The sequence below is a fragment of the Chaetodon auriga genome, chromosome 13 (assembly GCF_051107435.1).
Source record: "Chaetodon auriga isolate fChaAug3 chromosome 13, fChaAug3.hap1, whole genome shotgun sequence".
NCBI lineage: Eukaryota > Metazoa > Chordata > Actinopteri > Chaetodontiformes > Chaetodontidae > Chaetodon > Chaetodon auriga.
Genome location: NC_135086.1, coordinates 13455615 through 13568183, shown reverse-complemented (window position 1 = coordinate 13568183; position 112569 = coordinate 13455615). Strand labels below are relative to the sequence as shown.

General features: G+C 41.4%; 4 protein-coding genes across 9 annotated transcripts; 1 reads left to right on the top strand and 3 right to left on the bottom strand.

The window, feature by feature from the left end:
- Nucleotides 1-2788: 2788 nt before the first annotated feature.
- On the top strand, nucleotides 2789-11535 carry sp3a (sp3a transcription factor). 2 transcript variants are annotated; one of them, XM_076747389.1, is made up of 7 exons: nucleotides 2789-2950; nucleotides 3366-3463; nucleotides 3855-3950; nucleotides 5646-6891; nucleotides 7839-8025; nucleotides 8133-8329; nucleotides 9449-11535. In XM_076747389.1, the coding sequence occupies exons 1-7, from the start codon at nucleotides 2944-2946 to the stop codon at nucleotides 9739-9741; spliced, it is 2124 nt and encodes a 707-aa protein (XP_076603504.1). In that variant the 5' UTR covers nucleotides 2789-2943; the 3' UTR covers nucleotides 9742-11535. The 2 variants fall into 2 exon arrangements, with proteins under 2 accessions (XP_076603504.1, XP_076603505.1); XM_076747390.1 differs by lacking the exon at nucleotides 3855-3950.
- Nucleotides 11536-43242: 31707 nt separating this feature from the next.
- On the bottom strand, nucleotides 43243-47384 carry cdca7a (cell division cycle associated 7a). Its single transcript, XM_076747097.1, has 10 exons — nucleotides 47300-47384; nucleotides 46361-46501; nucleotides 46138-46260; nucleotides 45838-46047; nucleotides 45668-45745; nucleotides 45387-45578; nucleotides 45160-45288; nucleotides 44921-45070; nucleotides 44691-44827; nucleotides 43243-44590 (listed from the first exon to the last, which is right to left on the bottom strand). Exons 1-10 carry the CDS (start codon nucleotides 47318-47320, stop codon nucleotides 44560-44562), a joined length of 1212 nt encoding a protein of 403 aa, XP_076603212.1. The 5' UTR covers nucleotides 47321-47384; the 3' UTR covers nucleotides 43243-44559.
- Nucleotides 47385-48977: 1593 nt separating this feature from the next.
- On the bottom strand, nucleotides 48978-72789 carry map3k20a (mitogen-activated protein kinase kinase kinase 20a). 2 transcript variants are annotated; one of them, XM_076746136.1, is made up of 20 exons: nucleotides 72658-72789; nucleotides 70665-70854; nucleotides 69365-69452; nucleotides 65168-65269; nucleotides 64111-64176; nucleotides 63976-64004; nucleotides 63178-63315; nucleotides 61260-61346; nucleotides 60346-60420; nucleotides 60138-60244; nucleotides 57677-57812; nucleotides 53633-53677; nucleotides 53501-53531; nucleotides 53259-53398; nucleotides 53084-53146; nucleotides 52915-53004; nucleotides 50889-51005; nucleotides 50671-50745; nucleotides 50364-50514; nucleotides 48978-50202 (listed from the first exon to the last, which is right to left on the bottom strand). In XM_076746136.1, exons 2-20 carry the CDS (start codon nucleotides 70821-70823, stop codon nucleotides 49481-49483), a joined length of 2421 nt encoding a protein of 806 aa, XP_076602251.1. In that variant the 5' UTR covers nucleotides 70824-70854; nucleotides 72658-72789; the 3' UTR covers nucleotides 48978-49480. The 2 variants fall into 2 exon arrangements, with proteins under 2 accessions (XP_076602251.1, XP_076602252.1); XM_076746137.1 differs by lacking the exons at nucleotides 48978-50202; nucleotides 50364-50514; nucleotides 50671-50745; ... (4 more) ...; nucleotides 53501-53531; nucleotides 53633-53677 and adding an exon at nucleotides 56399-56795.
- Nucleotides 72790-74482: 1693 nt separating this feature from the next.
- rapgef4a (Rap guanine nucleotide exchange factor 4a) lies at nucleotides 74483-107482 on the bottom strand. Of its 4 annotated transcripts, XM_076746969.1 has the most exons (31): nucleotides 107145-107388; nucleotides 104804-104946; nucleotides 104260-104348; nucleotides 103494-103640; nucleotides 91898-91970; nucleotides 88883-88947; nucleotides 87767-87817; nucleotides 87548-87654; nucleotides 85942-86063; nucleotides 85658-85841; nucleotides 85479-85563; nucleotides 84959-85019; nucleotides 84745-84821; nucleotides 84501-84647; nucleotides 82581-82696; nucleotides 80707-80792; nucleotides 80246-80324; nucleotides 79991-80141; nucleotides 79168-79256; nucleotides 78950-78980; nucleotides 78769-78847; nucleotides 77827-77973; nucleotides 77169-77266; nucleotides 76754-76879; nucleotides 76425-76603; nucleotides 76239-76329; nucleotides 76113-76163; nucleotides 75862-75949; nucleotides 75508-75572; nucleotides 75343-75397; nucleotides 74483-75242 (listed from the first exon to the last, which is right to left on the bottom strand). In XM_076746969.1, exons 1-31 carry the CDS (start codon nucleotides 107312-107314, stop codon nucleotides 75115-75117), a joined length of 3180 nt encoding a protein of 1059 aa, XP_076603084.1. In that variant the 5' UTR covers nucleotides 107315-107388; the 3' UTR covers nucleotides 74483-75114. The 4 variants fall into 4 exon arrangements, with proteins under 4 accessions (XP_076603084.1, XP_076603085.1, XP_076603087.1 ...); XM_076746970.1 differs by lacking the exon at nucleotides 87767-87817 and having other exon boundaries at nucleotides 107145-107482; XM_076746972.1 differs by lacking the exons at nucleotides 103494-103640; nucleotides 104260-104348; nucleotides 104804-104946; nucleotides 107145-107388 and adding an exon at nucleotides 102307-102450.
- Nucleotides 107483-112569: the final 5087 nt, after the last annotated feature.

Below are 112569 nucleotides of genomic sequence, written 5' to 3'. Positions count from 1 at the left end.
TTTGTATTCATGACGGGGGCATCATAAACATCGGGTCGACTGTGGCTCCAGGAGGTAGAATGGGTTGTCCACTAATCAGAAGGTCGGCACCTCCGGTCTGCATGCTGAAGTGTCTTTAGGGGAGACACTGAACCCTAAGTTGCTCCTGATGACCATATAGTGTGTGAATGTGTGTGTGAATGGATGGCATGTGTTGCAAAATATATACAAGCTGACTTCATGGCAGAACAGTTGTACTGAATTGTATAGGTGTGCCTAATAATGTGGCCACTAAGCCTCAGACACACATCATCCACATATGTGCATAGAGAAGCTCATTATATGCCATATTTATTATGTATTCTTGTAATGCACACCACCAATCAAACCTCAACCCCTGTTTACACATTACTGAGAAACAATTACTCAGTATACAAATACTGTATGTTTGCTGTCTAATTGTTGTTTATGGACATATATATTTGTCTGCTCAGCTTTGCTAAACCTTGTTGTCTTTGTTTAGTTTTGTATATCATGAGAGCTACTGAAAACCAGAGCCAGATTCGATTTATGTGCCAATAAAGTTGACTCTGATACTAAAAGCATCTGGGAAATGCATCCATACACCGTATGGTTAAATAAAATGTTGAGCTTCCACAGTAAAAATATATATATGTATTATAAAAACCTTTTAAGAAACTGCCTTTGACAGTTCATTCTCAGTTCCTCAGACAAAGAACAGCATGACTGTTCCTGTCTTCAGAGTTGTCTATGACACATATTTGATATTCCATCCACATGTCTCCATGCTGCACCAGTTTCAATTCTCTCTCAGGTCCCATTTACAGTGTCCCACGAGGTGCCTCCAGCAGGGCAGTTTCTCTCCGTGGGGTCACTCTCTCTCGGACTGGCCTTTCATGAAAACAACTGTCAATATGTTAATATGAAACACTCAGAGCCATTGTGGACTCGCTCTGTTACTCCCCTTATCCTTCACAATTCTGCACTGCACCACAACAACAATGTCCACTCCCAGAAGATGATGAGGAGAGGCTCTGGCAAGATTTGTTAAAAAATGAATGCAGTCTAATTTGTATCATATTTCCCCACAACAACATAAGAAAGCTAGAAGCTCTGTGTACATGCAGTGAGAAGGTCGTGGTGCCTGTATTAACATTGATATATACATTACACTGAACCCTTATGGATGCGCTCAGGCTCCACCTGGATAATTGCTCCACAGACTTCACAGGTTTCTCCTATGAGGTGAATACAAGGTCCGTCAATTCAATCTCATTCCCTTTGTTTGCAGCTCGAGCTGGAGACAACACTCACATGTCTAAAGACAGACACCGAGGCAGTTATATGTCACATGTAGACCACTGCGTCCACCAGGGTGTTGCATTTGTGCTGCTTTTAAGATATTTGACTTTTCCCTTTAACTTGGAGGTCTTTGTAGAAATTGTTGATACGTTTCCAAGGACTCCTAAAGTAAGACAGACATAGCTGCAAGGTTTTTCTAAAGCTGTTTCCATTGGCCTGTGTTTACCTGACACTTGGATTGACAGCAGAGTGATTGGAAATATCCACCATTCACTGCCGTGAGCTCCTGAGTGCACGGAAAGTGCTTTTGTAGTCTGGCTGTAATGGGCCAAGTTTGAATTGAAGGTTGAGAGAAATAGCCTCACTGCGGTCGTGCACTGTGAGGAACTGACACACCACAAATAATACTCAGAAGTGGGCTCCTGATAGCATCACGGGCACAGAGCAGGTACAATAGCATGCAGGCTCTCATTTCAATGCACTTTCACAATGTTGTACCGTGCACAATCAGATGGAGGGGAAGAAATCCAGTCAAATACAACCTCAGATTGTGTCTCGATTGTGCCCCCACCCCCCCACCCCAAGTAATCAACACAAAAGACGTCCTAAAACTCAACTGCTGATCATCTTCTTATTCATGAGTAAAAAAGTGCCACTATTAGTTTATGAGAGCAAACCTGTTCTCATAAATAGAATCATGGCAGAATCCAGATTCATGGATCAGCACTATAAATAGGGTAAATCTGATCTGTAGATTTAAGAACAGGGATACACTCACCTAATCTGATCGGCCATGATTTGATCAATCATTATTAAATACTGTTTCCATGTCACTATCATTACAAAATTCGATCTTTCTTCTTTCAGTTATATCCATTCACTCACAGCAGGACATGGATTCAGTTTTTAATCCCAATGCCTTATGTTACCTAAAAATGATTCCAATAAGCCCTATGCAGTGAGGTATACATTTTACATTTGGGAAAAATAGAGGATAGGTATTGAAAAAGTATACACATATCTGCAAAATGAGTGATACTAAATACTTTTAACAACAGTTTCAAAAATCTATTTTAAAGACAAACAATGCTCTTGGAGTTTAGTTCGGAGAAGTTAAGCGCATAAGATGATTTTCATGTATTTGGCACATAATATGAATGCAGATCTGTGTCTGTATCTTATATGTGTATGGTCCCTACTTGCGATTTTGCACAGTGTAACAGGCTAGATTATACAAGCAGCCGTTTCACTGTTAACAACAACGTGATTGAACGTGAACAATGTAACTACAACCCCGACTACCTTCAACACCAATACCGTAAAACTGAAAATGCATAATAAACAGGAAAAGAATCCAACAAAGGATGAATGACGTACCCACTGACAAATAATAATACGGCGTGCAAAACGAATAACCAATCACCTTTATGAAGAACGGCGGGATTTCCTGTGTGTGACGCAAATACTCCCAGTCAACACTGGAGGCCCCACCCTTTGTGTTACCTACCGCCCGTCAATCAAAATATAAAAAAATTCTGACAGTTATCATCTATTTCTACGCGTGTACAATCAATTTAATGTGCTGATCATGTCCGGTGGCTTGTGACCATCAGGACTCTCCGTTTCACGACAAGTCACGCAATGACTGGTATGTAATATCTATCTTTTTCACCCACGTAAGCTAACAAGCTACCACAGGCATCCTCTGGCTAAATTAGCTCGCTAGCAGGCTATCAGGGATGCTTGATGGTGATATTGCTAATCATCGCAGGCTAAGTTAGCAGTAGTAGCTATCGCTGCGCTCGTTAGCATAGCTAACTAGGTTAGCCTGTTTAGGAGCCACAACCAGTCAGCTCTCCTCGAAATAATTATTGCTACATCGCTATTTTCTTTGTGGACTTTAGTGCAGTTGGTAGCGGTTGTTGTGATTTTATTATTAGTCAGTCAACTGACGTTATAGTAACGTTACAAATGTTAGTCCTTAGTGTGAATATCAGGTTTGTTTAGCTAACGTTAGCTTCGGCTGTGCCCACTCTTTGCTATATGTGCTTTTTACCACACAGCCCCAGAACAGCCGATGAAACCAGACGATATGGCTGCCTTGGACGTCGACAGCAGTCAAAGCGGCTTCCTGCACCAGGAGGAAGGCAAGAGCAATCAGGTAAGAGTTCCCTCTCGGGATTATGACTGTCATTATACTTCGCTGCTGCGTTTCCAGTACCTGAGTGGTGCTTACTGAAGTTCACAAATATCAAACTTGGAGGGGGGTATTGCACCCTGATTTGAACCTCTCAGGCAACACTTCCTCTCAGGCTGCTTACAAATCCCACCTCCCCTAAGTAGGATTGAAGTGACAGATACAAATTCCAGCCAGACTTAAACGTTACCTGGGTGTTATCCTAGGTGCTGCCTGGGGGGATCAACACAGGACAAGAAAGTCCTTTAACCTCCAAACGTCAGACTTTGCTCTTTGGCAATGAGTCACGCTTTCTGTGTGGCCCAAACTAATGGCCACCCACTTTCTTCCCTTTAAACTCGCCCGTTGTCGGTAGGACACTCAGCCGTCACCCCTCGACCTGCTAGCAACCACCTGCACTAAGGTTGGGTCACCGTCCTCAGAGGTGGACAGAGGTGCTGCCGCTGATGTGGTAAGTCGGCACCTCTGCTAGATCTGACACAGCTACAGCAGAAGTGAAGCCTTCAGTCACAGCTGAGAAAAAGTGGTGGTGGGAGCGTAGCTAAGGTTGTACTTGCTTTCATGAAATATAGTGCATTTTGGCATCGAAACAGAAGGATATCTCATTCCTACAACTGGAATGCTTTTACGAGTTCAACTACTGAAACAGATTCAGTTAGGGTACCCACATCCGCATGGTCATGTGCCCGGTCCTTGAATAGAATACATTTACTGTGGATAAACCCAGTGGCCCTATGACATATTATATGAAAATGGAGTTATCACTGGAAGTACAGAGTAACTAGACCTTCCACATTTGATGAAGTTTACGCAGCTGGCAACTCATTCTAATGCTTCATGCTTAATCTGTTATGTGCTCTGATAAAACAGCCACATTGACCATAAACCACAAGTGCATCAGGGCAAATAAAGCACTCAAGATAAGTTAATGTGGGTCAAGAAGGCTTTGCATTTGTGCTGATGACATTGTTTATCAGCAACTTAGTGGATTTATGTTTTAGTTGGTGCTCTAAGCGCAAACTGAATCTGGAATTTAAGATTTTATCCCAAGTTGCCCAAAGTTTCTGTTGACAAGATGTGCGTTAGACCATTACTAGGATGTGTATTAGTGTATATGTGTACTTCATGACTTAATATATTCTGGCCGGTGTGCTGTAGTCATTCATTTTTTTATATTTCAGTGTTGATAAGTTGTAATTATATTGAAAAATTTAAAACAGCATGCATTGAATTTGATGTTGCTTAATTGTATTTTATTCTGGATGAGTAAGATCGCAGTCTGTATCGTTTTCAAACTGTGGTGTGAGGAAAAAAAAAAGTTGTTCCTTATATTCTACTAGCAAAATTTTTGTCATTTTTTTCATGAGAGAAACTCTGAGGTGTTTTGGTTTCAGTTCCAGTTGGTCCCATTTAATTCATGTATTTAAACTGAGTGCGTAGTTTTGCTATAAATTGCTCATTTTTTTTTCCATGAAAATCAAATGGGATCAAAACACTGCTGAGAATTTACAAATCTGACAAAAGACACATAAAAAGGAACACCACTTAAAGACACTCAGTGAAAAGCAGGACAGGTATGTTTGAAATAAATGATTAGAGCGTGCAGGAAAACTGTGAGGTTTCTGTCTGTTCACACAGCACCTAGTTCAGGGGCCAATGATATTGTGTAATGGATGACTTACCTGTCAGACTTCAGGGTTACAACTGCTGATATGTTGTGATTTGTAATGAATCAGTGTGAGCCTTAGAGACGAGAACCAACGTACAGGCAATACAGTGATCTTTATTTTGTTTGTGCTGGATCAAGGGAGCCATACTACAGCCACAAATTAGTAACTAAGAGCAAGAACATTCATGTAAAGCAAAATCCTAAATTTCTTGCTCTCTTGGCCTCTACCAACCCCAAGCATTTAGCTTTTTTTGCTCTCTGTCTCCACCAAGTTTCTGGCACTGATTGTGTGAACTGCTAGCAACATTTTTTTTCTTCTAAATGTTCAGCTATATTCAAAGTCGAGGAGATAATTTTCCTTTAGTTTTTAAGCAGGTTCTAACTAGAATTCTGACTGAATGCTTTGCCTTGCTTATGCGAATTCATTAACAATAGGTTTCTAATCAGTTTTTTAATGTCAATCATTTCCTTTCTCAGACATCAGATCCATCAACACAACTTACTGGGACTGATAAGTGGGAGTTGTTAACCCCCACATCAGCAAAGGATGAATCTGGAATGATACAGATCCAAAGTCAAGGAATATTAACATCAAATGGACAGTATGTTCTTCCTCTGCAGAACTTACAGAGTCAGCCAATCTTTGTGACGTCGGGAACGGACGCCTCCTCTGCCAATTCAGTGCCTAACATTCAGTACCAAGTAATTCCTCAAATTCAGACAGCAGATGGACAGCTGAGCTTCTCCACGTCCGGTGTGGAGGGAGCAACTCTGACTCAGGATGCCACGGGGCAGATTCAGATCTTGCCTGATGGTAGCCAGAGTCTCAGTGTGACATCTGCAAACATCCTTAATAACAACCAGAACCTCATATCACAGACTGGTAACGTCCAGCAGATCCAGGGGGTTTCTATTGGCAGCTCCACCTTCAACAACCAGGGTCAGGTTGTTACTAATGTGCCTGTGGGTTTGCCTGGGAACATTACTTTTGTTCCTATTAACAGTGTGGACTTGGACTCCCTTGGCCTGTCTGGTGCTCAGACTATAGCAACGGGGGTCACTGCTGATGGCCAGCTAATTATGGCGAGTCAGCACGTGGATGGCTCTGAGAGTCTGGCAAAGACAGATAATCACCTCTCACAGACACTACCAGTAAATGAGTCAAATGCAAATCCTGAGATATATGTGCCAACGTCTTCCTCTCAGCTACACATTCCAGCAAACGAATCAGGTCTGCTGACACAAGACACTTCATTGTCATCAGTGGCTGCAGAGCAAGCTGATTCAAGTTCTGGTCTCCAGGAGGGCTTCATCCAACAGAATCAGGAGCAGAGCGTCCAGGTGTCCGCAGCTCAGCCCATCATCCAGCTGCAGCAGGTACCCATTCAGACCACCAACGGTCAGGTCGTCCAGTCAGTGGCAGCCAGCGGGCAGGGCCTGCAAAACGTGCAGCTGATTAACCCGGGAACCTTCATCATCCAAGCCCAGACGGTCACGCCGTCGGGTCAGATACAGTGGCAGACATTTCAGGTGCAGGGGGTGCAGAACCTTCAGAACCTTCAGCTGCCCACAACACCACCCCAGCAGATAACCCTGGCTCCAGTCCAGACCCTGTCACTGGGCTCCAATCCAGTCAGCATCACCACAGGACAGATCCCCAACTTGCAGACAGTGACGGTCAACTCTGTGGCCCAAAATGAAGGAGACACAGACAACCCTGGAGGTACAGTAGCTCCTTTATTATCACAATATATGTACTGTCGGTAAATCCACACAGGCGATTTCACTTTGCAGCCCATATAGACCTTTTCTCGGGATACTGTGGGTGTGTACAGATGTTGTTGGCCTTTACTGTATTTATTACAGTAATACAGCAAAGATGAATGGAAGTTTGTTTGTGGTACTCAAAGCAGACAGTTATGTCTGTGTGAAATCGTCGGCAGTGATGTAGAGATGTTCATTCCCATTTTCAGAATGAAAATGATTGACTCGTCACAATAGGAAAAGCACAGGTTGAAATGATGGAATTAGTGATGGCTGAATTCCATTTAGCAGCGTCAGCTTCAGGGTCCTGGTATTGTGAATGTCACACTGTCACGACTTACTGGGACTCTTGAGAAGAATGGTGACACCTGTGCTTTTCCTACTGTGACAAGTCAAAATGTCTGCTGTTGAAATGGTCCAGCAGTCAAAAAACACAGAATTTCTGAATTTACGTTTTTATCGACTAGATAAAAGCCCTCATATTTTAGAAATTGTATGCAACAAAGATTTGGCATTTTTTAATTGATTTTCTTTACATTCAGTGTGTCAACAGAATACTTTGTGTGTTTCTTTATAGCCACTTGTGTTGACGTTTTATGTAATTATAGCTATCAAAACATTGTGATGAAGTTGTTGACTGTAGCAAAGTCCTTCCATCCATTTTCTGCCACTCATGTGGGCCAAAAAGTCCCACAGGGTTCGTTAAATTAATTACCAAAATTGTCATTGATACATTTTCTGCCCATCAACAAATTATTTTATCACTGTGCTCAATACGGAGTTTTACTTGTGACGTGTGCTGCCACGCTGTCACTCACATGCAATAATAAAGCAGCTCTCACTGTGCAGGCTTTTTGGGAAGTCTAGCAGAGCTTGTGGTGATATTAATATACATATTGATTCCAGACATTCGGATAAAGGAAGAGCCAGACTCTGGAGACTGGCAGCTGAGCACCGACTCCACCCTGAACACAAGCGATCTGTCCCACCTTCGCGTCAGGCTGGTGGATGAGGAGGATCAGTTGGGTCAGGAGGGCAAGAGGCTGCGCAGAGTGGCGTGTACTTGCCCCAACTGTAAAGAGTCAGGCGGGAGGTGAGTAAGCCTGACTGGTGCTTCTCTCTCTGATTCATCACACTCTGTACGCCTCCGCATAAGAAATAAACATCAGACCCCTAACTCACCATACCTGTGTTTCTCAGAGGATCCAGCACAGGGAAGAAGAAGCAGCACATCTGCCACATTGCTGGCTGTGGGAAAGTATACGGAAAGACATCGCACCTGCGAGCACACCTGCGCTGGCATTCAGGGGAGCGACCTTTTGTTTGCAGCTGGATGTTCTGTGGGAAGAGGTTCACACGCAGCGACGAGCTGCAGAGACACAGGAGAACACACACAGGTGCCCTTTTTCTGCTCCCTCAGTGTTTGCACATCAGGAAAACATCAGTAAAATCAGTAAAATGTGTTAATTTGTGCCCTGCAAAGTGTGAGTCATGCAAGAAATGACAGCGTTTGTAACCCCTTCGGATTTACATGTAAAATGTCAGGTGAGGAATTGAAGACCGTTGTGATAAACATACCCAGATTTCACAAACTTGAAGGTATTTTTCCAGTCCAGACTGGGGTTTGAACAGATCGCCCTGTAGTCTAATTTGCAGGATGTGTTAACATCAGATTATATAACAAAACGTGACAAGAGATCCTAGCGGTTTTATTTTTATCCCGTGATTCTCGTTTGAATCTGAACACCTAATCTGTTTTTCATCTAGTAGAATATGCCATATGTTGTCATGGGATGAAATACACAGCTCAACAGAATATGCAATTAAGCAGGAATGTATGAAGTAGTGGCCTATGAAAAATCCAGTCAAACGTACCAGCACAACATAATGATTTACAGCGTCTGATGACATTTACTGCCAGGATAGACCTTTGAAAGAGATATGACCACTTGGTCGTACTGTTGTTGAATTTATAAACCCTCTCATTGGCTGAGTGAGGCCTGTGACTGTAGGGGCTAAAGTAGCATGTCATTAGGCTGTCAGCTTCAAGCTCAGATATTAACGGGTAGTGTTCACAGTTAACTTTATGAGTGGAGTTGATGATGAATGAGAATGCAGTAATTCTATGTTTGTAATTGCAGAGAATTTTAACCAGTCATGTAGTATCAGTGTTTCATTAATTTATTTGTTGTTTCTGTCAGTGACAGGTTGGCATTCAGCAGCTAATTCAGTGATTTAATGTTGGCCCTGAGTCACACAGCCTTCAGCACAAAATACAAATTCCATTTCAGAAGAGTTTTGATTGCAGTCAAAGTTCTGCCATTTATTGTTTTTTGTTGCATCTTAATTTTCTTTGTGATTTTACTCCCGAAACAAACTGAACTGGCCGGCCTCTTTCCTAAACTCATCTCCTCACCTCTGAAACACATCCTCCAGATAGATGGCATGTTTGACCCTCCCCAGATGTATTCAGCATCAAACTCTTTATCTTCCAAACTGTATTTTGTCTGTGGCAGGAGAGAAGAAGTTTGTCTGCCCGGAATGTTCCAAGCGCTTCATGCGGAGTGACCACCTGGCGAAGCACATTAAAACTCATCAGAACAAAAAAGGCGTGAACTCTGGCAGCGCTGTGGTGGCCTCGATGGAATCTGCGGGGTCCTCAGACAGTATCATCACCACGGCAGGCGGGACCACCCTCATCCTCACCAACATCCAGCAGGGTTCCAGCAACGCCCAGGACATCCTGGCCAACGCAGAGATCCCTCTCCAGCTTGTCACCACAGTAGCGGCCAGCGAAGTCATGGAGTGATTTACACTCCACTTAGGAACTTCTACAGCCTCTCTCATACTGTATACCCCTACCTGCATTTTTATTCAAGTTTTGAAGAAAAGCTAAAATTCTAAATATATATATATAAATATATATATATATATTTTAACACAGAAATAGTCGGTCCATGTCTGTACTCAGTTTTCACTGAGGAGAAACTAGCGGTGGAGACTAAAAGAAGATAAAGATGGAAAAAGACATTGCAGTAAACACACAAGGAAATGCCTTATTTTGTACGATATTGTGTTGTTGGAAAGGTAGGATGCCATTTTGCTTTGAATCTACTTATTTTTTGTTATGTGTTTTTCCACAAAAAAAAAATTACTGTTAAGTTGAGCAATCTTCTCATTGCTTTTTTTTTTAATGGCATATTCTTATGATGTCAGTGGTAAACAAGGGTTGTTCCATATTCCTTTGAGCAAAGACTAAATCTCACAGCAGAGCTAATTTCATCCAGTTTAAGTAATGCTACTGCTTACGTCCATGCAAATTTATTCATGTCACGTTTTTGTTGTTTAAATATTATGCATTCTGTTTTTGTTTTTTTTTGTTTTTTTCAGTGTCCTCCTTGCAGTCAATCTGCTTGCAAATAAGGGAGCCCTCCTTCCTCCAGTTTTTAAAAACTTTGCTCACACCAACTACATTTTGCAGGTGAAAATCAAAACAATCAAAATTTTGTATTGTAAATCCTCTTGAACATATACTGTTGATATGATACACATTATTTGCTTAGTAAATATTTTGACTGAACAGCTATTTATATTGGGCTTTACATAGAAAATGCATTTGTGATATGAGAAGTCCAAACTGTTTCAAATGGCTTCATTATATGTAATTCAAATGTGTTTTGTAAAACCTTTTTTGAAGGACTTCAAAATAACAACAACAACAAAAAAAACATACATTGTGATATGAAGAGAAAAACTTTTTTTTTTTTTTTTTTTTGGGAGGTAATTGCCAAATTTGACTACAAACTCAGGGTGACTTGTGACTGTGTGATATAAGTAGAGTAAATCACCCCTGTAGCTTCTCGGGCCATGGTGGGTGTTGTGAAGATGTTATTTGATGGACCAAAAGCTGAGGTGAATTAAGCTGTCACCATGTTACCTATGCTGGTTGAGTCCTACCATGTCTCTCTCTCTCTCTCTCTCTCTCTCTCTCTCTCTCTCTCTCTCTCTTTCGCTCTCTCTCTCTCTTTTTTTTTTTAATGATAAGTACGACCCCCGGTCATGTTATGAAACAGCTTTGCAGAATCCTCCACCTCCGTCAGTCCTATCATGCAGTTGAGAAATCATTGTGTTTTACTGAAAGCGGTACTCTTTTTAACAGCACTGTCCTCATCACTTTCATCTTGTTGTTAATCCTTTTGTATAAAAAAAAAATGTTTTGTATACTTCCCAAGAAACTGTCCTTTATATTCATTGTCAGTAAATGTACAATGTTTCTGTCTGTTGATACTTTTTCTTTAGCTGTATGTTGCATTTCGCTGTTCCATGTTATTATGTGTTTTTTATTTTATCTCTCAACACCAACTGTTGAATTGTTAAATTGAACACACACACACACACACACACACACACACACTGAACAGTGAATTATAATGGCATATTTGATTTGATGATACTTTACCCTTTGACTCAGATAGCAAGATGCTGGTGAAATATTCACAGAGTGTCTTTATATTATGTACTAAACACTGAAGGTTTATTCTCACTCAAAAATCCTCTGTATAAATATGTCAATATTAACATCAATATAAACCTTTCAGTTAAACTTGAATTCCCTTTCTTTTTTTGCTTTCTTTTATTTCATTGTGTTAATGTTTAAGGTCTGCTTCCCGAGGGCAGCGTGATGTTTCGTACTAAAATGACTAAATGTCACACAAGTTTGAATTTTTCCTCAGACTTGAGACCTTCTGTTTTGTGTCTTCTCGAAGACTCGACACCCAGCCGGGAGGTTCATCCTCCCCCTGCGGCCCACACTCTGGGTTAGTAGTCCAGTAGATGTCACTACAGCCAAGGGAGCAGGACAAGAGGTATGTTTGACCCCTTGACCTTCCCCATGTAGCGCTGCTAAGATGAAGGCAGAAGTCACTGAGGCCAACAGGAGGTGTGGGCCCTCAATTAACCACAAGTTAATGTCACGCCGAAATGTCAGGAACATACTCTGCTGTCGGAGAACAAAGTACTGTCTCATGACTTTGAACAAACCCTGCAGAGACGTGAGAGGTAACAGCTTCTGGCTTTTTGACCTGGATTCATGTATATTTTAGTGAATTATAGGGAAAGCATTTTTTAATAAGCTGCCCTGTCTTGTTTCTGACTAATGTTGACACACAGTTTCCTGTCAGGATCATTTCCCAGAAATAATGATAATTTATTAATATTTTGACATTAACCTGATATTAGCAGCCCACACATGCTGCATCACCCTGGATCTCTTACACTAAATGGGACATTTTACTAATTAGGTGCTGCTGCTATTTTTTCTTTAATGCTAGGCTCAGGACAGCAGCATAAGGGAGTTAAAATTGTATTATAGCCTACCTGGTTTTAGTGCCTGTGAACATAATTAAAATGGTAGTCTATGAAAAGCTTTATCTGGTAAATCAGAGTGAGAAGCACATGCTTTTTGAGTCTTAGTCAATTTGCTGAAAACGAGTTGGAAAATGTGGTGTGTAATGTTAAAAAGGACTCGTCCGTTCCTTTCATTTGCATAATTTAATGAATCCAATTCATTGTAATGCAATGCCAAGTGCACCAGGAACATAGAATGACAGTTTGAGTTAATGAAATGTGTTAACGGTATCATCATTTACTTGTATGTTAATTAGTCCAATTAATTTCCCCTGCTCGGTAATCTGAATATTGTAATAATCTTTGCTCCCCTGCAGGAATGAAATCTATGATACACAGACCTCTGGGACAGTCTGAGCAGAGAATTGTGGTTTTTCCAGTTGGAACATGTAGATCTGATTTTTTTTTTTTTTTTTTTTTCTGTTAGGTCTGAGATTCAGGGATGTTTCTGCCATTTTGGGGGGGGACTGTCCTCGGTTGTGTATGGTCTGCATTCAGCTTTTATGATGCAAATCACAGCCGTAGTTGGAAATGTATTGAGAGTCGGAGGGCGATTGTCTGCTGCCAGATGCAGGATAACTTTGCCTTGCTTGACAAAGTGCCATTGCCTTGTAACAGGAAGAGGCACGGTTTTTCTGGCCGCTGCAGATAAAAGCGGCCATCGGTGGGGGCCATCCTTTCCGGCAGGTTAGAGGAAGGAAGAGAGATCGCGTGGCGGCTGAGCGTGACACCGTCCACACGCTTGTCATTTCAGATGACCACCTGGATTGGAGGCGAACTGTCAGCAGGCTGCTCCAGTATGTCAGCACTCGCCTCAACAGCTTTTAGGCCTGTTAAGGAATCTGGAGAGGTCGCTTCATTAAGAAAATTAAAACATGCAAGACAAGTAAAGCCTCTTGTGGCTTTGACTTGTTGATGCAAACATCTGCACACACTCAGTTCCTCAATGTTACCGCTGTAGTCTGAACATGATGTGTAGTGAATTTTGCAAGAGAACACAATCTCAGTCGAGTCTTATTTTGGAGAGTAAAAGGAAAAGCTTTTTCAACAATCAGTATAGTGTTTTTGTGACAGGCAGGTATCGTTTCAACCAGTGCTTACACCACAAGTTGTTAGTGTGTTTTTACCATAGCAATACCTTTTGGTTCTTCTCTCTGGGTTTGAATAGCTGGGTAATTGTACGTGGTGCTCAACTTCTCTTCCAATTCATGTGCAAAATGCATAAATACAATAACTATGCAGACGGAGAGAAACACTGTTATCATGCAATAACATTTCCAACTGTATGTGTGATAGAATTCAAAATACTATTGGGATTATGGTTCTTAACCGTTGGGAGGTAATGTGAACTGTTGGCAGAAATTACTTATTTCATTATACCGTCCCAAATATAGGAAATGCTTCAGCGAGATGGCTGCTTCTTTCCTATCCCTGCCCAATTTGAACTGTTTTCCCAGAGTTGTTGAAGGATAGGCCTGCAATTTTGCAAACTGACTATTATTTGCCTTTCTCAAGGAATCAAAAACTTGAAAGTACAGTGCAATGAATTGTTGGGGGCTCTGCAGCTGCATGTATTTACAATATGTCTCCTCTGTGAAACGTCTCAGAATTTAGAGCATAAAGCTTTTATTTAATTTCCTCTTGGATATGAACTCTTCGTAAGTGAAAAGCACTCTCCATCCTGCTTAATATTTTGTTTACAGCGGGGTAGTAATGGTGTTTTTTCTCTCTCATAATCCATTAGGACATTTGAAACGACATAGGAAAGTGTCCCGTGTTTCTACATTCCTGACACATTCTTGCCCTTGATCAACTGCAGAAGGCAGACAATAGTGCAGATCGTTTTCCCCGGGCAGGGAAACACAGCATGGATCAACTCAATAACCTGATATTCCCTGTCTACTGAATGTGGCCAATTTAGCAGAAGGTCAGCGCCTTTTTTTTTTTATTCCAGACACAATTTGGTGACCTCCCTCTGGAGCCCCAGCAGGACCAGCGGAGACAAACAGAATGGTCGAGCGAGAGAGTGCTTGTGTTGACATTGCGTTTAGGTGTAGACTTCTCAAGGTGAACAGATACCTGGTGTGGGACAGCGGGGCTATTATGCAAACCTGATAGCCACGGGCAGAAGTGGCATTGCGTGTGGATTTAGTTTTTTTATGTTTTTTTTTTTTTTTTGGCAATTATTTATGGTGTCAGGGTGGGCGTTTGAATTTAAAGATGTGCACTGGGCAGAAAAGTATGGTGTATGTGTGTTGCTGTGGCTGCAAATCATCTTCCATCATCCTTTTATATGCGGAGGTGCCATTCACCGCTGCAAATTAAACACTCTTGTTTCAGGGAAATTATGGTCTGATTCAGGAGGGTGGAATTCAGATTTGATCAGTCTTTACTATCTTTATTGTAAAATTTCTCTCTCCTGCTGCTTTGCATTTGCTGTATGTATGTTTTTTGGTTTTTTTTTCCCAGATCCGACTGTGAAAATTGAATCGACAACAATGAGACACCTCCATCAAATTTTCCACATTATGTTGCTCTTTTGTGCTCGTACACAGTGTGTGTCTGTTTTTAGCTAAGAGACAATTGCATAAGATGGTCTATGAGAAGATTAGGAGGGATAGTTTTTAGCCGTTCCTCACAGCAGTCGTATAGTTTTCCCACTGTACGAAATAACTCTGTTTTTATTGTGCACCTCAAGGTCAAAAGTGACAACGGCTTCAACTTCCCCAGACTCCACGAAAAAAAACTGCAAGTGTGCGCTCAGTATTGTCTGTTGGTGACAAGAGCTGGCCTTCGCTGTTATTCAGCCCATTGCAGAACGATTTCAGATAAGAAAGGAGACGTTTTGTATCTGAAAATGTACATTAAATGGTGTCAACAACATCCCGGAGGTCAGAGTGGAGTCCCCATGGAGACTGAATCTGGCTGCTGCGCTCGGAGACTCGACACCCCCCTGAGTGGCGGCTCTGTGATGGCTCTCAGTTTCTCTCGTCATGTCCCTGGCAGCTTTGACACAGGTAATATGCATGCAGGCTGACAGTGCCTGGGATGTGCGGCAGAGACAATGATGTACATATCATTTTCCTCCCTGACTGATTGAAGACTGTAATCTGTGCTGGACTTTCTCTCTGATTACACACGTCTCAGGGAGCAAAACAAGGACTCTGAGCTGCCACTGGGCACTGGACTCATCCAGGGCTTTCAGCCTTCAAGAGGACTGAAGTCCGCCTCTAAGGTGAGCTCAATTTTCGTCCCATTTACACTATTGTTACAAGTGTCGGATAGAATGCATCTGGTAGATAGTGGTCAAACAGTGGCTGTCTGAAGATGACACAGGAACAGAGCTGTATCTGGCACCCAAGGTCATCCTATTCCCATCTCCAGCACTGTCACAAAGAGCTCCCGTAAAGGCACTCACAAAGAGAGAAACAATATCATGAATTTTACATTCACAGGCATTGTCTCCGTGCTTCCACGATGCAAAGTGTGTCCTACAGCTCAACAGGCCAATACTAAACTTATCCAACAAGACCAACCATGAAATCAAGACAGAGAATATGTTGCTCTGCTACAACACCCAATTGTTCCCTACTCAAAGAAAGTAAGTATTTCAAGGGTTTTTTCTTGCATTACATGTCATGTTTGCAAACAGCTCCGATATTCAGCACACCCTTAACCTGCCTGTGTCACCTTGTGAGGCACACTCGTGTCTTTATGTAAAAACCTGAAAGATTTCTCTGTTGACAATAGGTCAATCCGTTGCAGAAGTTACCTAGCACATTACAAGGTTGGTCTCAGGGGAGAAGTAATGGGTTCTGGGCAATTGACCAACCTGCCATGCTTTACTGCACCTGCACTGAGTTAGAGCTGTCATCATTACCACTTCCTCTAACGTTCCCCCACAGCAACCCAGACACTCCCACTTGCAGCGATATTTCACTTTGGTGGAACATTTTCACTTTTTATCATGCATCCCTCCGTAGACGAGTGGAGGCAGTCTAGCTTTAAGGTTTGAAGCAGTCAGGTAACCTCTAACGGGCCTTTGGGGTCCGCACTAAAACATAATGTCTCCAAAATAGCTCCCAATCACCAGCTATGATTCAGACTTTTCAGATTGAGAATGATGCTTGTCAGAGAGAAGAATCTTGAAGATAAAAGGTTGTAGAAGGTGTCTATACCCATATTCTCCCCGTGTCAAAATATGAAGAATATGAGGTTAGTCATTCAGCATTTATCCTCTATTTTAGTTGAGTTATTCATAATGATAGCAGAGTCGTACGGTCTGAAAATAATCATCAGGCGGATCTGTGAAGAAAAAAGCCTTTTGAATGGTTCATTAAAATGAATCAGAAAAAGAACAAGTTTCTACAATTTAGTTAGTTAATCAAGACTAGCGGTTAGGAAGCACCTTCAACTTAATCTTCAGTTTTTCATTTTTCTTTTCATGAGTGCAGCGTACAGGTCAGGAGGTCAGACACAAGCAGCTTTCTGATAACAAAGCTGCCTGAAATCTGCTCTGATGAACATTTTTGTGCTTTAACAGTTCAATGTTAAGGCCGAAACAAACAGGTGAAGAGACCGCGTCCGCTTTCTTTAAACGGTTCAGTTTTATTGACAATTTCACGACAGGGTCTGTTTAGTAGCTGCTCCAGAGTCAAATCCCATCAGCTAATGTCACAGAGACGACGGGAAGTTAAATGTGTATGCTGAGTCTAATAGTAATTCGCACATATTATATCCTGTATTTCACCCAAAAAGTGCTCCCTCTCTCTACATGCAACAGTCAGTCTCAAATAGAAACCAAGAAACGACATTATCGTAACAAAAATGTTGTGCATTCAGGCTTTTTAGACGAAAAATACCAGAAATGATCAAGGCCTCTGCATAGCGAGTGTAACTTCGCTCTGACTTGCAGATGTTTTTGCCTCAGTTTTCACTTCCTCCTCCCACACATGTCTTATATCAGTATTTGCCGGATCCAAAACGACCATCTTTGAAAATGAAGGAGAGGAACTTTACATTGTGCCAGAAAAAGGAATGGAAATTACGGGCAGTGTCAGATAATTGAGCTTGTCGTAGGAGACATGTTAATAACAGACGGAGATGCAGAAGACTTGTCACTCCGTACCCTGGGTGACAGACTCTCTCTGCTGTTGATGAGCTGTTTTAGAGGGGAAATTGTTCCACGCAAACACCATCGTTATTACAAGCTGGCAAGCTGCTCGCTTGTGTACCCAATTCTGCTTGAACTGACAGAATCCAATTGACCGGCACATATTCATGCACTTTATTTTCTTTATTCTCACCAACAATGCAGATAATTACTGCACCAAGTAAAACTGAAAATAGAATTTCACTGTGTCCCAGAAAACAATGCCAGAGCTGTCTCAGCAACACGTCTGCTGAAATTGCTGTGACTGGGAGACCTACTGTAAGACAAGCAGCAATCCAATATTACTTGTCAACTTAAAACCTGCTGAAGCCATATTGGCACTCTCGTCTTTTATAAAATAAATACCTTTGATGTCGCCGTTGTCTTCTCTGCAGCAAAGCAAGGCCGCAGGCAGACCTTTATTCAGCAAAGCGCTGCGTTTTCTCAGCGTACTTTCTGTTGTGTTATGACCTCTGTGTGTCCTGTCGTGGGTAAAAGCATCCGTTTACTGTCGCTCGGTTTTAGGAGTTATCTGTTTTCTGTGCTCTTAGACGGCCTCAATGCAACTCTCCCAGAGGCTGAAGTTACAGCATCACCTTTTGAACTGAAGGATTATTTATTATGAATCGCCACAAACTTTAAAGTGTATGTTCGGAACGTGGTAATATTCACGGGGTGATCTATACATGAATTATTCACTGTCCTCTGTTCATTTGTCTTGGAAGTTAATGTAAGCAAGGTTTATTCTCAGAGGAATATGGGCATATTTTAATAAAAACAGGCCATATTTAGGTGCCTGAAATCACATTTTAATACCAGAACTTTTTTTCCCTGTAAAATCATCTCTTGATTAAGCTCACAGGCCTGTTTTACTTTAAATCGCATCAATTTGCATCACTAAAATCAGGCTACGTGGCGTCTTTACCGCTGATGAAATTGTAATTTACTACTTTATGTTTTAACCCAGAATTGTTTGTTGGTTAATTTACTCTTCATTATTGGCCTTTCTGTGAAGTATTTTTCAAAAGCTTTGGCTCAACTGCCGAAAGAGTCGCCCCAGAAAATAATTACCTTGTTTTTGTCATTTGTTTCTGTGAAATTCACAGCTAATGGATGTTTATTGCGGTGCATGTTACAGCTGAATAAAGAGCAGGTCTCAGAGGGCTGTAAAATGTACATGGACACTACCCTGATAAGTTTAACTACTGAATGAGCTCATTCGTCTAAAGATGATGGATATAGATTTTGGTGTGGTTAAAAGGCACATTTACCTTAAATTTCATGTCTGTGTTCTTACCATTAATCCCCATGGGAGTCAATGGGATCAGCAGAGTAGCAAATGGGACGTTGTCTCTGATGCCTTCAGAAAATAGCGGCCATGGCGGGACGGTAGTGTCTCCCAGGGACCAGACCACATCTGTTGATTTCATGTCCCTCTAACGCAACTCATTAATAAGGATCTGTTACCAAGGCCATGTCGGGGTGTCATGTATTTTTTTTTTTTTTTTAACTTTAACTTTCTTGTGAGTCCCACTGTGTGGAGGGTGTGTGGCTGTCATACTAATGTACAGGGACACTCTAGTGCCGCTGTCCAACAAGTCGTCCGTTATCTGAGGGAAATGTGTCCGTCCAGAGGTGAGGGCGGCTTTGTGCTCTCAACCAGGCCACCTCTCAGCCTTTGTGCCAGTAACAAGCTCAGCTCAGGCTCCAACGAAGCGAGAAATTGTAAACTCTCCGGAGAGGCCCAGTGGAGAGATAAGGGCTTAGTGTTTGCTGGCAATGTGCATGGGGATGAATCTGATACGGCCGAGTCCCACGCCAGAATGGGAGTGATGATACCTCCCCTTCTATGGAGAGTTATGTTTAATCCCCTTTGCCAGTGTATTCACTTGCAAATATTCCTGTCACCATTAATATGTATTAACATCCTTCACACACTGTTCAATACAGATTTATCAGACTCTATTTTTCCTCTTGTGCTTACCACCATCTCCCTGCTGCTCTTGAACCACAGCCTTTATTTGGAGAATAGACCTGAATGTGCTGCTGATGTTCAAGCAGCAAACCTTTGCCTGCAGATCCTGCAGGGTTCAATATGGACTCCACACTTTGTGTTCATATATAATTCATTTGTGGGCATTTTCTCAATATTTTTCCCACTAACTTCCGCGCTGTAACGTTTCGTGGTGTGGCCATACGTTGCGAGTAGTGTGACATGGTTCGCAGAAAATGTGCCATGTGAATTAGAGTGTAATTAATGTCTCCTTTATATTAAGATGAATGCATAATGGTGCACGTTCCTACAAATCTCCACATGTCCTGACCTCAGAATTACAAATAGCAGACGTTAAAATCCTTTATTTGTCTGATATTTGAACTAATTTCAGCATAAACCTTTGAGCAGAATTTATGTATTTTTCATTTCATTATTTTCACATTAAAATCTGAAATGTTTAGATATTTTAAAGCCCATTAAGCTAATGTTAGCCTTTGTATGTTTACATTAACATACAGATCTTTTATTCTTAACTGCTATCCATTTCTGTGTCTGTCTTATATAAAATCATATGAAACACTCCTGCATGATTTGCCTGAAAATCAGTGTTGAATTTCTTTGGATTTTGTAATTTGTAGTAGGTTTTAAAATGGTTAAATCTTCCTGTCTGCTATCTACAGACACCTTGTGTGAGGCTTGCCTCAACGCCTCCTGCCATCACAGTTTATTTAGATCGAAATGTGAAAATTTGTCACTGCTGGTATTTGACTTCCACTGTTTTTTTAATTTGTAATTTGAATTACAGTACATGATATAATCTAACAAGATAAAGGACGTTGGATGGGATTTGTGTGAGATTTTGTCTGTGTTTGGTGGTCTAATCCAGACAAAGCCCTGAGAAGCTCATTACAGCCTGGTGAGGCCTTAAGCCTGTGCTGCCTGCATTAAAACAGCCAAGAACTGTCTGTCAGCTTCCTGGCAGAGCCCAAATCAAGCTGTCAATTACTGGACGTGTTTATGGAAATTACATGTTTGTTAACATGCTGGAAAAATGTGCTCTCGGCTCAAGCAGCATGTGTTCGGAGAAACAATTTTGCTCGGAAATCACCTTTCAAATGGATGAAGGTGATCCTCATCAGATCACAGACACGAGAGGCATTTTAACTCTCCCTGTCCTGATACTTGTGAGGAAAAGCCCAGACAGAAAGAGCCACGTCTAACAATCAAAGGTGGAGTCTGTGTATGATGCTATGTTATTGTTTATTAAGTCGTTTCACTCAGTCTTGGCTGGTGTTCAGCCCCCTTTGTTGCTCATGAAGATGCGAAAGCACAGGTTCGGTAACGAATGCAGCAGTGAAAAGAGAAGCTTGTTTGAGCTGAAACTGTAACTCTTGCGTCTGACCTCCAGCTGTAAACATACGTTAAACAAATTTTATCAAATATCTAAAAGGCGAATTAACCACTGGAGGGAGCGGCATCCTCTGATTTCTAATCAAGAACGTGAAATTAATCATTTATGTACCGCGCTTCCATTTTCACCTACCGTATGCTGCATTTACGTCTCGCATTGTCAAACACTTTAACAGTTTCCACCTGAAGAACGGTTCTCTTAAAGTACACCCTCACTTTGAATAGATTCATAACAATGCAGTGTAAAAATGAAGCTCCCTCTACCATTCAGTGTAATGTCCCCGATGAGATGTTTATGTCAATTTCCCCGTTGATTTTCTCTCACATAAAGGCCTTGATTTCAGCCTCCCAATGATCATGAAATTGAGCCAATCGACATGCATGTCTCAGATGTCTGTTCGAGCTCATCTTAGACAAGGTAATTTTGTCTGAGCAATTACCATTGTAATGTATTCCAAAGTCAGGGCATTTTCTGCTGCTTAGGTGAGCCGCTGACAGCATGTTTTGATTTTTAAGCAATTGTGCTTTTCACTCCGAGATCACGGCAAGGTCTGCATTTCTCCCTATGTAACAACCCGCCATGATTCCATTATTTCACATTAACATCTAATTACCTCACTCAGACCCGCAGCTATATTGAAAAGGCACAGCGAGTTCTGGGGTTTGACAAAGCTGTAACTAAAGATGGGTTGGGGGGTTGGGGGGGGGGTTGGGGAGGGGGTTGGTGCATGTTTATGAAGAAGAAACTCCAACTGTAAGACATACCCAATTCCCAGTGGACCCGTATTACCTGTCAGGGATGATGACAATGCCCTGGAGAATGTCACTGTGCAGTGAAACTGTCATCACACAATTACTCTCACCATTACTGGCCTTACATCTCCATGTAATGGCTGTGACACACTTTACAATTCAGATTGTATTCTCAGTCATTGGCACTTAAATGCTGCACTCCGTTTTATGAAAAGATAAAGATCTCTGTAATCTGCCAGAGCTCAACCATCCCTTGAAAGCTTGTCAGGCGGCATTTTGTCGTTCACAAGAAGTTGTCATACCCCGTAGCATCTCCCTTTGTTGGGCTGGTGAAAGTGTCTTTTTGAGTGCACTATTGTGTGCTTGTTGATATGTGGTTGCCTATAGAGTCAGACTGTGTTTTGGTCCAGTTATCTATTTGAGTCATCACAAGAGAAGCGTGCAGCGTGGTATATTGTGGAGGCTTCAGCTGCGACTGCAGCCCGGCACAGAGCATCAGAAGATCCCTTAGTCATGGATCATCAAATTAAGAACCAAACACGATGCTTGTATTGTTGTGTTTTTGCTGCCATGTTCGAGTGTGCTCCTGCTTAGATTTAAACTTTCAGCCTGAATGTTTAAACAGTAAGGCTGGAGATATTCTGTATTTTTGTTATTTTCAACAAATAACTATGCAGAGACCAACACCATCATTGCGTTGGTCCACAGAGCGATACTTCTCCAGACGGTCAGTGGCCCTTAGCCCAGTTCAATTTGTTACTACTGAACATGTAAATATTCAAATATGGGTCATAAATGTATTATAGAATTTTTTTTAAAAAAGTTCAATAAATTCACCTGATAAGTTTCAGCAAATGTTAGCCAAACAGGTGCAATAAGTGTATTTTGTGGGGACTATTTTAATATACACTTGATGAATATTTACACCTGCAGGAAGGTGTCTCTAAAATCAACTCAGAATAAACTCCAGGGTCCATGTCCGTGGTAATGAAGTAGTATAGTTTTTAGTTTTTAGACTAGATCAACAGACATCTGTGATACACTGGAATAATCAGATATCAGACTTTATATCTTCTTCAGCTCAACTCAATCCAGACCTTTATTGTCCTACAGGGGGAAATTTCTTTTTGCAGTTGAGCAGCATAAAAACATAATTACATTATAAGAACACGATAAGACAATTGCAGCGTAGAATAGAGTAAAAGCTTAATTCGATAAAAGCAAAGAAAAACAGCACCGGCACTGTATTTAACTTTAGAGCACCTACTGCATATGAGATATATGAAGACTTGAATGAGTTGCACCTCATTTTTGGAAGTTTTTATGTCTGATCAGATGTCAAATTCCTCACAAAGAGGAGGGTTCAGATGTTGTTGGGTTGTGTTTAGCTGTACCTGTGATTTGCGGGCTGAAAATGTGTGACAGAAATGCTGCGTAACATCTCCATGGACAGTAAAAACATTAAACCTTCATTGAAAATGCAGTCTTTGTCGCCCTTTCTTGAGGAGTAGGATCAACTCATTGTTTGTTTTGCCCTCTTCATGGGGTTTGTTGATAATGACAATAACATAGGTTATCAGCAGACTTCTCCTTTAAGTTTCAGCTGTTAGCAGGTCTGGAAACAGTCTAACTGCACCACCAACTGCAAAAAACCAAACTGCCAGCCTGTGTGTGATAGCAGATTGAGTTTAACAAGCCAGATGGGTTGTAATCGTCTGATCAATCCAATGTTTGTGGGCTTTTATGCCTTTTATTATGGTTTGTTTTCCCTACATGCTGTTTCCTCTGCTGATTTGCCTTCCCTTGGGGAGGGTCTGTGTCAAAAACACTTTAGCTGCCTGACCAGCGTTGCTTCTCTCAGGATGTGTAGTGCGCTGTCTGAGTTGGGCAGCGCCTCCCGTGAAAATGACTGGAGCAGCATTATCTTCCCCGCCTGTCGGCCATGCCGCTGCAGTTTTACTGTTCACCTTTTCAGAGCAGTTGTCTGGCAAAGCGCTATATGATTAAGGCTGCCCTGCTTTCCTCCGTGCAGAGGTTAGTGAGGGCTTTCTTCTCCACAGTTCTAGAGAGTGAAAAATTAATTTAGACATTTGGAAATGTCATTTTGCGCCTGCTAAACCATTTGAATTCTATTAGCTTTTTAAAACCGGCAGGGATCGACCTTTGCTGTTTTTCCTCACTTTACATTAAGACAGTCATGTACCTGAATCATCAAACTGCTTTTTTCCAGATTTTTAAAATAACACACAGACATAAGACGTGCGGATGCGTTTGACTTCTGAGACAGGGTCTTATATCGCTGGCATAGTTATTTTCATGCCACATGTAACAGCACGCCCTCTTTCCAATCATAACTTAATGGTTGGACCCTGTACAGATGTTAAGGGGTTAACCCTTCACTTTTGGAAGCCGTTTCTTGCCTCTCCTTTACTTTATCACAGTAATCGAAACTCTTTCGCGGCACTTCTGTTTCCTTTCCTAGATGTATAATGTACTGGATAGATGCTCAACATGCTCAATCACAGAGAACTAATTTGACTGTATTGTTTGACAAGTGTTCCTTACAGCTTGGTGTGAGTGAGATGCAATTTGAGAACAATTATGCCATTTTCTGAGAACAGTATGGGGCATGTAAGAATCATTTTAGATTTTCACAGGTTGGATGTAATGACCACTCTAAGTGCTGAATTTTCAGAGTTTATGGGGAGTTTTTATATTCAGCCCTGACTGCTTTTGCTCAGGATGAGAGAAGAACGTGGACATATTGGCATCATATACATGCATACGTATATATAGTTGCATTGCGTGAATTGCTGATGTTCGTGTCCTCACTACTTGTTGTGGTTTGGCCTTACTTCTTCTTTAAAAGCCGCAGAATCCGTGACTGTCTGCACATGAGAAGAGGATTCAGTCATTTTCATATATGGTGAGGACTTAATTCTAATTCTGCAGCACATCAGGTACCTAATCTTAAAAAATGGTAAGTAAAAGACCCTGAAGGTGCACTGGCATTTGAGAGGTAGTGAAGTAAAAGAGCTCAAGGTTGCAAAGGACTGAAACCCATCTGAGTCACGTCTTTGAAGCCCCTGTTGGACTTTTAAATTTTTATCACTCCTGATATTTGTTCTCGATGGCAAATTAACAGCCTTCCTTGTGCCATTCAGTTTCCTTTCTGAAGACAAGCCTTAAATTTTGCCTAACTGCCTGAATTTACTACTCTTCTATTTTTCACACGATGGAATCAATACCAGGACAGAAGAAGAGAGGATAAAAATTTATGGTATCTTGCAATTTAATGGTTGAAAAGATGCAATTTGAAAGATCATAAATTGTGAAGGAGCTTATGCTTCATTGCACTTGATTCAGTGCTTGCTGTTAGAACTTGATTTGCGAGTGTCTGCAAAGTGTGATTAACGAGGCGATCAATGTGCAGTGCAGCACAGTATGGCACTCCTAATGCTCTTCATTAGAATAAATAAAATAAATTGACTGCAGCTCTATGAAAACTCTGTAATGGTTAAAAATCAAAGAATGTCATCCCCCAGCCACGATTTAGCTTCTCTCAGCCTGCATCCACCTTGATCACATTACCCTGACAGCCTTGTCTCTGAACCTGCAGGGGCCCTGAGACGAGCTCGCGGTGAGGGAAGGAAAAGGAAGTGGTGTGTCGGCGGGGGCCACAGGCTATTGCTTAGTTGACTGGTAATCATAAATCGGAGGGCTTTTGTACTGAAAATGTTGGGGGGAATGCAGTTTGTGGAGTATTAATGCATGAAATAGCGTTTCAAGCTGATAAACGGTTCACAGAATGGTCAGTCTGCGCAGATTGCTCTTCCCTCTTTCCTTTTCATGAAGGCATATTGTTTGTAATAACATTTACCAGGAGAATTTATTCCACTTCATCTCATGTTTTCTTGCCAGACAGCTTGGTATTGCTGTTGTGGAGGGAGGTGGGGTGTCAAGCTTGGCCGTAATATTCGCTCCTCCTGCCTGTCCTCCCTGGATTATTGTCTTTTCAGATTAGTATATGTGGAATTGGCCACAATATGAGCTGTCACGCAGTCACTTAACTTGGCCCTTCAATTGATTTCTTGCTACGTCTCCCATGTGGTTGTTAAAATCAATTAACTATAAGTAACTGGGCAACAAAACCCATTTGTAAATGAGCTGGTATTGATATTTTCATCTTTCTCCATTAAAAGCAAAGTATCGACTCAAAGGTTTATGTTATGTGTCATGTTGTCTCTTTGTCTACACTGTTGCTGAGAAAATATGAACGGCGCAGCTACAGATCCATGAGTGTACAGCTGATGAACATCCAGCATGATGCGCAACACCAACAGTAATACTGTATGTGGCAGCTAAAGCAAATATCACATTCATAACATCAGAACAGCTGGAACGAAAAGGAAGTTGGAGTCATTTGAATGCATGAAAAGCTAATATATTTGCATGTTTATATCTCTGTTTTATTTGCATGTGGATATGAGCTGTTTATTCTGCATAATGCTCTCAACCTGCTGATGTGATTTCTGCACAGTGAGAAGAGATTCATCTTCCAGCTTGTGCGCACTTGCAGGCTTACAGCTGCTGATGAGACGATAGGGTGCCAGCTGGAGTCTGCACGGCAACCAGAGGGCCTCCCTGCTCTTGTCTTTGCGACACCTTTGGGCCGCTCCTGTAGGGTGAGTCACCTCTCCTCTGGCTCAGCCCTGCCTTTATTAGCTCTCTGCCCATTAAACATGACCTGAGTGCTCATTTTGCATGGAGACATTTAATTGCGTGCTGCTGAGGCACTACTCCTAATAGCCTAAGTGCTGGCTCCTACGGTGACTACATGCACCCTATATGAACTGCAAAAACTTTCCTTCTTCCCTTCCTTTCCATCAGACATTATTTCATCATATTAGAAACCACACCTCCTGATCCGAAACATGCTAGACTGGTGTATATTTACAGATAAATTCACAAATAGATTCATTAAGGAGTTGTTAAATGGCTCACAAAGAATCAGTAATATTTAATTTCAGTTAAATCAACAATTAAAGAATCTTCCCGCAGAGTCTAATCACTGGGGAAATTATTGGGAGTCATGTTCCATCATTTGTGAAACAAGCTATATTTCTAGTAAAAGTGCTGGAAGTTCAAGCTGAAATGCACACAGGTGTACTTGAAGACGATTGCCCTATAAGAAGGAAATATTCTGCTGTATATTACAGTCCTGGTGAACTCAGTGTGGGGCTACCACTGCCAAAATGTGTGCTTCAGTTCCTGCAGCGTGCATTCATGGTAAGATGTACAGGACTCGTGGTTATGTACTGTGCTTTGGATTGAAGTGTCCACCAAATGTCCCTGCAGGTCAGACAGTCCAGCAGACTCCGCAGGGAGACTCACGAAGACCGTTTAAAGTTGTGCCAACGTGCAATATGTCATCCCATCCCATTGAACCCTTTGATTCAAAGAGTTAAGAATGAGTGGCGTTCAGACTAAAGTAGATCCATCATGACAAAAAAAAATACTGGAGATTATAGCCAGCTAGAGAATATTGATCTGATTTTACACTCTCTAACCCTGAGACAACATCATGATCGGATTAGTTTTTCATTTTTCACACATGATCAAATATCGTTTGCACTTTTGCTAATTAAGAATATCCATCCAATCTGGTGGATTTCCAGGTTCTTAGCATAGATATATCTCAAAGGAAGAGCTGCTGGTGTTGGTGAATCACCTTAAACACCTTTTTAATTGTTTTTAATTATTGTATTCATCAAAAAAGACTACAGAGCATTGCTCATATAGCAGAGAAAAAAATCAAATGAAAGTCTGAAGGACATCTGACAAAGTGCACTATAATTAGCTTGATAAACATTAAATCTCTGCCAAATCTAGCATAAATGTGACTTTTATGAAAAAGGTTAAAATCCTAATTTGTGGATTAATTATCCCGAGACATTCTGCACCCTGTTGATGTAGATTCTTCCTCGGCTACTGTAACAGTCAGACGAAGCACATTGACTTTCCTTTAACAGACTAACGGTGGACGGTGAATCTTGTGGTCATTGTCCAGGTGGTCAGTTTGTGCAGGTTTGTTTATCCAGGGACAGTTTTAGCCATCCATAATGGGAGGCTCATTTCTTGGCCCTTGTTTGCTTGTGATTTCAGCAGCAACTGTGGGTCAAACCCCAGACATGGTGGCCACTGATATATTCCATGAGAGAGTACCGGATACCCTAAAGTAATTATTGCAGCATCCTGAATTTTTTTGTTTTTTTGTTCTCTTGATGATTTCCCTGGGTATCTCTTTTCAAATGGAGGACAATGTGTGCAATCATTTCTATATTTTTGTTTTCCACCATCAGGCAGAATACTGCTAATAATCCATGAAGGCCTTTTTTTTCTGAAAGGTAAACTACAACCGAGCACAGCCAAATGGGAAGGGTCAGCACCAAAACAAAGCAGATCAAGTTTTTCTGTTTTGAAACTGTGTTTATAGTCGGCTTCATGTCGTGCAGCGTGCGTCCATGAATAATCGACAGCACAATTTATTTCCAAAGATTGCTTCAAGACCATGCTGAAGTGCTCAGATGAGATAAACAGATGTTGACTGCATGTGGAAAACCTTGTTTTTGTTTTCTTACTACCACATGTTGTAATGAAGTTTATGTTACAACGTTTTCATTTCACTCGCAACAAGATGCACACAGCTCAGTGTGAGGTACAGCAGAATGGAAAACAATTGCATCCGCTGGCTGTTGGGATGTGGAATTTATTAACTCACTGAAGTGGGCTGCAGGCCAGAGTGAAAGATATATGACATGAATTGTAAAAAAGCACAAAAGATGAGTTTATTCTGTGAGTTAGAGAACAATGTAACTCAGGTTTCAGGTTTATTCTCACATTAATTCACTTTGTTATGAACTCATCTACTCATGACTTACCTTGGATATATACAGAAGCGGTGGTGGAAGAAAGATTCAGATCCTTCACCTAAAAGAAGTTATGGTGTAGAAATACTTCATTACACATTTCAGTTAAAGTACAGACGTTTTACCAGCAGAGTGTACTTGAGATGCAGTATTTTATCATTGGATTATTATTACAGATGCATTAACATGCCAGCAGCATTTTAAGGGTGTAGCCAGTCGAGGTGGAGATCATTTCAACGACAGGTATCTTACATACTGTTGGGTGGTTTAATCCTCAGTATGACAAATAGTCATATTTTAGAGGCAGGTCACATGTTTGACTCAGCTGACACAACGATCCAATAACATTCCCAGAACGTTCCTCAGGTTTCTATTTGGTAACTTTCCCACAACTTTCTAAAAATGTTGTGCAAATGAGCAAATTGCTAAAATGTTCTAATAACCACATGAAGTGATGTTTGAAGGTCATTTTAACATTGCCCCCTTCGGGTTCCCTGCTGGTGGCCTTTTCAGTAACCATCCCACAATGTGCTAAGAGTGTTTTCCAAATGTTTTTGTTCAATGTAAAATTCAGAAAACGTTCTCACAACCAAAAAAATGATGTTCCCAGAACATTTTGGGAACCAAGTTTTGCTCGCCGGCTACATGTTAAAACATTTGCAACAGCTGACAAATAAATGATCTTGTTTCCCTCTGAAATGTAATGAAGTAGAAGGATAACGTCTCATCAGAATAAGAAATACTCAAGCAAAGTGCAAGTGGACATTATGGACGAGCCGCAGGGCCAGACCAGTCCAGATCCACTGTGTCGCCTCAGTTGAATTCACAGAACTGAAATCTGAAATACTTTGAGAGTTATTAGTCTAATTAATTCAGAATATACAAGCAGTGGACACTAAACACAGTATAATGCAAAACAAAGCACAAAATAGTAGTTATTTGCTTTTAAGAACTATTTCTTCCTTTAAATAATGATCCAGCCAATTAAAAGCAACTACTACAACAAGTACAGTCAGTACTTGAGTAAATGTACTTTCCACCATTACTCTTGAGGGATTCACAGCGTCTGTGACTGGTGAAAACGGAGGAAGTGTTTTTTTAACATATGAGATTTCCTCTAGTTCAGTAGATGCTGTTTGACACATCTGCTGTTTCTGCTGTGTCTTTTCGTTCCCACTGTCCTCCTCCAGGCTGAGGACAGAACCGGTCCTTTACTTCCTGCTGCATAACAGAGGGATGAATATCATTGTGAGAAATCATTGCTTTGAAACTTTAACAACACACTCCTCATCACATTGGAGCGTAAGGAGCTGGGAGGGGGCCACAGGGCAGCCGAGCTGTGAATAGGCCTCATCAGTGAGGGTGAGGGTTCAGATCCTTATATTAGTTATACAGGAGTCACCCTCGCCGACCTAAGGCAAATAAGCCACTTAACGCAATTATTTGCAATCACTAAATGTGGTATTCATTATAAAAGATTTTTTTTCTTGCCGCGGCATAATTTCCTATTGTTCGTGTGAAAATGGCAACCAAAAGAGCATTTTAAGTGTTACTGTGGAGAGAAGGGCATCTTTTTTAAAAAGGCTGCTTTGAAGTCTGAATAAACTTTCAAATGGGGAGATGAAACTGAGCCTTATTGTGTGTAGAACCCCTCTGAGGGAGAAAATGGCAGGCTTCTGGAGCACATTGTATTGGACTGATTTGTAAATATAAGCTTCTGAGATGCAGCACAATGCTCCATCATGAATATTTCAGCTGCTGCACATTTCATGCTATTGTAATACTTGCGCTCTTTTTATTAACCTTACCAGCAGGTATTGTTGTCAGAGATGCGTCATCTCAGCCATACGCACTTTAATCTGATACCTGGCACCTATAGATGTGAAATCACAGAGAGCGAAGTGTCTGTCTAAGCTGCTCTCTCCCAGAAGAAGAAACACCACAGAGCACAGATGAACAATTATTCCAAACTTTCCCTCTAGTGTTTATCTGTGCATCTGTCTTTGTTTGATTACAGTTTCAAGAACAGAAGCCTCACTCTCTTTAGCCTGCTATCAGCGCGGGGCATAATATGCTATTTGGTAATGCAAACCAAATATCGGACTAATTAGCAGTTCCCTCACGTTGCTATATGTTTTTTCGCTCTGCATATTTCTGCCTTCCAGATAGTAATGCAATTAAGCACAACATTTTTTTTTCCCTCTCAACAAAATTGCTTAAGTAGATGTAATTAGGGAGTGAATGTTTTGATGAGGAGAACAGAACTTATGGAATATATCCATAAACCTTCGCTCTGGAACATCATGCAGCAGCTATAGGAAGTGTGCATTTGTAACTTTGTGTAGTGTCTCTCACTCGAAGGATTAGGTTTGCATTTTTAAAGTCTATTTGAGCAAACGCTCACATGGAGATTAGTAGATTAGAAGCATTACTGGTTGCTGCAATTGTTCCTCCTCTGAATAAGTTATTGAGTTCTCGTTCTGTGTAAAAAATGCATCCTAAAGATCAGCTAATGCCATCAATCAAATCAAATCTTGAAAAGTTTTTTTGTGCAAAATTCCCTCTTTCTGTTTCCTTGCTGAGCTGCAGGAAGGCACATTAACAAAAACGGTCAATCTCTTTCTACAACTTTGGAAAATAGACGAATGATTTGTCTACTTGTAACTGCTGAAGCCTCGTATTAATGTTGGTTAAACTGTGCGTTTTTGCACAGAAAGAATAGAGTGGATTCTGTCCCTCATGCGCAGGCAGTCTGAACAGGAGCAAGTCTTGCATTAAGATTGTATGAAGATTGTTTCCGTGATGAAGGATACCTCTCTGAAAATACTAATGTATATGTTGGAACTCCTCGCTATATACACGGCTTCCTTTTGTTTGTGTCATTTCAAGCACTACAGTACCAAAACCTTCATTCAGTGAGGAAGCAGTTGAACCAGTCCTTACTCCCATTAAACCTCATCCACTGAGCTAAGACTTTGAGAACTTGTGGTGGCATGCGCATCTGTGTGAAAACTGGTGGCAGCATGATGCGTCACAATCGCCTCTGATCAGTTACAATGGAAATAAATAATTCATGCTGGAGGAAATGAGTCTAATTAGCAGGCAGTTTGGGTCCTTTGATAAAGCTGAGGACTAATTCTATGAAGGGCAGGAAGCTCTGTCATCAGTCAGCCCTGAGCAGATTAGCATCTATTATGAATGAGGGACGAGCACCCTGGTGAAACCAAGTGTGTCCGAGAGACAAACTTAATAACTCCTGCGATGGGACAAACTTCCCTGCACCCTTCAACCCCTCCTCCTCCTCCGCAGCAACACACATATATCCTCCCTCCTTTCTCCTTCTCTCTCATCAGTCTATGCTCCCATCCTGCAGGTCTATTGTGTGCAGGTAGAAGCACGCCGCTGCAGTGGAGAGACTCGCCCCTCTGTCCATCACCCTGACAGCTGTGGAAATACATTCGCCATGCTGCATTAAGGAGCGTCCACAGTGTTTAACACCACACTTAAACACAAAAGGAATCTCGGGCGCCTTCTCCATGCCCATTTTCCACGTCCTTGCACCATATTCCTGGCTGTTTCAGAAAATATCACTTTATTTCAGCACAATATTTCCTCACAGCGTTTGCTTTTGCAACCTCTGAAGAATGAGGAGCAGTGAAGAGATGCTCTGTGGGATGTGGACGTGAAACTTGTGGTGCAAAATGATGCTGAACGTCTCCCCTCTCTTGCGAGAACAACACAATAAAGGCCAATTAGAACTGAGTGCAGAGCCGTTGTGACAAGCAAAGGTCCCGGTATCAGGGGGGACAGGCGTGGGCGGGGTGGACCTGTCAGCGCTACATTGAGGGAGATAACAATAAATAGCTAATAATGACACTTAATGAGCTTGATTAAGTTGATTTGTTATGGAAAAAGTGCAGCAAATGGTGGATGTAGGCGATGTGACGAGAGATTGATTTTAATAGATAGGAAACTCTGTTGGGGCTTTGCTGCACAATGGGGCTGCAGAGGGAGAAAAAAAGGTACAAAGGGACGCTGAATGGATTCTCACGAGACATATTTGAGATAATTAGATAAATTTCACACTAACATACATCATTCACTCAAGGACATTATGAACATGTTACATTTCTCGGCATACAGAGGATTTCGTATATTTTCAAGAAACGGCTGGTCTGATTATTTTCAACTTACATGTTTCCAGCAAGCGCAGTATGTTCATACACTATATGAATGTCGTTAAATGCTATTATGGGAGCAGTAATGACTGCCAGATAATTATCCCTCCCACTCAGACTTGACGGCTGCTGAATTTCTCTCATTTCACCACATAATTGTCTATGATTGAATTGGAGAATTTATATACTTCTCTGTTCTTTCAGGCTGAGTTGACTTTCCACAGTGATGGTGGAGGTTATCACGGCCCTACAAGTCCCCCGAATTGCCCTGTAAACAACATGCAATAGTGAAAAAAGTTTCCCTGGCTTTCAGTATGCCTCTCCCAATTTTCCCTCGAAAGCGACAGAAAGTCAGATGAAGGGAAGTTTAATTAAGTAAGAACCTGTTGAGGAAGATTTCCAATCATGGTCTTCAGAATGAGTGCATTCAGCGTATTCATCTCCGGGCGATATGCTCTCTCTTTATCCAAGTGTGCGCTGGAGCTCTCTAGAGGGACCCCAGTTAATTGAATACATTAAAGTAGAGCGCCGGAGGCTTTATTTATTTTTCTACTTTAGTCAGACTTGTTTAAAGGAGACCAACTGCTGATGTTTGGCCCCTTCTAGAGTTTAAACGGTCTCTACACTGGGAGTGGTGTGCAGGAGTAGTGGTTTGAGAAGAGATTTGATGTAATCCACAGCCTTATTTATTCACCATGAACCCCTGAGTGAGCCTAGTTTATGTATTTGGCAGTCATTCAAATGTGCATCTTGGCCCTCAGGCCTGTGTCCCATTATGTACCTTAAGGACTCAATACAGAGGAACCCCTGAAGGTTTCATGTTGTTCCCTTTAATGTTTTAATGTTTGTCTCCCTTGTAACTTTTACGACAAGCTGCGCCGCTCTCCTCAAACTGACCCTGCTCCTATGATCTCTTTTAATTTCGGCCTCTTATGCGTAAATCAGCTTCAGACATGTGGAGTGAATCTCACAACTGTGGCTCAGACATTTTACACCACACATTCTGTGTTTCATGTAGACACAAACATGAATTCATATATGTAGAATATATATATTTTGGACACATTTTGTGTGTCTGTATGTGTTTATGTATTGTCATTGTGGGACACTTTTTTACAGATGTAAGGAATCCTGTTTTAAAAAAAAAGTGTTTTTCTTCTTCCATTCACTTCCATTCATTTGATAACACGTATTTTAGTGAAAACAGAATTTCTTCAGCAAGGGAACAACCTGGAAATTGCAAATCTGTGGTTTTAATATTAAAACAATCCAAAAAGTATGAACTGTGTATATTTACACATGTGGGTTTGCACATTGGAGTTTCAGGAAAGGGTTTTTTTGTGAAAAGTCCCTTCAGTTTGCCTGTTTGTTTGGACAAATACATATTTTTAAATATTATTGCAGATGCTAAAACTTTGCAGCCTTTAAGTTGAAATATTAGTTGCCTCATTAGTTGCTAACAGTTTGCAGCCTCACCTTTGTGAGAAGGACTTTGATTCTGACTTCATATTACCCACTAATGCTGTTTCAAAGCAAATGAGAAGAAGAAGCGTAACAACTTTCCCTTCCATACAGTATGAACTGAACCTGGATCCGGTTGGGTCAGAGGGAATGTAGGAATGACAGAGGAGATTCTTTAACAAGCAGCTTGACTGCTGGACCTCGGGGTATTAACATCATGTGATGTGTGAAATGTAGATGGTGGCTTTCTCCCCGGTGGGCACCGAGATCAGATCCCTGGACAACACTCATTAGTCAACATGCTGCTCACCTCCATCGTCACATTTATCACAACGACACCGAAAACTTACTTGCACAAGCACATTATATGCTCATTAATAACCTGGTACAACATTCATCTTGCCAGAGAGAAAATTAATTTCCTTGCTGTGGTGCACTTGTCCATTTAAACCAATTGTCAAAACCCTTTTTTTTCTTTGTTTTGCTGGGCAGACATTGCTGTATCCCTTCAATCATAGTTAAAAAGGTAATGGGACAAAAATATTATTTTGCATTATATTAAAATGGTTGGCTATCAAGCAAGAAAGCAGACTTTGAGGGGTCTTAGCCTGCTTGTTTTTCCATAATGTGAATTTACAGGATAAGAAAGAACAAAAAGCAAAGGTGCGTTTTCGAGGTGTATTTGCTGTTGGAAAGGTCTTTGAATTGTCCATCTGAATATGTAAAACACTGTCATTTGAATAGTGGGATGCTTTTTAATAAAAAGGACTAAAGTGAGATTTAAGATGAACAAGGTGATTAACAGCGACTGTGCCGGACATTTATGTAGCAGGACTGCACATAATGAATAAAGATTCATGCTTTAGTTCCAAATTTAAATTTTTGCACAAAATGTGCCCAATGTAGTCAGCTTTTAATCACCTCCCTGACAGGACTAACTGCTTTCATTTAACCTTGACTGAAGATCATGAATTCTAAAGCGTTTAATTGGATACGTCATTTAACAGAATGAACAGAGCAAATTTTCACCAATTCAAAGGCTCAGATTGACAGACAGTGGCAGTAAGACCCACCACAATTAAAGCTGATCTGTATTCACTGGCCCTGTCACCCATCGCCATTAGTGATGTGACTGTTTGATCATCTCTGCAGAGAAACTTTGCTGAACTTCACCTTGTTTTGAAAGGACTCGACGTTGAATGAAAGACGAAGGTTGAGGAGAGGAAGGGGCTCTGGAGGATAGCGACACACACACACACACACACACACACACACACACACACACACACACACACACACGCACGCACATACACCTGCCTACCTCTGGGACCAAAGCTCCCTCTGATGCACCTCTGGTTTAACAGCAATAACCATCCTGAAAATGGACGTGACAGCACAAAAGAAAACAGTGCAAGTCTCACACTATTATGTTTATTATCTCCATCAGTGGCTTAATTGAAATGTTTCAGAATCAGAAAATAACAATGCCATCTTTTTGAGACATTGGAAGTAATGGCTTTGTCTCGCCGCTCTCTGCAGACAATTGCCCCAGTGATGTGAAAAACTGTGTCAAGTGGTACACAGTGAAATGTGCGGCAGACACTTAATTGTTTTCCTGCCTTTGACTTCAGAGAGAACAAATTCAATCTGTGTGCCAGACATTTCCTCTGTGACTAAGCCTAACCAGCCAAAGCATGTTTGGTTAAGCAACCAGCCCCAGGGTTAAATTTCATATTTAGCAATTACAGTTTTTTTTTTTTTAATCCACAAAATACATTGTGTTATTTAAATGAACATAGCTTTGGGATGTTTCTGTTAACCAGATCCAATATCGCGGTTCTCAAAGTGAGGTGTGAGGACCCTTGTGGGCCCTTTGGAGTGCCCTGGGGCTTCTCCAGAAAAATGAATTGTAGATTAATTTCACTCTATTTTAACTCATAATTTCATACAGGGAGAATAGATCGTCTGTTTTTGGGTCATCAACAAGACATCTCCATATTTATTATGCAGATATTTCACCATATTCTTGTGAGTCTATAACATTTCATGTCACAGATAATGACTAATAATGTTTCTAATATGAGCTAAAACATTTATACATACTAGAGTCGTGATTCTAATGAAACGCTTCCTCATTTCAAAAGGACTTAGGCACAAAAACACACACACACACACAAAAACAACTAGACATTGAATGTGCAGAATATCTCAGGCGACAACACTAGGAACACGCCTCAGAGCAAACGCTTTATTCTATCCACTTGGGGAAAATCTTCTAAAAGATTTTGCAACTGGGATGACACACACTGGCTGATTCCAGCTGGATTTGATCAACGCTGACATTTTGGAACAGAAGAAAGGCATGTTAAAGGAAATGCAGATTAGGGAGACCAAATCAAATCCACTCAAGTGTTGTTCATTCTGCCCCGCCACAATACAAACCATGTGTGCTGCTTTTAAGTGGTGAAAATAATCTTAAGATTATAGAGTGGTCTCTGGTGCTAATTGTCTCAGAGCTGTTTTTCTTTTGCTCCCATTAATTCTTCCTTTAAGAGCTCTCCCTGAATGTTTTAACAGGATTTTGTCAACTGTTAGCTTTTGAGGTATTGTTTGACGGCAAATGTAATGAGGGAATCATCATTTTAGCATGTGCTGTGAAACAGATCTCACAAATGTTCTCCGGGACAGCTGTCGCAACAGATTTGAAATGTTAAGAAGTTTATGCTGCCTCGGAGGAAAAGCACTTAGCGCCTGCTCACTGATGTGTGTTGTTCTCATGCTCAGTGAGGGAAGAGTCTGACAACAGGTTTGAAGCATGAACAACTTCACAGCTTCCAGGCGAGAGTCCGCACAGATGCACTCAGCTAACATACAAATGCTGGATTTGAAAATACTCACATTCAGCATTTATGGATGTCTTATCCTCAAAATGTGATTATCTTATAAGAAAGCTGTCTCCTATGAATGTTAAAGGCCCGCTCTGCCCCGAAATGTGTGTTGTTTATTGTTTGTTCACTTGTGCAGAATGATGCATGTGCAGAGTTTGACATTGTTCACGTTCATCTGCTGGAGGAGGAACGTGTCTCTGTGCTTTCCTTAAATCTGAGTTTAACATGTTCATACCAGATGATTTTGTGACATCACAACTAGCTCGGCAGCCAATCGCGGTCCAGAATCCAACAGCACATGTACACGGAGAAAGGACCTGTCAGTGAACTAGGAGACATCCTGTGTCCTATTTATATATCAAACATTTCAAACATATTTCCTTCATGATTCTGAGGAAGAGTAAGAAGAGCATTTTTCTACTTAAAGCGTGTCGAGGTGATCTTTAAATTCTGCACATTTAATATCAGACGGTCCAGCTGTAGCTGTAGATGCTTTCTCACCTGCAGCTCTCTCCAACTTTTCTCAAGAGTTCTGCATCCACCGTTGATTTGTCACAGTATTACACACACACACACACACACACATTGTTGCTGAATAGGTCAATCTCTGAAAATAAAGCCAAACCATCCATTTATTCCTCTTTACCTCCCTTCTCTCGCCCTGCAAACCGCTGAGGGCCGTTGCGTAATGGAGACGCAGGGCAGAGCAGCATGCATAGGTGCTTTCATGACTGATTGATATTGTTGGGTTTAAGGCTATAATATTAAACAAATGGTCCAATCTAAAGGGCCCACAGGGAATGTTGGAGTTCCTCACTGTGAGACAAAAAGCGACGGCTGCAGCACCTTTAGGTTCGGTAGTGGTGGCAGCAGACCTACGTAGACACACTGCAGGAATACAGTAGCTATCTAAGGATGAGGGTCTGTAATCTGTAATCATCGTGCTAGATTTTAATCACTGATGGATTTTGAAAACCACAATAGTGACACTCGTAATTGTTCCAAATTGGCCTGTTGTCAATAGCAGAATTTTATATTGTTGAAGCAGAATTAACAGTGTATGTGTAAGATCTCCAGTGAGCTCGTTCTGCTCAGCTTCCAGAAAAGAGTTTTTGTTCCCATGCTTTTTGTTTCTGCGAGTGTAATGACTTTTTGACAGCTAAATTGATACAGCACTTCATCCTACCGTGACTGGACTGAACACCTTTATCCTTTATGAACATGGTTTTTGGAAATGTAAAGCCACGAGTTCGAGAGAAGTGACCTCGCGCGTGAGCACGATTTGATCTGAGGTTATGTATATTTCATGTGTTACTGATTTGTTTTGACAGCGTTACTCAGTGTATCCACTCCGCTGAAAGTCGTCCCGGGCTTGTCCATTTGCCTGTAGCCTGGATTCATGGCCGGCAATGAATTGCGCGTTGAAGGGTCTGAAGGAGAGAGTTAATGAAGTAAAAATTAATGAAGCACGTGAGCACCACCATCTCAAGGCTGTAAGCTCCTCCATGCCCCATTTATAATGTATGATCTCAATAAAATCAATCCAATGTACCAGTTCTCACTTAGGGTAAGAATAGATTTACAGATTACAGCCCTGTGTTCCCCTGGTCATAATTACCCCCTCACCTTCCCCTCCCCCCCTCCTACAAAGTGTGCTGCTGGACTCCTTTAGAGAATTTAATGTGAAGTTTCACAACACTGTGCACAGACAATGTCATCGTCCTCCTGTCCAGGAATATTCAGCCCTGATGCAGCAGGTACGAAACAAAATGTGCTTAAATTTGAGCGCTTCCTTGTTTGCAGAGCAGCATGTCTGTGCTGGCTGTAGCTTTTGTATGTGATGTGTGAGGTAAAGCTCTGAGAGCCCTTTCACTTTGTCCTCCACTCCTGAAGACTTGTTGAAAGTTGTGGGAAGATTATGTGCAGCAAGTTGCCTGTATTAGAGCTCCCCCCTCAGGTGTCATGGAGAAGCATGTATCAGGACACTGATCTGTCCTCGTGACGAGAGGCAGCAGCATTACATTACAGTATGCCCACATTATTTATCGTCAGCATTCATAGATCAGGAGCAACAATTCTGGAGGCTTACTTTCTTTTCTTTTTTAAATTTGGTGGCAAATGCAAAGAAGAGAGTTTGTGTCCAATAAAATATGCAATTAAAATAATGCAAAATCCCCATATAAATGATTCTTACTATTACTACTGTTGTATATTTTGAGAAATGTGCAGATAAGCTCCTGAAAATTCATCTTTATTATTTACAGCTCACTGTTTACTGACTATACACTGCACCATCACTGTATATTATTAAGTGCGCATTAGATTATTTGCATTTTTCATAAGCTCTGTCTGCACCATCAGCTGTCTCACTCCTCCACAAAATGATGTTGTAAACTATACGAAGCTGCAGTTCCAAGTAGTTCCAAGCTCCAAGTAGTATAAACATCCCACAATTACAGGTTAAGTATGTAATGTATGAATCCCAAGTGGATAAGGAGCTGATTTTGTTTTAGATAAACCCATAGAGGCTTTAGACGTGCGCATGAAAAACAGAATTGTCAAGTTAAGCTGCCTGATGCACCTACCCCTCCGCCTCCATGAACAATTCTGTATTTATAATGTCATCTTATCACGCTCCCCTTGAAGGCAGCAGCAAGTGCACTTATGCCTTTCTTTGTTAGGGTGAGTTGGCAATTTCCTGTGAGATGGAGCAACTGCAGGCAGCCCTTTTCTTCGATAATGTCCCTGACACCTGGACCAAACTGCTGTTTCCATCACTTTGCAGGCTGGAACCGGAGGAAAGGAACATGTCATAAGCCTCCTGCCACCCAGAGTCACTCACTGTGCATTTAACAGCACTCTCCTCACTACACTTTCCGGGATAGCGGGGTCAGAACCGTAGGGAGATTCTTGTGTGGAAAGTTGTCTTGCTGAACTGCATCAGAAACAGTCAATAAGACTCCTGTTTTTAATCTTAAGGTTTCAGCACATTTTATAATCAGACAAGTATCGTGCATGTATTCACTGGACTAAACTTGGCTGTGCAGGGTGAATCACGGTGTACCATTTTACATTTGTACCATGTAAAGCTGGTTATTAAGCAGCAAGCCTGAAAGGATGTTTATTACAGAGGCCTGACAGATTGATTCTAAATTATAATTAATCAGTTGATTTTGACCCACAGATTGTGATTGTGCCCTGTGAGTTTCATTTATTCAGCTTTTCTTCTGGCTCTACTACAATCACCGTAGACCTGCAGGACTCCCAAGCAAATTAACAGTCTTCACGCTACCCTGCAGCCATAATGAAAATATCAGTCAATCAAAACCCATATTATGCTGTGAAATCCTACCACATATCTCCAGACCTGCATACAAATAGAAACTGCAGAATCGCTCAACCTGTTTCAGCTTTATGGCTGGCAGTATATCAGCGAAACAATATTTAAAAGCCTTGCTGCTCTGGGCACGTCCACCTGAAGCACCGCTGCACTTCTACTTTGTTGTCTATTGACATGCAATAAAACAGATAATCTGGATATTAAGATGCTTTGGGGAAATCCAGCCTTAATTCCTGGAGGTAGAGGCGCAGGGCACGCAGCGATGTGGGGCCCATCTGCGACCTGTCTGCAGGTCCGGTGATGTATAGCTGTGGGCTTGACGGCCACAGTCAGGGCTGTGTGTTGCTGCTCAGTGTGCCATGGCATTCAGGGCACTTCAACCCCCAGTCCCTCCTTACAGGTACCCTGCAGCCCGCCACCGTGCGCTACTCATTTACTGCTACACTGGTTTTCATAATTAGCGCCGCAAGGCCTCATTAAATCTGCTCTAATGAATAAATATTGTATTTCATAGCCTGATTACCAGATCAGCTGAATGCTTGAGCGTTGTAAACAATTACTTCCCTAAATATTCATCACCCCAAAGTGGATGATCATTGGTATTTAATACAGGACTAGTATTTTCAAGTGCATCTTTATTATACTAATAATAGTTTTTGAAATGTTCCTTTTGGGGGGAAAAAAGAGTTGTTCCTTGTTAGAAGTTGTATTCTTACTGTAGCCTTAAAAATATTCGTATATATGATGGTGATTTTATATACAGTATATAATATTCTATTAATGCAGTACGATTAAGAAAATAAATCCTCTGCAGTCCTGAAGTTGATCATTGTGAAATGTTTGTGCATGGGAGAGATGCATCTGCCATAATTAGTGATCTTCTGATTTGTATTATAAAAACAAATATCCCAAATATACCATAATGTTCTATTCATGTATGTCTAAAAAGCACTGGACAACATGGAGCACAGTTTTACTCATACAAATGTCTTCAGTCTAATAAACTCACTCATTTCAATGCTGTTGATTGTTGTGTCATTATCTGTGTGATATTGCAGTGTCAATGATGTTTCATTGCTTTGATTCATTATTGTGTCAACAGCTGTGTAATTAATAAACACCAGATCTACAGAATATATTAGGAATATAGAGACTACTGACTTTTTGGATTTGTAACTCAACACTATTATTTGATTACAAGATCTTATGAGCTCTGATCAGTTTGTCACCATTACTTCAGACTCATGAATTACCTTGAAATGTCTCAATCGCTTGCTCAAAGTTAAGTGGCAGAGTAAGATGAGTGAACTGATCCCATTCATGTTGTGTGGTATCATCTTATCTGAGCATGAAGACTGGAAACAGGGAAACAGCAAGCCTGGCTCTATCCAAAAGCAATAAAACGAACCTATAGCTTCCTTTAAAACTCACTATTTAACATATTGTGTATATATTTTTAAGCCCCACAAAACTTAAGTGTGAAAATGACAGTTCATTGTTTTACAGGGACTTACTGTGTGTGCCAGAATATTTCTTGGCCAGGTACATGTTGGCAGCAAGTGCAGGAGTCCAGGAAGTTACTGCATGAGGTGCATTTTGTCACCATTGGACAGACCCAGACTAGCTTTTCCCCCTTAATTAATCCACGGTCTCTTTTTTTTTCCAATCTAATCACTAAGCTAAGCTAACTGGCAGCTGGCTCCAGCTACATATTTGCCATGCAGAGTGTGATATCGATCCTGGATGGATTTAGGAATACCTCTCCAAATCCTGCACCAGGGCGTGGGGTCCATCCCTTCTCACATTGGTCCATGGGACGGCAGCTGCACTGAAGGATCATCACATCCTATTTGACAATGCTCCGCCGTGGTTAGGCATCTTTAGATCCACTCTCGCAGTGAAAGTGTGTGCTGCAATGGAGGTTTGCTCCATATTTTGTGGACCAATGCACGACCCCTGAATCAGAAACAGGAACTTCAGTCTTCTTCTTCGCCTTTATCTGCTGCTCGTGTTCATCACAGCAGATCATCTGAGTGGGCATAAAGTCAACCCACTCATTTGACATTTTCAATTGATTGTAAAGGACCCTCATATCCTGATGTCCTGACGTCTATTAGATACTGTACCACACTGATAGTTAATGTCCATCCCTGATTTTAGAGCTGAAACAATCAGCAGTTTTGATCAATTCATTTTTTTTACTCTTTCATCATGTAAAGATACCACACACTCACAGGTTCCAGCTTCTCAAATGAGAGTTGAAGACCTTCAGAGTTTGGACAGTTGATCAGACATCACCTTGGCCTCTTTACAGGAATACTTCATCAGCTATGTTGTTAATGTGCAGATAAATTCATACTGAAAAACGATCGTCATTTGCAGTCCTACATGATTTTCTTGTAATTTTGAATGTACTTCAATAGTGCATACCAGAGTCTTTCCTTACACTGGAAATAATCAAAATTTGTGTTTTATTTGCACTGTACTTGTCATGCAGGTTAGTGCTGTTGTAAATTGTGATTATTTGACCCATTCAAACTTGAGCCGACAGTTCAGTGAAATCAACTTTTAGCCAAGTAACATTAACGGGTTTTACTCTGAAGGAATGTAAACAAAGCATAAACCCTGACTGAAGCAGCCAAGGGATGGAAACGCTAATAAACTTCCAGCCTTCACACATCTTCAATCACCAGCAGCATTCAGGATTTCTGCTCCACGTTTCAATAACAGTAATTACAGCTGCCACTGTTCTGGGCAGAGTGATGGTCAAGTCAAAGAAATCTGATAACGTGATTCTGCAGTGATTAACGCTTTAATGAAAATGTACAGTTAACCCAATGAGCACAAAGCAACCATCAACAGTTCAGCATTACTCCTCCTGCTCGGAGTGCAGTGCCTGATAAACACAAGCAGCAGCAAGATAACCTCCACCTGCCATTACCTTGAAGAAGAAATCTCAACCGTTGATTATTTTAAAACAGTATCATATAATCAGAGTGTGTCCTGGTGCAGGTCGAATGAAGTACATTTCAAAGATGAACGACACAAAGGTTAATTCCATGTCATTTCGTGTAGAGTATTACACTTCTGGACAGAAAATGCAGGCCATAACTCTATTGCCACTTCAGTGGCACCTTCAACCATTCCTACTTAACAGTGTAAGGCAGAAAATGAGCCAAAGAGACTGGAGCAGAGCGAGAACGTGCTTTAACAGGAGAAAATGATTTACAGGTATGAGATTCCCATTAGAGTGTGCTAATTGTTTCCACACCATTAGTGCCAGTTATCTAATGAAGGATATTTAACCAGGCGCCGTAGTACATCACACAGTTCCTCTCGGTTTAGAAGTGAGAGGCAGTGGACCCCAGTCTATGCCCTTTCCACCCGCACCGCCTCAGCAGCATGCGCATCATTCGGCCATTTCTGCAGGAGGACACGCCAACTAAAGAAAATATTTTGTTTAGTCATTTTTTCCCTGACATTTACACTTTCAGCAGATGCACAAAAAGGCGACGCAACTTGTAAAAAACACAAGCATAAATTTGCGACTACAAAAAAAAAGGCACAAGCGTGAATCCCTTGGAGGCCGACTAATGTCCAAAGGGGCTGTGTAAAATCTGTACATTTAAAACAATGTAGAAGACAGCAGATCATCTAAACAAGCCTGAATCGTTTGGAGCATGTTGATGATTCCGCGATTAAAAAAAAGGATTTTTTTTTTTTTACATGCTGTGGAAATATTTACATCAATTGTCTTAAAGTATTTAAGATCACGGAAGGCCGTCGACAATTTAAGGTTGAAATCTTTTCCTAAAATGTGCTTGTTTTACTCCAACTTCTACAATCAACCAGTCTTAACGTGAGGGCTCAGCTCTCGAGAACATGCAGGAAAATATGTGGGAGAACAAAAACACGACGCAAGCTTTAGGCTGGAGAGAATTGGCTGTGTGCGCCTCCCCCAGATGTCAGTCAATACTCAAGAAACACGTGAAATTTCACAAACAGGAACAATAAGCATTGTGCTATAATGCTTGAAACACTAGAAGCAATATTTGGACTGTGTGTGCGTGTCTCAAGCATGTCAGTCAGGTCCAGGATCAGCTCCCTGTGTGCTTCACTTGCCCTCTTCCAGCTCCTTTTTCAGGCTGCAGTGAAGATAAGAGAACCTCAGTGTCAAAATCAGACATTTAAGTTATAAAAAGAAAAGAAAAAATACGCATCAAATCTTACAAACGCTCAACTCACCCTTTCAGGTAGGCGTGCACATTATCGAAGCCATGATATTTAGCCAGGTAAACCAGCACTCCTGTAGCACAGCGACCATCTCGGGCCCGACAGAAGCTGCAGTTGCAGATCCCTCTGCATGGCGGACACTGCCACTCCTAACCAGGGACAAAGAAACACGAGGTCCGTCAGACTTGCCCAACACACACACAATCAAATGTCAGTACCGCCTTGTGTGTTTAGGAACTGACTGGATTCAGCAGAGCGTCTCGGACGTCCTCTCCGTAGCGGTTACGGAGACAGGGGCCACAGAACTGACCCCTCACCCCCACACACTCTGGATTACGGCAGTTGGTTTTGGTGTCGATTGTCTTCTGGCGGCATTGGTGGCAAGTGGATCCCTGAAAATAAAAAGAAATTGCACCTTCACCCAAAAACGCTAAACAAGTGCAGCAAATCTTCTCAGCGCTTCAGTGAAGGTGGGACCTACGGTGGAGCTGTTGTAGACTTTTTCCCGCACGTTGAGGCAGATGTTCTGCAGCTCTGACTCCGTGATGTCGTCCACAGGCCGCACCACATGAGGGATGGCCTTGGAACCGTTGAAGCAACGGCGGCGAGGCTGCGCGTGAGATAAATGGGTCAGTTAGTTAATGTTTATACTGTACACCAGGAGAACTTAATATAAAAGGAGTGAAACCTGTTTGTGATGTGACTTACTGCCTCATCATACTCTTCATAGTAGCGGCTTTTTCGAACCAGGCTGTACTTGTCCTCAGGCTCTTCCTCTGGGGGTGGGCTGGGGGGTCCGTCCACCAGTGTCCGGGACCGCGTGTGGGGTCGGGACGAACGCTCGGGGTTTCTCCTACGAGCTCCTGGAGTTCCCAAAGACCGTCGAGGTGCCCGCTGAGGCTGAAGAGGTTCAAACAGTAGCGGTTAATACAGAGCAGAGGTGAGACGTGAAACCACAGGTTGGAATATTTATCGACAGGTTAACTTACCGTAGTGGATGCCGACATCGCCATCCGTCTCGGGAAGAGTCCGGGTACTTTGTGCAGCTCTGCCATGAGCTTTGCAAGCTAAAAAAGAAGAAATTATGAATGAATGAATGAAAATGGAAGCTGCTGAGTTCACAGAATCAATCAATGTGAAACAAATACAGCAGCCATACCATTTCTTTGTTCTCCTTGATATTCAGGGCTCTCTTGTTCATGAAGTTCTCCTCCTCCTCCTCAGAGTCAGAGTTGGAGTCCCGTGCTTTACTTTGAGGGAGTGGTTCGGACGCAGGCCTCTTCTTGCCCGTCTTCTTGGTGGGGAATGTCATAGCCACCTTCAGCACGTTGGACCTGCGGCCACGTCTTGGAGATTCAGAGTCCACTTTCTGAAAGAAAATAAATTTTACGGTTAGAAGAAACTTTCGTCTAATGAAGTTCTGAACTCCGCTGCAACTGTAGTTCTCCTAAAAACTTACCAAGGCCTTCATCTGACTGTTGATCGCGTTCTCCTCAAAGCCGCTGCGAGTATCCTCCTCTGATGTCGCCTCAAACGCCGTCGGTTTCTCTGCCGTCCTCCTCGTCTGTCTTAAGCTTCTCCTCTAAACACAGACACAGTCTTGAGTTGCAGATGGCGCTGCGAAGACCCCACACGCTCACCACCATCGATAGGAAAAGCAAAACTCGGTATTTTATTGTTACCGTATTTGCAAAGCCTCCGTCAGAGCCGAAGCTATCGCAGCTGTCATCGGAGGAGGAGGAGGAGGTCTCCATGGGAACCAGCGGGGAGTTGCGGAAGCTCCTCAGACTCATCCTGGTGGATGGAGGCTGGGCCGCCAGTTTCTGTGAGCGATAACACTGAAGTTTAGACAGCTGAGACCCCCAGAGTACAAAATCAGGTTGTGTTTCAAACACAGACACTAACTTCTCAATTAACATTTACACAAACTGATTTCTGTAAGTTAGCCTTCCTGCTGGGCTCACAGTTTATAAAATGACCACAAGAAACTATTACTGTCATTAACAATTAAGTTCTCGATTAATCGATTGGTCAGTCAAATCCAGCAAACATCAAAGTTTTGTCCAAAACCCAAAATGAGTCAGTTTAAAGCTTCTATGACAGAGGCTTCAAACATATTCATGTTTTTCAGTTCTTGCTTAATTTTTTGCCAATGGATTAATCGATTAATGTGTCAGATCTTTAGCCTGAGCCTGGGGGACACACCCCAGTTGGCAAAGGCAGCCAAACGCAGGTAAGTGGGTCGTGCATATTTCGATATAATTACTCTAATATTTAAATATAACTGACACGGATTTCAGTCATTGTGAATGAACAAGCTCATGCTGCCTCCTTGTTAACTCTTGTTAACATTACGGAAGGAGGGTGGTCTAACAGTAAACCTGATTAAATCGCTTCAGCCTGAGTTAATATTGTAGCTCGTGCTGCAGTTTTGCGCTACAGTAAGCTCTGCAATGCTTAAATAACGATAGGTAACCGCAAGCGGAAATGCAGCATTTAAATGGTAACTAACTTCAACAATGTGGTCAAAACTTGTTTTATTATCAAGAAAATTATAAAAATAAATAAACTATTACTGCTAATGCATTATATTTTAAAACATGCTAGGCTCTTGTTCTTACCATGGAGCGGGTGGAAGGCATTTTTCTTGTGTTAATCGTTGCAGGTAAACAGAGAAACACAAACACACCGAGCTGCAGCTCTGCAGTGAACAATGCAGGACCTGCAGCTGCACGCGGCCACACTCCGTTCATTTCCCGCGCCACCGGAAGGTCCTGGAAGCCGCATAAAATAAGGACAGACAGCTTAACAACAAAAATGAACTTTTGTAAAACACGGGATGCCAAATATACAACCAAAACTCACTGCTAACATTTAAAAATGTTAGCAGTGAGTTGTTGTTGTTGTTGTTGTTGTTTATATTTATCTGAATAATTCATCTTCGCAAAGTAATGAATTCAGTGAGGGTTTTGGGATCACGAGCGGTGGTTCTTCCATGAACTGCATCGTGGCGCGAATTTTTTTTATTTGTCAATTTGCATGCAAGGCGGGTAAAATGTTGATCCCTTTCCAACTTCGGAAACGGGTCAAATTTTACAAGGTAGTCTTCGGTTCACCTTCACCTCAAATCAGACAGGACTTAGTCATTATTTGTTCAGACTTCATAAAATGAGTATTTCAGTTGCACAGTTACAGCTGATAAAGGAATCAAAGGGGGATTTATTGGTAAAGGAAACAGAAGATAAGAGAGTTTCATTTAATAAAGCTGAATAAAGGGGAATAATAAGAAAGATAAGAGTGGCAACAACATTGAGATAAGACACAAATAGGGTGACATGTTTGTGTAAACAGCAGGAAGTTGATATGATCCAAGCATCAAAGAGCAGAGTATAATAAGGCTGGGCTTGGGCACAGCAGACCAAATAAAACTCTGCACTTCTGGGTTTTTACAACCACTGTAAAACAACAGAATCAGTAGATCATGTTATATTCATGCTTCGAACATATGTTACAGAGAGAAACACAGGAAAGAGGCAGCGCAGAAAGTACAGATTTGACTACTGTACTAATCTTGGATCAGGACATTTTTATTCATTTGTTTATCACTATTGCTTATTCACATCGCTCCATATCAAGTTCACCTTTTCAAAACTCTTCACAAAGTTCAGCTTTGCTCAGCACAACAGTTAATTTCACATCAAAACTGCAGTCATTCAAACAAAACACACATATCTCAGGTCACTGACATTTATTTTCTGTTAGGGTTGGGGTTAGATAAATAAGGTGAAGTCTTTATTGCATGGATTGTGCTACCTTGCAGTACGTGTCACAGACATTGATCAGAAATGTGTTTCAACAGGTTTCATCTTTTTTGCCATTTTAATACACAAAGTATAGATCTAGAATTACAGCAGGGCTTGCAAACCTGTCTTAGTCTGAACTTTGGCCACAAGTTCTCAACACCTCCCGTCCTCTCTTGTGATACACCTGGAAAAGAACCTTTTTGCATGCCTGATCCATCCCTGGCAATCTTCTACACACATGTCCAGACATCCTGAGTCCATTTCATCCAAGAGGGACATCTGATCATATGGCTGCTGGTCATAAACTTTCCTCTTCCATGAGACATCTAAGTAGAAGGAAAAGTGACACCATCCTGGGTTCTGGATTCAGCCTCACCTGCCCCCTCTCCTCACCTGGCACAAGTCTTTCGTAGGTCATCAAGAAATTAAAGTAGACACTCAGTGTTGCTTGTCCCGCCTCAGAGTTTATGCATTTTTTTTTTTTAATTTCTTTTTCGATGTAGCAAAATAGAGCAAATCCAACATACAGGAATTTTCTTTAAATGTAACTGTTCCTACAACAACAATGGAAGGCAACTTTGGTAGTGGAGTGAGGTGGAGTTAGAAAACAGTTCATGACGTTTGAAAGATGTGATAACTGAAGGCATTTTGTCTCAATGTAATTAAAAGTGATCCACACTTTTAGTTTTAGTTACTTCACAATGGTAAAAAACTGTGATGGAAGAAATAAAGTGAATAACGAGGATATTTATACATATATATAGAGAGAGAGAGCAGTGACATTATAATAAATACACACTAAGCAAAGGCTCATATTTATTTGGAGCCTGTTTTAAAAAATAAAAGCTTATGGTCAGACTTACAGTATGTTCATCATAGGCATCAGTGTTATTCTCTTACAACAAGCAGTTCATTTCGGAGCATGTAAGCAGACAGAATTCGTATGTAAAACCTTTTCATGACATGCTCAGCAAGCCGTCAGTTCATGTGTGGCCCACGTTAAGTTCTCCCACCAGCGCCGCGCCCTCCCCGGCCCCCTCTCCTCTGTCGACCTCTGACTTGTTTATTGTCCTGACGTGGTAATCTCTTCTGTCGCTCCACTTTGATCCACCCTCCATCGCTGGCTTTGGCCCCCTCTTTTTCCTCACTGGGGTTTTCTGTCACAGACAATATACCTGGTATCATGGAGGGGCGGCTCTGTGCTGTGACACTGTAACTGTTGGACCGTGGCCTCCCTGGCTGTCGTGAGGTTCTGCTGGTTTTATTGTTAATATAGTTACCTCTAGTATTGTTCCCTGCATGCCCCCTACCCTGCCCCCATCCCACAGTTAATGTGTTGCCAAAGTAGTTGTTTCTGCGGTGGTCATGCACTGCTCCAGCACTGAGTGGCCGCTCCCGTTCCCTCTCGGAAGCGCTCTCCGACGTGGTGCTGGACGGGCTGCTGCCCTTCGACCCGAGATGGAGCGGGGCGAGTTTGGCCGACAGGCTGGTAGTTGGCGAGGAGCTGCGGGAGTCAATCCAAGGCAATACATGGGCGCGGTTTGGAGAGCGACGCACAGCTGACGCATAAGAAAACTCCTGGCTTTCATGTGCAGACAGGAACTGAGGCAGCGTGCGGGCATCAGAGCTAGTGAAGGCAGTCAGAGCAGCAGTGGTCTGCTGGGATTTCTGGGTCATCATCTGCCTCATCTTTACACTGTACATCCACGTGGGATCAATATCTAAAAAAGATGATGTGCATTAATAAAATTAGGAGCTCAATCTGTTTAATACTGTTAAATATAATTTGGATATCTTAAATTCACAGGACAATCTTTATTTGTCCAGCAGTGAACACTGTTGCTTTGGCACTCCATAAAAACCTGTAAATAAAAGCAGTTACCCAAGTTACACTTGTTTCTGGGGTTCCAGTCGATGTTAGCTGGAGTCGTTTCGATGACCAGCTCCACAGTCTTGATCTCGTCTTGTTCACCACCGAGACTCCATGTCACTGGACAGCTGTGTCTGGTACATTTGGGTGACTTGACATCATTCTGATGGGTGAAGTCAGACAAGACAGACGGACATGTAGTGTCCAAAATTTTTAGAATTGTTACACAGAGTTCTGTGATTACCTTTGATGCATTTCAATATTTCAAATGGCCGATGTGTAGATTTGCATTTTTTTGTGAGCTGCTGAAATGACTCACCTCATAATTGACCACGTAGTCCACTCTCTGGTGCTGCTGCAGTCCAACGATCCATTTGTCCATCACAAAAGGAGGCTGCATGGAAATGACATTAGTTCATAAACAATCCACCTATGGCAACCTCGATACAACAGGTATAACATACAATAATATAGGTCAGAAACATAGCATAGACAACATTTAGCAATGATAAAAAAAATAAGTGTTTCTGACAACACCTTGGTCATACGCAGTACTTCCACATCCTGACGGTTGGCATTAAAGACGACATCTCTGATGTAGGTTACTGCTACATCGTCTCCATCAAGCTCAATGTACATTTTCCATTTGCAGTCCTTGAAAGAAAAGAGCTAATGGTGAGATAATGTAGGTATGGTACACTCAGACATTGCACCTGATTGTATGGAAAAGTTTCTAATTGCAGTATTCTGTGTGGAGAACTTGGTTGACTCTTGTATATAAACCAACAGCACAACCTAGAGGTAATTTCATGGTAGTGGCCACAAAGCCTCATACAGAGCAGGAGGATAGACATTCTAACACAAAAATATTCCAACTAGATTGTAAGGGGACAAAAGAAATTATGTTAAATGCAATTTAAAGCAGGGAAGAAGCACCGTGAGACACCTCATTTAGAGAACAGATCTTAATGGAAATCAGTTTTCCACCTTGCTGATCTAAAGCCTCAACACTGCAGTGAGAATGATCACATTTCATAAAATTACTACAACAGAGAAACAGAGAAAGACACAAATGACAGCAATAGCAAATAGTTTTATATAGACTGTAAATTTCTTGTCAAACATTTGATTTCATTTTCCTCAGTGGGACCCAGGATTAATATCTTGAAGCAGGAATCTGGTCGATTTTAGGTGATAAGGGTGAAGGTTTTTCCTTATGAGTTGCTACAAATCTGAACAATTCCCCAGCCGCCTTCTCCCGCATACTGAATGCTGACGAAGCAGTAATGATTCTGCCAATCCCCGAAAGCCGTCCATGAAACCACAGGTCACTGTTTAACCACACAGGGTTCATGGCACAGGCCAATCCATTGTGTAGTGATCACAGAGAAAGACATCAGAGGAGTGGCACTAACACACTCGTCTGAGGAGCCTTCGCCCTCTCCTGCATCGTCCCCGGGGGCTGGAAACGGCTCAAAGGGGGAAGCTTCAGCAAGCCTCTGGCTCAGAAACACACCAGTGGCCCCGCGCTGGCCTGGTGTCGGCACTGGACGGTCGCACCGGGGCTCCCAGGTCCATGCTAGTCTAATCACTCCAGCAGAAACAATGTCTGGTAATGATGCCTAGGACCCGAGTGCGTCTAATGACAACTCATACATAATTCAGCACCTTTCACTTGGCTGCACGGTGATATCCTCATTAGTAGGGGACCCGTAGTGGCTGTCAGATGGTGGCCGCACAATCGCAGGCCCTCATTTTGTCTTTGAGAAGTGCAGCTGCTTCCATGACATCGCCAGCAAAGAGGGGCGAAGAAAAAAATGCAGTGCGGGTTTGTTTTATTTAGTGCAAAAAAACCTTCCAGTTTGTAAAAACAAGGCTGACACGGAACCTGACACCAGGCAGGGGAAAATAATTAGCTCTCATTTTCTCAGCCTCCTGTTTCCTTCTCCCTGCTGTGTTTTCTACCCACTAAACCACCACATGTCAGAAGAAATGGGAGGCAATTAGCAGGCTCGTTTCAGCCCTGCCGAACACACTGAAAGAGGACTATTTATGATGGGACAATGAACAGCTGAAAGATTAAATAACGTTTGCCTTTTAAAAAGAAAATGACTTCTGGCTAAATGGGCTATTTTTGATTAAATTCAAACAGCAAGTTAAGAGCCACCCTTTCTCCACAGTTTGAGACCCTAACAAAGGGCTGTGAGCAAGTCGAGGTGGATGTGGTACATGGCTGAGAATGAAATGTTTATTTGTCTGGTTTTATATATGTGTAGTGATGCCTTCAGTGGACAGTATAACAGCCATCATCATGATTCCTCAACAAACAGCTTCAGCACAAGGAGGCTGATTCAATCACTGGAAAAACATGATTTTGTTTATCTATTTACAATTATTACCGAGCATATTAAACATGTTAACAATTAATGAAAACCCTGATTAAAGTGGATGTAACATTCATTTGTGATTGTCCTCACAGATCCAATGATGGACTCCATCAGCTGCTCACAGCTGCAGAATATGTTGATGCAGTCAGTGTGTGTGTGTTTCACGACAAACTCACAGATTTCCCATTTCCTGGTTTCCAGTGGTACCCAAACACCAGCTCCAGATTTACAGTTTTACTCCTCTCCACCTCCTTTTCCAGCTCATTCTGGGAGGAAAAGAAGTTTAGGCCCAGATATGCACAAAAAAAACAACTGTTCCTTGAAGATAAAGAAGAAACTTTGTACCTTCAGCAGAGGTGGGAAGTGGACTAACCCGAGGTAATCATGAGTTAGCTTTTCAATTTCACCCTGCCAAAGAGAAAATATGAATGTAATTCCACATATCAGCCAGCATAGATCAAACCCTGTAAATCCCACGTGGGTTTAAGACAGTCGTGGTTAATGGTTGACTGCGCCTTGCCTTCAGGTGCATGACGTGACCTTTGGACTTGACCCCCATGTCCCGCATGTCTTCCTCTGTGAGCAACAGTAACCTCTTTCCGGTGATGTGATTTTCTTTAAACAGGTCAGCATACAGCTGCATGCCACATGGACCCTCCCCTGAGACAGAAAAGGACATACCCAGATTTTAAAGAACACATAAACAACAAATAAAGAGTCTCAAGCTGCCAAAGTCCGATTACAGATGATAAAATAACAGACCTGCGCCAAATATTTGCTGCATCCAGAAATACTGAGGGCATAAAATGGTAACATATTAGTTTTAATAGTAATCATGTGGCGTGAAAATCTAAATAAATGCATTAGTTATGAGGCAAATAGAAAGACACTGACCACATGCTCCTCTGTCCATGTATAGATGTCAAGTGTGGGCAGCAACTGTGTAAAAACAAAAGACAAACAGAAGTAACAGCAATAGAATATGGATGGATGGACACAGAATGAAACATGCGTATTTATGACAGACAGATCTCAAAGTGAAAATCACCAGACTTAAGTAAATGTTATTAAAATGGAAAATAGCCATGTTTTCCATGTCTTCCGAAGCCATTACTTTTCCGGTTATTGTGCTGTGCGATTAAGACGGCTTGCCTCTAATGGTCTATATCAAACCGAAACGTCCATCTGACTGATCTAACGTGATCTATTTGAATGATAAATCATTTATTGCTCATTAAATGTAATCAGGCAGAAACTTGCCAGCCAAAATAAAGATTTCATCATTGTGCTCATGAGACTGGTGTGTAATGACAGAAATAATGCAATGGAAAATTGGAGGAAAGATGACTAAATGAATGAGTAATCCCCATTCACTGTCTTCTTCCCACGACATCTGATAACAGCTCAGATTATGAACTGAATGCCGCTCTCAATAGACAGTCGCTGCCATACATTTCAGTGCAGCCGCCGCCTCATAAAGCCACTCAGCCCTGCAGCGTTTTCCGCCTCCTCCAGTGCTGCCGCTCGGAAGTAAACAGATTCAGGAACACTCTGCCACTGCCAAAGTCTCACTGGAGTAACTCAGCATCACTTTTCAAGCAGCATATTTTATCTCACAAATGTGTTGCCATGCTTCCTTTGCTAAGATCCATGGCGTGCTGTTGACAGAGGTACCTGGATCCCAAACTCAAAACGGTTCATGTGTTTATGATGTGTGTGTGGAATCTGCACAAAAGAGACTTTGAGTCGTGTTTAGTTCACACAATTCTGCCCCCATGTGGACTAGAGGGATGATGAGCAGACCATGAGCTAGAGAGTGGCATGAAGTTAATATCACGAGAAGCAGCTCAAGAAAAACCGCCGAGTGAAGCGATGTATTTTACAGTCTTATTAAAATGGCAGCAGTCACGCTCTGTTATGTGTTCAATCATAAAACATTTGGTAATAATAGTAGTAATACAACATAATTCTAATGAAACATTTGTCCTGTGTCACTGTTGGTACAATCCCAATTCCAAAATAGTTGGGACTCTGTGTAAAACGTGAATAAAACAGAATGCAATCTGCAAACAAACTGTGTTTACTGACGACAGTCTTTCAAAGTGTTCCTGAGCCCATCTATTAATCTACTTTATACAATCACGTGTTCACAAAGTGGTGAACCTCCCTCCATCCTTGCTTGTGAGCGACTGAGCCTTTCCAGGATGCCCCTTTCATACCCAATCATGATCCTATCACCTGTTACCAATGAACCTGTTTACCTGTGGAACGTTCCAAACAGGTGTTTTTGGAACATTCCACATCTTTCCCAGTCTTTAGCTGCTCCTGTCGCAACTGCTGGCAACACATTCAGAATAAGCAAATATTTACAAAAATCAATGAAGTCGATCAGGTCAAACAATAAATATATTGTCTTTGTACTGTTTTCAATTGATTATATGTCATACAATGATTTGCAAATGGTCACATTCTGTTTTGTTTTACACAGCGTCACAGCTTTTCTGGAATTGGGGTTGTACGTGCATGGAAAGTAATAAAAACAATCTAAAACAGACCGAGTGGCAGAGAGCTCAAACAAACTGATTTATTGACAAAACCATGAAGGATTTCGGTGGAAGCTCGAGGAGATGACTAACAAGTGTGGAAGCAGAATGTTTCAACATGTCTGTCTGGATTTCACACAGGGAAATGTAAATATTGAGTCTGTGCTATAATTGTTATGTCTGGTCTAGTATGTACTTGGCTTGATGGCACAGGAGTACAGGCAACATTTGAATAGGAATATTAGCTCGTGGCAGGAAGCTAACAAGCAACAACACAGGAATACAGAGGATTACATCCTCATGAGACTGACTGATGATAACAAGCGAAGGGGACAATTTAATGGGCTATGCTCCAGGAAGCATGTCCTTCCCCCAGATGAAGCATAATACCTAACTGAACACTAATGCTAATACGATTTTCTCCACTGTAAAGTGCAGGTCTTGAGGCTAATATTCAGTTAGACCATGTAAAAAGTGACAACGGAAGGAAATTATTCTATTAAAATCAATACAGTGACGTCTGATTGAGGCAGTGCAGAAACATTTGTCGCTGTTATTAATGATTTCTTTATGTTGTCTCATATTTTTGGGCTAAAGAAAGAAGCCTTTCATGAAAAGTAAAATGTAAAATGAGAGAATGAAGCTGGCAGTCACACACCAAAGTCCCTCTCCTGCTGTTTTGAACCTGGGTCAGTCAGAGGAAAAAACATGTACTTTCTCATCCTGGTAAGAGACTGTGTCTCAACAACTGCACTCCACCACATCCAGAATAAATTGGCCAATCTTAATGTCAGCAAAATGTCACTTCATCATAAAAGCCTGGCCTTCTCTGAGCAAGTGGCTCACGTGGCTCTTTTCTTCACAGCATGGCACTATACATCCAGTGCATTAGGCATACAGTAAATGACATCCATAATATCCCATAGGTGGAGGGTTACAAATATATTCTATAAGATGTTTCTAGGCTGGATTGAGCTATTTCTTAAAGCACATCGTGAATATAACTTGGACAAAGCAGAGGAAATAGTATGTCAAGATGTGTTTTCAGTGGGCCAAGTAAAGTTATTGAAGCAACAGAAAAATTAACACGACTTAACAAGCAATTGATTAAGAAATCATACTTCCAAAAAGCCAATAATGCATTAAGTGAGATCACAGTGTTCAACAGATGCAGCTGCAGCAACGCAGAACGTCGGAGAGCTTTATTCACTGTCGTCAGACCAAGTGAAGTGTCCCATCCCCAGAGGCATGTTGATTTTGTGTCCTTCTCTGACACAGCTCGACATGGAGGAGTCCTGCCTGGCCTGCACGTTGACCTGCATGCCCGAGTGCAGGACAGGTCGGCCAAAGTCCAAAGAAAACATGTCCTCAAAGCCTTTCATCATGGACCGCAGACTCACGCCCTCGTTACTGGAGGTTGTGATCTGACATGACATCTGTGAACTGTTTGATTCCTCCGTCTTACACTGATAGAACGACTTAGCATTTATCTTTTTTGCCACAGGTAAGAGGAGCTGAGAGGCAGAGGACAGGTGGAGAGCGGGGACACGGGGTAGAAGAAAAGAGGAGAGGATAGAAAAGAGAAGGAAGCAAGTAATCAGTTTCAAACCCCAAAACAAGCGTAAATGAGAAAAGTGAGCAAATTTTATGCCAAGATGTGATTTAGAAAACTGGATTGTGAACGTAAGTTAACAGAACAGAACAATAGAGTAAGACAGGAAAAGAAAGCAAATGACTTTTGTTTACTTGATTCAAAGGTTTTGCTGACTATTTCAAACTCAGCCTATAGAAACTGTCTTTTGTTGAGTGACAGCCTACAAAATATCTAGACTGTAACTACAGTAGAATTCAGTCACACGGTTTTGAGAAAACAACAACACTTTGGTCACAGAAACACAAGTGAAAACAAGGAAATACCAGAATACAATCTGTTGGGTCTTTTGCATGCAAGAAATACAATGCAGGCAAACAAAGGGAAGCAGTAAAGCCATGAACAGCAGGTCAGAGGCTGCACGCTCACAATTCAATACGAATTCTAGTGAGGAATGCAGCACTCGCTCTGTGCATCATGATGCAAATGTGGTTGTTGGGCAGCCATGCACTACACTGCACATAAATTCAGCACTGCCAGTTATATACACTGCCCCCATAATGTTCCCATAATGTGCTTTTTCCTTCACTTCTCATTCCACACTTTTTATTTTCATTTCACTGCTTTCCCATTTCCACTTCACCCCCACACGAAGATCAGAGGATTTTCAGCCCTCTCCTAATGGGTCTGAGGAAACAGCAGTGTGAATGTGTGATGCTAACGCTGCGACCACTTAACAGTTGGTCGCGGCTGTCCCGAGGGTGAAGGTGGACCAAGGTGGAGAGGGGATAATGAGGAACTCACCGGGCTGTTGGACTGTTCGATGAGTTTGCACTCCCACATCTTTAGACGCTGCTCTCGCTCCTTCAGCTCCTGCTCTTTGGTGCTCAGGTCTCTCTCCAGCTTCTTAAGTCTCTCCAGTGTGGCTTCAATCTCACACCTGTAGCATAGAGCAACAGAGCAATGTCATATATTGTGTATCGACAGTGAAATCTTTAAACCCACGACTCCATGTGTTTTATGGCTGTATCATCGCGTGAAATGTGAATATTTGGCATCTTTCGAAACTTTCATATGAAGTTTTGGGGGTTTCAACAATGTTTGGCTGTTCAGCAATTGCTTGAAATGACTTAACCCACCAACATTTTGGTCTTTTTATGGGATTTGTTGGCAGTAAGACAATATTAAATATAACCAGGCTTATTTTTTAACAGCACAGCGTAAAGAGAAGTCAAATTAATCACAGTTAGAGTGCAAGGACAATAAGTGACACATACTAAAACAAAATAAAAAAAACTCCTCTGTAAACAACCCAGTGATGCCCTGCAGTCAGAAGGTGATTAGTCTCTGTCTGAAGCTTTGAATACCAAGGACAGGACAATGTCTCATGTTCACTTCACGCTGGGGAAGTTTGTTTTGCCCAGTGGGTGGGGCTGCACAGTGTGTTGTGGAAATCCATGCTGAGCTTCAGCCCAACAAAAATTCAGTTCTCACACATAAACACATGTAGGCCAGGCAGGAAAGCCTGTCCTTACTCCTCCCGGCCCTCCGCTTCCTCCACCTTGACGCTTCCCACGTCAAAACGGCTTCTACTCTTGCTCAACTTCCCAAATAATGTATTCTCTTCTCTTTTGAGCATTTCATATCAGCCCTACAAGCCTTGAATCTCTTTTATAAAGAATATTTTTCCAAAAAGTTTCTCCACAAGCAATGAAATTACAAGTCTCTTTTTATTCTTCAAGCTAATGTTCAAACTGGTCTGACACACTGTGTAACAGGAGATGTCTGCTTAGTTTTACATGTTTGATATTTAACTAATGACTCACTTTATATTGACTTCTTAGCCAGATAATTAGTTCACATAGTAGACAACATAATTTACTGGTTGTAAGACACAGCAACCACCACAGCTCGTGCTTGATATTTGCTCTTTGTACAAACAAAGTACAGCCCAGTCTGTAAGCACTCGGACACTGGAGTTCACATGAAACGGTGACTGTGAGCATACAATTGTGTGACACGCAGACAGCTGGTTGAACCTCCGTTAAACTCTCCATCATCACCTGCACTGCGTTTCAATGTACACACTCACGGTTCAGCACTTTTAATCATTTCCTGCTACTGTTGTCAGACAACTGAACAAGCCACGATTTGATAGTAAAACTAACAGCACTCCCATCAGCCTCAGCTGTACTTAAGCATGCTAACATGCTAAACTTGGATGTTAAACATTGTAAACATTATATCCGCTAACCATCAACATGTTATCACTGTCACTGTTAACATATAGCTCCTTGCACCGCTGTGCCCAAGTACAGCCTCACAGTGCTGTGAACATGGCTGTAGACTTTCAGTCTTGTTATATTTTACATCCCCCCCCAAGGGTGAAAAGGTTTATGTTCCTACACAGTGCACCCAGTACAGATGTGAAATTCACCACCTTAACCTGACAGAAACTGTGAATGAGCAGTATAACACACAGCCACTGCACTAAAACATATCACTCTGCACTGTATGCTGTATCTATTTCCTAGTAATTCCTGGGTAATGCACATTAGCTGAGAGAAACAGTTTTAATCCCGACAGATCTCGCTGCTCTGAGGTCAACATAACATCTCTCTGCCTTCTCTGGTGAAGCTACCTGCCGCTCTGAGCATCCACCAACCTCTAAGTCCGTTTTCAGCCAGCTAAGCTTCTAATATCAAACCTCTTGAGCTACAACAAATGCGCCTTTCTGTGCCACACATTCTCAGTTTCTGTTTTCCAGCAGCGAGATTCACTCCAACCTGCTCCACCTGCAGATGGCTGCCTGGACATGCTGCCACCAGCACAACTTCTGAGGAAAAACCTCTGAGCACAGACAAGCCCCGCAGAGAGGCAGACAGAGAATAAAGTAACAGCTGAGACTCAGGCTGTGCTGAACATCACCAAACCTCCAGCTGCTCATACAACCCAATTAAACACTTCTACTTGAAAAAGATGGTGATTATTTTTAGGGCCTTATGGGTAAAGAGAGGAAGTATATCCAGATGGATGATTCTTTGGAGGTTTTCATGCCTTTATGTAGCTATCAGTGTAATTATTAAAGATCTATATGCACAATCTCAAGTCTTTTTTTTGTGTGTATTTCATGGCCCATCAACTACATTTCCACATCATTCTTTGAAAACAGTTGCGCATTTCCTTAGGCTGAGGCAGTATATTGGTGGAAAAAAGGGAGTTATAAATACATTTACTGGGCTTGGAGAATGGCTGAGCTCATTACCTCCATTCAGCCTTGTTGTGAAGGAAAGAGTTGCACTGTTGAGGAAGCTGGCTGTCATTAGACATGGACTCCAAAGTAGAGAGGATCTGCTTGAACATCGGCCTTTCCTAAATCAACATACAAACATTGGCTCTGTATGAGATTAAAGTGAAAACATATACTATATGTTTTTTATTTGCATGCTAACGTAGCTGAGTGGATCACTCACCTTTGGGTCTGTTACCCAACAGTTTTTCAAGAGCTCCGCAAAGCTGGCAGGACAGCCGCTGGGGATGGTTAACCTCTGAAACACAGTCAGTTGTAGAATGAGCTGCTGCCTACTGAACTGAACTAAAGTGGTGCTGATTTAAAGGAAGAGGCATTATGGAATATATGCTTATTCACTTCCTTGCCAAGAGCTAAAAGGAGATCAATATCACTCTTATATCTATTAAGTAAATATGAAGCTACAGCCAGCAGTCAATTAGCTGATCTGAACATAGAGACTGGAAAAAGGGGAAACTGCTAGTCGGAATCTGTCCTGGAGTCCCCACTGGTTACCTCCGGTCCTGTCAGCCTCATGGTGATGACAAGACAACAGGAACTCACTGCCAAACAGCAAAAGAAAATAGTACCACACATAAATCCTGTAAAACCACAGCTTGACATCTGTACACGAGTTCTGTACTGGTTAAACAAATGAGATATAACAACTGGTGTTAGGATAGAAAGTGACACATCACATGTCTGCGCGCTTGTGTGTCTGCGTGGCAGCTAAACTTCTGACTCACCAGATATACAATTGCACCACCACTGTTTCCAGTTTTTATGCTAAGCTAAGCTAACCAGTTGCTGGTTGTGGCTTCATATCTACCATACAGGCATGAGAGAGGTCTCATCTAACTCTCTGCAAGAAAACAAACGAGCATCAAACTAAAAAAAACTAAAAATGTCAAACTATTTCCTTCACAAGACATCTCACTGCTATGACCTCCAGCAGAGCCATGAGTCATTTCTCAAAACACAGATGAACCTAAACACTGATTCAGCAAAGGAAGGAATGTTTATTTATCTGGATAATAATGTTTCCTCAGTTCCAAGGATCAACACTGTACATACACATGCAATCACACACTACAGTACCTCATTTTTCTCCACCACGAGCCAGGCCACTTGTAAACCTTCCAGGCCTTTAAAGGGGATCTCACGGGTGAGCATTTCCCAAAGCACCTGTCACAGAAGTCAAGAGGCAGGGTCAGTAAAGCTACACATACACGTATGCCTATGCTCCGTCAACAAACAGTACATCTATGATCTTAATACTGCTGAGCAGACACAGTAAGTAGCTATATTTCATCTGTAAAGCATGTGTATTCATATACAAATAAACATTAAAAACACTTTTCTGTCTTTCTTGGGAGAGCATACAAAACAGACATAAAGATTCATTTGACATTTCCAGCAACGACTGGGACTGCCACGAGTTCTGAAGTACATTAACAGTACTGCCTGGATAATTTAGGTTCCTTTCAGTTAGCATTCAGCAGCATCAGAAATGACAACCTGCGTCGACATCTTTAAAAATTAGATCATGAAAAGGTGGAGGAGAGCCATTTCTTGAACATCTAAAGGGCTCTACTGTATATCTGTACCATATTTCTGCATTTCTGCTCTTGCCAGCTGCCTCTCAATACATGTATGTGTTTCACCATAGAAATAAGCTCCTCAGAAAAGCGCCGGAGGGAGAAAACCACGTACTGAAATTTGCCATCATTTTGCAATACCTTAAATAAAATTGTAATCATAAACATTGTCTGTTCAGCTTGTAAAACCCTACATCTATATCTGGGGAAACGTACTTAGGATTGGGATTTTACATCGGTAATTTACCCTTGCATAATAGGAATTGGGATGGAATAGGAATGGTTTCCATTTTGAAACTACTTCCAAAAGTCTTTAGACTGCAGCTTGAAACAAAAGAGTTTCAAGAAAAAAAAAAAAAAAAAAAAAAAAAAGACACATTACGTTTGTAAGCTTCTGTACTTCTGCAAAGGTCAAACTCACTGCAGACCAAAATGCAGAGGAAATATCAGCAGGACTGGATCGACAGTTACGCCATGAGCAACGTAAGTGCAATTTCTTTACATGTATTAAGCATATTCATGATTTTCCTTTGGGATCTTTCATGTGCACTTTCACAATGAACACATTTCCACTGGATTTGATTGCACTATTTGTCAAATAATGGAATACAAAGTGGTCTTTAGAACAGTCCAAAACTTTGACTTCTTAGTAAAAAGCAGATCTTATGAACTTTGCATAAAGCAGCTAAAAGTAACTTTTTGCAGTCTAAAGGGGTCAGTACACTGTCCAGAGCTGCTTGTCGGATGGTTGAACAGCTTCAGAAAACCCCTCCCCCAACACCTTTCCAGTGTCAGATTAGGGGGGTCTGTGTCCGACCATTTCTGCAACTTTTCCAAACCGGTGATCTGACATTCACACCCACTTCACGCAGTGATTGTCCTGCTGTGTAGAGCTGAGAAAGGAGACAGGGATTGAACTTCTCTCTCCAGCGCTCTTTTGGCAAAATTATTTCTGTCACTTTTCAAGTGAGCAGCTTGAAGTGCAACAAGATAAATGTCTTCCAGGAGAGATTATCTGAAAAGGTACACCACTATCCCCATATTTAAAGCACTAACCATCTGTGGAGGTCCTACAATGCAATATCTATCTATCTATGTCTGTCTATGTCTGACATAATAGTGACTGCAGTTTTTGTCATTTAAATAAGTATATGGTTAATGTGTACACTGGGGGAGTGTTTCATTGTATTCATGCTGAATCATGTTAGATTTTTTTTCTTTGTTGGAAACTGTGTGTCCTCTGTGCATGACTCCTCACAGGCTTACGAGACCTCTGGAGCACTTGTTCTTAATCATAACAATAAGGGAAACTGTCCTAGGGAGTATAATCCCCTCGTGAAGAATGCAGTATCTACAGAAACAATATTTAGAATCTGAAATGTACAGGTTAGTTAGAGTTATGAGAATGTGTCACTCACCACACCATAGGAGAAGGTGTCACACGTCTCAGACACAGGGAGGCTCTGGATCACCTCCGGGGCCATCCAGGGAAACGTGCCCACCAAGGACATGTGTGTTGTGTGTGTCAGGAACTTAGATGCCCCGAAATCACAGATCTGACATGAAGAAAACAGAATTGAGATTACTGCTCAACAAAACACCAAAATGTTCATTTTACTCAGAATTCAAAAATGTTTTTCTCTACTGAAAAAGAACAGTTGCTGTGATAATCTGCAGGTGTGCATGTGGTGGTAATGCTGGTGTTGTTAAATGCTACAAATGTGTGTATCTGCTGTAGTGTACTGTAGATTTTCACCAATGCAGTGTCACAGGCAAATGCAATGTGGCCCACGATGCTTTTGTTCGATTTCATAAAATGCTGCTCTGTGATGCATCAGATTCATACAGTGGAGGCTTCAAAATATGATTGGAGTTACTGAGCAGTTTTCCATAAAATTCACTTACTCTCTTGCAAATAATAAGGTGCAATAAATTGGCAAGAGTTTCTGTAAAATCTCCTTTCGACTAGTCTCATCCACCTACAGTGAAGCACGCCGGTAATGCAGTCGGTGGTTTCTTGTACATGCTAAGTTAGTCACTGCCCTCTTGTGTCCACACACTGTAGGTAAATTCATACCAGTATGTCAGGCTCACACTCTTTTCAAATTGGGAAATAAATGTTGAAACATTTAGCTAATCAGACAGCATCACCTCGTGAGAGCTGGCTGATTGTGATAGCGATAAAACAGAGAGTATGAGTTAGAAGGAAAACCCACCTTGAGAACCTTCTCTGCTGTCAAAACAACTGAAAGAGAAAACATGTTTTTAAAGAATATGTCATATGTGTGTGTATATACAAATCTGTATGTTTTGGACACACACAAAAAAATGCTAGAAATCAAATCTGTTACCATTCCTGGACTTTAAGTCTCTGTGGATCACCCTGACGGGGGCCTCTGAATGTAAATAGTGCATCCCTAAAACAGAAATACAGAGAAGTCTTTATCGAGGGAGATCACTGGAAACTCTGATTAGTCACATGAGAAAACATAATGCATGTCTCAACTGATAATACTCCAAGAGGACCCCATCCTCTTTGAAATACTGAATGTGCAGCATTGAGCCAAGGGAGGCCTCGAGCTGCTTGGAGTAGAAATGTTTACTATTGGAAATTTACTAATGAGCAAAATAAAGACACCTTGACTCTCGCCTATTCATATTTCCATATAAAAGTCCACCTACGGCTGCCTGCAGACTGTGACACACAAAAACTGGATACCAGAGTCCACATCAATAATGGCTGCAATAAATGAGGACTTAAAGCAGCAGCTCAACAGAGTCAAACATTATTTCTTGCCTTGTAAACCTGTTTGATGCTTTCACAGCCGAGGCTATTTCTTACCAAAATCCCTGCTGACAATCTTGTTTCAGACCAGCATCACTACAGCCTGGCTTTGAATTTGATAAATCAGGATAATTCTGTTGTATAATAATCTGTCCTAAACCTTTGATATCAAACATTATAATTTTGTGAGACTCTTACAGACAAACTGGCTTTAATAGGAGGACTTGTGGCTGGTTAAAACATGAAACCTGAAAAACACATTTCAGGTGTGAACTCTGAAATTCTTAACAACAATACAGGTGTTCCTCAGAGTTCAATCTTAGGTCCTCTCCTTTTTAGTCTACATTAATAACCTAGGGCTGTATCAGTTAATGTTTACTCTATTTGTATGCAAATGGAACTACATGATGGACAAATGTACAAAAACATAGCTTGCTTTCAAGGACTTACCCCTGCAAAAGTAAAGGGTTTGAATTAAATATGTCTAATTTTAGAACGGAATGTTCACAAACATTCCAGAGCAGGATGTTCGCCAACGTTCTGGAATCAATAATACAGAAGACACAGCACAACTGTGAAGCTGTTATTCACTAACTAGGGAGACAAATAAGTGTCACATTCACCTCTGGCAATCTCCGCAGCCCACGTCATGATCTGTCCCATGTCTATTTCCTCACTCTCATCACTGGACAGGTAATCGTACAACGACCCGCCACTTGCATACTCTGCGGAGAAAAGTGAGTTTGAATTAGAGTTTGTATCATTGCGAGTGACTGACAGTTTGTGATGGGAAACTGTCGCACAGTGACAACACCGCTCTCCTGAGGCGTTACATTGTACACACTAGTGCAGTATGTGAGAGCATTACATGAAAACAATTGAAAATTGAGATTCTGCCTGATGACTCCTGGAAGCCAACGGATGGTGTCTTGTTTACAGCTTGCTTCTGTCACTGTCACTGCGGGTGAGCTCAATTTATTACAGTGTAACTGAACATTATGAGCCTCCCTGTTCCCTCAGGAGCACAGATGCTATCAGAGCTATGAAAAGCACAAAGCAACAAGTCTTCGCTTTGCTTTTTAAAGTTTCATACATTTCTTATAGGTCGTGACAACCATGTAGTCTTGTGCAAAATCGCCCTCAAAAGTGTATCCACGACATAGAGATAAAGCTTTGATAAAGCATCTGTAGATAGAGGTAAAGGGCTTGAATAAAGATAAACAAGCATTATCATACCAGCTGAAATAGCAGGAAACCTCTGTTTGTGCATAATAACCCCATTATGTTCCAACACAGCAATGTAAACATGCACCGGCACCAAGACAGGAGTCTAATTAACTATCATAAAATACACCAATGGCTTTTATTATTATGAGCATGAATTTAGCTTCCTTTTTTTTAACTTGTAGCTAAAGCTGGCTGACAACTGACATACAAACATGTATTTTAAATGATGCGCAGCTACAAAATAAGGTCATTGTAGGTAGCCTGTGTGTGCAGGTGAAGACCTGTGTGCTTCTCTTACATGACTAAGCTCAAACACATTCCATAGATAATAAGGCTGCCTGTGGTTCTGTACTTTCATTTTCGTATCATCCACCTCCTCAAAGGGAATTAGTCTCATGTTGTAGGCCAGTTTTAATCAGCAAACAGCCGTGTAGTGTGTCTCACAGGTACCTTTACCCCAAAACAACAACAAAGCTTAATTCATTAGGTTTATGATGCCGCTGAGTGACAGCAGATATTGTTAAACTTGCGCAGGTTAACAGTGACTAACAGGTGTCTGTAGATAGTGACTGTTGGACAGAGGGAACTCTGTCCGGTCTGATGCTGTCCAGTATGTCAAAGGAAATTTATAACAGAGCTGATGAATGTGGACATGGCATGGTCAGGTTGGCCATAAAGCTTTTTCCTGTATCTGGTGTTAATTAGATTCTGCTTTGACAAATAGAGACACTGACCTGCTCCTTGACAACAAAAACCTTTCTCTTTCACAGCTGTAAAATACTACAGTAGAGGACACACGTGTCAGGTTTTCCTTCATGCTTCTCTCTAATATTTAACACAAGCGAGAGAGATTCTGCTCTCCTTTTTCTTCCTAATGAGGAAAAGCCTGTTTCAGTTGTGTTGGCTCATTCACAGCACGCCAATATGCTGAGATCCAAAACCTTTGACTCCATAATCTGTATGCAGTCGACACCAGTAAAGTGACACCAGGTAAATTACCTGCTAAAAAATTAAAGCAGAGAAAGAGGATATGCAGCAGCAGGAAATGTGAATAGGCAGCAGCCGCCCAACTTTTTTAAGTGTCATATTGTGCAAGATGAGGTTTCATAATCGTGTTGGATGTAATAGGATGTAATTATTTCAGCTCAGTGATGGAAATGTAACAAACACAATTCTCAGGAGTACAGAGCTGACCTGAGATGACTGTAGTCTTGCCAACCGTGGATGTGTGTGTGATGTGGAGAAAAATCTACATCCTGATGTAAACCACAGGAATGTTATGCAGCAGAAAACAGACTAATCTAAAAGGCGTATTACGAATGTTTTGGTGCTGTTTTTTATTTTTTCTTTTTGTCTTGAGGAAGGAGTATTCTGTTTTCTTTTCGGGTTTTGTTAATTGCATGACGGGTTTCTGACAGACATTTGCTGTTTTGCAAACTGAAAGAGCCTTTTGTTTCTGACAATTCATCCAAACAATAGAGAAACGCTGTAGTAGAGCGATAATGACATTTAAACAGTCATACACACACATGCACTGACATTGCTTATACAAATAATAAAGAGTCCAACAGGGCCAAATTCAATTCTGCCATTTTCACATCACAATTTAAACTCACATCTGATTTGATCTGTTTTCTCTGCTGCTTATTGCTATTTAAAGCATATCTACTGTTTTATTGTTTTTATTATTTATTATTATCTTAAATTATTGCCCAATCTGACTTGTCTTATTTCTTAGGTTGCTCATTTTAATTCAATTAGTTCATTTTTTATTTCTTCATTTATCATTGTGATTTTTATGTGATTATTTCCATAATCCGAGCACTTCCATATAAAGAAGCACTCCCCAGTCTGAACAACAGTGAACCCCATGAACCATTAGCATCTACAAACCTGCTGTTACAGTGATATAAATTAAGTTTATGTTACGTTCTCTCTACAAAACTTAAGGTTTAACAGTGAGTAGTTAAACTTACACACTAGATATTCTTGCATACTTCACAGTACGTAGATTACAATAGGTGGTTGTTGCAAATGCAAAATAGATCAACTTCAGAACAAAAAACCTGTCCTGCATCACTAAATGTTTGCTGTTTAGGATGCTCTTGTCCAGTTTTTGTTCTCTAAGAGTTTGAATGCTTAGTGTAAAACACTTTAGACTAAAGATTCTGTGCAGAGGTGTCATGTAATGTAACAACACTGCTGGTCGTGGGAAAGAGACAAATCAGAGTTTACTGTTTTAGATAGCACATTATAAACACATTAGATTTAGTGAGGACAGATGTGACCTACGGTCTTGTATTAATCAGCTTCACTGGCCAACAGAAGAAAGAAGCTTTTGTTTAAGTCGCCCTGTGGGATGCTGTGTATTGTCCTCAGGACCTGAGTGAGTTTCTGATACGACTTTTCATTGACAAAAAGATGCCTTTGTAGCAGTAAGGACAAGACATTAAAAATATAAGACCTGTGGGGAATCACTGGATTTCCCAAACACACAGTAATCCCTGAATGTCACAAAGCTTTTATTAACAGCACTGTCAAACAGATTAGATTTCTTAGCTCACCCCAAGAGGCTCAGAAGTTCAGCCTCTGATGAGGAGCGAGTAAACATGTCAAGAGCCCGGAGCACAACTGTTTTCATGAAAAGAGCTGATTGTATTTTGCTTTTCATAAAGAGGTAATGGTTTTCATTTGTGCAACTGCAAATGAAGACTCAATTACATGTAGTGCTGAAATAACTAAACAATTAAACTGCAACAATTTTGAATCATTTAAATCCCTTTATAGCAAAATAGTCAAATGTCTGCTGTATCCAGCTATCAAATGAGAAGATTTCCTTATTGATATTATTGTAAATTGAACATCTTATTGTCAGTTGGACAAAAGAAGGAATTTTACGGATATAGACTAAACAATTAATCAATTATGAAAAGGTAACTGACAGATTAATTGTAATCTTAAAAGCAATCATTAGCTGCAGCCCTAATTACATACTTCTATATGCTGCTGGTGTAGTTAATTATCATTAACCTGTGATTCAGGTTATCATCAGTACAGTGAACAGCGTGAGGGTGAAAAGTGTACAGAAACAGGAAAAAAGGCAAATTAAGAAACTCTGCCCCAAATAGTCGCGCAGGGCGACAAAAGAATCGAATTAAAGGAGAGAAAGCAGAGAGGGAAAATCAATGCTGTTACAGTAAGAAAGACAAAATCCAGCAGCAGAAGAGTTTAAAATACAGTAAAACTTGAAATCAGCACAGGACCACCTCAACACTCGCGCATGATGAAAGTTTGTGCTGAGGCATCGAGGGCCCCTTGCTACATGTGCTTTATTCCACTCAGCCTCTAACCTAGACACAAAAACAAACAGGGGCACACAACTACTGTATCAATGTGTGCACTTCCTGAACCCTCTGGCATTCACTAATGCTTCCATAGAAACCTCTGCACCATTCAGCGTTGAGCAAACTGCAACTGGTGCAAACAGATTCAGCTGCTGCGTTTTCCATCGCTCTGCTGTACACTGACGACCACTGCGATGTACTGTACATATGACACGGTGTTAGGAAGGCTTGAGAATTAAAAAGTCTTACCGGTGACAATTCCATAGTTGGGAGCCTCGACAATCGCGCCATAAAACTGGATGATGTTGCGGTGGCTGAGGACACTGAGGATTTCAGCCTAATGAACACACAAGGAGAAGACAGAACTTCTTCGTCATAATGTTTTCCAAATGTTTGAAGAAGAGTCCACAGTCATGCTACCAAACCAGTGGTGCTTTGAGCTAAATGCTAATGTCAGCATGCTAACATACTCACAACAACAATGCTAACATACTGATGCTAAGGAAGTATGTCAGTCTTTCCTAATGAGCCCAAAAACAAAGCCGAGCTGGGGCTGATGGGAATGTCCTTAGAAGCGTTGGACACATTGGACCTGGTGATGGTCCTGGAGTAGATGAAAAGTTAACGGACTGCCATCATGAGCTGGACATGATGGCACCTGAGGAAAACTCAACACATCACCAGAGTGGGGATCAATCTTCCGGGGCCCATGAATATCTGTGTAATATTTTGTGCCAACACATCCACCAGATGTTGAGCTATTTCAGGATAAGTGAAAACTTTGAGCTGCTGGTGGCACTACAGGAAAGGTCAGATTCAGAGTCAGAATTTTGTATCCTCTTGGGACCATGAATGTCTGTGCAAAATCTCACGGCAATCCATGAAATAGTTGCTGAGATATTTCAGGTTGGACCAAAGAGGTAGACGCCCGACAGACAGATAAATAAAAAATTAAGGAGTACGAGCATATATATACACATATATATATATATATACATACTGTATATTAATATAACATACAGGCCCAGAAAGATCACTGCGAAACCATTGCGGCAATGAACAGAAACCCGACAAAACCAATTCATTTAATTGTACCCAAACACTATAATTAAATGAACAATTGCCTGAAAGTGAAAGGATTACATTATTATTTTCACTGAACAATCATCTCTCCAACACTTGAGTGAAGTTGAATGGATATCTGTGATCTTTTACAATTTCATAAAAGAAACGATGAATAATTCTCTGAACATCTTATCACGGGCCAACAAATGTAATACAATTTCCCTGAAACGATTTCAAAGACAATTCGTTTTTGTCTTTAAGACAATGAGCCCGAGCTTTCAAAGACATTTCAAGAGCCAAATACATTCTTTCATTTGGCAATAATGTTTCTTTTGCAGCACACTTTTAAGAGTGGGGGAGTATAATGACCATGAGTGATGGGTACAGAAGTCACCACATCCCCCTAAATGAGGTAGCAATTAAAATGATTACTATACTGACAATTAAAAAGTATATGAAAAGCCCAGGCAATTATGACTCCTACCTCGTTCTCAATCTTGAGCAGTTTTTTCACTGCCACCTCTTTGTCCTGGGAGATCCACCTGGCTCGGTACACGCTTCCAAAGCTGCCGCCGCCACAGTTCTCATAGAAGTGGATATCATCGAACTTGATTTGCACGAAGGAGGCGCTTGGAGACAACATCTCATAATGACACTCAGCACCGACTCAGCTCCTGAGGAGGGGGATCACAGGGGAGGGAAGGAAGCCCGGTTCACTCAACAAAGTCCTCTACGGTAAAACAAACTTACTCCCGCTGTGCAAAACACTTCAAAGAACAGCTTCGCTCTGAAACACACCATTTGAGAGTGTGACGGCAGGTTCGATGAGACTCACACATGACCCGAAGAGGGCTGCTGCGCCATTGGCTGATTCTGCATGAGGTGTCTGTGTGATATCCCTGGTTTCACCTCTCACTGACCATCCCCTGCCTCTCTCTCTGCTCCACACACTCCTCCTCATCAGTACTGGTAAGCAATGAGCTCAAGGTCTGCTTGTATAAGGAGGATGGCATGCCGGGTGTGACCATGCGGCCAAAGTCACAGACTATTCCGGTAAGGTCTGCTGTGTTCAGTAAAATAAGGCCACAAGCAGAGAAAGCAAAAAAATAAAAAAATAAAATAAAACCCTCATAATCTCTTCATCTTTTCAACTATAAAAACAAGCTCTTCCTGCCTGTGCAAAGGTCACACGTGCAGCATTTGTGCCAGCCAGGGTTAGAAATGTAACGTGTCCAAACTGGAGAGCGCACAGATTGATTATCATATCCTTTTGTTTGTCTGTAAAAGCATAAAAGCATCTTGTAAAGAAATAATCCCATCATTACAGGAAATTGTAGCTCTGTTATTGTTCATAGGTTTCCCATTTACAGAACAGCAATTACGGCTTTTAAAAGGCTGTTACCTGGGTCTTCAGTGGGATTGCTACCCATCCCAGCGGGAAATGCCTCCATTGTCACAAAGCGGAGCCACTGCTTTCTGCTGATTTACTTGTATTCATGCTATGCTTAGCCTCTCGGCAATCTACTCAGTGGATCAGCCCGTGGTATTGTCCACTCAAGAGGCCAGGGTTACTTGGATATGGCAGCACTCCTGCTCTCCCTCCCGCCAGGTCTCTCTAAATAGCAAGTAAGCACTGTGACAATAACAGCCTGACAGCCATACATCAAAGCACAGGTAGTTACTGTAATCAAAACTACATGAAAAATAAATCCCACTGTTGATCAGCTTCTATGTCACATCCTAACAGGCAGCAGCATGCTGATGTTTAGTCACAGAGACACCCAGATGTTGATCAGTCTTATTTACTAATCAACAGTGGCATTGCTAAGGTCTCTCGGGACTCTAAGCAAGAAATCCCTGGGGCCCCAACCCCACCCGTGCACGCCCCAAAAATTTGGTTTTGGCACACATAAATGCACAATTTCCGGGACATTTGAAATGAATAGTGAAAAAATAAATTAGTGGTTCTCAAAGTGAGGTCCAGGGACCAACAGAGGTCCCTGAAAGCCCAGGCCTATTAATAACCATTGTTGTAAATAAGTGGGCGGCCCCCCCAGTAGCCGGGGGCTCCAAGCAACTGGACTGGCGTGCCTGGGAATCAATGATCTTAGAATGCGTGGCTAGATACTGATCTGGATCTATGTGGTTTCGATTAGGGACTCACAGGACTGCATTGAAAACATTCAACAAAGCTGAAAAAACAACAAGGATCAATAATTAAGCCCGTGGAATTTATTACTTTCACCGTCTGCATTATTCTGGCTGTGTCTGCTATCATTACACCAGTCTCACATGAGATTCAAGCGGCTTTTTGGATCCCACTCAGCCGCCCAAACAACAGCAGTAAACCGCTGCAGTGTGCTGTATATTCCACACATGCATCCTCGCATTCTTCGGCCTACAACTGTTGCTCATATTCAGATGCCATAGAGCTGCCATGTGACTCTCTGAGTCTGTGCTAAACGTACAGTACATACCGGCAGTGAGTGTCTTTAGGCTCCAGAGTGGGTGGTGGTCGATGCTGCTTTCACCGGGCAGAAGGTAAACTTTCAAGGAGAAAATGAGAGTAGTCAGAGTTCCCGGAAATCTCATGTGACGTTTGTGTGTTTCTCCACAGGCTCCGCGGTGGTTTGACTTGTTGCACAACTCGTTCCCGCTGCAGCAGCGCTCAGTGGGCTGCGCTCTGTGCTGCCGCCGTGCCGGGAGCAACAGCTCCTCCTGCTGGGCTCAAGTGGGACACACGCCGGGCTCCTCCAATGGCCTTCTTTCCCCTGCACGTCCTGGGACAGTGGTGTTCCGTATGTGCTCCGCGGACCAGTCGAGGTCCCCATGAAAGGATTGATAGGTCCCTTAATCCCTGAAATGTCCTGTAATTTGCAACATTAGAAAATATGTATACAAAAAAAAAAATGTTGTTTTTATTTTCCTCTCGTTTTTCAAATGTGTTTAATTGATTTTTATGCATTATAAAAAACAATTTGACTTGCCGTTTTTGGTGCTGTACAAAAACCTGAATATAGCTCATTCATCTAAAACCCCTTCAATAGTGCAGAGTAACTAATTACTGTTACTCAAGTACAGTACTTAGGGGCAATGTTGAGGTAGTTGTCCTTCACATGAGTTGGCCTATTTCCATAGTATGTTACTTTATATTTATATTTCAGAGCTAAATGTTGCACATTTTATTCCACTGCATTTATTTGACATAGCTAATGTTTATTTTGCAGATTAAGATTTTAACAAAGAAAATACACCCCTTGGCCACTTTTTTTTAGATACACCCTTAAAGTTCATTTCAATAATCAAATACAACAAATCTGCCACAAATTGTGCATCTAATGTCATAATGTTGAGTTTTTGCTGACACTGTCAGGTATTAATTCAACTCTGTTAGTTGTGATGTTGCACCAGACTGCATTATACCGTAATGTGCTCAAATATTCTAATATATTAGAATTATTATAGTTAAATGAATACATCCCTGAAAGTTCATCAAAAGTGAACATTATGAGCTGAGCTGTTGTAATTAACTGTATTAGATTTTACTGGTGCGTCTAAAAAAGTTGTAGCTGAACATAGAAATAGATAAAGTTATACAATTATTTATCATCAGATTATTATTATTATTACTTATGCATTAAAGTAAAAAGATGACTTTGCTGTTGTACGTGGTTGAGGTTGGCCTCATTTTGAACTATTTTATGTATGACTGCAACTAATCATTATTTTCATTATGGATGAATGGGCTGATTATTGTCTCCATTGAATCAACTGATTGTTTGGATTGTAAAAAAATCTGAAAATAGTGAGAAATGCAGAGTCAACTGCAGAGAGCCCAAAGTGACACCTTCACAAAGCTCGTTTTGAACAAACAAAAGTCCAAACCTCAAAATTATTAAAATATATATATATTACAATAATTAACATAAGTAAAAGTAAAAACAGCAAATCCTCACATTTGAGAAGCTGGAGCAATTAAATGTTTTTACATGAAAATAAAAAATAAAATAGTTACCAATTGATTTCCTGTCAATCAACTAATTGATTAATTTGTTTTGTGTGCAAAAATCTCAATTTGTAAAGTAACTAGTAACTAAAGCTGTCATATAAATGTAGTGAAGCAGAAGTAGAAAGTGGCCTGAAAAGAAAACACTCAAAGTACAAGTACTTCATATTTGTACTTAATTACATGAGTAAATGTACTTAGTTACATTCCCCCAGTGCCTCTTTTTTAACATGCAATGATCAGAAACAATGTATTGATGAAATGGCAAAACAAAACAAAACAATAAAGACAATGTGTTGCACAAATACATCTAAAATATTTAATACTTAAAGCACACAAAAGTTTTTCAGACAGTTACTGTATCTCAGACTTCCAAAGAGAAATGTGCTCACATGAATAAAAAGTCAAACAATCATAAGAATTGTTTGCATGCAGAGGTCAAAATAAATATTTGTATATAGTTTACAACACATAAGATTCTCACAACCTTAAATATGTATAAATATTGTTTGATACAAAAGATACGAAACAACTGAATATCAGGAATATCGAGACTTTGCATTTTTAAAGCGTCAGCGTCACATAGTGTTTACATCTGAAACGTTAATCTGATGAATGAGATCCCCGGAAGACTGTTAATTTCTTCAACTGTCGCTCTTGTTTGACTTGGAGATGATGGCGATATCTGCGGCACAGTGATACGAGAGGTACTTCACCCACCAACAATTACTGTTGTTAAAATACCACAAATTACTGTAATAAAAGGCTTAACAAGTCAGGCAACGGCGTCTGAAACAATATCTCATTATCTGATACATCATTAGGTCCTCCATGTGATTGCCTGTGTTGGAGTAAATTCATCCCAACGCAAGCACGTGTCATGTAGAGAAGCAGCATCGGAGCGTAACATTTCTGTCCCTGAGTGGTTTCAAGACCTGCGGGGCTCAAGTCCATGAGAGAGCTGAGTTAGCGTCCTTTGGTTGTCGATCACGTTGAGCTGACGAACGTAAGTCCGAACTTCTGGGTGGCTCTTGCTGGCCAGAGGTGAATCCGGGCCTGATTAAATAGGAAAGATAAGTAAATATTAAGACCCCAGCAGAGAATCCTCTAAGTTAAATGTATTATTTGTTATCAGACTTTTGGGGCGCGTGCTTACTGAATGGTTGGCTCCTACAGTATCTCACTATCTTCACTGTGTTAGCTATCATCCGCTGGAAGACAAAGAGCAACACAATTAACTGACTGGCTAAATCAATTTTACACCATGTGTTACAAAATAATGTGACACTGCAACACTTATTAAGAATCAATAAGGCCTCACCATTTTCTCAAAGTTGACCAAACTGTCAATACATGTCTTGTTGCCCTCATGAGTGAATGTCATGTCTGGAAGGAAAACAAGGACATACAGTGAGAAGAAGTAGTAGTAATGATAATAATGATAATAATAATAAGAAGAAGAAGAAGAAGAAGAAGAAGAAGAAAACTTTATTTATACAGTGCTTCATTATGTGAAGTCATTTAAAAGATGTCACTGACTCTGATTTAAGAGCGAAGTGAAGATTTGGAGGGTTACAGCTGTTGCAGGAGCAGTTTAACGACAGAACAACAGCGACGTCCAGGTCAAAGTGATGTTACATTAAAAGTTAACAGTCATCAAATAAACAACTCTGACCTTTGATCAGCAGCGGCATGAAGGGAATGATGGGAGGCTCCAGCTTGGCAACTGTCAGTCGGTACGCCCGGTGGTTCCTGGACGGGTCCTGTGGAAACAATCACACTGTTCTGAGATCTGCCGTCGTCGTGTTAAACAGATCCATCACAGCCGAGGACGATGCTGCTAAACTCGCACTCGACCAGCTGACAGTGCATGAAGGCTGATGTTCAATTTGTGTGCAAAACAAAGACAAAATGAGTTTAACTTACCATCAAGTTTTCAAATTCCCCATAAAACTTCTTGAACTTGCTGGGAAGTTTCTGTGAAAACACATGAGACTAAAGGTTAATCTGCAGGCAGCATCAGAGTTATATGGACTGCAGACAGGTACCCACCTCCCAGGTCTGATTCAACCTGCACACTGCTGGGTTGCTCAGTCCCATAACGATGGCAAAGAAGGCGTTCAGGTTCCTGTACTCCTTACAGCTTTGACAGCAAACATGAAAAGGCAAGTCAGAGCAGCCAATAACCAAAACTGCAAGCTGAGTCAAAGAAAACACGATCAAGCAAAGTCCACTTACTGGGCGGCGATCTTGATGAACTTCTTGAGAAGCTGCACCCTCTTGCTGAGCTGAGAACACAGACATATCTCTGTGATCACCCAAAACTGAATCTCATTAAACCTCCTCAGGAACAGGTCCAGGTTCACCGTGGTTTTCTTCACGTTTTGCCTCCCGAAGGTGTGGTAGATGAGTTCAAGCTGTTGGACGAAGAAAAACACAACTGAGCCTCTTGTGGACAGCATATTGGATCAGAAACCAGAGCACAATAACTTAGATGTAACAGCTGTAAATTTAAAACAGTTTATAGGAGACGTCATATAATGAATCAGTTCTGCTAATAGTCTTACCTCATGTACACAGTGAAAAAGCTCCCAGTCATAGGAAGTCATGTGGTAAGCCACATCCTTAGAGCTCATTAACTCAAAGCTGGCTAAGAGCCCTGTAGAGGGGCCCTCCTGCTCAGGTAAAGGGGTCTAGGAAACAACATGAGCCAAAATACATTAAAATATTAAAACAAAGTAATGGAAAAGACAAGAATCACATATGCAGATATAAAGAATTCTGTATATTCACAAGGTCGCTTACAAGCTAGCTGGATTCTAAAAGCACGGAGGACAAATTTACAGTGAATAATATGAAGAACGTGTGTTTAGAGCGACAAATTTCAGAGTAACAGATGTGCAGATGTAGAGCTATGCATACAGTTGAGTGAACCCTCTTTTACATCATGAGAATATTTTATATGATGTGATGTTAACCCACCAAAGAATCCAGCTGATCCCTCCTGCAGGCAAACAGCCGTCCATTTACGCTGAGTGTGGAGAACACTGACACATCGTTGGGCTTGAAGATGACTTTTTCTGTGGCATAAAACACGACATGCCAGGGCATGATGATGATGGTCGTGATGGTGGACAATACCGTAATATCATAGCCCAATATCTGTCCTACAAGAGCTATTTCATGCCAAATTAATAACACGTGGAAGCTAGTGGCAGTCTTATAAACGCCATATTGGTTTGAGATACACTATATGAGCTCCGTGATAATCAACTCCAAGCAAGATAGCAGCTACAGCTCTCTGTTTGTTTACTTGGCCTTGATAAGGACGGTGGAGGTTAAGTGTGGACGAGTGAGAGCTGCTTCCTGACGCAGACAATGGAACATCGCTACAGTGAGGAGCAGCCTCCAACACCAACTTGCTGTTATGAGAAAAACTGAGCTCAGGTTTTCTCTAGCTGCTTCAAAGGCCATTCTTTAGGACCTCTGCAGCAGCTGTTCACAGTCAGCAAACTCCCAGCAAAAGACAGCTAATTTCTCATTGTATCAGCCAGGGGTTCATTAGTATAATACCCCGCTCGGTCTCTCCGCTGTGCCGCCTCCAATCATTTCATTAACATGTAGCTGCTGCCGCTCTCACCTCCTGCCGAACTGAGGTTGACCAGGAGCAGGTCCTCCGCTGACCCCAGCTTGTCGGCCACAGCACTGATGACCTCCCTGACGGAGGCGGCCACAGGGACACGGATTGTTGTGTAGGTGTGGTCACAGCAGTAGACTTTGAGCAGAACTGGAGGCGTGAATCAGAGAAAATATGGGATTGTCAGCGAGAAGGAATGAGGGAGCTGCAAAGCAGTGCAGGAAAGCTGGCTGGACTAATGCAGTGTACTCCAAATGTAGAAGTCTCTAGATACATCCAAGGGGTCATGAGGTGATTGACAAGATGGGAAAAGATATAAAAACACATTTACACAAATATTGTATGTTTTGTTCAGACTTTTCTCTAATATTTGAATTTCTTGTGCAATCTGGGATAGTTTTACCTTTTAACTGACACAACCCACATTGCTTTAAGGCCTCATGAGTCATAGAGGTTTAAATTCACTGGATTAAAGTTCAGCTATGTTCAGTGAGATCTGATAAATGTCCTGCAGTAAAGAAACGCAATGACTCATTTCCTTTTACACAGAAAGAAAGAGGAAGTGGTTTTGTGGTTTTACATGGGAATCAGCTGCAGGTAAATGACAGCTGGCAACCAAACTTAAAATATCAACAAAATATGTCGATCACAGATGTATTAAGAGCCACATATCAATTCACTGTGTCATCTGGAGACAGATTCGAGAGGCAAAATGAAGAATGAATGATATTCTGACATTAGATTCCTCACTGAGTGTCTGAGTTTCAAACAGTCTCTCTATGAAAATACCCACTATAACCCTTGTCTACATAGCACTGACACCATCTGCTGCTGCTTTAAAATGAACAGAAACACTGACCTTCAAACAGTGACAGACAGCAGCATGTATGATCCTCAGAGCATCAGACACCGACCCAAATATGTGCAGACACGTCCTTTACTCACTTTCATCGTTACTCTTGATTGGCTGACGTTTCTGAAGCTTCTCATCTCCCATACTGAACTGCCGCAGAAGAACTTTGTGCTGCGACAAAGTTGGACAGATTCAAGCATCAAAACATTTTCATACAACACAATAAAATCTACACATAAACTTTCATTTCAGTGGAAACGGGTCAGATTATACCTTTTTCTGTGAGACTCTGGCATCTTCAGTGCTAAAACAAGAAAAAAGAACAACAATTAAGCGAAGGCTGTGTACGTTAGTTCAGCTACCAATTAAACCTGAAGAGAAAACAATCACCAGGACGATGCTTTTTAATTCTGAACACATACAGGAGCATCATGATGACTTCAAAATGATAAATACATCTATCTAGCAGCTGCTTAAAACCGCTAACTTACTTTTGCTTTACAATTCTCTCCAGTCTTGTTAGTTGATCCCTGAGGGCTGGAATCACTTTGGCATCATTAGATACAGCCATGAGAAACTCCTGCAAAACACAAAAAGCTTTGAATAAAAACGAGGTTCAAATGAAGTTTAACGTGCAAACAAAAAGTATGGTGGATGTAGTCACCGTACCCTGCTGGTACTGAGTGACCAATCACTGCTGTATCAGGCACCATATACTCACTCAGTGTAACATCTGGAGTCACATCACACACGCAAGTACAAGGACAAACATGTGAATGCAGTCAGTATTTATTACCCGGTCTTATTGCCCTGAGCAGCCAGTAAGTACAAACTAACAGTCAGTACAACTGTGCATACATTACATCATACTGTAAACAATTAATAAGAGTCATTTGTGTTGTGAACCTCAGACCAACAGTATAAAATCTGTTCTACACCGTGGTCGCTCAGAAGTCTCCTTTCTGACAGGTGTTCATTTATTTCTACCAACTGGACGATGTAACTGGACCCCTCTGAGACAGGGGGTGCTGTCGTAAATGAAGGTGCCTTAAGGTTAAAGGCTGTTTGTGTAGCCAACGTGCAAAATCAGTTGATCAGTCACTACCACAAAATTTTATTTCACTTGTACTTATTATTGTACTTATGAAAAGTCCACTTATTTTCAAGTCCTTTGGAATACACTACTAGCATGCTAAATGAAAGTGTACTTTAATTTCACTTCATTGTAAGCATATTTGCAACACATTGGTGATATAATTGTACTGCATTCTTATTATACTGTAGTTAGGTCTGCGGTTATACTGTCGTACCGACCTCTAGGAAGGCCACTGAGACATCCTCCTCCTGCAGGTGATCTCCATGCAGAGCAGCCCACTGCATCACTAGGCGGATCACCCTGCGCTTGTTGTTAAGTGTGTAGTCCAGCTTTTCCTGTTCAGAGCCCTGCGAGGCCTGGGCGTGGTAGGTGCACAGCAGTTAAAGATCAAAACAATGCAAGACAGCAGGACAGGAAGGGTTTTTTCAGGTCAGTTTCACGACTGTTTAGGTAGCACAGTGCCGAAAGGATATTGGGCCATCAACACCGGACATAGTTGACTGTTTGGGATGAAGACACAGTGCGTGAGCACAAAGTCATCTAAGGCTGAGTCTGTGACCAAAAAAAAAGACAGAAGGTTACGTCAAACACCTGTGACTCCAGTGTAAGTGCAGATCAAAGCGTGTCCAGCAGGCCTCGATCCACATGGCCCTGTGTCTGTCACCTCTGCGGGCAAATGAAAACCATATGTATCCACACAAGCGGGAGTAATTAGATCAGCTCTGTGATGTGTGGCTAATTATAGATGAGAACAAACAGGTCAGTGCAAAGCAGCAGGCAGAGGACAGAGGGGAGAAACGCTGAGGGAGAGCGAGGAGGAGAAAATAAATACGCGGCATAGAAGAACACCCTTCACAGTAAATGATCATCATATTGATAGATTGTGTTAGATGGCACTAATCTGACGGACTGAATGATGCATGCTGAGCAGTACCTGACTCTGTGAAATGAGAATCCAGTCGCATCATTTCGAGGAGGTGCTCTAAAATCTTCTCCGGAGTCCCCGACATTACCTTGTATCTGGAGCAACACGGAATAAAACACACCCTTCACTAATCAAGAAACACTGGCTCTTAATGCTTAAAGCCACGGCTATGGCCCTCAACTGATTTGTCTTACTTGAACGCGTGTCTGTGATTGCTTCATTTGATAACAATCCTATTTACAATCACAGAGTTCTCGGCTGGCTCAAGATTGAGGGGAGTCTGGGCTAAGAGCTGTCAGAAAAAGCCACAAAAAAAAAAAAAAAAAAAAAAATGTGGGGGCATCTTCTGCGTGAAGGAAAATCAACACAATCCAGCCTCGGTAGTTTTCATTACTTGATAACAGCATCACAAGAGGGAGGTGCAGAAGCCATGTTGTGTCTTCCCCACTCAGGAGGGAGAACACAGTCTTGACACTCTCATGTGTGAGGAGCACAGTTGATTAGAGGGCGACCCCGAACAAGTAATTATGACTTGCCAGGCCTTCTTTTTCCCCTAGGAGCTAGGGCCATCATTACCATTAATGTGTCTCTCTATATTACAGCGACCACAGTGCAGTGACAGATGCCTCCATTAAGATAACACTGGTTGGCCGCAGCGCACAGGGCCGCTCTGCGCTCGTGCTGTCCGTGCTGTCAGGAAGCATTTTCATCAGCTGGCCACGCTGGCTGATGAAAATGGGATTCACTGGGCACTTTCATTGTATTTAACGGGAAGATTGGTGATATTCTATATTTTTCTTATTGTCAACAAACCCACGAAAATCCCCCAAACAACACTGAGTCAACAAAGACTAAGGTCAAGAATGAGTCATCCAAAGACTGGTGTGAGTAATTCCTCTGTGCCTCAGGGCTCCACTCAGAAAAAACTGTTAAAACATAGAAAATATGCACTGGCTGACATGTTCCTACAATTAACAATAGCACTGCAGCTGATTTCAGGTCAACCCCACATACATATGCGCCGCTGTAAAATATCATCAGAGCACCAAACGTGTATTAATCCACAGCTGGAAATAGTCCCTAAAAGATCCTCAATACGACTGAATGGGCTTGTTGCTCAGAGCCACAGACAGGAAGGGGTCAGATATTCAGAGACTATTTAGAGATGGAGTAAATATTGTTGGCTGTAATATTGACATGAGGTTCGCTGGTGTAAAGCATTTTTTCTTCACACTGAATGTGAGTTGAAGTCCATAAAAAGGCAGCCACTTTGCAGCACATTTCACAGATCTTGTTTTTCAAGTTAAGTGAATCCCTGCAGTAATACAAATTCATGATTTTAAACATTTATAAAGATGTGTTGATCACTGCTGAGATGACTGTAGATGCACAGTGCGTGTGTGCAGTTTGCATGCTCGCATCTTTTCCTTCACTATCACCACTCTGCTCTTAAATATGACAAGAGTCTGAGGCGCTAAATATGGTTTTTACTGCCGCAGGAGACAGAAACAATTCTACTATCTGCACAGTGACATCCAGTACTCACAGTGATGGATAGGTGAGATGAGGCTTTTATATAGAAAAAATAGAAAATCAAAAAAATCTACACTAACATCAAGTCATATGGGATTTTAACATTATATCAGACTGCATTTTTAAAATGTTGTTTGTTGTCACTTTCACAGCTATAAGCATATTACAGGGTGATATAAATAATTCATTCAATGTCAATATACTGTTTATTAATGCTAAATACGGGAACCTAAAGTGTTGCCATTTCAACAAACACCTTCACACACACACACACACACACACACACACACACACACACACATAAATTAAGCTCAGCTGTGTGAAGTGCAGTGGGCTGTGGGCAGATTTACTTGTAGTGGGAGGATGAGGCTCTATGGCTGGAGGTTCGGCTGCTGCTCAGACTCTTTTCTAACACCAGAACATCCTGACCGTGTTCCTTCAGACGCACCGTGTTGGCCTCCACGTCCTGCTCACAAACACACACACACAGTGTATACACACACGTTATGTATTTTACTACACAGCATGAACGTGAGGCTGTGTGAGCTGATGAAGACGTGTGATCAGATAAAGAAAGCTCAACACAATGCAACAGCTTGTTTACAATACACTGGGAGGTTGCGTGTAGTTCAATCTGAGTCTATTTCTGTTTTAGTGAATGTGAGCGCATGCCATCATAACTGACAATGGCATGTCATAAACTGTAGTTAGGCATGTAAGTACTATCAGAAAAATGTACTTCATATGCTTGGATGTATCTCTAAAAAGTCAACTTTTAATGAGCTCACAGCCTGTTGTCAGGCTTTGACCCTCTGCCCTCTGAATCAGGCACAGACACAGTGGTGTGACACTGGGTCCTGGTCTTTGAGCAGAGTGGATTAGTTGGCTTGTCCGGCGTACAGTCAGCAGACAGCCACACTGACCTTAGCAAGCAGGAAGTTTATACACAGTTCCTGACAATGCAATAATACCAAATAATAAGCTGTGAGTCTTAAGACAGACCTTGTCTAGTATGACTGCTTTTCCATAAGTCATGTCAATTTTTTGATGAAAAATTCTTACTACTCAGTAAGTTCTTACCGTTTTTCCTGGATTATATCTCAATATTATTGTTACAAACATACAAGCTTACACCCTTTATGAGGGAGCGGGTTGGCTTCTATACAAACTCGTTCCGTGCAGCCAAACACGCACAGTGTTTCCAAAGATAACAAAAGCATCAGCCTGAGATATTTTATTGAGTATATAGATGTCACTTAGCCTCAACCCAGTCGCCAGAATAAACGTTGGCACTTTAAGACTCTGCAAACCACGAATGTGTTGAAGCTTCTCTTTACTTTCAAGCTTTATGCTTCTTTAAGTTTCAGTTCTCAGTTTTATGTTGTGACAACGCTGCGGTTAAGGTCTGGTACAAAAATCACTTGGTTTCGGGAAAAGATCCCTTTTTTTTTTTTGGCTTAAAATACCTGGTTCAGTCGCCACAAACACAGCTGGAAAATATCCCAACATCTCATTAAAAATGTCCAGTAAAGCAGCCACAAACACAGCTTGAACAGTAAATCTTCTGCCTGGCTGCTCAGCAGTCGGCTCTCTGAGCCATCATCACCCCCTCCTCCGGAGAGAGACGCTGATTTTCATATACAGCTGAACTATGTCACTTACTGTTGTTGATTTGATAAATATGAAATGTACAAATTTCACATTTTCATGTCTAAATGTACAACACTGTCTTCTGGTGACTGGGCTGATAGCGTCATTGACAAGCTGGAGGAAACCAGTACAGAACAGGAATTCATGCTGAAACAGGATGATCTCAACAACCTTAAAGCTGCTTGAGAGGATTATAAAATGGTTCTTAAAAATATGTGATTACCTTATCTACCATTATTGCAATTACTGATCTTTATCGCATATTCAAGCCATTTAAAGAGGATATTGTGGAGCATCATTTTCAGCCCTCTGTCCCTCACCACAGAGACGACAGCCATTCACACTGGTTCATATTGTCAAATCTCTGCTGCTGTAGGCCTCAGAGCTTGCAAGTTGGCATCCACAGCTGATTACAGCAAATCTTCCTTTTATTTCTAGCTTGAAGTAGCACAAATCATGAGCAATACATTTCACATTTAGCAGGATGACTAAGCTAATGAGTGCAGGGGTCTGGAGTGCTATCTCAAAGGGCACATTAAATAACCGTTATGGCTGCATTGCTGAGTTTTTGCCAACAGAGGGCAATAGCGCTTTTTTACGAACGGTAAATAGAAACTCACCCTCAAAATCCTGTTGAAGTCCTCCTTATCTACTCTCAGGAAGTGACAGTTGTCCTCTCGCAGGACAATGGAGGCAGCGCGGGGGGCATCATTGACAAGAGCGAGCTTTCCAAAGTCGTCTCCTTCATGAAGGGTGCAAACAACACCCTGTGCAACACAGTGTACCGATCAGTTACTGATCAATGTCATCGACCGGTGCTAAAGAATCAACAAATAGTGTGATTTCATCTGGACAAATACCTACTTTTCCATAGATGACGACATTGACTGAGCCCTTTAGGATAATGTACCACGACGTGCCCTCCTCCCCCTGACTGAACACTGAGAGAGAAAAGAAACAAAGCTTAGGCAGTCTGACATACCCTAATCTGGGATTTATAAATTTAATTCAGCTTTTGTGAAAAGCTCATCCACCCGATCAGGTTTTTGGGAAAGCTCATCAGGGTCACATTACTTACACACTGTTCCTCCCTTTGCATGAGACTCAAAGATCAGCACTCCTGCCAGTTCTCTCTTAACCTGTGCAAGCAAAGGAGACAGATTCATGACTCATGAAGATCAATATTCACACAAACTCTTCTTATGTGGTAGTGCAACAGGGAGCAGCCAGAAAGAGTACAGCCATGCATGCAAAGTTTCCCATTAGTCAATACCCTGCTGGTGTAAAACATTTTCCTGAAATTGAACATGAGTTAAAATCCATAAAGAGGCAGAAAATTTCACAGCTGTTTTTCAAGTCGAGCGAATCCCTGCAGCAACACAAATCCCTGATTTTACTTGCAGAGCATGTATCCAAACATTTACAGAGATGTGTTGATCAGAGCTGAGATGACTGCACATGCACAGTAGGTGTGTTTGCATGCTTGCATCGTTTCCTTCATTATCACCACTCTGCTCTCAAATGTGAGTCTGAGGAGCTGAGCAGACGCAGCAGACAGAACCAATTTTAATGTCTGCACAGTGACATCCTGTACTCACAGTGGTGGATAGGTGTGATAAGGCCTTTATATGGAGCAGCTCCTCATAAATGATTTCTAAATCATCTGCCGTTCTCTCGGACGGACTGGAAAACAGAAAATATATGTAAATGAAATCATAACACCATCACAGTGATTCACTTTATTTAACATTAGAGGCTACTGCTTTAGCGCCCGTACTGTTTCCTCAGAATCATCCTCATGTGGGCGTCAGGTCCAATCTGGGAGAGAAGGAGCAAGGTGTCCTGCAGCTCCTCTTGGCTCTCCTTCCCCTCCTCCTCGCTGGGGAAAGGAGCGTCCTCCTGCTCGTCATCAAGGAAGCGGTAGAAAAGGTACTTGTCCTGGAAGCTCAGCTCCTGGTCCACTGTGTCAACAACACAGCACAGACAGCAGGGCTTGAATCTAACATCTCGGCTTCTCACATACACGCGTGCAGCAGAGACAGACATCACACGGAGTCTCACCGTGGTTGAGAACACCTTCCTCCAACAGCACCTGCCACATGCCCACAGCCTGGATACGAGAGTGGACGCAGGAGCTCTGCTGCAACTGCCAGTCAACCAGCTCCGTCCCCACGCAACACTGCCTGGGAAAGACACAAGCCGATATAACGTCTCATACAAGGCTGAGCAGTTACTGTATGTGACATGTGTTGTCTGATTTGGGCTTATTGTCTGTTTCATGTTTTATTAACAGACTCTGCCTTGAACGTTCAGCCTCTGTATTCATCTAATAAGATATAATGAAGCTGAGCAAAAGATACAAATACTAAGATGACATTTTCTTGACAAACAAAATGCAAATGTGTTGTTTCTTGATCAAAATATAGACAAATATATTAGTGACGCATGTGGAAAACAGTAAAAGATAAAATTTGATGTGATAACTTTCAATGTACGATTGTCAGTGATGCCACTCGTCCTTTGCGGCTGCTGTATTCATTGATTTTTGTGGTCACCTTCAAGGGCTGATATGCCATTCGTATGTGTTAGCAAACCTATTTGCATATGTAGCAGAGGCAGGGAGACATTTGAATTCATTTGAAATTGTTATTTTTGTGTCAGGAGGTCCAACATTCACTCTCCTATTAACTGTTTTTTGGTCACCACAAACTCGTGAGAGAAATATCTGGATCTTTAGCTGTTAAATGCTCCACTACATTCACCAGCTAGTCGCTAACTGTGTCTGTCTGCCATTTGTTGCCGGGCAGGTAGTGTAGGTAGAGGGTTTTTAGAGATATTTCGCTGAAAACAGCTGCCTGCCGCTTCTCAACGCAATGCTACAAAAGAGTAAAGCACTAAAACGCTGTGCAGAGCCGAGGGCAGCTGCAGAGTCGGCTGATAATTCTCTGTGGGTTCATCACTATGAGCAGTGTTGCCAGATTGGTTTGATGTTTTCCAGCCCAGTAAGTGCCCAAAATCTACCCAAAAATTATCCATAATAAACAATATAAATAATTTTGTAAACAACAGCAACAGTATTGTGGTTCATCACAATTTTCCACAATGGAACGATAACAAAACAACAAGGGGGCTACATCGTACAATGCAACTAGAAAATCATTTTCCATTTCTGCCCACTGATGTAGTCTTTTCATGCCCTTCACGCACACATGCATACAGAGGGAGAGATAAGGAAGAAGGAAGAAAGAGAAGTACAATCCAGTGCTATCAAAAAGCCAAACAAATAATGATGCAGTGTTTCAAGCACAGAGGTTTGTGTTAGGATGAAAACTCAGATTTGCAGAAACACTGCAGCTCCTGTGGGTTTACAGGAGAAGCTGCGGGTGGGTGGCAGCGATGGTAACTTATATCTCCTCTCAGCAGAATGAATAAAAATGATGTCATATCAAAAGCCTGTTGAGTGACTGGATGTATCTGCACAACTAAGAAATAAAATGTATGAATATATTAGCAATATATTATGATATTATATATATTTGTATTTTGTTTACATGTGTGCCTGCGTGCCTCATGTTGTCCTTGAGGGATGACTTTAGTGTTTTGAATTGAACTAAACTGAATAACGCAATCTACAAATACATATCAAAGAATTAAGATGCCAACTAACCTGTACGTCTTCAAATGGTACTTCCTGTCTCTGATCATGTGAGGCGCCCTGGAGAGGATGGCATTACGGAGAATCTTCCCCGCCCGCAGGATCTTCTCAGAGGGCACCTGCACAGTGGAGTTCAAGTTAAATCTCAGCACCGTAGAGTCCTGCTGAGTAGCTGCCACACAGACAGGTAATGATTGGCCCCTACATACAGAAGATGATTGAGTTTACTACCTGAGAAATGCATTTAAGGTGGGGTTTGACTGGACTTTCAATGAATGACTTCTGCAAAATAAAATGAAAACATAAGAGGAATTGAAATAAAATATATCATGGATGACAATGAAACGGAGGCTCCTCTGATGACAGAAGACATCACAGAAATCAGGTGAAGTTAAAGACTTTTTTAACACAATGGCTCAGTAATTGGCTATAAAAAGACATCAGGAAAACAACACGTCAAACAAATAAAATATCGGGTGTTTTTCCTCTCACTGTGGCCCACAGGATGTCTGCCCTTCACCGCAACTGCATGACTCACAGTTGTCATTATGTGTTTATTAGCTGTCCATTTTATGGCGTCTTGACTGATGCATTCAATTGCTTAAATGGGACACAGATATTGTGCATTACTGTATGGAAGAGTGCTTTTCTTTTTTATCCCTGTTGGGGCCGTGGGGTGGGCCGTGGGACGGTGACATTTAAAATGCATTCTGCATGATTCAGAGGGCCCCGTAACTCATGCATTTATGTGTTCATCATTTATTTACAAGAAAATAGGTCCAGTCGATACCCAAAGAAGCTGGGTCTTCATACTTAATCAGGTCTATATGTTAATGTAAGTTATATATGTGTTTGTTTGTTACATAAGCAGCAAACTATGGGGTTTTTTTACATAACAGAACAAGCTTGTAGCCATTGAGTCTCAACTCTACGTAGGAACAAAGCACAGGGCACCATAAATCTGCTGCAGTGCCACGTTATCAAGAAAGTGGTCAGGAAACGACAACAGGAGAAAGGTGGGACAGGAACTGATATGGATGGAGACAAAAACTCCACTCATCTTGCGTATATTTAGACCAGCTTTAAACAAACTTCACATTCCGGCTCATTTCCATCCTCTGTTGGAGAGGTGTGTTACGGTAAAGGATGCTGTTACGTCAGGCACAGAGTGAGTTATAGCCTGGATTTAACCCACTGCCAAACTGTTCACAGAGAGTTAACACTCTGCTGGACAGGAACAAGGCCAATAAACCAGCACTGTCTCACCCTCACAGCCTCTCTCCATCTTTCATAACATTTGGCAACCCTAAATCACATAAATAATTCCCGTGTGTCAGATAAAACTACCTTATTCTGATGTTTCAAGACTGAAACAAATGAGTTGTTGCTTATGTTCTCTTTGTCCGGCATTCCTACAGGAAAAAACACAGAGAGTATATTTAACAAATCACTGAAAAGAGTATTTTCACTCAATGTAACCCCAGGGGAAATATACAGGTCAGAGCCACCGCACGTGTGAGTGTACAGAATTAAGCATTTCATACTCATTTCAAACTCATAAACAACAAGCTGTATGTAATGTGCCATGAAAAGCCCACTCAACCCTTGAAGATGAACTTTAGAGTAAACTAATACAGAACAACATGTGTTACTGCATGCATGAACATATTTAATATCACTTTAAAACAAGGAAATGGATGCAATTAATTTACATTGTGTTTCCCAGTGAAACTATAGAATACAGTGCTTAATCTTTACACTATTCTTGAGTAATGTGCTTTTTGCATATTCTTAAAAAGGCTACTGGGGATGAAAACATGTTTGTTAAATCTCCTCTTAAGAAGAAGCTCTTCAGAAGAAGAAGAAGACGGTTCAAGTACCATGGGCTCATTAATAAGGACCAAAGTTTAACTTCTCATCGGAGGGGTTGTTCTGTATCTCCTGTTTGAAAATTTAGATCATTTAACTTACCAAATACGTCATTCACCTCTGTCACCATTATGAAACAGAAAATGTACCCAGAACTTTATCAGCAGCTATTGTGCATTTGTTCACTCAATTGATTTTATTTTATTTTATTAATTTCTACCTCGTTTCAATGACTGTCATATTATTATTGCTCTGACATAATAAATAATTTGTCTTGTGTGTGCACGAGAAAATCACCTTTATTCACAAACCTAGACTAAACTTGTTCGTTGTTGGTACTGTACAGGCGCAGCAACGTGATGTAGCAGAGGGTTTAAGGGTGTGGTTGTTTCTCAGTGTTACGAGCTTTAACCTCGTACAGTGCTCCTCCAGGACAAATGGCGCTATCAGTCAGAGCGGCTCAGTCACAACTGTATCTGGAGGGGAAAACTCGGCTATTCTTAGACATTCCTCTCAGACTGCTGATACCGCAAAAACAGACACAGAATCCACACAATACACAGAAAGTGGAACACAGCTCGGGGCACTGTGCTCGTAGCTGTACATCGAAGAATAAAACTCAAGCTTCTGTCTTCTGTATAACTGAATAACTTTGTTCTTAATGCTCTGTGTAATTCCTGGCTACTGTAAATTCCTGGTTATTTTTATAAATGTTCTTCAGTGTAAAGATTTTTATCTTGGTATACATGTGTTAGCATTTAATCCACCAACAAGGGAAAACTATGATGGAAAAGTTGCATATGTAAGTCAAATATTTGTGAGTGCTACAGTAAAGCTGTGCAAATTGTCCAAACCTTAAACAATAGTCTTGGCCGCCTATTTAACCAAAATACTAATCAATTATACAGGTCATTTTGGAAAGTAATGAGAGTCTCACTTTGGTTGTCTCTTTCTATCTAGATGCTGTGGGTCTGTGTAGAATCTTGTGCTTTTTTGAGAGGTCAACGCAGCTGTCCATCATTTCATCTGCAATGCTCATTCAAGTGTCACATCAGTTCAGTCACATCAGCAGGAATGCAGCGTGCAGCATGCACATGACAGATGAATCCATGATTAGACATAAGTTAGAAAAATCGAAACTTTAATCGGCTGGTAAAGGATCATATTTAGTTGTATGAGTATGTCAGAGCAAAGTGTGTCATTTCATTAAATAAGCGGTGAAAAACAAGTGTATTCGCGCTTTAAAGGGTGCTCAGGTAGAGTGGCCATGAATGCTTGACTGGAGTGAGTGAAATGATGCTGACTTTAAAAGCTCTACTTGTTAACGCCAAAGTGTTGTAGAAGTACAGTCTTGTTGTAAGTAAGAACAATATTTAAAGCATGTTTAATTCATTTGACTTGTCCAACACGGTTACAAAACCACCAAGCTGCTGCGGATGTAATGTACAGGAGAGTGCATCAGCCTCCAGCTGCTCGATGCTCGTGTGATTTCTTTCTTGGTGTATTCATGCATTCAGTTCATACTGTAAATCCCTGAAGTGCTGCACTGTACAGTGCAAGAATACCCAAAGCCCTGCTCTTACAGTGCTGCTGGATAGCACGTAACAGTGATGAATACGAAAGCAGACACATTAACTTTTACACACAGGCTACAGGAGTCAAATCAAACTGTTTTGTGTTCTGAAAATCTTTGTTTGGGACATAAAACAGAGAAACATTTTCTTTACAATATGTCCATCATTTCCGAACTCTTTAAAAAATACATGACAATAAAGTGAACCCACTGCCAGTAAGCGAGCCGAGTCAGAGATTTTCTCACCACACACTGCTGTTCATCATTTTTATGGTACATGACTTTGAAGCAAGTTAAGTGCTCTGTTTGAGCAAAGCTAAGTCAATATTGAGTTAACTTGCAACAGAAAAGCATAAATAAAAGTATCAGCCTTTATCACAATGCAAGAGGATAAAGGAAGGTCAGACAGTAATGGAGTTAGGCAGACAAAAATATTATGACATACTGTACAAAATAAGAATCTATGGTGTAATACAAAACCTAAACAATGTAAAATCTCATGATTATTGGAGTTACTTGTGGGAATATTTATAAAGTAAAGTGAAGCCTTTTACTGTAATCAGTGTGACATCTTACACTGAAGGCAGTCTGCATACACGCCATTATAATTTCATAATTTCAATTGAGCTTCATCTGAACTGTACCTTTATCTTGAGTATCTGATAACATAAACCAAATGCATTGGTACTTTTTAAAATATCCTACCAAACCGTGTGCACCAACCCCAACATTTGAACATGTGGGAGCAGCTGCACTGTGATATTTGACCGTCAAATGTTGTCTTGAAGATCCTGTGAACAATAATTTAATTCAAAGGTAAAAGACTGCTTTCAAATCTACCACAGCCACAGCTGATAGGACAATGAACAAAATCTGTGAGAAGTGGTTCTTTGCTGAGTCTGACAGTGAGGGCTACTTACTATCAGCACTACAACCACTTTCCATCACACCATAGGGTGGGACGAGCAGTCCGGCCATGCAGTGATGATATTTCTGTGAAAACAAAGAAAATACATGAACACATCAGTCAGAGCAGTTCATATCTCACAAGAATTCGTCAATTTGACAGAGATTTGTTATGTAAAAACGTATAACACCATACATGATAACATGATTGCAGCACATCATGTATCAACCATTAGAAGACAGCAGCAGCGTAAAGACAGTGAGGACTTCAGGCAGCAACAGGACGGCTGCAGTAAAGTACAATAACTTGCACTTCAGAACAGTTCCTGAGAAAATATGCCTAGTTGCTTTTTCTCTTCTGATCCACACGATGCAAACATCCAGTGGCAAATCTGAGGAGAAGCAGATAACTTTGCTGCTCATCCGTCATCTAAATTAGAATAAACCCAAGGGGCCTTGTGGTGTGAGATGCACACTATGGAACTGAAACGTGCCCGGTTCAGTGGCTGAGAATCTTAGCTGTGTGTTATTTCATGTCTGTCATTAATGTGCTGTCTAATAAAGGCAAAGTACCCCCACCCCCAAAAAACCAACCCCTCTGACATCACTTGTCTCCAGGCTGTGAGGAGAAAGAACAAAGTCGATGACAATTTGTTTGATATTCAGTCCTCATTAGTCCGAACATGCAAATGTAAGTAGGGTCCAGTGATTAATGATCATAAAGAGAGGAGAATACCAATACGGTCATTATTATATTTATTATCAAGACTGTCAAAATGTGAAGCTAATACACTTGAGTTATTAAAAATTTCTCATTTGAGTAATAGATTAAATACAGCTTTGGCTCAGTTTTAATGCTTAATGTCAGTTCCTAGTCCTCTTCTTCCTTTTCTCTCTTTCCTTTTCCCCATCGACTATATATTTATATATATATAGTTAGATTACATATTTGGATTAGTCACAGCGTATTTATTCCTTAGTGTTGCGCAAGATGCAGAGAGCCAGAGAGCAAACAGAGCATGACGAGATGTACATGGCTTATACCATCACGGTGCCCTGCAGCATCTCAGATGTTACGTAACATCATAGTGCGCCCATGCACTCTAGTAAATGTCATGTTTTTGTTCATGACACTGGTGCATAAAGAAGTCAATCCAACCACAGCCAATGAGCCATAAAAGAAATATTGCTTTATTCACTGCAAGATGAGATCAGAGGTCAAAGTGCAGACCTCTGTCAAGGTGGAACAATTCTCTAAAGCCAAGAGAAAATCATCATCACCTATATCTGATTAATTTATTCCTTATCTCAAGTCCCAGCTGTTCACTTAATTTTACGGACATTTGCTCATAAGGTTTTATTTCAGGTCCTAATTCAGCTACTGTAGATTTGCAAGGTATTTCTGGAAATGTGTCACAGTAATATTTGGTAAGTGTAAATAAATTCAGCCTGGCATATTTAGATGGAAAGAACACATAGGTTGTGGCAATAAACGTTTTGTTTGTTTGTTTGTTTGTTTTGTACAGTAATTTTAAAAGAGAAGTAATTCTGACTTGGAGCAATAGCTACGTTAGTTAGGTTTCAGCTAATCAATTTAGTGATCATTGATGACCAGTTGACAGCATTTGAAAAGGTTGGTTTATTGCTAACTAAATGCATCTTGGGTTTGGCAAACAGAGGTTGACCATTTCATTGTTTCCATTGTATTCTGCTTTGGATGCTAAGCGTGTAGCACAGAAAATAAGCTATCATGGTCTTGTCTTCACGTACAGAATAAATGACGGGAAGAAGGAAGTTCAAATAGCAAGAAAGGTTTAAAAGGCTCACGGGCATCACTGTCATACACTTATAAGTCGTTGATGTTGTAATATACGAAGCTGTTTATTCATCTTTGAACTGTATTCTAAGAATCTGAAAGAATCTGATTTTCAGGCTCTTTTTTTAAACAATTTGTCAAGAAGACTGATGGTTCGAGATTCATTTGCTGTAAAAGACAAATAAAAACTGATTATGTGTCAAAGCGACTATATTCTAAGTCAATAAAAAGCTGATTGAGGAACACTTAGTGACCGGCCAGTTCTCTCTATGGTATCTTCTGGTCAGGGGAGTCTGAAGGGAAGCTACAGAACATTTGTTCCTCGATGGTAATGTACTCTCAGAGGTCACGTTTTAAATTCAATTCAACCCTCTGGAGTCAGTTAATCACTTTAGCAATTAAGAAGCCGCTTTTGAAAGCATTTCCACATATCTACTCCAAAATGAAGATTGATTTGCTGCTCATTAAGATACTCAAAGATAGATTAATGTCAAACTCAGATTATGAAAGTGTGTCTTTTGTGGAGGGGATTTGGTACACGTGCAAACAACAGATGTAATTATTCAAAGTTAATCAAAGCGACAGAGGTGAAGCCTGCAGAGCGACTTCGACAAGCCTATCTGTCTATGTTGACAATTAAAGGATTTAGGATTAGGAGGGAGCACTTAAACTGAGCAGCACATGAGCAAATCAACTCAAGCCCTCCGAACCAATAAAGCCGCCCTCCCTGAGGGGCAGCATCCAGCAGGCAGCGTGGGGGTGTTGTTTAGAGGGGGATTAGGACCATTGTCAGGTGCGTAAAAAGCTCTCTGGTTTTATTTTGTTAGCAATGATGTCTCTGACTCTTCTGACACATAATGCATTCGTTTCCACAAGGAGACCTTTCATTTTGTTTGTGTATAAGCATACATGAGCTAAACCCATTTATTAGTATTAGCACTTTAAATAGTTCAACATTTAGGGACATCAGCTTATTTGCTAACTTGCCAAGAGTCAGATGAGAAGAATGATATCATACATGCTATGGCGCTAGCAGTCAAGTAGCTTAGCTTAGCATAAACACTGGAAACATCTAGCTGAGTTCTGTACAAAACCTGCCTAGCAGCCCCTCTAACTACCTAATTAAAACTTTGCATCTGGTTTAACACATGAGTTTGGACAGGCTAGCGGTGTCCCCCTGTTTCCAGTCTTTAAACCAAGATAAGATAACCGGGTGCTGGCTATAGCCTCACATTTACCATACAGACATGAGACTGGAATTAATGGCTTCAACTCAAGAAAGTAAACAAGGGTTATTTCCCAAAATAATTCCTTCAAGGAATCAGTCCAATAAGACACACATTGGCCTGTATTCTCATAATCCAAGAATATTATTAAAGCATTAAATCATTTACCCCGTCAAAACGGGGGATTAAAACTGCAGATATACTGGGATTGTAACCAAATGTAAGAATAAATACATAAAAGGCGATTCTTAGATGCCAACTTAAAGATTTATAAGCCTTGCTGACATCCTGAACGAAATGTGCTCACCATGTTCCCTTGAAATGTAAATTCAAATATTTATGACAACACTTCATGTCACAATAAAACAACCTTTGGGTGTGATTTACGCCGCTACTTCCCTGTGGTCTGTCATTTTTAACCATAATACTGGCAGAGATGTCCGTATCTACCATCTGCACAAGTAGAGCAAAGACATGCTGTTTAGGATCACTACGTTGTTAGCACACATAAGCATTTACTGACAAATGGAAAGTCAATAGACATAACGCACAAACTCCTCTGGCACTCACAGCCAGCTCTCCAGAGAGCGGCCAGTGTTGTATTAGTGGTACAAATGTACCTGACTGCATCTTCAGCACGGATAGACCTTTAGGCGTAGTCGACCGGGTCCCATAATCTGTCACAGTGGTTTAGTCAGACAGTTTATGGCATGTGATTCAACCCTGCTTCTTATGAATTATTGTATGCTTTTTTAGAAACTGATGCCATCACAGTAGAGGAGATTATGATGGTTCAAGAGGATTTACTCTGAGCAGCTGAGAAGCATTAAAAAACACCTTCAGAATAAGAATGCTGTTGTTTTAAGTGATATGATCAGACAGGTGTGTAGGAAATCCCATCTCATCCACGACTCTGGGAATTGAAACACACTTCCAATAGAACCTGACACACAAACCATGAGGAACAGACGGCAGAGACGTGGCTTCAAGAGATATTTTCTTCATTTGTCATACAAGTAAAGAATTACATCAAATGGGATCAACTACTAGCAAGCGCATTAGATCTTTCCTAAGTTTACAGCTCAACTTTCACTTCAGCTGAAGCAGTGATTCATTTTGACCCCAGTGTGATAACACCGAGGCTCAGTGCACCTGAACATGGCAGCATGTAGGTGTGGTACCCTGAATGATACTGTATGATTGTGTTATGAATATTTCAGCTTTATTTCTAGGAAACAGCATTTCTGTCCTTCAGTTTGATTTGGTAAAAGGCTCTAAATACAGAGCCCACTAGCAGCAGTATGATGAATCTGTCAACCAGACATGTGAATCAGAGCTGCAGCAAATTCTGAATAATTGTAATCGGAAACAAGTCACTGCACAGTAATTGTTCATCTAAACGTAACCCAGAATCCTAAAGGGAATTGATTTAAGCAGCTGAACTTATTAACAGGGTTCTACCTTTTAAAAGCTTGGTGATGTTTCTTGGCCGACTTCTGTCCTTTTAAGAGCACAGTCATGTACCTTTGACTTTTTTTAATCAGTGCTGCATATTTATTTATTTATTTTTTTTTAAATAATGATGACTCAACCAAAACAATGTCATGCCCATCCAAAAAGCGTTCAAGCTGCCAGACACGTAGTGCTGTAAATGTCAAGATAGCTGGGAGAATGTGACTGAGCGGTGGGACTGGCATTAGAAAAATACTCTGAGTAGTCCATGGGTTCTGTAGTTATAGTAGAGAAGCATTAGAACTCAAAGGAGAACCATTTTCTGGCAGAATAAATACCAATGACACTGAACAAACACAGAGCATATTTGGCCCTATAATCACAGTGTAACATCTGCCACAATTGGCAAATGCCACTTTTTGATCATAACTTTGAAGACAAAAAAATTTATTTTATACACTGAAAGTGATAGTTTCTGAAACATAAGAAGTTCACTCAGTTGAGATGAATAATATATGATGTGTTTGACTAATAATCAGGTAAATGCAGAGTTGACACACATCTCAGAGTCATTTGGGTGTATTAAGAGTAAGATCCTGCATTCGTCTTTACATAAAAAGGGGGTTTAGAAATGTCTGCAACAGATGTGTCATTCTGTATTCCTCCAGATGTTGCTTTCATGCACTGACCTCACTGTTCACAGCAGCAGGAGAACCCTTAAATATCTATCTATTGCTCATCTAATAATGTGCCATTTTATCCCCCCATACACCTTGTGTATAAAAACAGTGTAACCATTGTCTCCATGGAGTGAAAAACTGCTGAATATACAGTCCATATCTCTATCTGATGAGCAGGGCTGCTGTGCTTTAAAGAGTCCACAGATAAGTCTTGTCTTATCTGTGCCATAACAACAGATCAGTGAAGATATTAACCAAGTCATCTCAGTGCAGTCAAGCTCCACCTCTGTCTTTCATGCTTGAGCACATTATTGCATTGTGAGCATCAATGTGCATGAATGCACTGCTATATTTTGAATAATTCACCCCAGATTACATAACCTACACCGTGCAAAACTGTTCTCAAAGCACTGACCGATTATTCTGAACTCTTACAGGCACACTTCAGGCCACTTGGGGAAACAATTGGGGGAAAATCCCACCCAAGAGTTTCATTTCACTTCTGCTCTGTCATATTTCCTCCCAAACAGGAATATAATATACATTCTAGTATGAATGAAAATACTGAATTTTACTTTTGGCATTTGGATTGCTAATTCTGAATTTCTCGATGGTTCTGCAACCTCTGCAAAAACAATTCTGCATAAATTTCTAACCTACATTTTTCCACTTAACACAGTGTTCCTCATGCAACAAATGCACTGGACTGTTGAAAAGTTTGGCAGAGATTACCTAAAGCTGCTACCAGCGTCCCATGCACCCTTTATTTGTTGTTAATGACAGGAAGGTCCTCCACACCCTCTTAATCCAGGCGTTAACAAACAATCCAAGCATGTAAATCCCAGAGCATGGTCCAACATGATCCAGCAGCTCTGTCACCGCAGCCTGCACGCCACTCTGAGAGCAGACTGTGTAAACCCAGCAGAGTGCCAGTCACTGCTGACTTCTTCTGAGCAGCAGTTGCTAGGTGATTACTCAACTCCAGTCAGCGAGCACACAGGAGAGCATGCTCGACCTCTCCCTCCCTCCCTCTCTCTCTCTCCCTCTCTTTCTCTCTCTCTCTCTCTCTCTCTGTCTCTCTCTCTCTCTCTCTCTCTATCACAAGCCTTAGCTAATCTACACACACGGAGTAGTCACTCAATTTCAGCTTGGCCACCTTCACAAAGAAAGAACTAAAGCATAGTCTGGTCAGCGTAACAAGACGTGAACTAATAATCAAATATCTAAAAAAAAAAAAAAATGATTGAAAAAATGTCCCGGCTGCTTTCATCAATTTGCAGCTCTGCAGAGAGACATTTTCAATTTAGTTTAAATTGTGAAATTTCCTTTGTGCGTCCAATCCAAACCTGAAATGAACAGACAGTGCCATCCAGTATCCTCTTCCTATCGCTGAGCTCTTTCCGCTCAAGGACAGAGAGCAGATGGTGTCTTATCTTTGACCGTGTTACCTATCAAAGCCGCAAGACAGCTGCATTGAACTCCCTGAGCATTTTCCAAACCAAGAAATGAATCACATTATCAAAAGTTTTAAAGTAAAATATGCAAAGTGCTGTGACATGTGCACCTTATTTTACACTGACATGATGGATCTTCTTTTACACACTTTGCCATGATACTGGGTTGCAATAACAGTGAATTTCACAATAGAATATTGTCAGTGATGGCTCATTAAATGCTCATTAACTGAACAAGTAAATCTGAACAAAATTAGCACATTTTAATGGGTTTTGTACATTCATTCCCATAAGTAACAAGCAGTTATATGATGTGTAATGTCTTGATCAGTCCGTTGAGACATTAGTCTGCAGAACAGAACCTTTCTCTTGGCCTTCAGTATTCACTTACGTATTAATTCATCATATACAGAAAAGAGGTAAAAACATCCAAAAAGTGGCATATGCGTGAAAAGCCATCTTAATGATTTTGAAATAAGAGTGAAGAGATACAGAATGATGTAACTAAGAAACAGATGTAGATGTGTGTCACTGAATCACCATGTCAAATCTGACTCCCTGTCAGTTTATACTCCCCCCTGACAGAACAGACCACAACAATTTCTGTAAAACCATGTGACAGGAAATAATGCCCTCCTTAGGATTTGTCTTTGGTCATCCTGAATTTGATGGAATAAGGGCTTCTATTGAACAGGCACAAAGTTGAGATGAGGCAAACGTATCAAATGTATTTTGGATGTCATGATGATTGACTGAGGCAGGCGGAGGCACTGGAGAGAGAACATACTCTATTTTCCTTTTTTCCCCTCCATGGCAGCAACAAATTTGATTTGAAACTTGCAATTGATTTAGTTTTTTTGTTGTCTGAATTCAGTTTAGTCAGCTCCTCCATGCCGTGGGCTGTGGTTTAACTAGAAGATTCAGGTTCAGCTCAGCAAAAATATTTGTCACATGAGCATAAACAAGGCGATGATGAGATGAAAGCTGAGAGAAATCTAGTTTGTGTGCCAGCTGAACGACCACTGGACACGTTATTCTGCACTACAGAAATGTGCTGGTGTTGTACGAGTTTCCAGTTGGCAACTCACAACTATCATGTCTCACATCTTTCCATCTCATTGGGTTAATTTCATCTAAATTCCAACAAAAAACTGTCACTTTGTGGACTGAATTGAATACCAAAATTTATAATCTGCAAGGCCAGTTGCAGTTTTCATGAGTCCTGTTTTATTTGAGAGGTTGGAGTTCAGATTCTGGGCTTTTGATGATGTAACGACTCTGTCCGCAGAGATAAGGGGAATACAACACAATGTTTTGATAAAATCTTCCTGCTCTTTCAGTGCACATATCCGCTGTACACTTGGAGGGACTCTGGCCTTGGATGTGGCACACTATTTGGATGCTGAACCACCAGAGGATTCATGTGGCCTTGTTTTTCCAACCCCTCCCCCCACCCCACCCAATCCTCAGACACCAGAGGGCACACTGCGTCCCTGCCACTTCCTGTTCATCAGCTTTCTCCACTGGCTGCCCACCAGACTTCTTCTATGGACTGATGATTGTGACACACCAATCCCCCCCAACCACTCTTTGCTCAGCACCCAACAGATACGCCTCCAGTCTAAACATGCATGCAAAATCCATAAAAATGAAAGCATCCACAACCCAGTGCTACTCAAAGCATGTGCAGTACACATGCTTATGAAACCTATGATGTGTAATTTGTCACCTCCAATCCAAAATGTCAAAGCGTCCAGATACTGAAAGCAGGTCTGTCCAGGCCACATGCAGGCTGACGTGGCTGTAAGAGAGCTGCGTTATTCCCCTAAAAGCAAAAATTACAATCATGTTGTTTCAATCACAAAGCCGGTCGGAAGCAGGAAACAAAGGGCAAATTGATGATCAGGCCATCTAAGCTTCGGTCAGCGTGGCCGCGTGTGCTGAGCTCGGCTCATGTCTGCTCTGCTAAACAAACAGCACGCGGCTGCTCGTTCCCAGTGGTCGTAGCAGTCAGTGGCATGAAAAGATTAGCATCAAAACGTCGCGCACATGAGTGGCACCCATAGACACTCAGACATTCAGCGAGTTTGCCATGTGTACATGCACAACAGTCACATGCAAGAAACACCTACGCAAATGGGGAGAAGTGTAAACAAGCAATAGCTCTCCTACACGTCCACTAATTTACAGAACCATCCTATAAAGATTTTAGGGGAAGGGCAAAAACTGGAGAAAAATGTACAATTAATAATTGACATGGACAGTCATGAATAAATAATATTATCCATTGGTTCGTTAGGGCAGTGCTGTGCGCACTCTGGCATAGTTTTGTAAGAGTGCTTGGCCACAGGCGTTCTGCACGAGGACAGATCTGTGTAGGAGAAGGAGGAGGACAAGGTGTGTAACTTTTTTCAGGGCTTCCTCCTCAGCTTGATGCAGGGTAGGTGGTACCTTTCCCCCAACAATCACTGCTCTGCTATCTCCCCATATCAACTGGCATCAATCAATGCTAGGAATATTTCGCTGTTCACCCTCACTCTCACGGCCGTAACCAATAAGAACACTGATATCATGCAGCTTAAGCTTTTTCACGCACCACAAAAGATATTTCAGCCTGAGTGAAGCCTGTGTGAAGAAGCTGAAATTCATTTATTTAAACAGCCAGGAAGACACCCAGGGAAGCTGAAGGCAGTCTGCTGCCACGGTACATCAGAAGTGGCAGGAGAAGTCTGAAGTGTGATGCTACCAGTAACAAGATACTACAGTACATAAGCAATTTTTCTGCATTGCGGCAATGCTGGGAGGAATAAATGAGCACCATTGGCAGGCAGAATAATATGGTGCAACTGTTGTGTGAACAACAAATAGTAAAACACTGGGAGCAAGTGTAATGACTATCTGTCAACAAGCTGATTATGTGAATTTTGACTCAATAGCCCTTCAGTCACAGCTTGGCTGACTTGCAAAGTGAAGCCAGCTCAGCACATCCAACAGCAGAGGATCCATGTATTGATGCTAATGCTGTAAATGGACGTCAAGGTTTTGGGTGAAGTAGCTACATGTGGAAACCCTACTGAGGGCAAATAGAGTGAACATGTCATTTGGGGAACCTGAAGGTCGGTGCGGACTGCAAAGACTTCAAACTTAAACATTAAAGATCCACTCCACACATCTTTTTAGACCTATACAAATACTCTGGTTGAAATAATAATTTCTGTGTGATGTGTTTTATTTTCCAAAAAATCCACATTTCAATTCCACAGAGAAACTTTCCCTTAACAGATGAAAACAGCCATCTAGTGTCAAACTTCTGCAGAGAGAAGGTCAAACATCCAAGTGAAGCAACAATAATGAAAAGACATTTCTGAGTGGACATGGCCTTTAACTTGAGACAGCGGGTCAGAAAAACAACTCCCCAACAGTTTAGTGACTAAACTTTAGTCCCTTCAGCACATGAGCTGGAATCAATGACACAAGATCAGAAAATATTTACCCAGTGCTGTTAGCCTAATTGTTTAAAAAATATACTACATTAAAGCAACACACAATTAACAAACCTGCAGCTGCACTCATTGAATGTGTGATATGTGTTTTTGCTTCTTCATACCTGGTTTGCAGAAACAAAATTGCAACTTTCCAGAGGAAGCAGTCCCATAATACCTATCAAGCTTTCTGCTCCAAAAATATGTCCTAACACTTTCACCTCACAATGTCTCATTATATTACAAAACAGCCAGAGTGGTCTAAGGACAAGATGCAACAATCAGAAGCCATGAAATATCATCTGAAACAAACCTTTGTGAGGAGGTCGCCCCAGGGCAGAGGTGAAATGTGTAGCCTACAGTAGCACTTCCAGGTGATCCTCAGCACACATCGGAGATATCCAGACACACTGCCACTGGCCAGTACGCTGACACAGACATGCACAGCCCATAATTTAGCAGCCCCTTGTGCCCCTCTGTGCCGGAGGAAATGGGCTGTCTCTCTCAGTCAATTGCAGCGACTTCAGCAGAGTGGGAGCTGAGAGAGGAGAGGGGCCTCTGCACAGCATGCCACCTACAACTAACATGCAGGAGATGGACAGCTGAGTGGTGCACTGGTACAAACTTACTTTAGTTTGTCCATAAACAGTACTGTTTCTCTTTAGTACCTTGTCAAAATCAATCTAAAGTCTTACAAATACGTATAGGGTGTTAAATGTCATGTTTGAAGATATACTTCTGTAGCATCATGCAATCATATAGTTGGTCTGTCTCATACATGAGACTGAATCTGTTTCTCCACAGCACTGCACTTCCATCTAGTGGTCAAAAGGCATAAACCGTCAACGCCCTGATGAATCCAATACTAATGCTTACACACACAAACTTGGGAGCAGAGGGCTTTATTATAATAAGTGGACAGCTCATTGCATACCTGCAGGGGGCCAACAAAACAATAACTTCATGATCCAACCCCCACTAATCCACAAGGCACTTTGCCTATACACCGCCCACACTTTGGTTTGCACTTGGCTCCATTCGTCACAGTTTTCACATTCAACATTTCAATTCCAGCAATAACAAAGCTGAGACAGGTGGCTGTTCCCTGTCTTAAAGCAGCCCCCTCAGTAGGTCAGAAAACAATGGATAAATGGACAGAGATGCATGATGCCTTTGAACAACCCACTCAGCTGTGAAGGCTCTGCTTTGTATCTGCAAGTGATGGCTTTAACAACATTAAAAGAGTCATATTTTTAGTTCAAACATGTAAATAATGGTAATAATTTCCCTGTTTTTGTAGCCATTTGTGCAAATAGGATTCCTGTTCCATTGCAGCCTGGTAATCAGGCTGAACAGTGTTTTCACTCCGTTATTGAATTGCTAGCAGAGATTCAGAGAGCTATCTTGAATTAATCTCTGAGATGTGTCACACACTGCAATGTGTACGTAGAATTTCTGTAGGCTGATGAAAGTGCAGATGGAGCAGACAGAGGTACTCACCTCCCACAGAGACCTGAACTCCCTCTGTTCAATGCGTAAGAGCTCACTGAATTCCCGCGTGACAATGGTGGCATGCCGGGGGGTGTTATCCAGGATGGACTCCCCGAATGCCGTGCCAGTCCCCAGTGTGCATATGGTAACAGCATCCTATAACAGAAGCAGAGACGGTGCTCCACATGGATAATTCCCCCCATAAGGATAAAAGGTCCCGCTAGACAAGAATCTTGTGAAATGCTAATCTAACGTCCTTATTCTTTTGTGCAAGGAGGCACTTGAGGAGCGGTGCTCTGCACTGATCTGATCACTCTCAAAGGTTAGAGGCAATCACCTGAGCACTTGTGGTCGATAGATGGATACACTTCAATCTGCACAGACATCACTCCAATCAGCACGCAGACAAACTGACTGAGGTGCATGAAGCTGCGCTATTAAAAACTATTCGGTAATGTCCCCTATTGTAATAAGCAAAATGCGTTTCACAGCCCACAATCCAAACAAGCTTGAGGTTTGATGTGAATTCTTTTGTGATGATTTTCAAGAGGAGATTAGCTGACACAATAATTTACATCCTCAAAGAAACGTTATGAAATTAAGAAGACAGTGCAGATTTCGCTGCAGTTTTTTTTATCTGAAACAAATCAATGCAATATGCTTGTAGTATGCTGGAAAGAAGAGTGCCACTCTGGCTCCTAAGTCCCAATTGTTTTAACCATTTCCAGTTAAAAAAGGGTGTCATATATTGCTTGGAAAAACAAATCAGTCATACCTGATAACTTGATGTCTCTGAAACTTTGACATCCAGTGAACCAGAGAGGACGGCATACCAGCTGGTGCCAATGTCTCCTTGACGATACACTAAAAGACACAGTACAGATTTTAAAAAAATCAACATGTTTTCAGAAGAAATCCAATTCTACGTTCCCTTTGGTGCCAGATATACAACCTCCATTCCACACAAGATGGGACCCTGTAATGTGATCATTTGGTACGTCTTTTTGACATATATTCAACTGAAAACAAACAATATATTTAATGTTTGTTTATTCTGAATTTGATGCAGCAACACATTTCAAACAAGGAGCAGGAGCAACAAAAGACTGGGAGAGTTGTGGAATGGAACTCCACAGGTAAACAGGCTCATTGGTAACAGGTGATAGTATCATGATTGAGTATGAAAGGGGCATCCTGGAAAAGCTCAGCAGTTTGTTCAAAAAATTGCATTCAGCTTTCATTTATGCTTTACACAGCAACTTTTTTTGGAATCGGTTGTTGTGCGGTATGACAGTTTCAGAGCCCGTGTATTGGCTTACAGGTGATGCCTCTCTCCAAGCACTCATAGAATCCACACAGGCAAATCCGCTGCAGCAAACTAGGGTGGAATCTCTCGAAGGCCTTCACATTTTTCAGACGTGCCAGGATGATGTCAACATCTTCCCCAGAGCGCTCTGCTGGTCTGGAGAAACAAAAAGAAAAGGGCGATGTACAGGTAAGTGCTAAAAGAAATGTGCATATGGTATCTAAACAGGCTGCAGAGCTTGAGTCAGCCAGAGCAGCATACGTGCATCTTGGCTTCTGAAAACAGCTGAAGCTCAGCAGGAGGGATGTGACACCAGTTTCTCCTTGAGGAACATTGTCCTCTGGTCTCATGTTAAAGCTCTTATGTCATAAGGCAGCAGGTCATAATTTACACCTGAATAACTGTTGTTTATCCCGTTGAGCTCTAACATTGTGAGCAGCCTAAACTGGGACAGAGAATGCCGATCACGTCCACATCGTCACAGTCACTGTGTGCATGTCTGATCCCTGTCACTCCCTGCCTGCATTTCACTGCCCCAAATTTGTTATACAGAATCTGGAGCCTCTGATGTAACATGTGGGTGGTTGTACTGTGGCTTACATCACCTTCCAATCCTTATGCATCCCTTAAAAAGATGAAACCAAACAGTATCAATGATTCAGAAACCGAAACAAGTGCTTGCTTCACCGCTGCAACAATCCTCTGCCTTAGTGTGACAGCAAAAATGATTTATTGTACTGTATTAGCCGCCATGTTGCAGCACAGTAAGTGTTTTCACCGAGCCACAGCAGTGTGGTTCCCTGACAACCTTTCCACTCACAGTAGTCACATTAAAGTACTGTGCTGCTCCTGACTGGACTGTACAATCACACCCGAAGCCACAGCTAATGTGAGCCAGGCGAGAGAGAGGTGTGTGGGAGTCTGAGTTTTAAAGCCAAGGTGTCTATTTGGAAAGCATCCAAGACAACAACAACAAAAAAGCATTCAACAGGTGCTGATTTAGGGTTACAGCGAGGACAGAGTGTCTCTATCATGAGGCAGCTTGTTCCAGTACGAATAAAAACAATGAAGAACCTTATTTTGAACCTTATGTACTGTCTGGTTACAGATTAAGACTTCAAAGAGTAATGAGTGAGATGTCATATTCATCTGCATTAGACTGTGATAACACAAACAGTTGAATAATGAAACAAGTGACACGTGGTTTCATGTGTTTGTTCATCTTTTGTATCAAATACTGTAAAGAAGCCCAATGAGTTTTCAGGTGGGGTGACACATTCATATTCATCACCTGGCCTATACTGTCAGGTGAAGCACACATTGTATGTATTAGCTGGAAAAGGTGAGTCATGCAAGATCCATCTGATCTGATCTGAGCAACACAGGTGGCCTCTGCGACTAACCTGGAGGATATTACTGTGCAAACACGTCTGGCACCACTTCATAGCTGATGCACTTTGGACCCTTTCTCTGGCTCTTTCTCTCCGTCCTCATTCTGTGTATCTAAGTGGTCATTTTACACCTGAGCTGTGTGCAACATCCCTGCCTTTCCACTATAGCCTGAGCATGTGAATTCAAAGTGTAATCTTGATCAAAATTCCCCATAATAGGTTCAATCCCTTTTACATATTACATATGGGATTGCACACATTGCAGTTCTTTCCTGTGGATGGTAAATTACAGTTGTGCAACACTGCACCTGCCAGTGGTGATGCAGAACGATGATGATTCATCTGCACTTCTCAGTATAGGCTCAGTTTCAGTTTTTGGGGTCTCCTAACAGACCAAAACTAGGTCTTGTTATCTGATGATCTTTTTAAAACAGCTCTTTGCAGCTGCTTGGTGGTTTAATGCCTCCTCTGACAGGTGTGCATGCACTAGTTTCACCTACTGATCAGGTGATTTGGGGCAGAATTTAGAGGAAAGCCAAACTCATCTCATGGACAGTTTAAGGCATGAGCCATCACAGTGTTTGTCCTGGATATTAGCCACAGTGAATGAACAGGCTAATTGAATCAGCTGGATTGAACTGCATCATTGATGAGTGGCGCACACAAACCTAACAGCATATCAAACCTGTCTAAAGTTAGTAGCCTTGTTGCTTGAATTGCTCTCAGCTTTGCTCCACTGGCCCTTTAGTTTAGCCCGTGCCCCGATGCGAGCGGACTTTCGAGGATTGTCCTAATTCAAGTCTTAATTCCGTTGGGAAATTAAAACTATGGAGACGTCACTGTTTCAATTCTGCTACTGTAACAAATCTCCGGTGGAAAATCGTGTTCATATTCCGTCAGCGTGGCTCGCACAGTGGCCTAGAAGGAGTCTGTGGACGCAGAGACGGGATGTAAATGAATTACCTCTTATCCAGACAAATAATCCACTCGGCAGATTCCGACGAATGTGAAGAAGTGTGCGCTGCTACCATCTTGAGATCCTGCCGCCGCTGCTGCTGCTGCTGCTGCTGCCACTGATAATGATGATGATGATGGTGATGCTGCGGTGGTGGAGAGGGCTGGACCAACAGCATCTGCCTTCACTCGGTCACTGCTGACAGTCGATACTGTCCCTGCTGCTGCTGCCGCCGCTGATGATGATGATGATGATGATGAGCGCTTACCTGACCAGGAGCAGCACCAACGGGCAGACACACACTCACACATTAAAGGTAATGACAGCTCGGTCTGTTTTGAGGAAGAAAAAAAAAACGTGACTCACTTTGCAGAGCTGGGAAAAAAAAGGCATCAGTTTTCAGCAGAGCGTTCAAGTTTCGTTCAATCATTATGTGATGGTTAGAAAAAGTGTTTTAAAGGAGTAATTATACCCTTATGTCCAAACTGAGTGTCCATTGAGGTCTTTTTTTACAGTTGAATGCAATCTAGCATACACTGTACATTCACTTCCCAGCTCCTAGGTACATCTACTTCAAACTAATGTAGTCTAATAGAACAGACAGTACACCATACCGTCATCAAAGCTGTGATGTTTTAGAAGGGTGTTTATTCCACTTCAGGATTTTAGAGGCTGTAGTTTGGGCTGAACTATATTGTGCTATACACTGGGAGGTGTTTCTAATATTTTGTCCACCCTAACCATATCAATGAGGTGAGATAAAACAAATTAAAAACCCCTCTGAGTATAACTCACAATTCAATAAACCTTCATGAAGGTTGGATGTGTTACAGGGCTGTCATATTAGATTACATTAGTTTGAGCTATTTTTACCCAACAGTCAACCGAGTGCAAAATGTTTCAAGAATATGGTCGAATTGTGGTGTGAATTCAATGTTATTTGTGAGTTAGAATGTCTCGCCTGGTGCAAAATGTTCCTGATACAACATAAGTTGTGAAATGATAACAATGACTTTTCCACAGTTCATCTCAAAAGTGTGAAATGTGGCCCACGATGAGCACTCATAGCACCTAATCTTTGCTCTGCCTCTGTCACGACCTAAAACAGTCTCACTCCCACTGCTCGATGATCTTAAAAAGCATGAGTGGAGGTTGAGGAGGAGAAAAATCCTGTTGCATGACTGCATACATCGACTGAATAAGTTGGCAGCTGTCTGCAGTTGGAGGACATGGGTGCATGTGCCCGGAATGAAGTGTCCAGTCAGCGCAATGAGTGCCCTCTCTACTGCAGGAGATTACTGTTGCAAAGGGGAGATAGAGGGCATGGTGGTGACCTCATGGGTGGCCTAAAGAATAACATCCACATTATCATCATGAGCATCCATGTGACAGCTTATGTATATAGTGGGACTCAAGAAAATGACATAAACCCCATGCATGTATCTGTGTCTATGATTAAATGACTGCTTGTATAGCTGACTGCCATTGCCTCCAAAGCACTTTATATAGGCACTGACGGCTTGTCTTCTGGCAAAGTGGGAACATTTCCATAATGGCCCTGAGAAAATTATGCTTTGTGATAAGAGGCCACATAATGAAAGGGTCATTGGTCGCTCTTTGTTACCTTGGCAACAAACTGCGATGGAGACAGAAGTAACGAGGCTCAGCGGTGCAGCTTCACAAAGCCTTCAGAGCTGCAGAAAACTGTGCATGCTTCTATTGTTACTTTTTCTTTCCTGTCACTTCAATCTGAGAAAAAAGGGTTTATTCATGATTATATACAACACAGAAACACCAAACATAAAATGGGACGCCATGGTTTTACCACAGTTTCATGTACCATGTAGGACTACAGGGCTGGTTGCCCACAATAGATAAGCTGACCAAAGTAAAAGTAAAAAGACTTTTTATTTTGAAAGCTTGATTTCTTAAAAGCCCATTTTGAAATGGAAAAGTCTGACAATAGATGAAAAATAAGCAACTGGTGTGTCTCTCACCTGATGATAATTGAAAACATTGGCCAGTTTCTGCCATGTTAACGGATAACTTTAGTTGCTGCGTAGTGTCAGATGTGTCTTAAAGAAATCTATTGTTAAAATAAACTACTGATGAAATGGTTGTCAGTGATGGTTTATTTGCAGATGTGTTCAAACCAAAAATGGATTTAGCAAAATGCATCCAGCATGTTACATATGATGCTGAAGGGTTTTAAATTGCCTGAATTGTGAAGCATTTCCTGCTGATTTCATGGTATAAACAGAACTCACTCAAATCGTGACTTCTTTCTTTTCTTGTCTTTTCTTTCTTTTCTTTTTGGAGGGGTTTGCGGATTTTAACATTTTAAACTCATGTACTTCTATCGGCCACAAGATGGCAGTGTTCTCCTGGCAAAGGGTCGGAAGGCACGCTGGGTTAAGTGATTGTTTGGGACTGTAACCAAGGCCCCAGTCTGACACTGAAATATTCAGAGTTTCTTTGCATGAAATGTACACAGCAAAATATGTTCACAAAAGTGGTAATCCCATGTTTTCCATCTATTAGTTTATTTTGTTCATTTTTCACATTTTATGCATTTGTATTCTCTGCACAATTTTCTGCCCGTCATCGTGGGGGGTTTGACAAAATATCTCAACTATAGTCAAAGTCCAAGTGTTTTAATTGTCAAATGCACAGTGGAACACAGGGTCATTCTGGATAAAGAAAAATATCTCATAGTTACCTCATTAGATCACAAATGAGGGCAAGAAAGAGCAAAAGTCAAGAATAAACACACCCACATATCTGAGGTGCACATCTTCATCCTTTCATTCAGAAAGCTGAGCAGTGACCCTTCCCATCATATCATCTCCCCCTCTCTTGCTAAGACAGTGGTGCTGAGCTCAGGCCGGGGCACGCACCACACAAAACACACATTCCTGTGACGCTGCATACCACCAACTCACAGCAGCAGCAGACCAACACATAACAAAGAAAGAAGATGCCGGTGTGTACTGCAGTACTTTGCCACTACAGATATGTTGTTACTTCTCATAAGCTACAAGTTCACACAGCAGTGCAACTTCTCCGAGAGAAACAATTAAATCACACATGTCCGGACATCCATTGCAAGTAAATGTGCAAACAGTCATGTGTCACAAAAGGCTACAGAACTGCTCTTCATGCTGAAAAACACAGCGCTGGCACTGGCCATATTTAAGCATCACACCGTTTTCAGTGAGATGGACAAACAGCAGGTGTTGAGACAGTTTTCTTCAATTAGTTGTGCCTGGCTGGACAGAGTTTGAGACGTTGTCTCAAAGGTTCCACTGGCTCCTCTGACCTGCTCTTCACCTGCTCCTGTTTCCATTTGGTTTGTCTTATTCACTGGATGCTGTTTGAGGGGTTGCTATAGGGACTACTGGCTTGGCTGCGGCGTGCCATGTTACCCCTGGGAGAGAGCCCACTGATTGTGTATATATGGCTTTTCAGATGCACAGTTGCTAGGAGATGATCCAGCAAGCTGGAAATGATGAACACACAGACACATGCAGCCCTTATGTGCACACACAGCATAATCTCAGCTGCTGATGAGCATTTGGAAAGATGTTTGCTACTGCTGGTATGAAGGACTCTTATGAGCTCATGTAAGTCTAAGAAACTGAATGTTCAGGGTCAAACGTCGATTAAAGTGTTTTTGTTTGTCCCTGTCAGATGAACATTTTGAGACGAGTCTGCCTGAGAAGAGCAAAGTACAAATTCCACAGTCAAAGAAAATGATGTGCTCCATAACTGACACCGTTTTCACTCCCAGGCTGAAAACTCACATCCCTACAAAGGTCAATGGATTTACATAAAACAAATGAATACAGAGCAGTTAGGAAAGTCATAATGCGCGGTGTAATCAAACACTTACATAAACTATGTGAGTTGTTACAAAAAGCTATATAAAACTCCATATATCAGATAACCACGTCTCAGTGGAATGTGAGGGCAGATAACTCCAGAGGAAATGCCTGAGAGCCTTTTCCAAAGACGTCTCTCTGAATCTTTTAAAACTCTAATTTACAACTTTAATACGATGGGCTGAAGAAGCCCAAAACAAGGCATTATTTTAATAATATCTCTGGAAGAAAAACACAGGGTTGAGGGTTCAATATTTCATGTTTTGTACAATTAAAAATGTAGATGGGATTACACTTTAGGCAACCGAAATGTTCACAGGCTCACAAACATGCCTTCTAAATAGATCACCATCTGTTTAGGCCTCTTGCTGCAGTCTGGTTTGTATTTATCAATAATTACTTCCCTATTTGCATTTTATGACATAATTCTCCTCCTGTTTAGTTGCAGACATGGTTAGTAAACACTGTATGTTCAAAATGTATGAAGACTTGATCAAACATAACAATACACAGTTTTTAAACATGTAAAAATCTGACAGTATATCAAGCTAAGAAGTCTTTTATCATTATCACCTGACTGATGTGTTACTAAAACTTACAATATTATAATAATTCAGTTAATATCCATACAGTACAAGTGGAAATCCAAGGATATCTTGTCCCACTTGATCTAGAATCTATGTCTTAGTTGAATTGGATAACATTTTCATTAGCCAGCAATGAAATCTGACAACACTTTGCAGTTGATCTCAATGAAAACAGCATCTCTTTATTTCATGAATCAAACAGCCACATACTTACTGTGAAGTAACATGCTCTCTGGGGAAGGGACCTGATTTTAAATATGACCGGCAAGTAAAAACTGAATGTTTTATGTTTCGCTGTACTGTGAAATCACTTTAACGGATATTTTCAGCATAATTACTTAGAAATTAAAAGTATGAAATTAGAAAACGTCCCAAAAGGCTTTCCACCACCAGAGCAAATGTTAGGGTATAGGATTTCTGTTGATGACCTAGTTTAATTGAGGCCAAATGACGTGTTAATTAATAACTGCTATACAGTATGTAATATGAAGGAATACTGGGCAACAACATGCACATGAAGTGACTTTCAGAAATTAGACTAGTCCTATATTATAATGTGGAATAACACTAAAGAGGCAGAGTTCAGATGGTAGTGTTAATATACACAAAAGAGCTGGAGCTTCTGAAACTTTCAGAAGCTATAACACTGGATTTAAAGGTCAACCAAAGTCTACTAAAGTCCAAACTGTATGTTTTCCACTGCTTTTGACCAAGCAATGAGCGCTCATCATGATCTGCATTGCTCTTGTATATTTATCTTTAATTTTTGAAATGTGTTTTATCCTTTAATTTGTGTTTTAATGTTTTATGCTGCATTTTCTGTTTAAATGACCAGTGTGTGGGATTTAGTGGCATCTAGTGGTGAGGATGCAGACTGCAACCACCTGAAACACCTCACAAACCTACGGTGGCTGCTGAAATGCAAAGTAGCTCTCTGGAAGTCAGTGCTGTAGAAACATATTGGT

Excerpts from the sequence above, each read along its gene's own strand:
- sp3a (XM_076747389.1), top strand. Across the intron at positions 6,892-7,838 it reads AGACACAGACAACCCTGGAG|ACATTCGGATAAAGGAAGAG; the intron begins GTACAGTAGCTC and ends TATTGATTCCAG. Across the intron at positions 8,330-9,448 it reads ACACAGGAGAACACACACAG|GAGAGAAGAAGTTTGTCTGC; the intron begins GTGCCCTTTTTC and ends TGTCTGTGGCAG.
- cdca7a (XM_076747097.1), bottom strand. The coding sequence starts at position 47,320 with ATGCCTTCCACCCGCTCCATG. Across the intron at positions 46,048-46,137 it reads ACAGTCAGATGAAGGCCTTG|AAAGTGGACTCTGAATCTCC; the intron begins GTAAGTTTTTAG and ends ATTTTCTTTCAG. Across the intron at positions 45,746-45,837 it reads TCAAGGAGAACAAAGAAATG|CTTGCAAAGCTCATGGCAGA; the intron begins GTATGGCTGCTG and ends CTTCTTTTTTAG.
- map3k20a (XM_076746136.1), bottom strand. The coding sequence starts at position 70,823 with ATGTTGTCTCCAAGCGCCTCCTTCGTGCAAATCAAGTTCGATGATATC. Across the intron at positions 53,005-53,083 it reads ACTTCCCACCTCTGCTGAAG|AATGAGCTGGAAAAGGAGGT; the intron begins GTACAAAGTTTC and ends TTTTCCTCCCAG. Across the intron at positions 50,515-50,670 it reads ACTACGTGGTCAATTATGAG|AATGATGTCAAGTCACCCAA; the intron begins GTGAGTCATTTC and ends TTCACCCATCAG.
- rapgef4a (XM_076746969.1), bottom strand. The coding sequence starts at position 107,314 with ATGCTGTTGGTCCAGCCCTCTCCACCACCGCAGCATCACCATCATCAT. Across the intron at positions 82,697-84,500 it reads ACTTCAACAGGATTTTGAGG|GACGTGGAGGCCAACACGGT; the intron begins GTGAGTTTCTAT and ends GTTTGTGAGCAG. Across the intron at positions 77,267-77,826 it reads CAACCTCAGTTCGGCAGGAG|AAAAAGTCATCTTCAAGCCC; the intron begins GTGAGAGCGGCA and ends TTTATGCCACAG.